This window comes from Peromyscus californicus, unplaced genomic scaffold (genome assembly GCF_007827085.1).
Source record: "Peromyscus californicus insignis strain IS unplaced genomic scaffold, ASM782708v3 Scaffold_21__1_contigs__length_65335640, whole genome shotgun sequence".
Taxonomy (NCBI): Eukaryota; Metazoa; Chordata; class Mammalia; order Rodentia; family Cricetidae; genus Peromyscus; species Peromyscus californicus.
This window is the reverse complement of record NW_026294514.1, coordinates 48,244,089-48,388,267: the sequence shown is the minus strand read 5'-3', so window position 1 is coordinate 48,388,267 and position 144,179 is coordinate 48,244,089.

Sequence of the window (144,179 nt, the reverse complement as noted above, 5' to 3'; positions counted from 1 at the left end):
TTTCAAATTGCATGCCCCACTTATACAGCCTACTCTTTGTTTTTACTATGTATTTCAAGGCCAGTGAAATGATTTAGTGTGTAAAGCCACTTACAACCAACACTCACCACCCTAGTTGGATACCTAGGTCCCATACTGTAGAGAGAAACGATCAATGTCACATGAGTTTTTCTCTGACCATCAAGAATGCACTGATATTTGCATACCAAAACAAATTAACTCACACACTAGCATGTACAAACACAATATAAATAAGTAAAATATAATAAAAGCTACACTGTGTATTTGTGTTTAAAATTCTTTTTCTCTACCCTTTTGATAAAACATGATCCAACATGATCTTATATTGTGCTTCTTTTTTCTTTTTATTGAAAACAGATTGTTTTCTCACACAATATATCCTAATTACAGTGTTCCCACTTTGTACTCCTTTCAGTTCCTCCTTCCTGTCTCTCGTTTTTAAAAGAGGCATCTAAGCTATAAAAGTAAAATAAAGTATAGTAAGACGAAACAACAAACCTATCTGAATAGGATTAAACAAGCAAACAGAAGGAAAAGAATCTAAGAAAGGCACAAGAAACAAATAAAGACACAGAAATCCAATTCTTCTCATAATTAGGAGTCCATAAAATGTACAAAACCAGAAACCATATTATATGTTCAGGTAATATATATTTAGGGTTAATAAAAAGAAAAATATAAAAATGAAAGAATAAAATTAAAACAGCAAGAAAGAGCCTGGAAATGATATCATGTGACAAGGAACCTCCAAAGATGCCATTGAGGTCTTTTCCAGTTGGCCATCTACTGCTGGGCATATAGTCTGCCCTGAAGAGTTGTTTGTTTCCTCGGTGAGACTCAGATTCTCTTGGAGAAAACTCAGTTTTCATTTGGAAGTAGTTATGAATTAGAGATAATTTCTGGAATAGGGATGGGTGCCATGTGGTCCAGCTGCAACCTGGGTTCAGGTCCTGAAACCAGAAGGAGCATCGGCAGAAAAGAATGGATTGTCAGAACACCATATGAGTTTCACACAAGTGGCTGGCCCAGCATAGTGCCAGTCATCTTTATTTATACATCAAAAACAAGCATGCTTTTACATAATAACAAACAAGTTTTTCCCATCCTCCAATGTTAACCTCCGGCAAAAACAAATATGTCAAATATGTTTTTCCCTACTTTTACATCAAAACGTCTTTAAAACCAAAACAACACTTAACGTTTTGTTAGCTGGGCCAAATTCTGAGCCAGGTACATCTTGTCTTACAAAACTAAAAGGTGATTGACATAGGCACATATTGTTCAAACTGTGTTTACAGAAATAGAGATGATCTGCCTCTAATCCTGTCAGCACTGAATCAGAACAGCTTCTAGAGTCTGTGAAAACTGGCATCCCCAGACAAGAGACCTGAGAAGCATCAGCTCCCAAAGAATTTTAGGGGAACATCTTCAAGAGAAAATGGGGTTTCCAGAAATTATCACAACTGTCCTATGCATGATTGACAAAAATAACACTAAAACTATCAAGAGAATCATCAATATTACAAGAAAGAAGAGAGCATGCAGGCTGCTGGGTCTCAGCAGTATTCTGTGCTGTCCTGAAGTTCACAGGCCCTTGTTGAGTAAGACTCTCCCTGTGGGCTTTTGCCTCATCTGGAGATTGGACAAGAACTCATATACTGGTCTGAAACCAGGCTGCAGAGCTCTGAACAGATGGGAAGCATTTGTCTACTTCTTTCAACTCTAGAACTCCATCTGGTGCAGACCCATGTAGGCCCTGTGCATGCTGCCTCAGTCTCTATGAGTATATATGTGTACCAGTCGTTTTTATTTAGAAGGCCTAGTTTCCTTGGAGTCTTCTATCCCATCTGGCTCTTACATTTGAAATCTAATACAGTAGAAGCTACCAAAACCACATACATATATTTGTTGTTGGCCGAAGAGGTACCTTTGGTTGCTCTTCAAAAAATGACAGCAAGGGCCCACTACTAAAGACAAGATCTACACAACTCATTGAATATGGAGAAGTCAAGCTGGTGCCTACATAAAGCCTTCATCTCTATTGGCTGGTGTTCTTGTTATCAGAAGGTACTCTCATATTATCAAAGGAAAAATGTCAACACCAACCCATCTACCTTTTGATCTCCCATAGTGACCTGCCTGCCTGTGCAATGGTGGCACAAAGCATGTGGGAGTAACCAACTGATATCAGACTGGACTGAAGGGCAAAACAACAATATGTAACTCATACCCACCACTGCTTGGGTGACTATGAACTTGAGACAAGATATCCCAGGGACCTAAGGTAAAACTAAACACCATTGTTCTACTACAGGAATCTAGCAATATAATGACTCCTAATGACATTCTATTATAGTCATGTATCAGTATCTTTCTCAGTCATCACCAGAGAAGCTTCTACCTGCAGCAGATGGAAACGAATATAGAGACTAATAGCTACACATTTTGTACACAGTGAGAGACATTGGATCACTTAGCCTTAAACGTATGGTCTCCATCAAATCGTCCCGCCTCAGGTCTCAGGGAACTCTATATTGTGATTCTTTATATTTTACAAATTTCTCTGAATTTATTTTCTGCTCTTGATTTTACAAATTTATTTTGAAAGTTTTCCTGATGATTTCAGATAATACATTTGGAAATTTTAAGTTATTTTTAAAGGTATTTCTTTTATTTTTTGAGATATAATTACATAATTTCTTCTTTCTCTCCCTGACCTCCAAACACCCTCATTATATCTTTCCCTTCTATCTTTCAAACTCATGGCTTTTGTTTACATTAATCATTATTATAAACCTAAATCAACACACACATACAGTGAAAGCATAGCTCTTGGGGGGATCTTATAACCCCTTATTACTGAATCAGAATCATCCCTAACAACATTTGTCTTTATATCAACAGACAAATTCTTTTATAAGTGAACTGTTGTCTCACTGTAATCTAATATTAATATTTTCATCATGTATTATTAATAGTAATAGAATTAACAGAGCTATAAAAATTATCTTCAGACAAATAAAACAGATTAGTAGAATAAAACTTCATATTTGTTTAAATTGATCTCTCAAAAGAAATTTATAGAGTTCTGCAAATGCTCAGTATGAATAAAAATTTTTATTCACAAGGTCCAGTGATTTCTATAGATGTTAAGTAATAACATCAATAATCAATTCATGTTTGCATATAGTATATGTACTTTGGCATGGATATAAAATTATATGCAAATGTTTTTCTTTTCATCCATAAAAAATTATATCTATTTCTAATGACAATTTTTGGGAGTCAATCAGCACTCTTTCAGACTATTAGCAGACATGAAAACTTGATTTTAAATGATCAAATGTGCCAAGGAAAATGTTTTGGTCAAATTTGGTTTTAATAGCTGTTGAGTCAAGCAGAACAGCACTCAAAAATGCTTCTATAAAGAAATATTGTATTAATTCATCTTACAAAATCAAAATTTATTGAACTTACCACTCTTGCCAACTTTTAATGGTTAAGATATCTTTCAAGACAATTTGGGATCATAAACATCAAAACTATTACATTATAGTTATTACATTAATGTGTATGCATTATATAAAGCTCATGTTATATATATGATAGAAAAGATGCCTTGTTATTGCTTAATTAAATAACCTCTGTTTATAGATTGACTCTGTGTAGGGGGAAACACTAAAAATGAAAAGATCCCTAATATTTTCTTATATTTTAGCTTTTTATATTTGAAAAAGGACATAAATATAATCTTATCTAAAAGCTATATATTGCTAATGAGCCAATACTATTTTTACTGTTTTGTTTGTAGTTTTCAACACCTTACAAAGTGGCAGGTTTCCTTACGATACTTTCATACCTGCTTAGTGACTCTAACAATTCCCCAGTCCTCTCAGTCATCTCCCTGCTTAGACATATTTTTCCGCAACAGTATCTCAATGGCTGTACAAACCATACTTAAGGGCAGGCCCCATGCCCAGTAGTAGATGACCAACAAAAAATGAACTCAGTGGAATTTTTGAAGGTTCCTTGTCTCATAATGCTTTGTCAGTTTTTTTGTTTGTTTGTTTGTTTTGGTCTTTTGTTGGTTTTGTTTTGTTTTTAAACTTACAGGTCTTTTACATGTATGTTACAGTTTCTGATTTTATGGAACTTGTGTGAGTGTGTTACAGCATGTATATATGTTTCTTGTGCTTTTTCTTTGGCTCTTTTTCTTCCATTTGTTTGTTTGTTTTGCCTTATTTGTCTTTATTTAATCTTTTTTTATATCTGTTTTCTAATGAGAAAAAGAAAAAAATGAGTGTAGACTTGGCTGAAAGGGGAGCTAGGGAGAATCTGGGAGGACTCGGGGGAAGGGAAATCATAGTCAGAATCTATTGTATGAAAAAAAATTCAATGAAACGATAGAAATAAACAATTTATGAGTTGGTGGACATATAAACTGACAATATTTACTTATTGCTATGAAAAGAGTAGCAGTGAACATGGGTTTCAAGTACATCTGCAGTAGGATAGAGTCCTACAGTACAGCCAGTAACATGTTGTTTCTGTTACAATAGCTTGGTTTTGAAATACAACTTGAAACCACATGTGCTGATTCATCCCACCTTATTTTTTTTAACTCAGGATTTACTAGACTAATTATATTATTTGATTATGGTTTTGTTTATGTTTGTTTGTGTATGTGTGTCCCTTCAAATGAATTTTAGTATATATATATATATATATATATATATATATATATATATATATATATATAATTTTATCCTATGTAAAACAACCTGGAATTTCAATGGGTATTATACATCCTGGTGGTTATGTTTGCTAGAAAGTCCCTTTCACAAGATTGACTCTTCCAATATATGAGCATAGGTGATCTTTCCATCTTCTAGTGTCTTCTACTATTTCAATACAGTGTCTTAAATTATATTATGGAGGTTTTTGCCCTCCTTGGGCTTATTTAAATATTATTATTATTATTATCATCATTCTTTGAGGCATCATGAATGAATTATTTTTCCTCAGAATGTTTATTATTGAAATTTAAAAAACACAGTAAATTTACTCTTTCAGTTCCAGAATTTAATATTTCTTCTTCCATAGCTTAATATGTATAATTAAGAAACACAAAAGAAAAAAATAATAAAATTTACTTCATCTCTCATATTCTTTTATCTATTTTCTTTCATTCTTGGGAAGAAAGTCATGTTTTCCATAGCCTCCAGAGTATGTTGTCTGTTTAGTGAACAGGTGAGCTCTTTTCTTTGAGGTTATGTGTTTATATGAATTATTTCCTGCACGAGATTTTAGAGTAAGTTAAATGTATATCCAGATAAATGTAGGCACCAATCATTCCCACAAACCTAACATCTTTCTTAGGCATATGCAAAGCACATGAGCAAATATCACTAGACAATAGCCTTAGCAGTAGAACAAAATTTCTGAAACAAAAGTACATTTTATTATTTTTGTGTAGATGACTCTTTTGTGTTTTGAATTTTCCACATTTATTTCATTTATTTATAATTATTTAATGATTTTATCCATGCATACACTGCATTTTGATCAATTTCACTCCCTTTCCCTCCTCTGCACTCTCTTCCCATGTCCTTTCCCTTCCCACTCATAATTCCTTTCAAGTTTAATGTGAACTTTTTTAATAAGCACATTGAATCAACTTAGTTAACTATCACAGATATTAATCTGCATAGAATTACTCATGAGTCTCCTGGTTTTTGTACTGAATGTAGAAATCAGAATGAAAACTTAAAATTAGCACATCCATGAAACTTTCTGAAAATGGAGCCCTGCTTGTTGAAATTATAATTTTGTATAAGAAAAATGTGAAAGTATTAACTGACTTATATTGAAACATTATATAATTTAACAGATTACCACATTCCCAAATGTGCTTTAGAATTATTGACCCTATGGGAGTAACATGAAATCATGATAAAAACATGATGATTTGACTTTGAATCTCAAAGAAATAAATTTAGTACAGCTACCACACAAATCTAGACACAGAAACCATCTCACATACTTTTTCCTCTATCAAGTTTGAATTTTTATTACTACATGACTTTGTAACCATTAAAACACTAGGTGAACATATTTTCCTTTACAATCACCAGAACATCTCTCTTTGACCCCAGAGCTAATCTATAGCTAAATACATCTCTTAATCGTTTTGAGTCTTCCAGACTTCATATTCATTTGATGAATTAAATCAGTTCCTTTAGACATCAAAAAACGTTGCCAAATCTTGAATTCTTTTTAAGTTTATTTTTCATCCCTTCATATCTTTAAAAAATATTTCAAATCTTCTCTCACAATTTGAACCCTTTTATTTCTAATGTCACAACGAGCTTTGATTTTAATACTTCAGACAAACACACAAAGACTCACACACAGAAAACACGACAAAGGGGGGAAGGGAAGAGAGGGGGAAAGGGAAAGGAGAAACCGGTAATGATTGCATGTAGGGGCAATGTATTTTTAATGTTCTATACTGTCTTCTTCAACAGTATTCAGGCGATTTTTAATGTTGATTAAAATAGTATTTATATCTTCATCTAATTTCTGGTACATACATTCCTCTACTGATATCTCTGCATAGTTGAGTGTTCTGTAGATCCTGAAGCATTACAGAATTATTTGTTTTGGATGCGTTATGTGACCAAGTCAATACTGACTTTTCAAAACCATGACTTGTGACTTATAAACAATATTTTCTGTTCTTGGAGTGGCACTGATCATCTCATAGACATCTTAACATTTTTCAGGGTTCATTAATAAATTATTATTAATAAAATATGTAACTAAAATTATTTAATGATTAAGAAAGTTATATAGCCTTATAACATCCATATAATATGAGTCTCTATATTTAGTGAGATACAAACACCTAAAGGTACACGCAAAAATAATATAGTAAATTAATGAATGAGAATACTTTCACTTGGATGTAGATGGAAGTTTCTGTCCCTCCTTGTCCCGCAGATGTTCAATCCCCAAAAAACACACAGAGGCTTATATTAATTATAAACTGTTTGGCCTATAGCTCAAGCTTATAACTAGCTCTTATGCTTAAATAAACCCACAATTCTTGTCTATGATTAGCCGTATGGCTTGGTACCATTTCTCAGTATGGCATTCTCATCTTGCTTCCTCTGCATCTAGCTGGTGACTCCGTCTCTGTCTTTCCTCTTCCCTACCTTCTCCAAGTCTGGGCACCCACCTACACTTCCTGCCTGGCTACTGGCCAATCAGCTTTTTATTAAACCAATAGGAGTGACAAATCTTTGCAGTGTACAAGAGCATTATCCCACAGCACTCTGACATTTATTATAATTAACCTTTGCATAAATCAATAGTTTTCATCAATTTATCTATTAAAATGAGTCTGCATGGCTTAAATCAAATACTATGAGTAGTAGTTGAACATGGAATATCCACAAATTTTTAGTTATACACATGTAGTTATCTATATTTTGTGCTCAATATCATATCTAAACTTCATAATATTATAGGAGAAATGTGCAATCACTTTTGATTTTTGCAACAGAAAAAAATAAGGAGATTAGAGACCAAGGTTTAAATACATCTAATTTTACTAGTGAGCTTTCTTATCTTATGAAGAATGAAATACTGTCTTTAATTCTGCTAAATTATTTTTCAGGCATAATCAAGATAATTTGGAATAAATATATCTCATAGAATCAAAATAAATTAACTATTTTAAAAATCAAAGACTTTAGAAAACCTGTCTTAAGTAAGCTTTTTCCAGAAAGTTAAAAACTAAATTGTGCTCATTAGGCATGTCACAGTCATATGACATAATTAATAAACATAATAAATTAAATAACAATACACGTAATTACTCTCTCATTCTTACAAAGGCTTATTCTCAACATCAAAGAAATAAATGGAACTGCTAATGTATATTTCTTCTATCACAACACTGTCATCTCTGAGAATGACTGAAGACAGAAAAATCCCTTCATAATTATAAAAGGAAATACATTTTAAAGATACAGGCCAAGAATACATCGTATTTGTACAATGAGCTAATCTGTTTTAGGAAGAACATTTGTCCTCTACATGTGTATTATAAATACAAAGTAAGAGCTAGACTTGAAGAAAAATGCTTCAAGTCTGATAAAATTTTACTTTAGTAAACACTATGCTACAATCTAATTATTCTTTTTTAAGTCACAACCATAATAATTCATCCTCAACCAAAGCTTCTCAAGGTACCCCATTCAGTGAGATTTGCTTACAGAAACATGGCCGAAGAAAAATGAGGCACAATTTGTCCTGTATTCATACTTCAAAAGAGAGATCCCTTTAAAGCAAATACAGCATACAATATGTTCACAAGGATGATAAAGTAAATATGTTCCTGAAAACACAAGAGTTACATATCAATCTAACGTCTATGACATATGCACACATAAACTGAAGCACAGGTTTAATTAGTGAGCTATTAGTAATTTGAACTAACTATCCAGTTTATAATTTGTATGTTTATCAAGCTTTGTTTGCTTCTTTTGTTTTACTCTGATCAAGAAAGCTGGCTGGAAAAAGGTACTCGCCACTCCAAGCCTGGCAACCTGAGTTTGACCTCCAGAACCTATGTAAAGGAAGAAAGAATCACTCTACAGGTAAATGTCCTTTTACCTATACACACAAAAAATGTGCCCTGCAACCACATCATACACAAGCTCAAAAACACATTCACACACACATTCACAATAATGCTGAATTTTTAAAATTTCTTTGCTTGTTTTGTTACATTGGTTTATTTTTATACAATATATTTTGTTCATGTTTCTCACTCCCTTAAGCCCTCTCCGATCATTCCCAACTCAGTACCCACCAAATTTTATGTTCTTTGTCTCCATTTTTCTTTCAAAATAAAAACACAAGAGAACTGAAAATTAAAACAAACAAAAGAACAATAAAACAAAAAAAATGCCAAAACAAAAATTGAAACCACACACACATACACACACATCACATACACACACACCACATACACCATACACACACACACACACACACACACACACACACACACACACACACACACACACCATGGACTTACTTTTTTGTGTTGGCCATCTACTCCTAGGCATGGGACTTGCCCTGGTGTTTGGTTTATATACCCAGTGAGACTACATTGGAGAAAAATTATTTTACTTTTGCCAGTGGTTACTAATTGTAAATAGTTTCTTGACTATGTATAGGACACTATGTATGCTCCCTCTGTCTTGGAGCTGGGACCTCATTTGACTTGATCCTCTGCAGTTTTTATGTGTGCTACCACGGTCTCTATGAGTTCATATTTACATCAGTCCTGCTGTGTCTGGAAGACACAGTTTCCTAGGAGTCATCCACCACCTCTAGCTCTTAAAATCTTTCTGCCTCCTCTTCCTCATAGATTCCCTAATCTTGAAGTAGGGGTTTGATGAAGACATCTCATTTATGAGTGAATTCTCCAAAGTCTCTCACTCTCTGCACATTGTCCAGTTGTGGGCCCATATATTAATTCCCAACTACTGCAAAAAGAATCTTTGCTGATGTGGGCTGAGTGATGCATTTATCTATAGTTAGAGCAGTGTGTTATACATCATTTTATTGTAGTGATCCTTTAGTGAAATAATAGTATTTGTTTCCCTTGGACCATGACCTATATACTCTCAGGATTATGGACCCCTTAACAATGTCAGGTATGGCTTTCTTCTCATGAAATGGTCCTTAGTTCATTGCTGCTCTATTCATAACAGCTAAAAATTGGGAAAAGCCTAAATGTCCATCAAGTGAGAAGCGGATAATGAAAATGTGGTACATTTTCACAGTGGAATATTATTCAGCTCTTAAGAAAAAAGAAATTATGAAATTTGCAGATAAATGAATGGAGCTAGAAAAAAATCACCCATAGTGATGTAACTCAAACCCAAAAAGACAAATATGGTATGCTTTCTCTTATATGTGGAGGTTGGCTTTTAAGTTTTCAGTACAAATAACCGAAAAGGTTAGGTAATTAGTAAGGAATAGTTTTGTAGTGGAGGGGTGGGATCTCATCCTAGAAAAGGGAAATAGAATACAGTGACAGAGAGAGGTAAAGTGGAAAATAGAATGGTCAGATGAAATAGAGAGGGTGATGGAAGGGAAGGCTGAAGGAGGGACTATGAAGAGGAACAATGAACGTTAAATGATGCTTTAAAAACCATACAGAATGATGATATCTTTAAAGAAGTTTCATTTTCTTGTTTCTAAACATCGTAGAAATTATAAAACATTAGTTTAGGTAGGTGTCAGTAAATAACAACTAATTAAATACCAAGATGCTGCAATAATATTCTTCTTATTTTATTGATTTATTTGTGTGAATGCATTTATACATGTGTGTGCTCATGCCACTCTATGATTTTGGAGGTCAGAAAACAGTTTGCTGGAGGTCAGTTCTCTCCTTCTATCATAGGAATTCTGATGATCAAACTCAGGCCATCAAGTTTTCTAGCAAGCATTATCACCAAATAAATCATCTCATCAGCCCAGTATTGTTCTTCAGGAACATCTTGAAACATTTGAGTGAAATATCATAAAACTATAATTCTGTGATTTGCTTTATTTCAGTGTGAATCTGTAACAAGCACCAAAAAAATCCTATAACATTTGAGCCTGGCAGTGGTGGCCCACATCTTTAATCTCAAAACATGGGAGGCAGAGGCAGGCAAAACTTTGTGAGTTCAAAGCCAGCCTGGTCTATAGAGCCAGTTCCAGGACAGTCAAGGCTAAGAAGTACAACCCTGTCCACGCCCCCAACCCAAAAAAGACACAACGTTTGCTAATCAAAATAAAAGCAAAGGAGACAATTTTCTTTCCAACTTTACTTTCTAAACTACCTGAGTTCTTTTTAGAATGAGTTCAAATTAGCTATTTTAAAAAACGATAGATCCTATCATTTGCTTTAAAAGGAGAATACCATCTTAGCATCTTTGTTCCCTAGGTTAATTAATTTATTTATGGTGTATTTTTATGCCCAATCGAGAGGTTGCCTTTGGCCATTCTTCCCTTCTTTAATTACCTCATAGCTGGTACTTTTTTTTTTTTTTTACTTTCAGGCTTATTCTGTAATGGTCTCAGGGAAAGTTGCTTGGGATATGCACAGTACTGTCTTTTATAACAGCAATTTCTTTCTCTATTTAGTATCTGAGAAAGTGAAAGTTGCTGTCTATTTACAGCTCACGGTTGCCTTTGAAGCACTGTTTTCTACTGCAATTGATGTTTCTCAGAAGGTTTCTTGATTAGAACTTATAGGTAATTTGAATGTTTAAAGCAGTTTTGCTGTGAAAAGACATAATCCTGGATTCTCGACATAACATATTCTAAGATTAAGGTTTTGATCCATTGTTGTTCTTTTTTTTATTTATTTATTTTAGGCTAAAAGGGACTTTCGATTTCTACTAAGCAAGAGTAAAAATATCCCTTGATTTACCAAGCTGACAAAACACTTTTAGCATTCAGTTTGTAAATTTCTGCCGTTGTCTGAGAGCTGCAGTATGGAAGGCAGGACTGCAATTGTAAGGGAATTAAAAAGCATGTTGTAGCTGGAAGCACTTTGCTGTTAATTTATTACTCAATAAATGCAACAAGCTTCCTCTGGGGCCTGCAGACCTAGAGAGAGATGCAACAGGAAGGTACCCATGTGAAGAGTTTGCTGGCTAATTATAAGCAGTGGCTGATTAGAGATGGGCAGGGTGATCCCTCCACTAAAGTTTTATTCCCTACACCTGTACCTCTGAGTCTAAATGTTGACAGTGGTATAAAAACCCAATGATTTACAAGGTAACTACTGAATGCATAATGCCTTCAAAATATTAGTGCTCATTAAAGTTATAAATATATTAGAATTTGACAGGTGAGACTTGAATAGGGGGGAATCCCATAGGGTTCCTGAAATTATAACAGAGGACTTCTCACACCCTCTTCTTACAATTCTCTAGTGGCTTCCCATCACAAACCAAAGCAAAGTATCAATGTGGCCACTGTCCACAATGCTCTTCACAGTCTCCCTGGCTGTCACTTATCTGGTGCTTTTACTTTTCTGTCCCATGGGAACATTGTAGTTCACTTTTGCTGGTTTTCTTTGTCTTCCTTAAACAATATCATGCCTTTTACCAGGACTGTTTCTTTGTCTTGAATTGACCTTCTGTTAGATGTTTGCTTTATCCCTATGCTCTAGGTTTCCAAAGAGGCTTTCCTAGATCATCTTGACTACACATCACCTTTATACCTACTATGCCATATTAGATTGTTTACATCCATAATTGTATAGTATAAGTTATAGTACATATCAGGATTACATTTTTATTTTTTAATACTTCATTGTCTGTATTCTTACACCATTAGAGTATCATTGCTAAAACATAGGCTTTATCTAAGTAACCTATTAGCCACATTAGCTTGTATTTAATAGAAAGATAAGCTGTTAAAAACTAATCCAGTAGTTAATACGTAAGTGTCCTATGTTCTTATTTGAAACTGTCAATGACTAAAATTATTAGGCAAGAACTCAGAATAGTTCAAAATAACATCACCAGACATAAGAATGATAGTACATACCTATAATTAATGCTCTTGGAAGGCTGAGGAAAGATACTCTCAGGGAGTTTTAGGTCAGCCTAAGCTGCATAGTGACCTTCAGGGCACCAAAGCTACAGTAAGATACTGTAGACACTGTTTCCCAAAAGCAAGAAAACAGAACAACGCATAGTAAGTGATTTATTTTCACAAAATTTATCATACAAGTGTATCTAAATTTGTACAAAATTATGTCAACAATTTAAAGGGAAACAGCAGGAACAAAATACAACCTTGGACTGAGGACAATGATATAAAAGACAAATGCATGTGTTAGCCAAAATGGCAGATGTTCAGTGTTTGATGTACATGTATCAATACAGGAAGTCCTTGTGGTAACATTTGACAGCACTAATCTGTTTCCTATTCACAAGTGAGAATTCTGAGATATGTGAGGTTAAAACATATATTTTATGCGACATGACTGCCTAAACATAAGTTGAAAAGGAACAGTAGTGGGTATACCAAAGCAAATAGGAGAAACTCTGGAGGCCTCAACTACACACAAAAAGCTTGTAGGCAATTAAGAGAGCTGAGAATGGAAGAAATAATCTTCCCCCAGGGAAAGTAGACCAATTGGTTATCCAATACCAAATGGTTACCCTGAAAACATACATACTTGTATAACATACATACAAGTAACATTATACACTCTGAGCAGGTTATATTTAAGAACATATACATGTACATACATGAATGTAATAGCAATTGATGTAAAAAGAGGCCACGGATTTCAAAAAGAGCAGGGAAGGATATACAGGAGTGTTTGGAGGGAGGCAATGCAAAGGAGAAATGATGTAATTGCATTATAACTTCAAAAATTAAGAACCTTAAAAGTAATGTTTATAATCTCTATAGGATGTGCAGAGGTTGAAGATCTGAGAAGAAGTAACCAAATTGGAGACAATTCCTCATTCCCCTCAAAGCGGGAAAAAAAAAAATTAGCATAGAGAAATAAAAAAATAACACAGCTTGTAAGCTTAAATTTTAAAATTCTACTGTCTTTTTATTAAAATTTCAGTGTCTGCAATTATAGAAAAACTAGCTCCTAGCTGATCTTTCAAAAGCCGAATGTGTTGTGAGTACAGTCACCTCCTTGTTTGATGGTGTGTGGTGAATAGACAATTGTAGCTGCTGTGAGCCTTCTCCATCTGTTTCTCTTCATGGTTAGGGATGTCTGTTTGAGTAAGCCATTGAAATAGAATGTTTCCTAATAAAGAGATAATAGATTGATATGTATACATGTAGTTAATAAATTGATGGATAATACAATGTTGTTTTCTTCAAACTTCAAATAATTCCTCTACATAATAAATGAGTTACATGGAAATTTTATGCCTAAATTTATTCTCTCCTTGAGTTATATGTCCTGGCATGGGACTGCGAAATTAAGTTTAACAACACATTTTACTCTTTATTAAGTCATGAAATATTTTATTTTGTGACATTTATTTCTTAATCCAAAACTTGTTTGGCTAAGACATAACCACATAAAACACAGTTGTAAGATGGGCGTGTTTTTTGTTCTTTCAGAAAAGTGAAAGCAGAACCTATGATCATTAGCTAATCCGAACATTACTATATTGCAAGCAATGCCTTCCTTTGTATAATCATGAAGCTTTATGTTTATTAAATAATTTAAATGAAATATCTCATCGACATTTTGAATTTATTCCTTCCATTTTTTAAATTAGTTGCCTGAAAGTTTTTTAAAAATATACATCTTATGTGCTTAATTACTCAAATTACACATAAGCAGAAAAAAGCACATAATTACTCAATTTATTTTTGACATACATAGTACTGTCATCCATTATGTTTGACTTTTCCTAGATTTTACATTTATTTAATTTTATACCATACTATGTTACCACCAGCTGAAGGACACAAGCTAAGTATGTACCTCATTCTTAGATCTTTATCTTCACTTCTGAAAATTAGGCTTCCGGATTCATTACCATAAATGTCAGTGGTATGTGCATAAATTCTACTCCTGTGTAAACATGTAATTCTACTACATAAAAATGAAACCAAAGTTATAAATTTTTCTTTTGTGGGTGAACCTTTTATTTCTAAGGGCTTCAGTCACAAAACAAATACTCTTCTGCATTTGTGTTTGGATATACAGTCTTTCCTCTAATAAAAATATGAGAGCAACTGAAAAAAAAATATACATTTTAGCTCTATTCTCTAGATCTTCAGTAGTTTGTTTTCTCATTCTTTCCAGGGCATTCAGTTTCCCAACACTGAGCTGAGAATCGCTGTTATATATTTACTCCCTGAGAATATTGGCAATAAGTCTCTGAACTGAAACAGCATCTCTGAGACAGATGTAACACTGTCCTGGGTATGAAAGAATACTAAGGACATTCTGCAAAGTTCCTGTCAGCTAAGTTTCAGGTAGAAGTAACATATGGTTTGGTTAGGTTTTTCTGTTCTTTTCCTTTATGATTGCCAAGAAGAATGTTGAGGTACTATTAGGAATCCGAAGTAACTATGCTTGGAATATTTTCTGTTTATATAAATTGTTCAAACAGATATACAAAAGTCACAAAATTATTATGTTAACAATGCATGAAGTGATTTCTTACTGCAAGTATACATTCTACCATGTTTAAATCAGGTTAAATATTTCTCTTTTAATATTTATGATTTCTTCCAGTGAAAACTTTTAGAAGACTTTCTAGAAGTTTTTTGAAACACACCAATTTAAATATAAGTACTCTATTGCATAACAACATGCCAATGATCTAGCAAGTAATTAACTTCGTTCTGGTTAATCATCTTTCTTACAACTCTCCACAGATCCACTTCTTCTCCCCAGCCTCTAGTAATTCCCATTCCACTTAAATTTTATGAAATATTTGTTTAGATCACACTTGTGAGTAATACTATATAATATATTCAGTCATTTATTTTAGCAATAGACAAAACAATAGCACATGCAACAATTATGTTGAAACATTTGAAGTTAAGAAAGAAAAAATAATTAAAAGACAATCTCATAGGTAAGCATCATGTAAGCCAATATCCAAACAAAATATCAATGGGGAAACTGAACATATTGAAAGAAAATAATTATATTAATCTTTTTAAAATGAACACAAACTCCTATCTTAACTCTATCCTGGTAGTGGGGAAGGGAGACAAAAAAAATGAAAACAGAAGAAAGTAACCTATGGGAAAAGAAGAAAGGAAGGGGACAATTTTTTTATCCCAATCTTTTCTTCTACAGAAAGAAGTAGCTTTCATAATCTCTGTAGCACTTGAATGCTACATTATAGCTAGTTAACAGTAAGAAAATATTAACAACTGTAATATTAACAACTGTATGTTCTTCAAGAATCTTCAAATTATATCAAAAAAGTATCCCCTGCCCAAAGGTCTTTGTAGGCATTTATTTGCTTTTCTCAAATGATTTTGTTCTGTTAATTCATATGAGAATTTAATGCTGATTTCTCCTTCAGCCAAATGGAAGACATATTATCTCATTTAGACACTTATCGTAATACATGTGACCAGTAACTATACATCTTTCACCTCTTACAATGGTTTCTCTTGGAATTTACGTATGAAAAAAGTAAATATTTTATTAATGCCTACAGTTTATTAAACACACCATGAAAAGTGGGAGAGATAAGAACAGAAAATGTGACTATATTCTTGACTACACAGAAATTCTAGAAGTGTATAAAATTTAAATAAGATAATATATAAGATATAAAAGTCTGTAATAGCCTCTGTAATTTGTACTGATGAAGTAGAACCAACCTGAGTTTAATTATTAGACACTTCAGGACTGTCCTTGGGATCCAGGACAAGGCAACGGCTTCAGTCACGTGGTAGGTTTGGAAACTAAAGTTTTGTGTGTTTGCTTGTTAGTTTGTTTTCATTTCCTGATATATGTGTTTCTCACGTGCATCTTATAGCAGGTCTGTGTGACAATAGGTTCTTAATAAAGATAAGCTAAGTAAAAATTAGCTGATAACACTCTCTTCTCACCCATCCCCTTCATCATGTATTTGTTTAAAAAAAAATAAAAGTAGAGGCTGTATCATTAACCTTCAATGCATACTTCACATTTTCTGGCAAATCATTTCAGTGATTTATAAAAGTAAATAAAATGAAGTTTATATTTGTTAAATTTTTGATTTGTCTAAGAGTCTGGTTTTGTATTGAATTATTTGTGGTATATTTACTATTCTCTAGCGTGCAAAGGGCTAACACTTCTCCTCACCCCATCCATAATAGGTTCTGGGTCCTGAGTAATATATTCAAAGGATACTACTCATCCAGTTGTTAGATCTAGACCCTCAGATAGGACCTAGTGTCTTATTTCAAAAGCTTTCTTCACATTAAGAACTTACTGATGACATTCACTAAATCAAACAACAAAACCTGAGTTTAATTACCATGCATATGTTAGCTTTAAAAAAATTGGTAAGAAAATTTGTTAAGTGAAAACAGAAGTTTGCAAGTCAATATCCTAGGAAAATAATTTTAGAATGTTTGCTAACTAGTAACTCTTGAAAAAGTATTCCTTCCTCCCATAGGAGTATTTAACACTTCTCAGAAGTTGGTGTATTTTCTGAAAAGAAGAGCATGATGTAATTATTTTTATAAACAGGGTCTTTTGTTTCAAAGAGCTTACATTTATAATCTTCTAAGAATGATTTATTCTGATGCATTTTTATTATTATGCCTTCCATATGTTAACAACCTGAAAATTGTTTCAATACAGCTGTTTGTCTTATTTCTCAAAACACAAATATACCATACTTATGAGAGACTTTTCAACACTCAGATTCAGGGATTTCTGGATTAGGCTCTATTTAAGAATTTCCAAATAACAAATCCACTGACTTCTACTCTGCTTCAGATGTAGCAAATACAGAATATAATTGTTGGGAAGTTATTCTCATGGATCTTGTGTTTCTCACATGTATTTTTAAAAAGGAATCATTTGCATTTGTATTTCAGACTGTTGTCTTTCAACAGGTAGCAGCATTGAAAAGTTTTAGAAGTATCTCTCTTCAAGGCAAAGACTTATTATGTTCACTATTAGGAAAGACTCAACATTTCTAGGATCAAGGCTCCACCACACTAACTCAACCAATTATCTGGTGAGCATCCACCTCGGTTAAGCTTTCCTGTCAAATCATGACTGCACCAACTTTGTCCTATCTCCTACCAATGTGCATGACAACCCCATTAAGTTATGTAGTCCGTCCTGACACCTTGTGTACAAATTTAGTACACAAGGAATGTTTAAAATATACTTTGCAATTACTTTGTAAATTTTACCTAATGATATATGGTTAACATTGAATCTAATGATTAGATTACCCTGATTAGGGATAAGGTAAAAGCTAAAGGTCTGAGTTTGGGGGCTTTAGAATTTTAAGAGCATTTGATTGCTCCATATCAGATTGTGACATTTGCTAAGCAAGCTATATGATTCAAGAACTAAAAAAATCTAAATAACTAAAAAATTACATTGGGAAATTCTCATTTACTCAATGACGAGTACAGCAACAGAGACATCATTCTCCTCCTACAATACATATCTTTGTGTTATCATAGAAATCATAGTCATCTCTGATGTCTCATTCCTGCCATGGTGCTGGTACAAACTCAAAAGAAAGAACACAGCAAGAATATATTATTCATAGAATTTCACAAATTCTGTGAAAAATCTAAATTTGTGCCAATAAACATATATATACATGTGTGTACATTGAAAGACATGCATACACATTTAAACATAGAGACAAGGGATTAGTTACAAACTCCTAAGAAGTCCACGTCTGACATACAAAAGGAACTTAGAGTTGCAGTTAAGTAATGGTAGTGAAAAAAAATGTACTTTCCTAAACATTCTTAAATGTTGTTATTTTTAGCTTTATCTTCTTCTATTCCCATTTCTGGTTATAAATACTATCGAATTAAATTAACAATACTATTTACTTCAAAGGACAAGTATATATCCTAACTTTAATCTTTGTTTGCTAACTATTGTGGTAAAATGTTACATGGTCCAGTTAACAAATGTGTGTGCCCATTTTAGATGGCAACATTCTAGTTGTACAGAAGTTTTGTACAATAGTAGAAAATTATCTTGTGCTATGCAATCTAAGTAAATCAGCTTGTAACCTAACTACAAACTCCAGAAAAATCAGTCTACTCCATGGTTTCATTTTGTTAAAGACACACTAACTCACCAAAGCTGAGGTTTTAGGCAAGAAATCAAGACTGTGAAGTGGGATATCCACTCATGTCACAAAAATGCTTGGTCCTATATAGAAAGTGTTATCTTATTGTTAAAACAGTACTTTTAAAGATAGTCAATACTGTTCATATTAAGGGGTAATTGTCTGTGGATCATTACCCTTACATTTAGCCAAATTGGACGAGGAAAGTTAACCTGAGTGTCTGGAGGGAAGGAATCACTTACAGCATGAAGATCTAGATCTAGCCAATTAGAAGGCATCTTGCATAAGTATGCTCTGTGGCATGGAAAAGGCTTTCAATGTATTCCAAGCCCATCTCAGGAAGTGAGTACTCTGATGCTTGGGTTTTGAAAGTCTGAGTAAGTAAACTACTTGTCTGCCTATACTTGGCTTTTTATGTATGTCTCCTTAGGAACTTAGGGGAATTATGAAAATCTATTTCCCAATTTATTATCTATCCACTATCAATTTCTTTCTGCATCTCCTACTCTATGCCATATCATGTAAAATAATTACAGAATAAAAATCATGAAAGTTACATAAGTAAGTGGGAGAAATTAGAAAGTATGTGTTGATAGCATCTTAAATTTCTGTGTGATTTTTCAATAGGTAACTAGAAATATTCTAAAGGGAATAGAAAAAACACAGTTTTATTTAAAATGAGTGTGTAAAATTCAGTAGAAAATACTTCTTGATGTAAATACTGTGAAGCCTGTACATTTACATCACCCTGAGTGCTTCCTGGAAGTGCAAGCTTGTGGATTTGATCTCAGAATTTGATAACTTCATTCTCTGTTATCATGGATGGACCATTTGCACATTACTCAGTGGATTCTTAGGCACACTAAACTTCAACAACCTGCACATTTTCATGCTACAGAATCAGTTTCACAACTAAAATGTGTCAGTTAATGTAAAAATTATGAAATGGTAGCTTCTGAATGTTCTGAACATATCTCAATGAACTTGTTTCCTGATTGTTCATTCCTTCTACAATTACTTATTAAGTATTTTCTACACTCCAGACACTGTGTCAGTCATTGCAAACAAGAAAGTGAAAACAAAGGAGTCTGGTTGTTGCTAAAGTTAATAGTCTACAAAAACGGGAAAAAAACAGAGTAGTAAACACATGCAAGAAAAATCAAAATTTAAATGACTTCAGTAAAGAGAGGTGTACTGTACTAGAAGACCCTTTAACAGTGTAGTATGACTGTCAGTGGACAAACTAATTTCTCCTGTGAAAGTGATGACTTGACTGAAAAATTGAAGGATAAATGATAATTCAATAGAGAAAAATAGAAGTGGAGATACAAGTTTGGGAACCATTCAGTTGTGCAAGACCATGTCATGTGTCCAGGGAGAAACCCCATGTATGCAAGGTATCTACTCTTATGTAGAGAAAAGGAATATCCAGCAAAAGATTAAATTGGAGATGTTATTAGATGCCAGAATATGCTTGCTTTTATTTTTATGTCCCTGTTTGGTGATATTATTCAAAAGGCAATTGAAAGCCATCATAATATTAAGTAGACATGATATGCTGAGACTGCTCTTCCAAAAATATAACATAATGTGCAGGATAGGAAAAGCTTATAGGGACTTATGAGGATTTGTTGATCAACGTATCTTAAAGAAACCATTTAAATTTCTCATCATTCTGTGGATCAGAAATGCACACTGGACTCAGCTGAGCTGTCTCACTTATGTGCTGTCAGAATACATTCAGCTAGCTATATCCTTCAACATTGAAAAAGTAGTCATCGGCTGCCTGATGCCAAAGAAAAACCTCAGCTACAAGTGTTTCATCATCCATAAGGCAGGCTGATTTTTGTTTCACATGCAGCCATGAGCTCAAAAGTACATGGGCAAGATAAGATAGGTTTTTATTCCTTCCTTGTGTGACGTTTGATGCTATCTAAAGAGTCAAATAACATCACACAACGTACTAAGAATCGCAATGGGGAAACACGAAAAATTACATAAGGGTTTCCAACAAGAATCATTTTGACCGTGCTTCTAGTCTATCATAGAGATAAGAAGAACGTGTTGTGTCTGAGCCTGATAGACGATCTCTCTTGCCTCAGGTGGGCTTTAAATCATGAGTTGTGGGTCTAGATACTCATGATAATATGGAACTTCCACTGAGTCAGTAACCTCAAGGTCTGTGTTTGTCAATTCAATGAGTGAAATTCACTGACCACAAAGAGTGAGTTTTAGAAAAAAACTTTAATATGTATTCATAGGTGGGAGTTTAAGTGAAAAAAAAAAGGAGACAGAGAGCATGTACAGAAAGGCCATGAGACTGAGCTTAGAGATGGAGCTTTTAAAATAACTGATGATGAATGAGTCATGGAGAGGGAGCTAGTCCAGCCAGCCCACCCATGAGTTGTGCAAGGGCTGGTTGTCAATTTAGGTCAGCTTCATGTGTAGCATTGAGCTGGGGATGCTCATTTAAAAGAGATAACAAGGATCCAGGAAGCAGAACTCTCCCCCAGCATTGCTTCTGGCAAGGCTATTAAGAGGTCTGCTGATGTGTGGTCCTTGTCCTGCCTGACAAGCTTCTGTCTCCTGTTCTCATTGTTGGGAAACTATTGTAGATTAGTTTTGCAGTGAGAGCTGTGTCCAGTAAGATGACTGTGTCAGAGAGACCCTTGGTTTCTCTTCTGAACTTGAAATCTATTTCACAGAAAAGCATATAGAGTATGCTGATGTGTTGAATAAAGGGAGTGAGACTGAGCGAGAGCTGAGTAAAGAGCCTGTTTTTTTTTTCAAAGCTTCACACAATTGTTCTACTCAGTTAGTTGGAAACAACAGAATTCCCAGTTTGTGAGTGTAGATCTATGCTTAAATGAGTTTGCTTGAGAATTCTAAGACAACATATTAAATGGTCCCATGGAGCTCATAAAATATGGATCTGAAGCTCATATTGAAAGGTCATGCTTTTGATTAAAATTTTTGATTCCATCAGTAGATAGAGTTTAATTGAAGCTTTATATATGCCTGCCATCATCTAAATTGATAAAAATCGATCGAGAGAATAACAGTGCTTTGATCTACATTTTGAACATATTAAATAAGTAAAAAAAAAAAGGAAATCAATAAAAAAAAGATGAAAAGAGTAATCAGAACGAAAGGAATAAATCCAGACTGTATCAAGGAGACCCCTGAATAGAATAGTCTATGAGAAATGCACAGCAGTAAGAGAGCTAATGAAGAAACAGTATGAGCTGAGGAACAAAATTTCTTTTTTGACTGAAACCTAGGTGTCTTCTGGTGATTTTAGTAAAAAGGTTCTTTGAGTGAATTTTTGGTGGTGATGGTAGTTGGAGAGGATTGAAGAAATGGGAACAAGTGAAAATGTAGATTCCATGGCTTCCAGGGATGTTCAGTACATTACACACTCAAGCCAAGTGATGCAGTAGGCCCACATAATTTTGGAGGATGGATATGGGAAGGACTGAGAAATATAAGAGAAAGGACAGTACGAGAGAAGAGACAAGAATAATGTATTGTACTGATAGACTGTGTGATAGGCTTCCCCAGATGACAAGAGCCTAAGCACATAAGACCAACCTTGAATTTAAAAATCAGACTGATAGTTTCCCAATATAACAAAACAGAGAAATTTTACAAAGTCACTTTTACTCATTTTGCTGATTAATAATTCAGATTGTTTCTGTTGTTTTCTCCCAGGAAAAGACGATGCACAAATTTATGAGTGTTACAGAGGTGGGTTTTCATTAAGAAACCAGAGCCCAAAAGCTACTGGCTATAAACCTGCAATAGTAGCACAACAAGCTGTGAAATCACGTGTCTGTTGCACGAATCCTAAAGGGTCTTATAATAAAAAACCTGGAGCCAGATACTGGGGTAAAGGCTGAAAGATCAGAGATCAAAGGAGCAAGCCACTAGAGAAACTTCTCACCACTACTGAATTCTCAGGCTGAATGGAAGGCAGGATCCTACTTCCTTCCCCACTTCATTTCTGTCACATGTCAAATATGAGATGTTGAAAGATCTTTAGTCACCAGTCTGTAGAAAAGTACACAAAACCCTCCACATAAAATAGATTGATACCTACACTGTTTGTATAGAATAAGTTGCTGGTGTGCCTGTTGATGCTTCCAGCTACTCTGTCCTCAGCCAAGCTTGCCCCATCTGCACAAGCTATTCACTAACCAGGTTCATTACCTATAGCATTTCCTATACCTGTTCAGCTGGATTGGATGGAAAGGAAAGACTATGTTGGGAAACCTTAAGAACAAAGGACTAATTAACTTTCCATGGTGCAATTCATGGAGTATGGAAAGCAGCAACTTTTTTAGTTATAGATACATTGCCAATAAACAATTTAAATAAATATAGTACGTAGTTTCCTGTCAGCTTGTGTTTCCAAATTTGAAAGTTCTAAAATATCCTGTTTATGAATTTGACTGACCACATTGATTTTTGTATAATTTTCTATGAGTTTCTCTCCTTCTTTTTAATTGATTTTTACTTTGCCCTATCTCTGTTCCTTCTCACCCACAAATCAATGCCAGTTTATTTTAAAATAGAAAATCATTTTTAATTGTATAGTACAGATATACTATATAAGTAGAAATGATAGAAAGCAAACAAACTAAGGTTCCCCTACGAGTCTCAACAATATTATAAAGTAGTTTGTTTCTATAAGAAGCAAAATGTTTCATATCTCTTAAAAATTTGAGTAATAGAAAAGTGCATGAGCTTGGCAACGCACAAGTTTTAACTGATACTCTGTAAGCATTGTGGTATGCTCATAAAGAGGAAAAAGAAGGGGCAAGAAATAAACAGAAAAATAAGCCTCAAGTCTTAGCTGTTCTGCACAGTTCAATTTTCTAAAAATCTCAAAAGTTTAAAAAATCGTGTTACATACTAGGATATTTACTTACATTTCTTCCTTTCTCCTTTCTTTTTTTCTTCCTTTCTTCCATCATTCCTTCCTTTTTCCTTCCTTCCTTCTTTCCTTTCCTTCTTCCTCCCTCTCTTTCTTCCTTCCTTCCTTCCTTCCTTCCTTCTTTCTTTCTTTGTTTCTTTCTTTCTTTCTTCCTTTCTAATAAGCAGCATCATATGAGTAGAAGTAACCATTTGGGAATTTAAAATATACATCAAAATAGAAATAAATGGGTTTGAAAGAAATATGCCATATTTCAATATATTCCCGAATGTCATGCTGTCAAATTTGGTTGCTGAAAAACGTGATTATACTCAACCCCAAATCATTTCTTGCAAGGGTTCCAATATGAGGAGACATTTCTTTCACACAATTCATCTATGTGAGAAAGAAATTTTCTTGTTAAAATGTATTATGGGCATATGCATATATGTTTCTAAATACATCTCAGTGAGTCTGTATGTCACTTGATAACATATAATGTATGTTATCAAGGCTAACCATTAAGTATTGGGTAACCCACTGATGTGCTCTTACATTGAGAATACTTTCTCCCACTCTCAGCATTATTTAATTACCTATAGTTCTCTGTGTAGGTTTGAAGTCTCTTGGTCTTTTCCCCCATCCACTTTGGCATGTATTTCCCTGTTTAGCTTATGTTTAGGCAATCATGTTGGTGAGATTTATGGGTGTAGCTTCAGACATTACTAGAAAATTCGATTTCACATCAAACAGTATGATTGTTTGGCTTTTACAATCTTTTCATCTCCTCTTCCACATCCTATTCTGTTATTTAAGTGCAGAACTGTATTGTAGTTATACAATTTATGAATGAAAAAACACTAATAATTGAAAGAGAGAAATGGGATATATAGGAGGATTTTACGTAAGAGAAGGGAGAAATTGTGTAATAATATTATAATACATATGTATATATATATATATATATGTATACACACACACATAAATGTGACATAAAGACTGGCAAAATTCATTTCATACTGTTGACTGTACAAAGAGAAGTGAATTCTGCTTTAGGTAAAGTACAGAAAGTCAGGAGATAGTGTACCTATTCCCAATGGATCAGGATGCTACTTGTGTTTTGGCAGTTGTGGACGACAAATAATTTTCCAGTTCATAGATGAATGATTAGTGCCAAGGATTGGTGTCATTAGTTGATGTTTACAAGCAAACCTAGTCCATTGCTCTGAGGTATTTCTGGTTTAACTGGAAGTAAGAAGTACTAGAGTAAGCTAAGTTACTAATATGATTATAAGATGCATTTGTCATCATAAGTACGGCATCTAGGAAGAGTGAAGCTGTGTTGAAAGTCATCAGTGGCATATGTCACAAAGAAAATCTTAGAAAAAAGTAAATTATGGGACATTGAACTGAGAATTGTACTATTTATTAACAACTCAGATCTTAAGCCATATAGCCTTTCTTTTTTTTTCTAGAAAATGATTATGAGAGTTGGAAAATTAGACATGCAATATTCCATGTGAAGTACTGGAGTTAATATAAATTGTGGGTTTCCTATATGATTGTCTCCATCTCAGAGGAAGAACAAACTAATCAGTAAGTAAATAATCAGCACACACACACCAAAAACAAAAAAATAAATAAAATAAAATAAATAAATAAATGAAAATGAAAAAAATCATCAAACTTCTGTATATATATATACAGACTGACTTAATACTAGATAAAAATTTCAGAAAACAACAATTATCAGATAACTCTGGGTTTTTGTTTAGTCTAACAATTAAGAATTTTAGCATGGCAAGTGAGTTGTTATTTCTACCTCTCAGTAAGTGACACATCGATTAAATTGATAAACCTACATGATTCAGTGATCAAACTCTTGAAAACCTCAAGAGATTACACATATCCTAGGGTGCAACAGAGCTGCCACCTCACTTACAATTGTCTCAGAGACACGCATTCTATGGATATGTATATCCTTAACATCACGTAATTTGGTGTTTATCAACATTCACATATATTCAATTTTCTAAAACAGAACATGCTTGTTTAAATAAAACATTTAACAGAAAACAGAGTGTAATTTTGAGGCAAATGTCTGCTTCATTTCTATCTTAGAAAAAAAGGAGAAATACATAAAATCATTTTTAGGCTAGTAGCAGAAATCTGTGCATATGTCTGATACCTGAGTTGATATAGTGTACAAAGGGTTAAACAGTTAAACCTTTCCCTATGTAGGGAAAAAAATATCTGTTAATATACAGTAGAATGTAAACTCATAGGCAATAGCAAGCAAGCCTACAAACAGCAGCAATTCCTACACTAATTTTCCCCCATTCATTATTACACAACCCTTCCTGCCTAACTCCAATGATAGAATTGGTGGTTACTGTGACCTAAGTACATTGAATAATTAATTCACAAGAAAAGTTGATTCCTGTCATAATGAAAATTTCCAGACTAAGACACAGATAATTGGTAAAGAAATTTGTGATTATTTTATTTACATAAAAACGGAACTTAGAAAACTCCCAAAATTTCAGGAAAATATAATAGTGTGGAAATTGGTGTGGCGTTTACAATTCTAGTTAATGCTAAGATAATTTCTTGATTAGTAAATGAGCTAATTCTCCTTGAGGATACGAGCATTATCCTTTGCTGTTTTCAGAAGTGAAAATATGAGCAGAGAGGGTATGTAAATTAGTTAAAAAGCCAGTAGTCCTCAGAAAGTTCTCATTAGAACCAGTCTTCATCACCTTGAAAGTTCCACCAAACTGCTTGAAACATCTTATGACAGGTCTGCTGAATATTTTTTTCCAATGAGAATTTGTCATAATGAAGATGGAAGTCATTATTGTCAACAATGAATATTTTTTAATCTCTATTCAGGTAGAAGTTATTATTCTACAGAAATCACCATAATTCAGTGATCCCAATATAAAGACACAGAAAAGTCATTGTTAGACTCACAGAGTTTAACCCTGGGGTTATCAGAATGTATGACATAAAGCCATGGTTATAATCTAACTCAGAAAATTGTGATTTCAGAAAGTAAAAGATTAATATATTTTCTTATCTTAAACGACTAAGCCCCTTGCAATTTCCTTGGTCAATTTGAAGGCATTCTCTTTCACTCATCTTAAATGCTGATCTGTAGTGTGTAATTTTTTTCAAAGCACATAATAAAACTAAATGAAAATACAAAATAATTTTAGTATTTTAACTCATTTCAGCAGATTTCTGTCTTTGTAAAAAAAAAAAGTAGGATTGCTGAGATTTTACGCAGTGTTTTTCCCAATTCCTGAGAAGTTATCGAGAAAGGTTGGAGTATATTAGACTTCAATATTTACAACGTTGGAAGATGTCTCTTTTAACGAAATGATAACTGCCAGAAAAGCACATCATTATAATTTGGGGTGAAGCAACTATCTGGAAAGAAGAGATGAGAGAGCATATTTTTACTATAGACACAGCACCAACTTAATACCATCCATCAAGCTTGCTCACACATCATGATGATATAACTCACTGTCTGGGGATAGGACTGCCATTGACTCGAGTCAATAAACCCTGGCTGAAAGGCTAAGAATATTTCAGGTATAAGAAATAGGTTTGCAAAATAGAAGTAGAGACAACACAGTGGTGTCCAGTGGTTGAGGTCAGTGTTCTATTTTCTATATATAAAACATACGTTATCTTAACATTAGCTTCTTACTCTTAATTCCATATATCTTTGTGTCTATATATCTATCTAATAATATACACTTCCCCCCAAACTGCCACAGTGACTGGAGGATGTTAAAGCTCTGGACAAAGATAAATGGATCCTCAGAATGAACCTTGTTAATCAGGTTCTCATGAAGGATAATCTGAAGTCATGACTAAATCATATGAGTGAGGTATTTTAGCACCCATGTCCATCAAATTCTCCTGCAAATGTATTTTGAAATAGGACAGATGACCAGGATGTTTCCACATTTTTTTGTATTTTGTTTATTCTTTTATTCATGGACTCTCTTGTGATTCTAAGCAATTAATTTTCTTGTTATGAAACCTTAACTCTGTCGCTTCCCTTTAAACTAAATCGTCTCTGGCACTCAGAATTTTCTAAATCAGACTTCAGCAAATATTCCAAGAAAATAAAAAGAAGATGATAACACAACCAAAGAGGAATTCAACAAATGGCATTCAGAAAGAGAACTATCCTTTGTTCTTTCACTTTGTATTTTAATATTCCAAAAAGGATGGCAACATGTCTTTGATAGTTCACGGAACTTCTGACAACTTAGAAGACGGAGAATCAGATGATTGTGTTTCATGTTTGCAAACTATTATCCTAGGCCTTGCTTTGCATTCTATTTATTTTTGCTTCTATCATTACGCCCAAGTTATACAATATACTTCCTTCACTCTAATTGCTGCTACATTTGAATTGGTTCAGAGGATCTTTGAACTCTTTTTACAATTCTACTTGCTCTTTGTCCAACATTTGGCTGTGATTGTCCCTGAGTATGGCAGCAGGGCTGCATATAATGTTTCTTTGTTCTAAATATATAATAACAAATGACAAAAATTAAAGAAAGGAAGGCTTTTGTGTTTAGGGGACAACATTCACACAGCCTCTGGATTAATGTTAGCTCTGAAACCACATAGTGAGCAATAGAGGATTCTCACCATGATACTCATTAGCATCCCTTTGCAACTTGTAAGAAATAATTTGCATGGCCTCAAATTTAATGCTGTCCTAAACCTGCCTTATTGGGTGAAAGCTTTCTACACACAATAAACTCACTTGCATTTCTTTCATTTGGAAAGTATGGTGCAAAAGCAATGCCCGTCTTTTTTCCTGGAGAATTAGCTAGAAATAAGATTCAGTAACATTGACTGGTTTACTGCTACTTAATTTATATATTTATACTACTTATTATTATATTTATATACAAATATATATAATATTTGGCTTTATAAACCAAAGTGAGTTGTGTTGAAATGTGCATATGGTATTATCTCACTACATAGAAAGAAAATAGAAACTTTGGTCAGTATACTTTTAAAATTGCAATATATTTATCATTTGTCCTCTTTTTTCACACTGATCCATTGTCTCTTGTCTAAGGTAAAACAATATAAACCAGTGTTCTATATGAGGTCTTTCACCACCTACCCCATATTGGTGAATTCATTATTTCTTGCATTATTAGATCTTATAACATATAAACAATTATCTTATAATTGTGCACATGAAAAATACAAAGAGTATAACAAATATTTAATTAAATTAAACTAGTATTATATTAGCACATGTTAGGTAGTGGTAGTGTATAAAAATTTAATTTCTGTTAATATGTACCAATTTATAATAAGAATATGAAAAAGTCATATTCAGCGTAGCCTATAGTTTCTTTATCACACATTTATCTGACTATCCCTCTATGCCTCTTGATCAGAGTGTGTGAGAAAGTAGGTCTTACAAGGAATAGAACTGATAGACTAAATATATGTGTTAAAAGATGATTGACTAGAGTGACTTACAAGTTGTGGTCCAAGTAGTCCAACAATGGCTGTCTTCTTACAGAACAGACAAAAATCCAGTAGCTTTAAGTCCACCGAACCAGATATCCCAGCAGGTCCAATCTGGTGCTGGATTCTCAGGAAATTCCTAAAGAACTTCTGGTATTCAGTCTGGGTTGGAATCCTGAAGAAGTAGCATTTATTACTAGTGAAGGAAAGTCTCCACAAGTCAAGAGCGAGGACATGAAGAGAAAAAGCAAAAGCTTTCTTCTTCAGTGTCCTTTTATGCAGGTTGCTACTTTTAGGTCTGACCCGGATTTAGAGTAGGTGTTCCCAACTCAAACAATCCAATCAAGAAAATCTCCATGGGCTTGTCCAGCTGTTGGGTTCTAGTTGATTACAAATGTAGTCAAGTTGATAACCAGACCATTGATTTTCCCCATACTCCAATACCTCTTTCTGATCAACCATTTCCAAGTCAAGTATTCTGCCAGTCTGCTTTCATCTGATCTACTCTTCACTATGTCCTCTCCATTAACATGTCCACAAAGGTCCCTTACTAATTTCTTAGCTTCAGAATATGTTCAAATTTAAACAGATAACACAAAAGATTTGAAGTTGGAATCTGAATATGAGAGAGAACATGTGACATTTGTCTTCCTGGGCCTTAGTTACCTCATTCAGTATTATTTTTTCAGTTCCTTTATTTTACCGCCAAGTTTCATTTTGCTTTACTGTTGAGTAATATTTGTGGACATGTATACATTTTTCTTATCTGTTCTCATTGTCCTTGGCTACACATCATAACTGCATGGTAAGAGCCGTTATATGAAGACATCACATATTTTGTGGGTATAACCTAGAGAAGTATATTTGAAACTGACTAAGAATCTTCCTACTGTCTAGCTATCATGGGGTCAGAAGTTGTTATTCAGACTTCTGGGAAAGAAAAGACTTTACTGATATTCCCCAGCACTGTATTGTTCATGCTACAATATCTACCTGCCATTTAAGATGTGCTCATTAGAAAAACAGTGGCATGACTATCATAGGGTAATCACAACATTCGAATTGGATCTGAAGCCAATTCCACAGGAAGAGATTTCATGCCTTTTACTATAATCTGTTCAAAAGCCCATGAGTGGATATGTCACTGGTCATATTGTCAAATTGTCTTCAAAATATTTATGTTTATAGACGTTGACCAAGGCTGCTCTCGTACTTTGTCAGAGAAGCATCATTTTTCAGTATTTGTTGGTCAACAAAGTGGCACATTAATGATTAAAATGCTGAGAATAGCAGTCTGTGAGTGTTCAGCCATAAATGTGATAGCCAAATCAGCCTGCACCTTACATACAGCTCAGGGAAATTCATAGAAGTAGCAGAAAAAATAGAAGAGCCAGAGGGTTGGGAAGAGTGCTCTGAAATTCTCTCTTTGTTAACTCATGCACTTATTTTATATTGTTATCTTCACATAATCTAAAGAAATATAAACTAGAAAATATTCCAACATAAAGGAGGCTTATTCTGGTCTCTACTCCTTACTGAGGAGCTATTGGCAGATGACTGTTACTGGAGGAGAGAGAATCGTTCTACTTTGGGATTGTGGCTACTGATAGATTTTTGATATTTCAGTGGACAGTTCTCTACCTGCACATATGAACAGCATTAGTTGGATTTTGTATATTATTACATACCCACCATAGATGTATGTATGTATACATATATATGTGTATATGTATATATATATATATGCACACACAAATTTGGAAGTGTTGCATTGTGTTTGAGAGGATATGAAAAAAGTTGGAGAAGAGTACTATGAGCAGATATACTAAAATTTCATTGTATACATGTATGTAATTCTTAAATATTAAAAAATATGATTACTAACAATGATTACATTAAACAAATGTGGTAATCTCTTAAGATAGCAAACTGGGCCTTGTGCTCATACTTCTCAGTTTGTTTGGGGCATTTTCATTTTATGTCTCTTAAAAGAAGCTTGTGTCCTATTTCTAACACCAGGAAAACAGGGAGAAATAGATGTGGAAGAGATTTTGCTCCTAATATATATATTAGGAGCAAATATATATATATATATATTTATATTTATATATATATATATATTAGAGGAATATGTGCAGCAAGCATATGTATAAACTTCCAGAGAAAGAAGAATAGTTCTTGAAAGACTATCTATTAAAAAAATTTCCAAAAGCTCCCAGCACTCACCTCTCCTGTCCTCAGCTGTGCCTGGAGCACATACATTCAAGAATCTACCAAGCATAAAACTCATAACAATTGACTGGAGGAATTAAATACTCTTTCAAGAGGATCAAGAGATCTAATACGTTAGTGACATCCAACAGTCCTCACTTGTGCCTTGCTCATCATTTATAGAAAATATCCATGCCAGAGAAACTAGACACTTGGGCCAGACTATAAAAACTCACAGCCTACACCTAAGGACATACTTCTCTAGCAAAGCTCCACCTTCCTGAGGGCCCATAGCCTTCCCAAACTGTCCCATCAGCCAGGAATAAGTATTCAGACAAATGAGCCTGTGGGTACATTTCATAGTCGAACCATAATAATCATTCTGCAGCAATCAGTCTGGAAGGCCAGACACGTTAAACAACTGGAGTCCCTGAGTTAAGAGTTCTGGACAGAGCCGTGTTTCCCTTCAAGCACAGCTTAGTATAAAAGAGAAGTGACAAGAAGCCAACAGGAAACTATCAAATCAGGTGCCTACAACATTTAGCAGAAATGACTTGGGAAGCCCTGCTGGAATAGTCATGTGAATATTCCAAATTGAGAGATATCCAGACAGTATGTAGGATTTCTTATACAAAGATAATCTTCCAGCTCTAATTCCCACTGAGGCATTTGTACACTTTGTGGTAAACAACAGTAACCTCTGCTGGAAATGATTGACTTTCTAGCTACTCTCAAGGGTGCAATGTGGTGAAAACTCTTAATACTTAGGTATTTCATTTTTTTTGTAATGTTACAGGGTCATGGAGTCAGCCAGCCCCTCAACAAGATGTCTAGGAGGACGACTGAGATGAACTTGGTTGAATCTAAGACACTGGTACCTGTCACTTGTTCTCAGAATCAGCTCTCAACAAGGCAAACGGCACAGAACAATTTACCAATCTAATTTGTATTACACATTTCCTGGAGACAAGGGTGTCAGGAGGCAAAAGAAAGAGGTGACACCCTGGGTAAAGAGAAACATTTTGAAGTGATGACAGTGTTCTTCCTCACATTCTGTGATGGGATTATACGTATACACATTTCAGGAAACATGTCAACGACTGTCACGTCTCTAATATGTATTTACAGTAAATTAATTATTTATTGTATGTCACCATAAACCCATAAACTTTAAATTAAAAATTCAAAGATATTTATCTGCTTACTTTTGTTAAATATAGCTATGTAGCTTATACTGGTAAATCATTTTGAAAAATAATTAATTTGACCTTCAAATATAGAGAGTTTATATTTAATACCATTTAAAATGGATGAACAATCTGAACATGAGTGGGGGTAATGAAGGGCGAGGTCAAGGGAAAGAGAGCTTGGGGGAGCGGGAGATCCCAGCTGTATCAACAACAGAGAGGGAGAACAAGGAATAGGAGACCATGGTAAGTGAAGACCACACGAGAATAGGAAGAAGCAAAGTGCTAGAGAGGCCCACAGAAATCCACAAAGATACCCCCATAATAGACTGCTGGCAATGGTCGAGAGACAGCCCGAACTGACCTACTCTGGTGATGGGATGGCCAAACACCCTAATTGTCGTGCTAGAAACCCCATCCAGTGACTGAGGGAACTGGATGCAGAAATCCACAGCTAGGCCCCGGGTGGAGCTCCTAGAGTCCAATTAGCGAGAAAGAGGAGGGTTTATATGAGCAAGGATTGTTGAGATCAAGGTTGGATAAAGCACAAGGACAAATAGCCAAACAAATGGAAACACATGAACTATGAACCAATGGCTGAGGGGCCCCCAACTGGATCATGCCCTCTGAATGGGTGAGATAGTCAACTGGCTTGATCTGTTTGGGAGCCATCCAGGCAGTGGGACTGGGTCCTGTGCTCATTGCATGAGTTGGCTGTTTGAAACCTGGGGCCTATGCAGGGTCGCTTGGCTCGGCCTGGGAGGAGGGGACTGGACCTGCCTGGACTGAGTCTACCAGGTTGATCTCAGTCCTCCTCGGGGGAGGCTTTGCCCTGGAGGAGGTGGGAATACGGGGTAGGTTGGGGGGAAGGGGAGGGGGGCAAGAGGGGGAAGAACAAAGGAATCCGTGGCTGATATGTAGAACTGAATTGTATTGTAAAATAAAATTAAATTAAATTTAAAAAAAAAGAATATTACTGCATATACTAAAACCATAGAGAATAGCTAGAGCTAAATTTAAAACAGACTATTACCACATTTCATTTCACTGAATAACTTTCATTATTTTTAGAAATATTTCATAAACACCAATAAATATAACTTACTTATCTGAAGTTTACTTGGGAATATTTGGATTGTTTTATAAATCTCTTTACCCTTAAACAAATCCTTTTTATTTAAGTTATTTTAAAGCTTTGTTTATTTTGCATTATGCATATGAATCTTTTTGCTTGCATTCAAGTATTTGTCCCACATGCACACCTGTTGGCATCCCCTGGAATTGTGGTAATGGATGGTTGTGAGTCACTGTATGTTATATATGTGTGTGGGGAAAATAAAACCTGGATCTTCTGCAAGATCCACAAGAGTCATGCCTCCAGCTCCAGCCTTTTCTCTCCTTTATGTAGTTATACACACTCTTCACAGTTAAAGAATTGCAATTATTTCTTAGGGCCTGTTGGAATTAATCTGGTCCTGATAAAGGCGGAGCATAGGAAAGAACTGAGAGACCTGGAGAGAAGGTGAAGTCTGGGAATAGGGAGCAATTTTGTAGGGATTCATGACAGAAATGTCTAAGGTTTTTTGGGGTGGGTGGGGGGTTGCTTTTTTTTCACATTTTTTTCACTTGACCATTGTTCTTGCTTCTGGAATCCATAACAAATTACTACAAATTGTGTTCGTTAGAACAAGGGAAGTTCTCCATAATCATGAAGGCCAGTACCCAAAGACAAGGTGACTACCGATTCTTGTCCATTTGCAGAACTATTGGCAAGAATGTTTCCTCAGCTCCTGTAGCCGCTAGCAGTTGCTGATGATATTTTGGCCATTCTTATCTTTAGGGCTGTGTCCCTCTAAGTTTTGACATCATATTCATAGGGCTGTGTCTCTTGTGCCTTCCTTGTGTCTCTGTGTCCACATTTTGCTCACTCTCTTTTTCTAACAAATATATGAGTCATTTGATTTAGGAGACTGTATGATTTCACATTCATTTTATTACATCAATAAAAATGGTATTTCCTAAGAAAGCCACATTCACACTTCACAGCGAATAAGACTTAAACATGGAGAGAGGGCACTCAATTCAATATACTACATTTTTGCTCAGTCTTTTTGGGAACAATTGTTAGAATTCAACTTAATTTTACAAATTTTCCAACAATGCTATGGAAGGAAGTAGAGTTTTTTGGGGGTTTTTGTTTTGTTTTGTTTTGTTTTTTGTTTATTTGTTTTTAAATTATTCTTTTTTCCCCTTAGAATATCCAAATTGGTTTATATTAAAAGTTCCCTAAAGAAAACAACAGTTTCCAGATTGTCCTTGAATGGATCATTCTAGTTAGGAAGATGAGTAAATAAACTAATATGACTGAATTATGTTAACTTAGGTGGGTTTCCCACTTAATGGATCACACTGGTCTCTGAATGCATGCATGTTCAGGATCCAGAAAAAGCTGTCCTTAGAAATGCTGTAACAAAATACTGAGGTAAACAAAGAAGTTCCAGTAAAAACGAGTCTATACATGGTTTTTAAAAGATGTACAGAGACACCTATCGTCAAGGTTTCTGTCTAATGAGATTGAACTCCTCAGCCCCAAGGCCTATGTAGAGATTTATCTCATCCTCTCTCTCTATTTCTAACAGACAAGCAGAATACAAAATACATGGAAGACAGCTGTGGGAAATCAAACCATTTGAAGCCCACATTCCTAAGAGAATACCCATGTATGACAGAAATAATCCTTAGAGATTGAGAATATGGCATGGAAAGGTTCAACAAGACACTCTGAAGCCTGAAAAAGGGAAATAACTAATCATATCAAAGATACAGTCTTTCTCAGTTGACAAAGAGACAGAGGGTCTCATTTAATGTATCATCACAGTAGCCCATCCCACCTCACAATAATAAGATACTCAGACAAATCTTCTGGAGAGGCCAAGCTGTGTAAGTGAGATGTTAAAGAATAGCGGGAACCAATGGCCAGCCAGCATCTGTTGCATCAAGTTGGGGGAAAAAGAAACAACTCTATCTAGACACAATAGGAGTAATACACATATGAACTAAGAGACCGTGATAGCATGCACAAAATCTACACTGGTTGAAATCGGACAAAAATCCAAGCACTGAGAAGAGGAATTGAACGAAAAGTCCCACTTCTAACTAAGATGTTATTTACAATTGATGCCTTCTGGAAAGAGAAAAATCACTTTGGTCCAATAGAGTCTCACTGCGTATATCAACTACATTCCAGGGCAGTTCCCCTGCCTAGGAATAGTTGAACAAAACAAAATAGATTCCATGTTTTGTTTTCTGTACTTTTGTTTTGTTTTCTTATTTTTTTGTTATTTGTTTTGATTTTAAGATTGTTTTTGTATTTAAAGAGGGAACACCAAGTTGAGTGAGAAGGGAGGTAGGGCAGATCTGAGCTGTTTTGGGGAAAAGGAAAACAAGATCAAATATATTTCATAGGAATTTTAAATGAACAATGGATATAAATGCTTCTTAGATGAAGAAGCACAGAAGTATTGATAGAAACGAAGCTTTATTTCCTCCATGAAATGGTACAAGTTTACTGAGTAGATATTAGCATAAGTGGGCCAGGCAAAACTAAATTAAGAAGGAAATCTAGGGATGTGACACACATCTATGATCCTATGACACAGAAGGTTGAAGTAGGAACACGGTAAGTTCCACACCTTTTTGGTATGTAGACCACGACACTGAAAGAAAACTAAGAGCATTGCTTTTGCTATCTTTTGTATCTTGAAAAACAACAGTAACCTGCATCAATGGAGAAATTGAGATTATATAGTAAAAGAAGTAATGATCAAACTCTTCCACAATGGAGCTTCAAAATATAGGTGAGTTAAAAGCTCAGTGCTCCATTTTTAAAGTCAGTGGCTGCTGTGGTTATTATTCTTTTCTGTTTTTAGCACACATATACAAGTGCAAATATATGTATTTGTATATGCATATACAAACACAAATATATATGTATATATATATAACATATATGTATATATGTGTGTGTATATTATGTATATATAATTTAATGATTTTATAATACAATGTGGAGTTATATTTAGTATTTTCTGAGAGACTTAACTGAAATTTTACATCAATCATAAAGCATGGGTTTTACCTTTCAACCAAGAATATTTTTTGTAAAGTAATATGTATAGCATAAATAATGAGCTAGTCAAGAAAAAAATAAGCCGGGCGGTGGTGGCGCACGCCTTTAATCCCAGCACTCGGGAGGCAGAGCCAGGCGGATCGCTGTGAGTTCGAGGTCAGCCTGGGCTACCAAGTGAGTTCCAGGAAAGGCGCAAAGCTACACAGAGAAACCCTGTCTCGAAAAACCAAAAAAAAAAAAAAAAAAGAAAGAAAAAAATAAGCCATGTAAATATTGTCAGGATATATTGAGAAGGAAAGATTTAATGCAAAGATTCAAAATCAACATTAAATGATTTACTGGAACACAAGATAGACTAGCTCTTAAGCAAATTTAGCAAATACCAGGAGAAATAAAATTTGCAAATATGAGCCAGGCCATGGTGGCACACGCTTTTAATCCCAGTGATAGAAGGCAGAGGCAAGTAGATCTCTGTGAGTTCCAGGCCAGCCTGGTCTACAGTGCAAGTTCCAGGACAGCGAAGATTGTTACACAGAGAATCCATGTCTTGAAAAAACAAAAAAAACAAAAAAAAGAAGATGATTCTTTTTTTGTTTTGTTTTGTTTTTTGTTTTATCGAGACAGGATTTCTCTGTGTAATTTTGGTGCCTGTCCTGGATGTCACTCTGTAGACCAGGCTGGCCTCGAACCATCTGGCTCTGCCTCCCAGGTGCTGGGATTAAAGGCATGTGCCATCACTGCCCAGATGAGAATTCTATTTCTTACTAAGTGGTGGGAGTGATGATTTTCTGTTCTGTGTTAAATTAATGAGATTAGACTAATTTATTAAACAGGTTCAAAGATATTATTCTAAATTTAGAGGAAGAAAACTACTTTAAGAATATAATTAATTAACAAACAATCTTAAAGCAAAATTTGTTTTCTAAACCTGAAATAAAACTCTAAATAACAATTATGTCCAAAATATGTTCAACAAATTTTATAATTAAAAGTTCACCTCAAAAAATTGAAAATATGTAGCCCAGGGGAAAATGTAGCACTTTTGACACCCATCTTCTAAAAAACAACATCTATATTTAAAATGAGGAAAGTAATTTTAAGAATATCAACAACTTCTACATAAATATTCAATGTCCATGTGCCTTGAAAGAAAATTAATTTGACTATAAAATTTGCCAATTTTTCACTTAGAGTTTTAGTTAAAAATATTGTAATACTAATTTAAAGTTATAAGATAGATGGTAATCATGTTTAATCTATAAATTTGAAACTTGATAGAATTGAACTTAAATATACCTAACTTAGAAACAGCAAAGTAACAGAAACATCAAAATCGAAGAGTATTTTGAATATCAGAAATAAAACTGTAGTATATGTCAAAATTTAAATTTATATAATTTGTAATCTATCAATGAAAACTGTGGATATAGGTCCATTCATTGATACATTTTTGCACTGATAATGATCATCACTTTTTTTATATTACTTAAACTGTTTGGCCTAATGGCTCAGGCTTCTTGGTATCTAGATCTTCTATCTTAAATTAACCCATTTCTATTAGTCTATAAGTTGCCACATGGTCTGTGGCTTACTGGTACCTTACATCTCACTTGTCATGGTGGCAGCTGGCAGAGTCTCTCTGCCTCAGTCTTCGATCATCACATTTTTATGGAAAAATTGGAATAAAAATAAATACTTTAAACAGGAATATTTTCTTTAAAAATGTGATAAGTGAACATGTGTGTGTAAGAAATCTCAATATTCTCATAAAGTTATAATTTGGAATTATGTGTATGATACATTCATATATATAATATATTATATATATTTTTTATATATATATATATATATGTATTTGGCTAGAGAGGATCTTAGTTGATTAATAATTCCTATCAATGATACAGATAACTGATGAACTATACTCAGTTAGGAAAGCTTCCCAGACCTACTATTTTTGCTATCTAATGTATATTATATATGTGTGTGTATATATACATATAAAATTTGAAAATATATATGTGTGTTTCAATATTAAATTTAAAATTTAAATGTACCTTTTTATGAAAAGTTATATATATATATATATATATATATATGTATATATATATACCATGCCTAGAACATCAATGTTATTATCAACTGCAAGTTTCTGAACATTTTGCATTTTACAACTCTGGGATTATAATTTCAAGACAATCCCCATTCCCTAATTCATCTTCCAAGTCTGGACTTTTGGAGAACTTAGCCTAGACACAATTTCATGTCTTCCATATCTAGCTTAGCTGACCATAAATAAAAGTAGTGGTTACTTGTTGAATGTATGTATATCACAAAATTACCAGCATCATTAAAATACTGCATTGCGGTGTTTATAATTATATCTCTAGCAGTTAAAATAGATTTTAGTATATCAATTTGAGCAATAGTGTGTGCAGTTGTGTTGAAATATTTCTGAGCAAAATGTAGGTGCATTTTAAGAACTGTAATTAGAAATTAGATTTTAAAAAAAAGACAGAGGACTGTAAAGTAATCTATACACTATCACCTTGATTTTGTTGTTGAATGCTGATATAAAGCTTTGGCTTTTATCAAAAATGTTATCATCACCATCAGCATGAAAGGGTCATCAAAAACATGACCAAAGAAACATATCACAAAATAATGCAATATGACATATTAATATTGTTGATCATACAGAATAATTTCATATGACAACATGTGACTAACAGCAAAATGGCAGTGAGTCCTCTATGGAACTATCACCTGGCTTGTGAAATTCTATGTTCTTTTTAGGAATGATCTAGACTGTTCTGGAAGGAAATGTACTCTGTGGAAGGGTGGGAAGTAGCCTTTAGTGTGCAACTGTAATGTCTTCAACTGTAATTTATGTCACTTCAGAAAAGTCATTATTTCATAATCCAAAATTCTTCCTTTTTTTGTTTTACAGGGAGATTGAAATTGAAATTAATACCTTAATGTGGAAACATGATGAACTGCCTGTCAGTGAGGTCCACGCTTCCACTTTACAAAGTTCAATATCTAGTTCTTCTTGGGACGGTGACTCATCCTCGGCGAAATCATTTGTGGCAGTACAAAGAGAAGAGAGACGGTGTTCCTTTAGCAGAATATGAAATTTCTTGTACGTTCGCATTACAGCTGATTCAACTTTACAGCTGAAGACAATTTTATGTGCACGTTTATATCCTTTACTACCCACTAATAAGAAGGCTAGATACTAGAGAAAAAAAATGATGTAACAAGGAAGCAAAGGATCAGTTTTCAGGCAAGAAGTTCATTGCTAATCTTGGATACAGACATTTTAATGCTGCAACTTATGTAGTGCTATTATTATTCAAATCAACAGCAAAAGTCTTATCATAATTTTATTTCTTATGCTATAGATGGCAGTTGTCTCTATATTTTAAAAATAGCATTGACTTATCATTTACTTATAGCTGGAAATGAAGATGAGATAATTTTCTTTTTTAAAAATTTACTTTCAAGATAACATATCTCAGGATTTTGGCTAAGTAAATATAAAAACAATGACTTCACAATATTTTAATTTGGGTCTGTTTAATACAAGGGTGATACATATATCAATTCTTTTTTGTGAACTTCTAGTTGATGAGAAAAGTCAAAATATTTTACAACTAGGAAAAATACAAGTATTATAGGTCTCCTTGTATATCAATAAAATTAGGAGACAACAGCTTTCCAAACACACCTTATAAATATTCTGCAAAGACAGAAAAAGATAAAGTGGGGCCTAAAGAAATTGCATAAGTGATGAAGACCACTTGATGTTCTTCCAGAGGCTTTGAGTTTCTCAGAACACATGTATTTTGGCTTAACTGTCACCTGACACTCTTACCTCTAGGGATCTGATGCTCTCTTCTGGTTTTCATGGTTATTACATACATACAAAATAGGTATACATGCAAGTATGTGCACACACACACACAAAAAAAAACCCACACATACCCACATTTACACCACACAGAAATAAATAAAAATAAAATAAGATGTATATGAAAGTAGACAATAAACAGTGTAGATATAAATGATTCACATCAAGTATACAAAATCTAAATTGTTCAGAATGTTTTTAATCATTTATGGTAACAGATTAAAATGGTATAACCTTTTGTTTTATGCTATCCTTTTATTTTCAATATATTCTCATTCCAGATTTTATTATTCTACTGGACTCAGGAAAGATACCCAGAGAGTAACAATTTTTCCTATACTTCAATGTCAGCACAGTTTTAAACATAAGTGTTATTTAGGATTACACATCACATTAAAATTGAACTTTACTGGGTTGGAGAGATGGCACAGCAGTTAAGATGTGTGTTGCTTTCGGAAGACTCAAGCTCAGTTCCAGATACCCCATTAGCCAGCTTACAACCACCTGCAACTCTACTCCAAGGTTATATGAACTGACCTGCTTTCTGAGGGCACCTGTACTCACGTGTACACTTATACACTCACATACACATACAAAAAAAGTAAAATAAATCTTTAAAAAAAATTAAACATTCTTTTTTTTGCATTTTTTACCAGATATTCTTCGGAAATGAAATGAAGTCATTTCCCACATTTTAATGACTTATCAAAAAGTAGAAAAGGGTACTCTTAAAAAAAATTGAAATATAAAGTGTCTAAACCTAAAGCAATTCCGTCAAGTCTGGTCATAAAGCATGCTACCCAAACAGATAGAAACATTTGCACAGTTTCATCTCCAATGCAAAAATGAAGAGAAAAATGATAGCTACATGCATGTGATGGATATAGCTGTTACATAAAACAGACAGAAAACATCTTAACCTAAACATACACGTTTTGGTATGAAGGTACTTTCAGAGTTTTTCCTGGTAACTGTGAGATACTTATTTACAGTTGTAGAAATTCATGATATATTAGCTGAATTTTACAAAGATGAAAAACTCTGACCATTTATACCTCTAGCTCTGTCTATTCTGATTATCTATATTTTTTCTATCATGCATCTTATGTTCATTTTTCATTCGTGTTCACCAAAGTTAAATACACGGAAAGAAAATGGTAACTTAGTAAATTAAACAATATAAAATAGAGTGTAATATGGTATTTAAATAATTTTCAAAAGTTTTGGCCCACCTGGCGTCCTGCAGCCGAGCAGGCAAACACCACTACAATGAGCAGGTGGAGACACGGGAGAGAAGGAGAAGTAGCTGAAGGTTCCATGTACTATGGAGAAACTGAAGACACGAAGGCAATGAGGAAGAGGCTGATGTGAGCAGACTCCACTGCCATCTTGGGCCATGTGATGTCTGGCCCTGTGCTGCCACTGAGGACCATGTTCGGGTCTGGAATGTTACCACAGCTGGGGTCTGTGTTGATGACTGTAGTCCATGTTACCACTGAAGGCCATAAGATTATCCACGGTTTGCACTACCAACTGAGACCATGGTGATGTTTGTGTCCAAGGGCCATGCTGTCAATCAGGGCATCTGGCCCAAGCTGCAGCCAAGGGCTAGGTCTGTGTCTGTAGCCCTACTGAATGAAGATGTCCATGGCCTGTGTTTCCACTGAGAGGCATGTGTATTCAAGCTATCTAGTCTGACACCTGAGGCCACATTGATGTGGCAGGCTATTCACCCAGGGCCATGGTGACATCAGAGCCCAAGCTGTAGCTGAAGATCATGTCTGTGCCCATAGTCCTACCGCAGCTGGGGTCTGTGTTGATGTCCATGACCCATGTTAACCTGGGGGACCACGGAAGAGCTGGCCCTGATGGTCTAGGCACCAGAGAGCTGATCCTGCTTCTTGCTAGCTGCCTCAGTGGGAGAGCTTCCCACCTCTCCGAGAAATAGCCCCAGTGTCTGAGCACTGGATAGCTGGCCCTGACCCTCACCTGAGAGGGCTAGTCTCGGTGGAGGCCCAGACTGACCAACTTAGCTACCATACAGGCCCACATTTAGGGCTTTGAGTTTGCCTACCCCAACATCTATCCCGTGTATGACCTGCTAGAGTGCATGAAGAGACCAGTCCTGCAGAATCATGGCCAGTCGCAGGATCACCATGACTCGGGCAAAAGTTGGCTACAGGAGAGGAGTTTCAGTGAGGGTCCAGTATGGAGAGAGTAGTAGAAATCAGAGGCCTTGAACCAGACCAAAAACTCATTGCAATAAACATTTGAAAGTAAAGCTGTTTGAGCAAAATGATATATTGGGTGACATACCACAGCTCCCAAGGCCACTAAGCCCAATGTATATGTGATGGAGAGTTGGGAAAGATGGAGGAGGAAAGTAGTTTTGTTGCTGTTGTTTGGTTGTTTTTTTAATTGTTTTTGTTCTCTTTCATTTTTATTTTCTTTTTTGAGGGGAGGCTATCAGGGTGGAGAGTAGATATGGAAATACTGGGTAATGAGTGGTATTAGGGTGCATGATGTGAAATTCCCAAAGAATCAATTAAAAATTACACTAATAAAAATCAAGTTATGCTGTGATCAATTAAAAAAAACACTACAAATGGACTTCTTAATTAATTAATTAATTTTTATTTAAGAGATTCTAGACATTACATTCACAACTGGCATTAGAATGGAGTGTATCCAGTGTAAAATCAATATGTGATAAGAGGATACCACAGGAAGAAGAGGATCACTAAAAACTGGCTTGCAATAATATCTTGTCCGTTGGATATTGCTTGAAAACATTGCTCTCCAAATTAAAACTAGATCGCACTGTAGCACCAGCGACTACCGGAGCCACACATCCATCCTGCACCCATTGGGAAGAAGAGGTAAGGCCCCATTTCCCGACTGGACAGCCCAGTTCTCTGGCCCCTAAGCCTGGGGCTGGGGGGAGGGCACATTCTTGTCCTTCACCCCAGTCACTGTAGCCACAGGTTCCACCTGCACCAATTGGAAGAAGAGGACCGGGAACACCACCTGTATGGATTGAAGGAAGAAATGGATAGACGGCATTGTAAGAACACACTCAACAACATAAAGAGCAATATGGCACCACCAGAACCTAGTGACCCTACAACAGCAAGACCTGAACATCCCAATGCAGATGATGCAGAAGAAAACGATCTTAAAAATAACTTTATGAAGATGATAGAGGTCCTTAAAGAGGAAACGAAAGATTCCCTTAAAGAAATGGAGGAAAAGACAAACAATTAGAAGAAATCAATAAATCCCTTAAAGAAAGACAAAATCCCAAGATAAAACAATCAGCCAGATAAAGAAAATCGTTCAAGACTTGAAAATTAAAATAGAGGAATTACTAACACAGTATGATATGTCATTATTTATATCATAATGATATGCCCTGTCCCATTAGTATAGAAAACATATTTCCTTTGTTTATGAAAGGTATCAATTCACCCTCACCCTTAGGAAGAATATGCTTAAAATAATGGTCCAGGAATAAGAATAGAATATTTAAACATGGACTTGAATATCCTAAGAATTCCACCCCATGCTCACAGGAGAATATGTAGTTATCATCCTCAAACAAAACCTCTCACATTTTACATAGATTTGAAGAATAAACCATGGCTCTTGGAAGCATAAATTATTTTATTAGTATTCCACTCTTACTTGGACAATCTTGAGATCTTTGGTTAAAGCTTTTATCCCATTATACCAGACATTATAGAGACCACATCTAGATGTCCAACTGATGATGCTCATGTGGACTAGGATCGCCAAAGGAAGTAGAGCCCGTGGTTGGGTTGTGGGGCCACACTGAGCAGAAAACTAAGACAATAGATGATGGCAAGCACGTGAACACCAGGGAGGCATGAGTGCATCACCAGTGACAAGACCAAAACAGGAAATCAAAATGAGTAGATGAAAGCAGACATCAATCTATGCCTTTTAATCAGACTCCAGGGTCCAAACCACTGCCACAATGGTGAGTCTATGGCCATTTAATGATACACAAGGATCTCTGCATGCAGTCAGGTCAGTGTTTAATTTGCTGCTGGAAATCATTGAGCACACTGGTTTAACATTCAAAAAATGAATCAGCAGGTTTGAAAGTATATTTAATTCATTTAGGTAGAGTATATTCTACCCAAATAAGACAGAAAACTGGTTCAATATTATTAAAAGCATCGAATTGTTTCCTGCTTTAAGCAATGCCTCCAAAATAATTTTCATATTTGGCAAGATGTCAGTGTCTTCTACATTGTAAAAACAGAATTGTCATGTTATGAACTGAAAAGTAAATTACAAACCTGTATGAAGGAACTGAATTTGAAATGGAACAGGTGAAGCCCGGTCACAGTTTCCAGCAAGAGAGTTGCTTGAGGGCTGGTGATGTGGGAAAGAGCTTGACTGGCCTGCAGGAAGGACAGAGCTTGACCCCCAGCAATGCAGAGAACAGAACCTGAAAGTCTAAGATCTGTATTCAGAAGGAATATATAGAAGTCTGCCATCAACCTGAGGTCAAAATTTTTTCACTCCAGAATTAGACTTTTCAGTTGTTTCAGATCTCTTCAATAACTGATGTTAATATGAATATCAGCTTGAATTTTTTTTGTTAGGATGAGAGACCACGAGGAAATCTTTATAGTGAAATGTCAAACATTATCAGTCATTTTTCAAAAAAACAAGTTACTAATGTAGACACAGAAAAAAGATTAGGAATAAAAATTTCAAGCCAAATAATTTTATGACTCATTTTTATAGAGAAAATTATGCAAATAATGCTTATATACACTGTGAAGCTAGAGTCAACATAATATGCAGAGTGGCATGTTATTATTACTTGTTATCAAATATATATCTTGTATATCTTGACCTTTAGCAAATTGACCCAGGAAAATGTTTTAATGAAAATCTCACTATAATCTACATAGTTAGAATGGGTTAATATATTATTTGATTTTCATGCTTAGCCAAAATTTGAACAATTTAACAATCATTTTAATTATTTGAAAAGCTTAGGAAATCAGGAAAATATTTTCTTCTTTCCTTTGTCTATGGTATTTGTAAGGTTTGAGGTAACTGAAAAGCTTTAACATAATTATTCACCTAAACTGCCATCTGTACTGGCATGTACAGGATTACGTTAAGTGATTTATTAAAATTTGACAGATATCATTTGCTGAATGCAAGGACAACAAAAACCAGTAATCTAACAGTATTGCCACTAACCAAATATTTTATGTATGTATTGACACTAACCAAATAAATATTTATATATATATATATATATATATATATATATATATATAATTATTTTAAAAAATCATGAGGCAGAGGTCTACAAAAGTACCACTGAGTTACTTTTGTGTTGATCATCTACTCCTGGACATTTGGAATACCCTGAAATGTGGTTAATGTACCCAGTGAGACTCCATTGGAGAAAACTAATTTTTCCTTTGTAAGTGGGTATCAATTGCAGATAGTTTCTTGATTAGGTCTAGGGAGCATTGTCCACATACTCTTTTCACCTGTCAGGCTTGAACCTATGTAGCCCCTGTGAGTTGTTCCATAGTCACTGTGAATTCGTGTTTACATCAGTCCTGCTGTGTTTGGAAATATTGTTTCATTAGAATTATCCATTCCCTCTGACTCTTACAATTCCTCCAACGCCTCATCTGCATAGATCTCTAACCCCTGAAGGTAGCGGTTTGAAAAAGCCATCCCATTTAGAACTGAGTTCTCCCACGCCTTACTCTCAGCCCATTGCACAGTTAAGGGTCTGTGTGTTATTTCCAGTCTCCCACAAGAAGCTTTTCTAATGATGGCTGAATGGGGTACTAATCTTAAAAAATTATGAAATTCTCAAGTAAATGTATGTAACTTGAAAAAAAAATCATCCCAACTGAGGTAACTCAGACCTGCCGAAACAAATATTGTATGTTTTCCCTTAGATGTGGATATTAGCTTTGCAGCCATCAATATGTGTGCTACAATCTGTATAACCAAGAGGTTAGATGCCTAGTTAGGGACTAAAATGGAGGCAAGGATCTCCCTGTGAAACATAAATAGAATGTGTTGTTATAGACGTGGGAGACTGGTGTGGGAATATTAAATGTGGAGGGGAATGGAAGAGAGGCATAAAGGAGAGTGTATGGGGAAGGACATCTAACACTAGGAGCCATTGAGGGTCTGTATGGAAACCTGCCTCTGAAGAACCTTCCTAAAACATACACACATATGAAGGAAATCTTCACGGAATCACTAAATGATTGGGACAACAATTCCTAACTAGACATCTCCTACCACCAAATGAGACATCCAGTGCTAGGAATGGATTGCATTTTGTTAAGTCATGTTTGGCCAAAGGGGACCCGTAGATGCCCCAAAACATCTCAGGCTATTGTCAAGGCTATTGCTTGCTTTCCACAAATTTCTGGTAAAGCTGTACTACTCAAGAAAATATTTGCATTTCTCATTGAACACAGAGAAGTCAAGCTGGTACATAACTAGAGCCTTCATCCCTACTGACTAGTGTTTATGCCATTGGAAGGTACTTTGTATGCTACCAGGGGAGAAAGATCATCATCAAGTTGTCTAAAAACCCTGTGGCCTATACTAGTAACCTTCTATGAGATAGACTTGAGTAATAGCAGCACAGATGTTAGAATAGTAACCAATGACTTTCTGATTGGATTGAGGCCCATTCCTTGAGATGGAACTCATGTCTGATATTTCTTGATTTGTCAAGAAACTGAGACTGGATAGGCCATGGACCTAGAGAGAACCAAATCTATTGTTCTGCTAAAGAAACATTGAATTAAAAAAATCACTTCTATTCTACTATGCACTTTAACAAAAAAGATTCAGGAAGATGCTAGGTTCAGGATTAAAGTGTGTTAAACACAGAAGAACTTTCCCATTTGGGATCTTAGTGCCCTTTTTATGATCCTTATGGCTTACTTTTCTTTGCACGAAACCTAACATTTTATTAAATGATCAAAGCCAAACTGAAAATGTTGTTGTTTTAAACATTTTAAAAATTGTTTCAAGTGAATATATGCTGTTATGAAATACATAATTGAGCATTTTGATTTATTGCATGACTAAGGTTGTTGAGAAAATGACTGTATGTAATAAGAACTTAGTAAATGCATAGTACACAAATAGATCCTAAAAGTTTATTCTTTTCTGTGATGCATTTTTATGACTTTCCTTCGGGAAATTATCAGCATGACCTCTTCCCTAACCTTATTCACTTTTTCATTGTTAATCATTTATGTTCTTTGAATGTCTCAATAATAACATTTCCCCCCGCAAAAAAAAAAAAAAAAAAAAAAAAAAAAAAAAAAAAAACGTTTTAAAATGGTTTATTTCCCTTCCTTTCTTTTACAGTTTACTTTTGTCTTCTGGATCTCAGTCTTCACAGCATCAGTTTTTGTTCATTAATCACTAATCTGTTCATCAGAATATTTCTTTTAATTAAATATTTATTGGTGAAAATATATCACTATGTTATAAGTATAAATTCCAGTTTCTCTTTCAGTAGATGCCAAAAGTAGAAGTGATTATCCAGCCACTCATTCACCTCTGCTCTTACGCTGCCATTCGGGATAACACCATCACAACTGGATCTCCACTCCAGGTCCAGTCTATTGTACGATATTCTGTTTGTGTTCTGACAAATAAAGCTTTCCTGGAGATCAGAGTGTGGAGCTAGCCAGTCGTTAACCATAGAGGGCAGGCAGTGGTGGCACACACTTTTAATCCCAGCACTTGGGAGGAAGAAGCAGGGAGATCAGGAATTCAAGGTCACCCTGGGCTCCATGAGATCGAACCAGTCTAAAAGAGAAACAGAGCAGGGCAGTGGCGATGCATGCCTTTAATTCCAGCACTAGAGAGGTGCAGACAGGAATATAAGGTGGGTGGAGACAGGATCTCAGCCCCTGTTCGGTCTGAGGATTTGTAGAGATAAGAAATTTCTAGTAGCGGCAACTATGCTTCTGTGATCTTTCAGCTTTCACCCTTGGTATCTGACTCCAGGTTTTATTGATAAGACTAATTAGTATCACACTTCACCAGTCCATCTTCTGTCAGAGATGAAAGGCAAGGCCCTGGCTATTGCAACATAATTATCTTAGTGTATCTTTCATTAGTTACTAGGTAATTTTATATATCATCTTATTTGTGCCTAGAAGATATCATATTCTCCAAACAAAAAAAAATATGAAATGAAGCCAGTTATAGTGGAGAATGCCTTTAATTCTAGCACTCAGGAAGCAAAATCGAGTGGATCTCTGAGTTTCAGGCCAGGCTGGTCATAGCATCAGTTCCATGGCACCCAGGGCCACACAAAGAAATTCTGTCTTAAGGGAAAAGGGAATGAAACAGGTCAATTTAAGAATTACAGTTTAAGTGTGTAAGTTTTCAGACAAGTTTCACTGTGTCCTCAGGTAGCTCAGAGTCTTGCGATAAGCAAAGGAAACATTTCTTTAAATACTTCTTCATGTTGCTTGGTCAATGCGTTTAGTTGTTTGAAATTATTTTGTCTTTTCTTGTGAACCTAGGTGAACTGTGAGTAATATGTTTCTTAAAGAAGATCATATTACAAAAGAGAGTGATTTCAAATCTAACCATGAATCAGAGTCACGTAAGCAGGCTAAAAATAATTTTCTGACATTGATTATGTGCTTGTATATATAGAACATCTGCTGTCTGCACAGAAAATTTGAGATGAGCAAATATATGACTATGCATAATATTATTCATATATTATAAATGGACATACACACACAACACAGAAACACATACCTCTTCTATGGTAACTGTGATGCCATTCACGTAGTAATGTGAATCAGAGATGCTGTATTGGGTCTGTTATATATCATTCTAAACTAGGAAACCATCTTTCCCTATACTTGAGCTTCTTTTACTGAACAATTTAACACTCTAGCATATTAGAAAAGGTATGCTTCTAAAACGTGCCTCCCAAAACTCAGATGATTTGAAAATTTTTAAAGTGCAATCTAACATTTTCTCCCTATTCAGTAAGCTAACAATTATTCTATGCATTATTTTGTTATTGCAAAAAGCATAAGTATATATAATGTATATTATATAATGATGGTAATATCAGACTTATTTATTTCTATATAAAATTGCAAATGAATAAAAATATTTAAATGTTTCATTGTTGACACGTATGTATACATGTTCATATGGCAGTGTGATTATTTGGTACAGGTATACAGTGTATGGCCAAGTCACAAGCAATAAGCTTTTCCATCTCCTCAAACAGTTAACTATACTTTGTATTAGTTAACTTTAAGTTCTTTTAATTCCTTATAAAAATAAAATAGTCAACTGTTACCCAACTATGCTGCAGAGTATTAGAATTCATTGTTCCTAAGTGACCATATATATATTTTCCCTTATGTGATTGGCTACAGATTCTTAGCGTAATGGTAGTATCCTCTAGGATAAAAATCAAGGAAGCATATCATACGTACCAAAATAACTCACAATAGAATGCAAATCAGAGTCTGTTTGCTCTGTATCACTATCTGAGGTTGGATATCAGTTCCATGTTCTAACTCCCAGGAGAAGAAGGCACTGGTTTATTTGGACTTTCCCAACCATCTGTATTCTAAATACAAATAATAAGCATGGATATGAACCAAACCTCCTATTTGAACTAGTAAACAAATGAGTGCCATGTTCTTTGACAGCAGATTTTTAAATGCATTGTATTTTATTAGGGATATTAAAAAGAATGGTTTCACGCTGGTGTGACTGCCCCTTCAGGATATATAAAAAAAAAAAAAAAAAAAAAGAATGGAATTCTTGTGGTATGGCGCACTTCAGCTGGGCGAGACCTTTAGCACTGACACAAATCACAGTGAAATGGGGTTGGCCTATAGTTCATCATATTCAAATATTTCTGCTGAGAAATTGTGAACAGGATAGCATTTTCCTGTTAGGGTTTTAAAGTAAAACAAATATGTTATAAAAATGAATTCTGAGTTCCCACATTTGAGGAGCCAAAAATGACTAACTTTTGTGAATCATCTGTGGTGACTTGAATTAGAAATAATTGCCATAGGCACATGTATTTGGACATTCTTAGCAATTTGGTGTTGATGGAAAGTTTGTGGAACTTTAGGAGTCTTACTAGAGAAAGCCCTGCCCAAGGGGTGGACATGGGAGTTTATGGCCTTACACCACCACCTCTAGTTCACTCTTCTCTGGATATCTGCAAACTCGAATTCCTCTAGAAAATAAAAAAGAGACCAGATGCTCTTTGGGCATTTACTATGCTGATAGACAGTCAACACAGCTATCAGAAGGTACTAGAGATGGAAATTATGCCAATTTTCAAAGCCTACGGTCAAAATCTTTTATTCAAAGATTACTGTGGAACAGTGTATGACCATTGCCCTCTTGAACTCTCAGAAGTTGTGATTATCTTGGAGATTCCCATATAAGACTTGACCTACTAGTTTTTCTCCATGGAAGAAGGAAGGAAATGAAGAAGTCTCACATCTCACCTAAGATTTATAGACAGTTAGTTACTATGAGAGAGACTTCACAAGGTCATACTTATTCCTAGGATTTATGTGCAGCTGAAGGTTACTAGGGGAGAGAGCTTCACTTCTCCTCAGGATTTATAAGCAGTTAACTGTTTCTAGAGCCTGGAGGTCACAAGGTCACATCCTTCCCCAGAGATATGTAAATAGTTAATGATTATATTTGATAGATTTTCTCAGTTTATATAGTGGGCCTGTGATTAGTGTCAAACCTCCTATAAGTAACCAATCACCAATGCTCCTGTCACACTATTTACGCCCATTATTTTCACTAAGAAAGACTTCAATATATTTTTGTGGGATTTTATATTGCCTATCATTAGTGATTTATCTTGGATGAATGATGTTTGTTCATATACCTATGAAATGTTTATACAGCAGGTAAAAATGTCTCTGTGTTCTAAGGCTTTTGCTTATTTATACTTTCTTTAAAACTTACAGAATACTCCAGAGGGATTTTGCTTCCAAGACATTGAGAAGTGTGAGAGATTGATGGAGAATTTTCTCTCCACATCTTTGATCCTTCATCTCATATTCTTCAAGCAAGAGACAAGAAAAGGAAACATAACACCTAATGACTTTCAAAGGACAAGAGAGTTGTATCCCTGAAGGCAGTTGTAAGAAAATTATCCATATTTTTCCAATTGTACTCTACACGCACACATACATCCCATAGTTTCTTTGCACTGTTCCATGTTGATAATTTTGAAGAATAGGCTTATGTAGCTGTCAGCACCTAGAATCATGAAATATCTGCTTAATTCATCTTTTGTTGGTATACGCATATTATAAGTGAAATGGTTCAGAACACTCTTATTTAGCAAGCTTTCTTTTGGATGCCATTCTTATTACCTTATCTGGCATATGTGAACTAAATAATTTCCACACTATGTGAAAAATGATAGTCCACAAACCCCAATAAGGCTACTACTATGATTACCTTAATAAGAATCATTTACATATCCATATATGTCCCCATAATGTCAATATTTTTGACGTTAATACCAAAACATAGCAAAGCACATTAGTGATATTACTTTCTGTGCTTACTGATGAGTAACAGTAAATATGAGACATTTTTGATATCTGAATAAAAATTATCTACGGAAAGTTATTAATGAAATAAGAAATCTTGATTAACATGGAATGGTAACAATTAAAAATGGTTCTAAATTATTTGTGTCATGAAAAACTTAGAGTCCTGAGTCACAAATTTCAATGGGCTAAGCTATCACAAGTTCTATTATAAGTACACATAATATTACCCCCATCTCCCATGTTGTACATTATAATACTAAAATTACCCCTGCTAAAAAGCTCTGGAAATACTCTGCAATTATTATGACACATTGAAGCTAAAAAGCCTATTATGACACACTTAGGCCATGAAGGTTAAAATGATATTTTAATAAAAAGATTGCTCAGAATTTGAGTCTTGAAATAAAGAAGCACAATTTGAAATGTTCAAACAAGTTCTGTTTATTGTAAATGAAGATAAAACAAAAAATATAAAGGAATTCCATTTTCACTGTTCATGAGAGGTCAAAGTTTGTTTTGTTGCCATTAGCTGATTTATTACATTTTTTTTATATTAATGAATATTTATTAACTTCAGAATATTTGAGTTTTTAGACTTTTACAATGTCTCATAATAGCATAATAGCTTCAGTATGTCAAAGAAGACAGGACTAGACTGTCTTTATTCTGTTTTTTTTTTTGTTTCAAAACAGTACTGGTATAAAAATATATGGCCTGAATATGGTAAAGAAAATATTTAAACTGTTCTATCACACAGTGGCAAACCCTCTTATTGTGCTGCCCACTGCAGTTGTCTATTTCTGTTATCAGTTATATTATTATCTTAATGTGAATACATACCAACAAACATACTTTAAAAATACAAGACAAAATACTTCACAAGGCTAGTAAAAAATATACATGATTAAAATCCCATGACACCAAACTCTGTTGATTTTTTTTTAAATTTCCAGCTTATGTAGCTATCTTTCCAAAAATCATTTTAAAACACAGAACAAATGAACTTACATTGTAAATGTAACAGTGTTTGGGGAATATGGTAGCCTCAAGTTGTCTCTATCAAGATGTAAACATGGAGCATGGACACACTGCATTCATGTTTATTTCTTCATTAAATCCCGTTGAAATGAAGTTAAGCAAATAAAGAACTATAAAATAACAAGATAATGAAGCAGATAAATATCAAGATAATGAAAGCAGAATATTTCATTACTGCTAGCTACAAGTTAGACACATAAATAGGATAAGTAACCCACAAACTGAACACGCTTCAGCCCATTTGGATGAAGCAGGGTAAATCAAGACAGAGAAGTTCTAATACAAAATAAGTATTTTGTACCACGAATCTCATATATCTTTGAAAATTAGGAGCTTCAGGTTTTAAGGAAGACAAGAATATAGAGTTTGGGGGAAGAGTTCTATGTGTAGAAGGTGGTAGCTAACATTAGATGTCGGTTCTCCCAAGACTATGCACTTTTTCAACTTGCCTGTCTCATTTCATCAAAGATGAAGAGACAAACCCAAGTGTAGAAATTGGAAAAATTATAGAGGATTTTATAAAATAATCCCTGAGTTGTGAGAACAACAGAACATAGATGGGAGGGACAGGAGTAGGCAAAAGATGTCAATGTATTATACTAATAGAAATATTTAAATTGTAAAAAATAATTGCTTATCAAAATGAAAGAAAATGAAACACAATTAAATGAGAAGATAAATAAATGGATATTGTTGGTGGAGTATAACTACTAAGACCCAGAACTCATCAGCATTGTGAAAAGGCATTACTGGATGCCAGTAGAGCAGCAATAACACTTAAGTAGTAACAGTATTCTAATCATCAGTATCACGTGCAACCAATTGATTTGTTTGTGTGCATGAAAGAGAGAGAGAGAGAGAGAGAGAGAGAGAGAGAGAGAGAGAGAGAAATTTTTTCGTCTAAGTGAAGTCTTATAAATAGTTTACTGCATACAAATGAAAGAACAATACATATAGCCATATAGTAAAGACAAAGTCAGGGGAGAAACTTTGTATGTGAACTGGATTTCAGTTGAACTAATGAATAATGTACACAGATTCCATGAGAAACAATTATTTACCCCAGTGTGGAAAAGTGGAGAAGAGTGGTGACATGAGTCTAATGCTGTGGGAAAGATAACAATTACATAAATGTGATATACAGGAAGGGACGTAGTATGTAGGAAAAGGTGTGTGTGTGTGTGTGTGTGTGTGTGTGTGTGTGTGTGTGTGTGTGTGTGTGTGTGACAGAGACAGACAGAGACAGAGAGAGAGTGTAAGTTGGAAGACAATGAAATAAGATGCCAAAATAATCATTTCTTAAAAAAAAAAAAAAACAAAAACTTTCGTCTGTTAATACTGTGTGTGTACGTGGTATGTATGTACCATGCTACACTTGTGGATATCAGAGGGCAATTTTGTGGAATTATTTCTCTTTCCACCTTTATATAGGTCCTGGGATTGTAATCACATCATCCAGCAAAGATAAAAAGCAGTTTACCTGCTCCCGCAGAAAACTTTCTATAGCTGATATTCAATAGGCAATTTTGAAGTCTCGTTAGAATATAATTCCAATCTGATAGTTAAACTTAATGAAGAAACATAATTGAAGAAATCTTACAACTTGAAAATGATGGTATAGATGGACTTGAAAATGTGGAAGGTATTAAAATGTATACCCAATTGAGCCTAACTTCTAGAAATATGATAATTACTGCATCTTATTAACAGTTACAGATTTTGAACAACAAAGACAATAAACCATTACTCAGGTATCTATCTTAAAGACACTGAGAACACTGTTGGAATAAATATGGACTACTTCAATGATGACAGATATGCAGTTAAGTGTTCAGGAGGTATTGACAGTGCATTGATTTCTGTCAGTAGAAGATTTTCTCCTATGCAAACCCAAGAAGAAAAAGATTGATAATGAAATGACAAAAGACATAAGTATAATCCAAGGAACAGATAGCCATTTTAATAGAATACAGTTTAATATTCAAATTTAAATTATGTTTTATACATTTGTCATGAGATCTGTTAAGCACCCAGTAGCAATCTAAGATTCATGAAGAGACTACCTGTTAATTCATAGACAGGAGATCATTCATTCATAGAAGCTGGGAATGCAGTCTGGTGGTAGAGACCATGAATAAGGCCATGAGTTCAGTGCCTAATACATGATAGTAAAACAAAATATCAACAACAAAAACAAGGAAGTGAAAACCATAAAAATTCAGTTAATGACTATGAGCCTTAATTCTCATGTACATAATATAAGCATAGTCAATAATTTAAATTACAGTAATTTGACTGGTTTATACAATTCTCTCTTTTCAGTTTGTTTATTCTTTTTTTTTTAATTTATTTTAATTTATTTTGCAATACAATTCAGTTCTACATATCGGTCACGGATTCCCTTGTTCTCCCCCCTCCCGTCCCCCTCACCTTCCCCCCAACGCCCCCCCCCCCCATTCCCATCTCCTCCAGGGCAAAGCCTTCCCCACAGACTGAGGTCAACCTGGTAGACTCAGTCCAGGTAGGTCTAGTCCCCTCCTCCCAGGCCGAGCCAAACAATCCTGCATAGGCCCCAGGTTTCAAACAGCCAACTCATGCAATGAGCACAAGATCTGGTCCCACTGCCTGGATGCCTCCCAAACAGATCAAGCCAATCAACTGTCTCACCCATTCGGAGGGCCTGATCCAGTGTGGACCCCTCAGCCATTGGTTCATAGTTCATGTGTTTCCATTCATTTGGCTATTTGTCCCTGTGCTTTATCCAACCTTGGTCTCAACAATTCTCGCTCATATAAACCCTCCTCATTCTCGTTAATTGGACTCCCAGAGATCCACCCAGGGCCTAGTCATGGATCTCTGCATCCAGATCCCTCAGTAGTTGGATGAGGTTTCTAGCACAACAATTAGGGTGTTTGGCCATCCCATCACCAGAGTAGGTCAGTTCGGGCTGTCTCTCGACCATTGCCGGCAGTCTGTTGTGTGGGTATCTTTGTGGATTTCTGTGGGCCTCTCTAGCACTTTGCTTCTTCCTGTTCTCATGTGGTCTTCATTTACCATGGTCTCCTATTCCTTGTTCTCCCTCTCTGTAGGCGAGGGTCGAGGGAAAGAGAGCTTGGGGGGAGCGGGAGATCCCAGTTTGTTTATTCTAATAGATGATATAGATATATGATAGATACATAGAGAGAGATGAAAGATAGATAGATAGATAGATAGATAGATAGATAGATAGATAGATAGATAGATAGATAGATAGCTTGATAGGTAGATAGATATAGATCAATGTCCCGTCCATTATTCAATTAAATACCTTTCCTTTTCTCATATTCTAAAACTCTTAAATCTCATAGTAAAGAACATAGAAAAAAGATAAATAAATTAATTCTAGTTTTAATAGGGAAAATCAATAATAGGTGAAACTGAAATAAAGTCAAAGACTTTCATAGAATAATCAGTTATTGATTGACATAAAAACTAAATCTAAACAATCGTTTGTCATTTTCCCCAGGAGTTCCAATACCAGACATGTCAAAGATCAAGGATACCATCAAACTCTATTTATGCTATGAACGTTTGATGAATATTTACATAGGTATAATGAAGATTAATATACAAATTCAGCAAAGTAGAGTTTAACAACAACAATAAAATGGAAATGTCAACATAGGATATAATTTATATGATTGTAAATCCTGATACTTGAAACTTTCAAGACGATTAGTAGTAGTTTTAAATTCTGGTTTACTGATAATAAGTGAAATCATAGTAGATAAAACCAAAGAAAATGTGGGACTACTATCATTAATTATTATAACTTAATAACATCTGTAAATGAATGTACAGTATAAGCATATGTGAATTCATGAAAATTGAAAAACTGGAAACACTGATTAACAACAGAAACTGGCCATGTTTTATATTCTAGTTGGACACAAAGAGAGCACTGGAGAAATAAGTTGTTGTTTAAAAGATATTGGGAGAATACAAACATATAGCATAACTGTTGGAGACTGAGATATTATAATATATTGTCAAAATTTGTTATAGAAAAACAGAAAGATGGACAGCATAATGTAATACAATCTGAAGTAAAAATGAAATGCATAAGTCAGCATTTCTGATTAAAAGGAAAATAGGCTCTCTTATTTAGTTTTCTATTGCCATGACAAAATACCATGACCCAGACAACGTATAAAAGAAGATATTTAATTTGCAGCTCACTGTTGTGGAAGATTACAGTCTATAACCATAATGCTGGGGACCATGGCGGGAGACAGTAAGGACGGTGGTAGGGCAGCAGCTGAGAACTAATGACAGCATGAGGTAGCAAAAGAGGCCCTTGGAATGACATAGGCTCAATTTTGAAACCTCAAAGGCTGGCCTTAGTGACACACTTTCTGCAAGAAGGCTACACATCCTAGTGCTTCCTAAACAATCTAACAAATGGGGACCAAGTATTCAAGCACATGTTTGTGGGGCCACTCTTATTCAAAACATCACACAGATGTAATTGTTTCATTTTATTATAAAAGTATCATGAATGTCCTCATGCCATTGAGTTTGAAAAACTAATGAAACTAAAATAATTTTAGATAAAATGAGAATTAACAAGATTAAAGAATAACAGTACAATAGTAAAATATATTATTGATAAAGTCTATCAAAGTCTGTTCTGCCTAGTCCTAACTGTAAATCATTAAATGTTTTAGTTTTATTATCTTAGCCAGGAAATTCTAACTTCCATATCTATTATAAAGTCTTGAAATTTTGTGGTTCATGTCTGAGTTTATTTCTCTCTTGTGTTTCATCTTTCCCACCTGTAAGAACTACTAACTAACTCTTGATCATAAGTTTGTTAGACCTCTGGTAGAGTTAAGGTATTAACTACAACATTTTCCCAGCTGAACCAAAAAGCTTCTATGATGATCCAAAAGGTAGATGCTCAAAAGCTTAATGGTGATGTGAAAGTCAGATATTCCAAAACTTATTGTGGATTTGATCTTGTGTGCGTGTGTATGTGTGGAGGGGGGGTGACGGTGGTGGTGGAATATAATCAGATGCACATATACACTACAAAGCTTTTGATGAAGATTGATTGCTAAAAGCACTGTTGTTTTGGTTGAATGTGGACTTAAATATTTCAGATTTATAATAGGTTCAAGACTCCAAAATTTCATAGGTGAAAATGAGCTGTGAACATTTCTCAAACAGAGTATATTAAAATTGTTTCTTCAGAAGTTTGTAAAGACAGTAAAAGTCCAAAGAAAATAATGAACTGGAAACCACTCTCAGAGAAAATAAATAAGACTTAATCAAGAACATAGCACATCTGCACAAAGCAGGGATTTGACATTTGCACAGCAGGAAAGCAGAAATGCAAATGAACATTTAGTTACATGTTCCACTTATTCTCTTTTTCAATTGCGGAGCTCATTATAATTATTCAGGCTTTGTTATGCACTCATGAATTTGGGGGTGGGCAATGTGTGGTTGGCAGATAACTTGCCTTTTCAGTTCCTTTGTCAAGGCAGAGGAGGCTTTTCCAAATGGGAGGTATCATGAGATCATAGATTTCAGCCCCCAGGCTTGATAATACTGAATACTGCATAACACTGCACGGGTGTCTCAAAGGAGTTTCCAAGAGTTGGTATGTCAGAGGGTTGTAAAGATTTGGTAGACTTTTTTTTGCCATTGAATTGATTCTTCACTCTATATTCACCTTCCTTCTGCTGTTGTTTAGCTTTGTTTTATTGTTTCTTGGAGAACTCATTTAACTAATTAATTAATTAATTGGTTAACAATTTCATACAAATATACAATGTATTCTGATTGTTCTCCCTCTACAAACTCCTTAGTCTCTTACAAACACCCACCTCCCCCAGTTCCAACCGTCCTGTTCACACGTTCCTGTCTTTTTTTTTTGTCTTGTGATTCTCTGAAGTTTGTTGATTTTTTTTAAGTTCTTTGATCATTTCAAACATATAAACAATGAACATTATTTATATTCACCCATCATTACCTCCCTCCATATCAGCTCCTTCCAGCTCCTCCACATCTTGTGAACCCCATAATGTCTTCCTCTCTACTTCCTGCCTTTTTTTTTTAGAATACTTCAATGAATCCAGCTATTGCTGTTTATAATTATTGGGCAAGGACTGCTTACCAGTGGCCATATCCCCCAACAAATGTGTTTCTCTGTTTCTTAGCATCCACCAGCTGCCAGTAGCTCCTCTGAGACTAGCCATGGCTTTCTCAGTGACCAAGTGTACACAGCTATCTGGACAAAAGATGTAGAAATTGCTTTACTCATAGAGTATTTTTTATTCCCTGCCCTTTGCTCTGATTGTGACTTTGTAACATTTATTAATTTTATTTAGATAATACTATCTCATCCATTAAAACATGCTTTGCTCTACTTCCTGGGTGTTTTCTAGAATGATGATCTCTTAAATTAAAGGATGCTGGTTGCTCAACAAAACTTTTTCTGTCAGTGTTATCATTAATAATGAGAAATCATAACTCATCTTTGTTCCTCCCTAGACCTTTCCACTCCCTGTACCTCTACGTCTTTCTCACCCGTCTGGCAATAACAATTAGCTTCAGTGTCTAAGCCAGAACATCCTCACTCTTTTATATTCCATCTAAAAATCTAATTTCCTGGTTCCTCTCTGAGTTTATTTATTCATTGCATTGCATCATTTACAGCAAGCAAGACTCCCTAACTCTTCATCATTATGCATGCTGATCTCTTAATTTGCATCATAATTTCCATTCCTCAGGCACATTTTTATTTTCTAATTTACTATATGTAACAGTTTTCCAATGTTTTAAAAATGTGTGACATGGAGTTTTTTGTTTTCTAGCCTTTTATATTGGTATAAACGTATTTTGTCCAGTCCCAAGCTAATCACATCTGTTTTAGATTTTTGTTACAATAACAATGTATTGCAATGAAAATATCTTTGCACAATAATGGCACTACAAATAAGAATGATATGCTGCATGCTATCTAAACTGAAACACAAAATTTGTAATTTATAATTTTACAGATCAAAACCATAAAGATGCTCCCCATTTTCCTAGGAAGCAATACTCAACAAAAGCAAAACCTGTTTGACATTTGTATGTTTAATAGACAAGGAAAATATTCAACCTCACAACAAATACTCAAATTATTAATATCCATCACATACAAGATTGTTGTAAATAATGTCTGATAAACTGTAAAACTGTAATTATTTTATTAAATAGACATCAACAATAAGAAGAACTATTTCACCATCTCAAATGTAGAGTATTACCATGTCAATATACTGACTTGTCACATTTCAATTAAGCTGTAAATAGTTAAAAATACATCAGCAAAAGAACAAATTATGCAAATATGTGTACAGCCAGATAAATTTCTGAAGACATGTAAAACATTAATATGTGAGTTTTTTATGTAATTTGTGTGAAGCCATGTTTAGTTACTTGCTGGCATTTTAAGTCCCACTTCTTTAAAAGTCAATTTCTGAGCTGCTCCTGTCACGTTGAAATTTTTGTCTCAAACACTACCTTAAAAAAGAGAAAAACATATCCCTTCCCATCTTGTGTTAGAAATTACCTTGTGACTTGTTTTTAGCTAATGAAAAACTAATGTATACATCACAATTCATTCACATTCGAACTGTAACAGCTCTTTTCTCCTCCTGCATTTCTTTTCCATTTCATGAATAAACTAGGCCAGCTTTTCACTGGCAGCTGCTATGGCACACCGAGACTTATTGACATGATGTACAGCAGGACTAGAGCATACACAATTAATCTGCAGTGAGAAATAAACTTTTGAATTATAAGCCATTTACACTGCCCATTTGTTATCACTGCATAACTTACCCTAAACTGACTTGTGTAATTCATGTAACTGATGAAGAAGAAATTCAAAATAACAGTGACCTCATCACATAGGAAATGAGAAGCAGATGGCAGGTAAGTGCACATGGCATTTTTCACTCATCTGTGCTATTTTAATAATTTAAACACATTGGAGCCAAATATTACATAATCAACATATTTACAGAAGCATATTATATATATATATATATATATATATATATATATGAATATGTTTTAAGGGGTTTAAATTATTCAATAATGAAAATGAACCTCAAAATACTGTAAAACATTACAAAAATCATCTGTGAAAACTCAAATATTGATGTAATGGTAGGTATTTTTGATCATGAATATTTTACCAGAGTAGTATGCTGTAGTGACATATTAGAAGTGTATTTTGATCTGTGTTAGTGAAGTTAAATATATTTGTTTATTAACTAATTATAACATTAATTATACAAAATTTCATAATTTTAAGTAGTACATAAAAAACACAAATATCATAGTTGAGATACATATCTCAGTAACTCAGAATGGAATATATTAAATGAATGTTGTCACTTCACAGTGAGTATTAAAAAATATAATTAATCAAAAGGTACATAAATTCTACAAACTAAGGTAGGTAAATTTGAAGTGATATATATTATATCCAAGGCCTTTGAAAAACATTGAGATGTGCTTTTGTTTACAATGTTATTACAGTTTTTTGTTGTTGTTGTTGTTGTTGTTTTACTTTTCAGGTCATAGTCACAGCAGGAAAACATGAAGACTCTCTTTTCCTTTCAGAAAAAACAAACAACATTTTATACTGCTGTTTCAGGCATTATTTCTGAGATAATGAATGGCCATTTAGTAGCTTAGCTTCTCAGGTAATTTTTCTTAAATACTCTGTATTTCAGAAGAATCAAAGGTGAGATGATATTATAGTCTATAAATAGAGACTTAAATCACTCTGCCCAATTAATCAGACATGGATGAGAAATATTTTAAATAGTTAAAAAAAGACTGGTCTATATTTCACAGCATTATGAGAAATAAATTTAGGATGAATGCTTTTTGAATCCATATTCATTTTCACTCCACATTAATAACACTTTCAATTGACTGGAACCATAAAAAATGTTTAATTAATTGTTACTAGTTGAATTCCCTCAAATGTGATATTCTAAAATGCTCTACCATAATAGATTACAGTGAGTAAAACAGAATATTCCTCCATTTAAAGGTCAAGTCTGAAATTAGTCAGTTGAGGTACAAAGGACTTAGTAGTTGACAAATAATATTCTTTGCCACTGTGTGTGTGTGTGTGTGTGTGTGTGTGTGTGTGTGTGTGTGTGTGTGTGTAAAACTGCCCACAAGCAATATGCCAATCTCTTCCAGATTACCTTACGCTACTGGAATACAAAATACATGTATAAGTGTACTTGGTCTGTGCTACTTCTTCAAATGCATAATACTTGTAGTAGAGCATGATAGTTAATCTAGACAGCAAAGCATCCAGAGTGAAAGGGTTCAAACCATCCACCAGAGAGACTTGCATTGTTGTTATTTATTTTGTGTATTTAATTTTCTGAGATAGGACCCGTTTGTGCAAACTCCCTTTCCACTTCAGACTGTGGTTCCAGGAATATGTCCTCACTCTGTAGCCACAATCTTAAAGAAACAAGCATTTCCCTGCACAATGTCAGCAAATTTCTCCCCTTGTGCTGTTTCTCAGATTGTAAGTAATGTGATCTGTGGTTAATTGATCACTGAAGAGAAGCAAAATTATCACAATTTCCTCTGATTTATATATTTTCAGTTGGCCCCAGTGTCATTTGACTTAAAGAGCATTTACTTGCTTAAATTATAACTCTATCAGAAGTTGGGGATTAAACAGCTGATGTTGCCTTAGCTGCATGCTGTTTTCCTTTTACATAGAAGTAGTAAGATGCAATCCAAAAGCATCAACAAAAGTCCCCAGCTCACACATTGAAAAAAATTCACATAAACCCACACAGCTGTGATCACACACAGAGATACACAAGAAAGTGTGTGTGTGTGTGTGTGTGTGTGTGTGTGTGTGTGTGTGTGTTTGCCTTCACACAAAACAGCTAGCAGTCATCCAAATTTAAAAGTCATGCAATATTACATATCCGTGTAGGAACTAACACACATACACAGACACACACAGGCACACACATACACAGACACACACATATACGTGTGTGTGTGTCTGTGTGTGTGTGTCTCTGTGTGTGCGCACTGCGGGATGTCTTCCTGTATGCTGTGAATATGTGTTGAATATGTGTTTCTCTGATTGGTTGATAAATAAAGCTGCATTGGCCTATGGCAAGGCAGCTTAGAGGCAGGTGGGAAATCTAAGCAGATATACGGAGAAAAGAAAGGAGAGGAGGGAGAGACACCAGCCTGCCACCCAAGGAGCAATATACCAGCAGACCAGTAAAGCCACAGAACATGTGGCAAAACGTAGATTAATAGAAATGGGTTAATTTAAGATATAAGAGCTAGCTAGCAAGAGGCCTGCCATAGGCCACACAATTTGAAAATAATATTTAGCCTCTGAGTATGTGTTATAAATATCCATATATCCATATATATATATATATATATATATATATATATATATATATATGGTTAATATATGTTATATATGTGATATCAGTCATGAATCTTAGAACAAATAGGAAACAAACAGTGCTGGTTAGATTTGTGAACTTGAAACAAACCCTAACATGCATGTCTGTGGAGCTCTTCCCTGAATGCTAATTGATCGAGTGATATCATTCCATCATGCAGCGTACCACCCCTGGGCTTTAAGTAATAAGTTGTACCTGGTAAGCACCATTCCTCCATGGTCCTTGTTTCAGCTCTGGGTTTCTTGTTCCTGTCTTGAGCTCCCACCATGGCTTCCTTTGAAGATAAACTGCAATTTGCAAGTCAAGTCAACCCTGTTATTCCCACAGTTGGTTTTGTTCAGCAATGTTTTATCACAGCAATAGAAAGAAGACTAGGACACATACACACACATACACACACACACACACACACACACGCACACGCACACGCACACACGCACACATACACACATGCACATACCCACACACAAATGCTTATGAAAAACGTATTTCAAAGAATCAGTAGAAATTTGAAGGCAGACTGATAATATAAAAGCTCTTATTCAGGAGCTCTTGATGCCAGGTTTAGAAAAAAAATTATTGAAAATAATTGTGTGGAGCTCAAGTCATCAGTGTTCCTCAACATCGAGCCCCGAGATGTCAATTCTGCCCACATAAACCTGTGAGATAATACTATACTTGTGTTTGAATAAATGGGTGGCGTGGTAAAACTGAGTTGGCAAATAAAACTGACCATGGCAGTTATAATTCAAGAAGGGTGTTCAGTTCCTTTTCAGTTGATGATAGTGTCAGTCAGGTTCTAAAGAAGGAAATGCCATTATATGAATGAAATTATTTTAATAATATAGCTACTCTCCACTGATAAAGCAACTGGTAATTTGGCTACATAGTAAAGCTTTAAATTATAAACTGTATCATACGTTATGTGAAGGCACTGTGTTTGATACCCATGTGGTTCCTTTCTAAAGTTAAACTGCTAATATTTTCAGAGTTGATATTGAACTTTGATTATCAAATATATTATTATTTTATAATATAGTATTATTAATATTAAAAATCTAAAGAAATAGATAAAACCTGACCCATTCGTTCTGCTTTGCTTACTGTTTATCTGATGAAGCTGTTACGTTTTGGTCAGTACATTTTCTTCATTTGCACATTATAATACACAAATTATCATGTGCATACATTTATTGCCACATTTCCATGCTATCATTTGTACATGGTGTCAATGTGTAAACATTTCCTTGATCTATTTTTAAATCAATACCAACTTTTGCAAAGACATTCCTATTGATATTCTTGTTGGTTTATTTACTTAAATAGCTGAAGAGTATGTTAGTGTCTCCGGAAGAATTTCATTAATTAATTAATTAATTCCATTAATCTTCGTTTTATGGAAAAGTGATTTGTCTGTCACCAAGACTGACCATTGTGCATCCACATTTTGTTGAGATTCTTTAACTCTTATTAGTAAGAATGCTGTCTTCATTTTAGCAGCGACCACATCATGTAGGAAACACATTTAAACACAAAGGAGTTGTATAAATAACTGAAGTATTTTACATTCATGCACTTGTTAATCATCCTTTATTCCTACTTGTTATCATTCATTTCTGACTCTTAACTATATTTTTCTTGTTTTTCCATAATGTAGGGCATTTATTTTACAGTATAATCGCTTTTGGCTGGTTATTTCACTGAGTTTTATACTTTTAACTTTCTGTTTCAAATTCATTTCATTAATTAATTTGCATCTGTGATGGGATACTATGTGAATTGAAAACAATTTATTCACACAGGCAGCCAAAGGTACCAATGATATTTACTGTCCAGACCATATTATTCATTTCTCACAAAATCAGTGTTATTTTTGTTATATACCAAGTTGCCATGTGATCTGGATAGCCACCTGAGCCCTCTATCTATTCAGTTTTTGAAACCCTCTACAAATACCATTTGATTGTGGATAGGCAATCTCTACACTAACTCTCAATATCTGGCAGGCCTCATGAGCCCTTTCTCATCCATACAAATCAATTTTCTACTTCAAAATGACTAGTCTATATTGGAGTTTTTATTCACACATCTCAATTCCTGGATCAGATTTTCTAATGAAATAAAAAACTATCAGAAATTTGAATTAAGCTAAAACAAAGTCTAAAAGATGAATCCAGATGAGAATTGGTATGACTAGTCCATTTAGTCTCCTTACAAGAATTCATAGAGTGTACTATCACCCATGTTCATGTTTGTGCATTCTAAAATTTGATACTTTTCTCTGTAAAGTAATAGCATGCATTTTCTATCATTAAATACCAGATGTGTTTCAGAGCATCAGTAAGATTTTCAATTACTCTGTAGATTTTTTAATGGTAATATATTCACTGTCAATTATAGTATTAAGATGATGAACCATTATTTCAGTTTCTACTGAAAGATTTCTACTGGTTCACTATCAGTTACTTTCTATGTCTTTTCATGATCTTTCATCATTAGGTGTGGCAAGATGGAGAGATCCATATCTTTCTTTATTGATAATTCAGAAATAACATGGTGAGGACCTTATTTTCAGTATGAATTGATGCTTAGCATTTAACTTGTGATTTTTGTATAGATATACATATTATCCCATAAACGTCTACATTTTTTCCCCAAGTTCATTACTTCTTACAGGCACAAATCTCGTCAAATTTAAACCCATTCAAGCATCAATTATAAATTCTAAAATCAAGTCTCAAGTAAATATTATCTTCATTACATGTATGTGGCATTCTAGGTACTACACATTCTAGGCAAAATTCCTCTCCAAGCTATAATCCAGTTAAGCCATACAAATACTTACAAACTACAATGTTAAAAAAATAGGGCATTTCCATTCCAAAAGAGAAAAATGAAAGTATCACATCCCCAAGTCTAAAAACGTAGCAGGGTGCATCCTCTTAGATTGAAAACCTCAAAAATGGTATAAATTACATCAACAACCTTCCATCTAGAGTTGCTGGAATAATTGGCAAGACTCCTGGAAGTCTTCAACCTCAAAAAACTTGGGTGGAGGCCATTTGGCTTATTGAAATAGATGGAAAATTTTAGTTAATTTGGGCTACCATCATATGCTAACTTAAATAAGATGGCTTCTAGATAAGCAGAGTTTACTTACCATAGCAACAGAATCAGGAAGTCTAGCATCAAGGCTGGAGTTGGCTCTGTGTCCTGTGAAAGCCTGTCTGTCTCCTGAGTGTCCACATAATGGAGGTGGCAGGCTCATTCTCTGAGATCTCATAAAACAGTCTTCATACCTTAATCACCTCTTCAAACCTTCAACTCCTAATATATCACTGGGAGGTTAAGATTTCAAACTGTGAATGAGGATGTACAATGACCCAAACCTGCTGAGCACAAGAGGTTCTGATGATCTTGGAGGATATTTCCCCTCTTGAATCATAATACACGTGAACAGACATAAAACCTCAAAACGTAAACCTGCCACCTCCAAGCGACTGCTTTATTTCTTATTTCTTCAGTGACCAAGTCTTTTTCCCATTCAGTTCAAATGGGAAATGCTGCTGCTTTTATGATTGCCCGCCTTCTTGTTTTTTGTTTTGTTTTGTTTTGTTTTACTAATTTCAAGAATATTAGTCCTACCCTAGCATTGATGACCTTGTAAGAATAAGATTTTTCATGTTATTTTGCCATACAGGAAGGATTAGGATGTTCCACATTATCAAGTTCAAATCCCTCTAAGCCCAACTGCTTTTTCAATTCATTTCATTGGTTCATAGTTTAGTACAAGCAGTCCAAAAGAATCCAAGCAATCCTTCAACACTTTGTCTGGAGCTTTTCTCAGTTAGTAATCTAGTTCCAATGCTCACTATGTCTACCTTCCCCTAAACAAGACAGCACAAATTAGAAAACAGTAGTGTATTAACTCAAAAGTTTATGTGCATTCATATAAGATTTTAATGGGTATGTCTGAATTGTTTATACTATTAGTTAATATTTCTGTTCAACACAGTGTCATCGCTTTACATGAAGTACTGTCATAAAACAAACATAGAGGAAAAGTAAGACTTTTTATATCTGTAAATAGTCTTCAAAATATGTAAATATTTGAAAATCTACCAGCAGACATTGGTAGCACATGCCTTTAGTCTCAGCCCTTGGGAGGCAGAGGCAGGCAGATCTCTGTGAATTGGAAGCCAGCCTGGTCTACAGAGCAAATTCCAGGACAGGCTCCAAAGCTACAGAGAAACCCTGTCTCAAAAAAAAAAAAAAAAAAAAAAAAAAAAAAAAAAAAAAAAAAAAAAAAAAAAAAAAAAAGAAGAAAAAGAAAGGAAGAAAGAAAGAAAAGAAAGAAAGGAAAAGAAAGACAAGACAAGAAAAGACAAGACAAGAAAAGAAAAGAAAAGAAAAGAAAAAAGAAAAGAAAAGAAAAGAAAATCTATCTGGAAGCTACTGCCTGGAGAAGTCTGAAGGTCTCCTTCTCCCAGCAGCCCTTCCTTTCCAGAAGGTCTAGGAGTGGGGTCTAGTGACATTTCCCCAGCTGCTTTGGCATGTCAACTGACTTTGTCATTGTGTTGATCATGCTATCCTAGTTTAGGAAAATGGCAGTAGTGGGTTCTCCAGTACGCTCCATGACCTCACCAGCCACAGGTACCTGACTAGAATGACAATACTTGGCATGGATTTCTTCCTAAAGGGTGGGTCTTAAGTCTGTAGGTAACGAGTGGTTACCTTCAGTATAAAACACCATTATTACGCCGGGCGGTGGTGGCGCATGCCTTTAATCCCAGCACTTGGGAGGCAGAGCCAGGCGGATCTCTGTGAGTTCGAGGCCAGCCTGGGCTACCAAGTGAGTTCCAGGAGAGGCGCAAAGCTACACAGAGAAACCCTGTCTCGAAAAACCAAAAAAAAAAAAAACAAAAACAAAAAAACACCATTATTACACCTTTGCGATGTTAGTCATTGTTATTCACAGGCATTGCAACTTGGAAGGAATAGGAGTTACTTTTCTCTCTTCGAAGCTTGCTCAACACTCTCAGATGATGCTGTGAGAGCTAGCCCTCATTGTATGTGTTTCTAGATAGTTCCAACTCAGTTCTTCCAAGTCCTGTATCCAAACATATGTTTTCTTCAGCAATACAGTCTTTAACACTGTGAAGACAGATTCTCATCCTGGAAGTGGGGATTATGTTAGATAGTCCACAGATTTTAGTGGAAGTACTATCACCCAAAGCATAATAATTTCATTTAAAAACACACAAGAAACTTTTAAGCAAACATGAAATAATATGAGTACCTATGGCTTTTCAAAAATCTTTAGCATTATTTTTCCTTCTCCCTTCTCCATATGAATCTCACTTCCCCTTCTCCAGTAAAAATCCCTCCTCACATTTTTCTTATTTCCTCTTTCATGCCACAAATCCCAGGTGTTCAGCCCTTAGTACATAAACTTATGAATAACACTAAATGGACTAAGTTGCTTGTATTTGTATATAAATAGATAACTAATAATTAAAGAAGAAAGCATCATGAGTTTAAGAAGGAGGAGGAAGGACAGGAAAAGAGTTGGAGGGGGAGGGGTGGAAATTATATAAATACAGTGCTTATGTTACTTATGTGTGAAATTTTATGGTTTTTTGTTAAATATTTTTATATCTCTACACTTCGAATAATTCTTTGGCTTTGTATTTTGTCATCTTTAAAAAATTCCATTTTGTATTATCTAAACATTTTGAAACAGATAATTTTATTTGCATAGTTTCTTATTTCTGATTGTTCTATTATTTTTGTCTCTGAGCATGTACAGGATTTTATTGTACTGATCACATCATTATTCTCTTTCATGAGTAGTCTAGTGTGGAAGACTTTTCTTGTTTGTTTTTTGTTACTTTCTCTGTATGACATTATGATCATCATCATTATTACCATCATCATAATTATTATTTAGAGGTCAAACTTAAGATCTTATTAAAGCATGCCACCACAAAGCCAAATGTTGCTAGAGTTTTCCTGCCTGGCCCACAGTCAGGACAAATCTCTCTCACCCGCCAGTCCCAAGCCGCTCAGACCCAACCAAGTAAACACAGAGATTTATATTGGTTACAAACTGTATGGCCGTGGCAGGCTTCCTGCTAACTGTCCTTATATCTTAAATTAATCCATTTCTATTAATCTATACCTTGCCACATGGCTCGTGGCTTACCGGCATCTTCATATGCTGTTTCTCATCATGGCAGCTGGCAGTGTCTCTCTGACTCAGCCTCCTTCAGTAAATCCTACTGGCGTGCGCCGCCACCACCACCGGAGAAAGCCACAAGCCACGTGGCAAGGTATAGATTAATAGAAATGGATTAATTTAAGCTGTAAGAACAGTTAGCAAGAAGCCTGCCATGGCCATACAGTTTGTAACCAATATAAGTCTCTGTGTTTACTTGATCGGGTTTGAGCGGCTTGGGACTGGCGGGTGAGAGAGATTTGTCCTGACTGTGGGCCAGGCAGGAAAACTCTAGCAACAGCCAAATCTTCAGCATTTGTCTTTTTTTTTTCTTAAGATTAGGTCTATGTTTATTTACCATACATACTTAAAACAAGGCACTCTCTAAGCTTGATCAGTACTCCTACATTCCTGTAGAAATAGTTCTTAGAGAATTTAAAATTACATTGTACTAATTTATCCATGTCAGTTCAGTTTCATATTGCATTCTCAGAAATATCATATTTATTTTCAATTGTTACTCCTGAGGGTTCTATGACTTGGAAATAAGTAAGTGTGCATATTTATAAGTGCAAAGAAAAATTTTAGATATTTAAATCAAATTGCATAAGCCTTTCTAATGTTATTGGAAATGATCTAAGATTACTGCAGGCTTTAATCTTTCATTCAGAAGTCAATTATTTCACCAAGGACTCGATTATATATTTATTTTTTGTTTTCTTTTTGTTTGTTTTTTTATTCTTTTTTTTCATTTTTTCCTTATTAAGAAATTTTCTACTCACTCTACATACCACAGATCCCCTCTCCTCCCTCCTCCCAACCTCCAGCCCTCCCTCCCTAGCCACCCCACATCCCCATATCCCCCAAATCAAGGTCTACCATGAGGAGTCAGCAGAGCCCAGTCCAAGTCCCTCCCCACTGCACCAAGCCTGCCCAAGGTGTCACACCACAGTCACCAGGCTCCCAAAAGCCTGCCATGTACCAGGGACGGATCCCGATCCTCCTGCCTGAGTGCCCAAAAAGTTTGAGCACAACTGTTTTCCATATCCAGAGGGTCTAGTCCAGTCCCATGGGGTCTCCACAGCCACCACTCCTCAGTTCATGGGCTTCCACTCGTGTGGCCGGTCATCTCTGCACGTCCTCCCATCATGATCTCGACGTCTCTCGCCTGCAGAATCCCTCCTCTCTCCCATCGATTGGATTCCCGGAGCTCATCTTGAAGCCTGGCTGTGGATCTCTGTATCTGCCTCCATCAGTCACTGGACAAAGGCTCTTAGATGACAGATTATTTGCTAAAACAGTCACCAGAGTAGATCAGTCCAGGCACCCTCTAGACCACTGCCAGCAGTCCAAGGTGGGGTCATCCTTGTGGATTCCTGAGAGCCTTTCAGGCACCCTTCCTCTTCCTATTCCCATGATGTTCTCATTGATCATGGTATCTCTCTCCCTGCCCTCCCACTCAGTCCCTGTTCCAGCTCAACACCCCTCCCCAATTTCCCTATGTTCTCACGCCCCAGGCCTTGCCCTCTGCCACACCCCCCACTCCCAGTCTGCTCATGTAGATCTCATCCACTTCTCCTTCCCTGGGCCATCCATGTGTCCCTCCTAGAATCTTTCCCTGTTAGCTAGACTCTCTGGAACTGTGAGGTGGAGTCTGGCCATCCCTTCCCTCACATCTAGTATCCGCTTATGAGTGAGTACATACTATGTTTGTCCTTCTGAGTCTGGGTTACCTCACTCATGATGTCATTTTGTTTACTGCTGAGTAGTACTCCATTGTGTATATGTGCCACATATTTATTTATTTGTTGTTGTTGTGACACTCTAGTGACTAACAGCCATTAGTACACTGGCTATGTTTCTTTTTAAGTTACTCTTGAGGAGAGAAAGAAAAGACCATCTCTGCAGCTGTGCATGGTGGGGTTTTTCCTGTTGATTTAACTGAGCTGATTCAGTAAACAAACAAACAAACAAACAAAAAATGAACAAACAAACAAAACCCACCAAACTCACGGAAGGGTTTGGAGGGAGGAAAGAGAAGGGGAAAAGGTACTAAATAAATTATAATGTCAAAAATAAAATTTAAAAAGGAGAAAGAAAAAAAAACAGAAAATAAGGCTCAGAACAGCTCAAACCCTCTGTAGAAGATAAAACTGTTAGAGCTATTGGTCAACCATTGTTAACAGCTCCAATGCCACTTCAACTTGTTATTATTTCAAAGAATTTAAAATATCTCCAATACTATTGTTTAGTTCACATAGGAGAGAACACTAGGAATTTTGGTCCTGCAGAGTCCAGCTTATTTTGTTTTGACCCATAATCTCCATTTTTCTGTTAAGTACAAATAAAGATATGAAAGTAGAAGTATTTGGGGGAACAGTCATGGGACTTGACAGTAAGTAAGTTTTGTAGATATGTAAACTTCACCAAAGCTCATAAATACATATAAAAATGTCCTAGCAAATAATGTACACACATATACATACACATTAATCCAGAGAATCCAACTAGAAAGGTTTTGATTTTTGCCTTGTGAGCATGGCTATAGTCTGCTGACATGGTTGCGAATCATTTATACATTGTAGACGGAAGCAGAAGCATGATTTGTTTGACTAGTTGTCTGCCTAAAGTTGATATAGACTGCCAACCACAGAATACACAATAGGAAAATGTATTTATCAGAAATCTATCTTTATTTTTCCCTTACAAGTGAACAATAGGGTTTCAGGTTGACATTCGCTTTGTTCAAACATAAATAAATAATATTTCATTCTCGTTTTGACTCTGACATTATAGAATATTTTGCTCTCAATAAAGTTAATGTTCATGGGCAGATATTCTGTGATTTCTGTACTGTTTCTGTAACATTTCCTCCCATTTAAAAAATATTCAGTACTGATTTTAGTTTGGGGCTAACCATTATTTATTATGCAATATTTTTCTGCTACTAGAAGACTAATAACATAGCTCATCCCCAGAATATTTTGTCTTACACACACACACACACACACACACACACACATACACATACACACACACACACACACACACACACACACACACACACATACACATACACACACACACACACACAGAGAGAGAGAGAGAGAGAGAGAGAGAGAGAGAGAGAGAGAGAGAGAGAGAGAGAGAGAGAGTTCTATGTGTCTTTGTTAAGACGAGACTATGGAAATGCATATTCATGCACATATGTGTATGTGGATGAAGGACAGAGGGTGGTGCTGGGTGTCTCCCTCAATAACTAGCTAACATATGCTTTTGAGCCACATTTTCTCACTGAACCTGGAACATTCTGATTTGGCGTCAATGAGATCCTAAGATGGTCGTGTCTTTGCCCAGTTAGGACACAAGTTGCAGAAATGAATTACTGAGTTTGGCTTTTCCACCAGCAATGGACCTCAGCTCCCAGGCCTTTCAACTTGCACAACAAACACTTTCCTCCCAGGTCCACTTCCTGATTCCTGGACAGAGAGAAGCAAAGAGGAAACACAATTTCTTTTTATCTTTTAATGAATTCTGTTCTCTAACTCTCCTGTAGTAAAGCATCACTAATTATTTTAAAGTATTGGTCTTCAGGGGTTAGCTATGGAAAGCATGACATTATGGAAAGCATGGCTATTGCTTTGGTTGGAAAACCTAGTTTAAAGACATACCAGCTTACTTATTAGTTCTGGATTGTATAACTCAAAATATTAAGTGGATTGACCTCATATTTTTGTTTCTTGATGTAATATAAAATATGTTAGATAATAAAACTTTGTTTTTCTTTTGAACCCATATCCATCTCTTTCCTCTAAGAGAATGATGGATAAAGTTATATAGTGAAAAATAAGGAAATTAAAACATGAACTAACCTGTTTTAACAAATCTAATCCTTAATTTTCTAAGTCTTAACATCTTCTTTTGTGAAAATAAATAAGTCCCCTGTTTCTTTAACCTGCGAAAATGTCTATGTGCATGTATCCAGGATTTTAACTGATAAATCCAATCCATATTCAATATTTAAAAGGAATATGGTTAAGGGACAGCTTATTAGTTTTGAAACTAAATAACAGATTGAAATTAGAAGCCACTAGTCCAGTACAATTATGCAAAGAGCAGGTGGCTAGCATTGCTTTGGTTAGAGACCTAGGCAAAGGAAGCTAACAGAATGAGGTCCTGGATTATCTACTCCATGACCAGATTGTTTTTAAAGTAATAAAAAAGAAGATTAATGTGATTTGATTACTTTTATTTACCCTCTGCCAAGTCCATACTATGAAATATGATTGCACCTTTTACTATTCTAAGTGCAGAATAATTATTATTTATATTGAAGTTTTACTTTTGTGCCAATTATTCCAAAAAAACATAAATGAATTTTACTTAGCTCATATTAGCTGATAATTTCCAAACTATTTAAAACTTGAATATCTAAATAGTAAGCAACCTGCCATGGTGTGAATAAGCTAGTGAACTAGTGATTGTCTATCACTCAGGGTCATGGAGTGATTCGTGTGTCCAAGTTTAACAGTGATTTCTTAATATAAGATTAGAATGTTTCAAGGCTTTCTTTTCATGATTCAAATACATGCACTTCTCCTTTGGTCAGTATCCATGTAAAATTTTTTGGTAGTTATACATCGAAGCGTTTATCTAAAAGTCGAATCCGGAAATCTTTAGGGATTCATTAGTTTGGGTTTAAGAATAGCGATAAAAAAAAAATTATAAAAGAAAAGAAAAGCCAAGTGTAATACAAATAGCTTCCAAACCCTCAGCCATTCAGTGAACCTATAACGCTAACATTTTTCTCTGTTCATAGACGGGTGTTTTGAGACCAATTTTTGCGGTTTCATTTGGATTCATTGTAAATTCTAATGCCAGTTGGTAAGAGTGAAGAAATGAATTAGCTCCTAGAGGAGTTGCCAAACCCGCAGAGCTAAGCAAAGGGTAGAGGATTTATTTTGAGTTTCAGGTTTCCTATGGTTTCAAATGAAAGGAAACCAAAGGCAAAAAGCACTGGACATGACATTTGTGCGCAGAGACCAATATAAATCGTGCTTCCACTGCGTCAGTGAGGTCGGAGTCACCTTCATCCTTCCGCAGGAGGTTCTGTTTCCTTCTGCATCCTCTGCTCTCCACGGGGATCAAAGAAAATGATCTTTCATTTAGGTCTCTGAGGACAAGGCTTTAAAGAAAAGGATTCGTCTAGCGTTCCTGCTTACTCATCAAGATTAGCATAAACCACGCTCTTAGATGTGTATACTCAGTATTGTCTTTATCCTCTCTTTTACTGTAAAATTTAAATTCCTACACAACAAATAATTCTGTAATATCACAAGTCTTACTTTTCCAAAATATTATTTAAAAGTAGGAACTGAAACAGCATAAAAGGAAATATAAATATATTATCAAATAATGTCATAGAATAACTTCACTTTCTAAATTGTTATTTTAAAGTGGAATCAGAAATTGTTATTAAGTGAAATATCAAGGCCCTATTTATGCAGAAAAAGACAAAATCAAAATTTTGTGGTTCTGACAGACACACAAATTTCATATCCATTTCTTTTATGGAAATGTTCATGGAATTATTTTTAAATTTCTGACCTTTATTTTAGTTAAAATTAAGGAATGGAACAAAAGATTCAATATATGTAGAAGTCAAATTGTAAGACTAACATCCAAGAACAATATAATTGTGTATTTAAATTATTAAATATAGCAAAAATACATCCTCATTTTAATTCCATTGAATAGGTGTCATTTATACCTCAGAGTCTCTCTGTCTATTAAACTGAATGAAGTACATTTAAAAAAAAAAAGAGTAGGTATGATGATGAAACCTTTGCTGCCAGCATCTGGGATACAACATCAGGTATATACTTTTGAGTTCAAGAGTAGCCTGGTCTACATAGTAAACTACAGGTCAGTCAAGGTTACATGCGGAAACTCTCAAAAAAACAAAATAAAATAAGCAAGAGTGGGAGGAAGCAAAGCAAGGAAAAAGAGAACAGAAAAGAGATAAAGAAAGAAAAATTAAAGCAGGCTTGGAGAGAGAGCTCAGCGGATAAAAGCCCTTGTTACTCCTGCAAAGGATGTGAGTTCAGTTCCCAGTACCTTTGGCAGGCAGGTCTTAACCACCTGTAACTCTAGCTTCAGCAGACCTGTCTGACACTTTCTACTGACCTCAGAGGTAGTAAGTGGGTAGGGAAGTAAAACCCCTGTCCACGTGCACTGCGCCGTCTGTCTGAGAGGAGGATTGTCTATGGGAAATATATAATCATACTTTGTTTTTCCTTCTATCTGTTAGCAAATTTAAGGTTCTTTGAGACCTGTCGAATAAAAAAAAACACATACATTGTTTGCTTTCATTTTATTTTTTAATTTAAAACTCAGCTTGGCTGTTTAAGGCATGTCTTTCTGTTTACTTCACATTGGAAAAAAATGTAAGATGGAGATAATACCAAATAGCACTTTTAAACTTTGCAAAAAACAGATATATTTTACAAAATTCATAAGCTCCCAGTGCTAAAATGGAATACTGAAATCAAAAATTACACTTCAAAGAAACTCCTGTTCATTTGGGTTTACTATAATCAGATCACACACAGCTTTTAAAGAATACAGAACTGAGCTTAATTTCTAAATGAGTACAATCAGGATGTCTGTTCATTAAATCTTGTTTGTGCTTTAAATAATTAAGCTTGGATATTATATGAGTTCGAAAAAAAACTAATTACATAAATAAATTGAAGAGACGTCTGTCTTTTTAAAATATATTGTGGAAGTCACACAAACCTTCCAAATTCACTTGCACTATTATACAACAGGCACTTAAATCTAGCTAGAGACATGGTATGTATTATATGGAAGGGAAGTATAGTATGAGATACAGCAGCATGCCAAGACTGCAGTCAGAGCAAACAATATGGAGAACAAAAAAGTAAAACTTCACAGACACTAGCATTTTCCGTTTCCAGTCACAAATTTAAAGCATAAAACATTAAGGTTCAACACAGGACTGGCTTCAAAGTTGGGATTGAAAGGCTTTCACTTGGGGAAGTAACCTGATTGCCCTAGCAGCTCAGCCAACTCCTTGCCCTTCTTTCTCCCTCCAACATGCCTAAGCTTGGGATCTCTCATTTCTCTTACTCCTCTTTTCTTTGAACAGGGCCTCCTGACCTCCTGGCACTGTTTTTAGATAGTGGTCCTAGTACTGGCCTTGCTAAGAAACATACCTATAATCTTGACATCATTGTTTATCACCCATTAACCTTAATTTTTTTATGTGCGTAAGTATATGTTACTCAAATATAAGTGTTTGGATATTTTTTTGTTTGGCATTCATTTAAAGTTGACATTTTAGAATGCATGTTCTATATATTTGATATGTAAGTATATCTTTCTCATAATCATTAGACAATAATTTACACCGCTCCGTTTATTTATGTTCCTCGAGCCCAGATGTTCTTCTTTTTTTTTTTTTTTTTTTTTTTTACTTTAATTTAGTGACTAGGAGTTCTGGTTGTACATATGTCTGTGCTCCACTTGCACCTCTGGTACTCACAGACGTCAGAAGAAGTTGTCAGATCCCACTGACCTGGAGTTGCAAATGCTTGTGAGCCACCAAGTGGATACCGGGAATTGAACCAGGGTCCTCTGGAAGAGCATCCTATGCTTTTCATGGTTGAGCCATCTCTTCAGCCACCTGCTGTTTTCTTAAAACATATACACAGAGCCGTTATAAACCTTCAGTCTTGAAATCCGTTTGATTCTCTAAGTGGCAGTCTTCATTCCAGTTTCACCTACTTCCTGACAGAGTTTGCTAGTAGAAAAATAACGTCTTACATGATGCATCCCATGCAATCATCCCGCTGCTTTACATTTCCTCAACAAGAAACAGGCATGTACCAGTGCTGTAGTGTGTGTGGATATGTGGATAGTTTTGAAGAGTGAAAGTCAGGATTTTTTTTTTTTTACCAGAATAGCATATGCAGTATAACAGGGCACATTAATGTTAATGAAGATTCCTAAGGACATTTTATTTAAAAATTTCAAAACTGTACTCTTGTTGGTGGTTTTTACTCTTTTGGGGGGAGGGGGCCCCCACAACCCACTTCCCAAATAAATCACACACAGTGGCTTATTCCTAATTATGAATGTCCAGCCTTAGCTTGGCTCAGTTTCTAGCCAGCTTTTCTTAAATTATCCCAGCTACCTATTACCTCTGGGCTTTTCCCATTCTCTTACTTCTGTAAATCTTACTCTTACTCTGTGGCTTGCTGTGTAGCTGGGTGGCTGGCCCTTCAGGTCCTCCTCCTTCTCTGGCTGCTTCTTTCTTTTTTTCTCCCAGATTTCTCCTTATATATATTTTCTCTGCCTGCCAGCCCTGTCTATCCTTTCTCCTGCCTTGCCATTGGCTGTTCAGCTCTTTGTTAGATCATCAGGTGTTTTAGACAGACACAGTAACACAGCTTCACAGAGTTAAAAATGCAACATAAATAAAAATAACAAACTTTAAAATAATATTCTACAACAATGTACTCTTGTTATTTCTATGTTTATAATTAATACCATGCTTTGTAAAGCTGTGGAAACACCTACATCACTCTTAAATGTGAAGCATTTGTCAATGTGTTTTGATTTCTATTACCACTACTTTGTGAGTGAGGAATAAAATGTAACCAATATAATGTGTCGATTATATGCATTCATTACTTGATTTTGTACCACCAGGAAGAATGTTTCTATTTTATCTCTTAAAAATCCATTTGTTGAATGATTTATTTGTTAATTATTGGCTGATCAAAAGTAATATATTAAACAACATTGGCAATGATTCATGAGGCATTTTAATTCAAGAAAACTCATTTGAATAACACTATATGTTTGCTGACCAAACTTTTAGCTTTGTTTTGACAGCCACTGAACTTCTCAGTTATAATCTGTGTGATCTACCAAGAACAAATACATTTATTTTTCCAATTTTTAATGTTATATAATATATAATGTTATCTGTATATTTTTGACATAGGTAATTTATTTCACATTAATTTTTAATTTAATTTTGATGATTTCATAATGAATACAATTTATTGTGAACATATCCGCTCCCATAACTATCTTTTTTCCTCCTTCGAATTCTGCAGCACCCATTCTTCTCCCAACTAGTCCCTTTCTTGGTTCACATCATCTTTTGTCTTTTGCGAGTATTTTGAACAAGTATCTTCTATGTGTTCACAATTACATGAATCGTGTCATCTGTAGAAGAGAGCTTTTTCTTCCCATGTTCCAGCTTTTATCATCTTTCTGGCCTCTTTTCCAAACGTTTCTGGAGTATTGGAGAGGGTGATACTGTTGTTTTGTATAGGGCTGACTACTCAATAGTCATTTATTCTTCCCTCAGTTATTTATCTCTGTATTAACTGTCACTCGCTGTAAAAAGAAGCTTCTCTGAGCAAATGCAGACAACAGTGCTATTTAAAACTATAAGTACCGATATTCCGAAGGCAGTTTGGTAATATACCTTTAACCTAATACCAATAGTAGCTTTTTTTTTTTTCTGGGGCTTGGGATATATCTCTAATCATAAATATTTGACCAGGTTTATATACTGGTATGCATTTCTTCTTGTGGATGAAGTCTCAGTTCCAATCAGAAAGTAGCTGGTTGCCACCCAAAACAATGGTGCTGCAATTGTACCAATTGCAATATCTTGCCAGTCAGAACATTATTGTGGTACTCAGAATCTACACCTAGGTAAATAAAAAAAAATCTACGCCTACAGCTAGGGGCATTCTCTCCTTCAACTGCCTACATAGCACATAGCGAGAGGACACTATGAATGTTAGCCACAAGTATGGAAGCTTCCAAATTAATTCCAGAATGATTTATTTATGTGCTGCATCCCTATTGTGTGGTGTGTTCAGCAATAGGGTATGTGGAGAGTCAGGTTGACTCAAGACTCTCTCGGAGGCCCCAAAGACAGGACAAAGGGAATTTTAGTTCCTTCGCCACAAGAGGTCCTGGCAAGGCCCACTCAGGGGCTAGAGTGAATGCCTCAAAAGTATCAGATTCGTGGCTGTTTCTGGGGATCTGTCCTTCCCCCTGGGCTGTTATCAGCTCTAAGGCAGCTGTGTCTGAGGTAGTCTGTTCTTTTTGCAAACATAGTGTGATTTAGCTCTCGGTTGACTTTGGCCATTACCTCCTAGTATGTAAGAAGTGTGCTGCTTAATTAAACCTGCCTGGCCTATGTCATCAGCTCATGCAAGACCTCTCAGTTCTAGCAATGTGTCTTCTTTATTTCTTATCTCCAGTCCTTTCTCTCAACATCTCACCATATGAGACCTTTCTCGTGGCTTTGGGTATGGATATTTCCATGCAGATTTATTGGTTGCCCAAGAGTAGTGATGTGTGCTACTGTATATATTACATCTCCCTACTTCCTTTTGCTATCTCCAAACTTCCCTTTTTATGATCCCTCTCTCACTATCTCTCAAACCCATGGCCTCTTTTTCTTTAGTTGTTATGTGTGTAGATATGCGTGGGACTTCTGTGCAAAGACATGACTATTTGGAAAATCCCTGTTCATTCATGAAAGTTGCCTCTATTTAAATATTTTTTAAATAATTAAATATTTAGTTACCTCATAAGTTTGTAGATTTCTATTTTACTTTTCCATATATCTTGATTTTGGTTGGCTATATCTCGATCTATACTTTTATCTATTCCTATTTAATTTTTCAGTCCTACTATTCTCTCTAGTTTATTTTCATACTACCTATGTTTTACTGTTCTTCTTCCCAATCCTCCCCACCCATACTCAACTTTTCTGGCTCCTTGATTTGTTTTCGGTCCTCAACAGACACGCCTGTAAGTTATGAATAGATATCTGAAACTTCAGGGTTAGGATGGCATACAAAAGAGAACACCCAGTGTTTGTCTTTGTGGGGCTGGATTATCTCATTCGGTTTCATCCATTTTCCTGTGAATTTAATAATTTCACTTTTGTCAAGTGCTTTGTTGAACACTGTTATTTATAACAAGTCATCAATTGGTAGCCATCAAGGCTTGTTCCTATTCCTAGCTGTAATGGAAAGAGTGGCAATGATAATGGATGTGAATGAACCTCTGCTGTAAGGTATGGGAACGTTTTGGAGACCTTTGCATATACTCAATATCTTTTAATCACAAATAGGCAGCATTAAACAATATAACATTTTCTAGTGTTAACTGTTTAATGGTATCTGCAATGTAAATTCATAGATATGAAAGGTTAAATATGTTTGTAATTTTGTTAGCTGTTCCCAAGGCCCCTTTTACAGGGATTCTCACAAACATACTATATTGATTACCTCTTAATTTTACCAGAGTGATAAGTAGAAATGATATCTGTTATTTTGTTATTGTCTTTTCTCACTGAGGTTAGATGTCTTTTTACAAATAGCATGCAACATAAAATAATCCATAATTTTATTAATAAAAATAATGTTGAATCTCAAAGAGGTACTTCTGATTATAACAAATCAAGCTTAAAATAGTATATCCTATATTTATTCTACTTATATAATTTATAAAAAATGTTGCAACTAATTGACTTTATTTCAAGTCAGGATGGCAGCTGCTTTTGTCACATTGCTACAGGTTAGAGGAGGTTTCTGAGATTTCAAGAACATCTAGTTTATTCAATGAGTTGTTTATTATATAAATATAAATATGTGTAAGTCACAAAACTTTCTTGAGCTCTTTAAATATAATGTGCATTTGATGTATCTATTTCAGTTAGTAAAAAGTGGTCTAAATAATGTAATGCTAACTAGGCACAAAGTTGAATATATTGTCCAATGAGAAAAAAATCAAACAACTCTATTATTAGAAAGTGGATTGATTTAAATGAATTGACTATCACTACAACATTTTTTGCTTCAGTATCATAAAATAATATTGCAATCTTGCCTTATAAATTATGTGTATGGGGTTTTAAGAATAGAAATCTCTCTCTCTCTCTCTCTCTCTGTGTGTGTGTGTGTGTGTGTGTGTGTGTGTGTGTGTGTGTGTGTGTGATTCAGAAGATTGAAATTAACCGATACTACTGCTATACAGCGGAATGAACATGAATATCCATCTCTACCTCAATCATTTATGTAAGCAAGTTATTTCAGTTGATTTAGACAAATGATGAGTCCCAAGGGAAGTGGAAATGATCTTGTTGCTGCTCTTTGTGACTACTGACTCCAAATTTAATCATTTCAAAACAAAACTATGTTACTGGATAGGAAGAAATATTAAAGTTTAAGGTGGATAGCACTTTCCTCATTTTTGCAATAACACATGTTGGTTTGTGTGTGTTCATGTATGACCTTAATACTCTTGATTAAATATGAAAATGAATATAGTTCCAAATTGATAGGAGGACAGTATGTGTGTGCAAGAGTAAAAGCATATATATCGTAGTGCTCAAAACAATATTCCCCAATGTCAGTTATAAATTCCATCCTAAGAATGTTCACCATATTTATATCTCTTTCTCATTAAAATTATTTTACCTAAAATAGCTGTTTAAGAAAGCTTTCTTTAAATAGGTTTCATAATGTATCAAGATGAAACTGTATGTAGTAATAACAGAAAATATCACTTGTCACTCATAGGAAATGTTATGAAATAAAGGTAATGGAATATATTATTAATGCTTAGAAACAAAGACTGAATCTACTGATCCATAACAAAGTAATGTGGCATTATTAAATAAGTATATAGTTTTCAGTTGAGATGGTTTCCTTGGGATGACTTGAAATTAAGTATAAAATAATCACATATTAATTCCCTCTTACTAAATAGTAACTTTGAGAAAAAAATCTAAAATGGTCTCTCTTCCTCTCCCTGTTTTTGCCTCCACATTTTGGGGTGCTCTGCCCTAACATCATCGTAAGAACTGTGAGCACTGTCACATTTTCTGCCCAGCAACACTTCCTCTTTGCTATCTCCCCGTTTGTCTCAGAGAGTCTCTTTCTCTGTCTTTCGTGCTTCCACTGCTTAGCCCCTTTGCTCAGCTTCTGTTCCTTTCTGGTTCATACAATCCTAGCTTCTGCTTCTATGTCCAGGAATGATGCCCAAAGACCTGAAAGAGCCGTGAAAGTTGAAGGTTTTGCTTTAAATGTAACAACTACTTTGTGAAACTGAAATTACCAAGGGAGCAGGGAACAAATGATATGCTTCTCAAATGTGTACATAATACTCATTATGGAGAAATTTTTGTTTTGACTGGCCCGGCAGCCTGGAATATTTTCTGGTTTTGCCTTTCTTCTGTCCTCATAGCCCATTGTCCTCAGGAGAAAGGGGAATTTCTTACACAGTGAAGATTAAAAAGGGTCATGTAAAATTCTTGGAATCAAAACAGAATAACATTAGGTAGCTATCATTTCATGTTTCACTTTGACTTCCTCTGTGGAGAAGATCAGAATATGCTCCTCCTGTGTGTGCCTCTGAGTCCAGCAGAGCAGGGTCAAAAGCAATAAGCAGTGAATGCTCTTTTGTTGGTGACATGCATGTCAGCAAAACTGAGAGGAATTCAGTCATAGTGAATTATTACTTAAGGGGAAAAAGAAGAACACGGCATTCTCATTACAATCTCAAATGGCTGAGAGAGAGAAAGAAAAGGAAGAAAACCCTTGAAGATCAGGTAACATGGATGGAGTCACAATCTGAAGGAAGCCACAATTTTCTAAGGCTCAGCCAGTTCAAGAATATAATCATATAGTATGTCCAACCCCTTTTTATAACCCAAATATTTTTAAGGGTGAATGATATATTTTAGAAATGGCAAATACATGGGGCATGACTTTTCCCATATAAAATTTCCCAACTCTGTGATTTATTAGACCCTGTTCTCCAACTGTAATTGAAAACCTTTTCATAATATATCCAAAAACTACAGAAACGTTAAGCATGGTAAGGTCCACTGAAGAAAGAAAATATTCTGCATGTAACATATACACAGTAATTTAGCAAAGAGAAAATATAAAAAGTAGAGCATATAATTAATATGGTATGGCACCAAGGCAACAGTTACATAAAGGTTGCAAAGCTAGCCTGGAACTTGGAATTTCTCATCCCAAGAGCCCCTGCCATTTAGAGGCTGGCTGTATCAGTGAACTATGCCAAGTGGTAACTCTGGACAATACTCTTTTTAAAAAGGAAAATCACTATATTTCTAAAATATAGAGTTATAATTTCTTTTTCCATTATTTTACTTCATTAAATAGTATGCCAAATGAGAAGCTATTAAAATATTATAGGAAAGAAAATGATTCAAGCAAAACACCATGTAGTTTAAAAGGTCCCACACTATCCAACATCATAAACAGAGGGTGAAGTTTATGTGTGTATTGTTTGGAATCAAACCCTAGGTCTTATGTGTGATAATCAGGTACTGTACTATGGGGCCAACTGAGCAGAGTGCCAGCCTTCCCCTCTTTGTATCCCCACCTCCCCATTTTCACCAAACTCCAACATTCTTAGGTATAAAACACTCCTATGACCACACTTCCATTCATCAAATAAATACTTAAGGTGAAATTTTTAACATTTTGTAGAAAATGAGCAGAGCCAAAATTAGCACATTTTAAAGGTCTTATACTGACCAGCATCCTAATGGACTGTCCTTGACAGACTCTGTCTGCTGAACTGAGAGTGACAATAAAAATCTTCCTTCCTTAGACTGTTCCTTTTCAGCCATTTCATTACAGCATAGCAAAACATAAGCAACACATGTAGCATGTCCCTGTTTCTGGATCGTTTCGCTGAAGAGCTGGTTTTATTTAGTGAAGTTTAATCTTGAAAGGATGAATTACAATGAAGAAGACAGTACATTAGTGACTAACACTTACTAAAATAAAAATAGTCTCATGAGTCATGCAAGCCAATGAGATCTGGGCTAGCTTTCTGTCTACACGCTGACAGAATCAAGATGTCCTCTGGAGGCAGGGTTGCTTCATGCTCTAATAAATCAGACATCATACTTAGTTTATTAGACTGAGTAGTGCACTACAAATAACTCAAAGATACAGCCTGTGAAGTATTACAGGGGCTTTATCATAGATCGCCATTTTCTACACAAGGACTTGCTAAAATCCACCACAAACCCTGGGATGCAAAACAAACAGCCAAAGAACTTTGGAAAGAATTTTTGACAAGAATCCACATAACAAGATTTTACAGCAAAAAAGTATGCTGATTACAGAACAAGACTAACTTCTGTCCATCAATCAGTTTTCCTTTAACAACTGTTTTCAGTGTGTTTCTACATGTATTTGTTGGTTTGGTATCCAACACTGATTATAATCAAAAATTATTTTGTAACATAGGACAAACTCAGAAAACAATGGGCAACTCTCCTACTGTGAATAATTTTCCAGTGTATTATAAATAAATTTAATAGGCAATCATTATTTTATATGTAGACAGTAATCCATTTAGACATTTTCATGTTGATTCAATATTTAGCCAACTCTTAGCTTTTCCCTGATATGAAAGGTTCAAATCAATGTATCTTAGGTAAAAATATTGTAAGAATAAATTATATCCATCTTAGGTAAAAATATTGTAAGAATAAATTATATCCAATAATAATACATGTGGGAATCTATAACTCTTATTTTCTGAGGAGATATAAGAACCACCATATTCCTCAATTTCTACTAAATCATATTTTTCATGTTTTTATATCAAATATTCTCCATTTTAAAGATGACACAAAGTCCAATCTCTTTCTTAAATCTCAAATCTCCTTTGAAATATACAAACAGTTAATTTGGCTAAAGATTTGTTAGTCTTTTCAAATAACCAAATCTTTATTTCACTGATTCTTTGTATAGTTTGTGTTGCTGTTTTGTTAACTTCCTACTATCCACTAACACACTTTTGAGTAATGGCTGTTCCTGTTTCTCTAACAATTTCAGACTCGTCATTAAGTCATTAATTTGAGATATCTCAAACGGATAACACTATGACTTCCTAAAATTTTGGTATGTTTTAGGAATTTTTAATTTCTTCTTGACCTCATTCTTGACTCATTTTTGGCTCAGTGGTGTACTGTTCGCCTCCAGTATTAATTCCATACTTTATGTCCTTTCTTTTTTTTTTTAATGAGTTAATGGGGACCATTCTTTTTTTTTTTCATTTTTCATAATCTGGGTTTTAATTATATTTTTTTATTTTATTTTACAATATAATTCAGTTCTACATCTCAGCCACAGATTCCTTTGTTCTCCCCCCTCCCCGCCCCCCTCCCCTTCCCACCTCCTCCAGGGCAAAGCCTCCCCCGAGGATTGAGATCAACCTGGTAGACTCAGTCCAGGCAGGTCCAGTCACCTCCTCCCAGGCTGAGCCAAGTGACCCTGCATAAGCCCCAGGTTTCAAACAGCCAACTCATGCACTGAGCACAGGACCTGGTCCCACTGCCTGGATGCCTCCCAAACAGATCAAGCCAATCAACTGTCTCACCCATTCAGAGGGCCTGATCCAGTTGGGGGCCCCTCAGCCATTGGTTCATAGTTCATGTGTTTCCATTCGTTTGGCTCTTTGTCCCTGTGCTTTATCCAACCTTGGTCTCAACAATTCTCGCTCATATAAACTCTCCTCTTTCTTGCTAATTGGACTCCCGGAGCTCCACCCGGGGCCAGGCTGTGGATCTCTGCATCCAGTTCCCTCAGTCATTGGATGGGGTTTCTAGCACGATAATTAGAGTGTTTGGCCATCCTATCACCAGAGTAGGTCAGTTCGGGCTGTCTCTCGACCATTGCCAGCAGTCTATTGTGGGGGTATCTTTGTGGATTTCTGTGGGCTTCTCTAGCACTTTGCTTCTTCCTATTCTCGTGTGGTCTTCATTTACCATGGTCTCCTATTCCTTGTTCTCCCTCTCTGTTCTTGATCCAGCTGGGATCTCCCGCTCCCCCAAGCTCTCTTTCCCTCTACCCTCGCCCTTCATTACCCCCACTCATGTCCAGGCTGTTCATGTAGATCTCATCCATTTCTCCATCATTGGGCGATCCCCGTGGTCAGACAGAATACAGATTTTTTTAACATTTTTGTATTTCTTGAGAGTTGTGTTCTAATACATGGTCTATTTTGGAAAAAAGGTCCATGGGTCACTGAGAAGATGTGTACTTTGAGTGTTTGATGAGTATTCTGTAGGTATCTGCTAAGTTCATTTGATTAATGCTATCATATAGTGTCAGAATTTCTATTTATTCTTTTCCAGTTTACCTTTTTATAGGTGAGAGTTTGGAATTGAACTCATCCTCTATCACTGTGTTGGGGTCTGTCTGTGATTTTATACTCAGTAGTGTTTCTTTTACTAAATTGTGTGCTCCTCTGTTTTGTGAAAACATGTTTAGGATTCTAACATCTTATTTCTGGAATTTTTCTTTAATGAGTATAAAAATGCCCCATCTTATTTATTTATATAGTTTTTGTTTGAAGCTTTTTGTCAGATATTAAAATAGCAACACCTGATAGTTTCAAAGTTCCATTTGCTCTGAGTACCTTTTTGTATCACTTTTACCTTGATGTGCTTTCTAGTGTTGCTTATGAGGTGTATTTCTCAGAGGCAGGAAAAAGTTGGATTTTGTTTTCTGATCCAATCTGTTAGTCTGTTTCTCTTTACTGGTGAGTTGAAAGGCTTGATATTAAGAGTTATTACTGAAACACAATAATTCCTGGCACTGTGTTGCTTTTGTGGTGTCATATTCGTCCTCTTTGGTTCAATATTCTAGAATTGTTTATGTGTTCCTTGTACCTTTTTGGATTTTATACCTTTTTTTTAGACCTAAATATTCTTTCCAATACGTACTCTAGAAATCACATAATGGTCATAAATTCTTTTCATTATTTTTTCTTTGAGACAGGGTCTCATATAGCCCTTGCTGCCCTAAAACAAGCTTTATAGATGAGAATCACTTTGAATGTCTGATCTTCCTGCTTTGAAGTGCTAGAATTACACTTGTGGGCCCAACATCCTGTTTATACAATGAAAACTCAGAATTTCATTCATTCTAAACTGGAACTGCACAGACTGAGTTATGTCCCCAGTATTCTTTTACGTTTTATTACTGTTTGGATTATAATTGACTTCATGTTTAGATTTTTACTCATTCATCACTTTCTACATCATGGCTTCCCTCTCTTGCATGTGTGCTGTTAAAAACCACCATTGTTCTGTGTGATGGAATCCAGGCAGTTTTGGACTTCATCTAGCTTAAGGTTAATTATTAATACTGATTACTTTTTTTGTCTTTGAATGTTCCTTTTTTATCTTCAGTTTATCTTTCAACAAAATTGTCTGAATTTCTTTAAACCATGATATGCCTTTGCTTGTGCTACAGAACTGCCTCTCACTGTTACTACAGCGCTCTCAAAGAAGTCACTGATTAAGGTTTCCTTCCTTCCTCTTCACCTAACTCTAAGAATCTTGTTTATGGTCAATACTCCAACAACAATAAAATATCAAGGAAATGAAATGATATCTCATCTGGCATTTACCCTACGTACTCATACTCTACCAACATGTTCACTTGGTTATTTCAGAAACAGCTCCTCTGAAGTGGTTTTATCCCTTCCACTATGTGAAGCAAAATCCTTGCTCTCAATAAGAATGCTGTTTTTTCCCTGATCAGTACAATTTAGCTTTGATTCATTTCAAAAACCATTGTAGTCACTCTTAATGAATCCTTCTTCCTTACTCACCAGACCTACAGGATGGCCCCAAGATATCCTGTTCATATGTCACTGGAAATAACATTTTCCTCTACCTTCACTATGCTCCCTTACATATACCAGTCAGAAGCATTTCTAACTTACAGAATGAAATTTACCTTCTAGGTATAGCACAACCATTTCATAAACTGACAACAATTACTCTTACTCATAATAGACCTGTACAAAACTGCTTTTGTCAACTGCTAGTTATACTTCATATTTTAAAAGGTATGCCTTTAAAATCGTGTACCTCCCACACAGTATCCCTTTTCTCAAATTTTTCTACTCAATCTACTGTTATTTTGAATTTTATTGAGGACTTCATACATGAGCACTTGCATCTATATTACTACCATTCCTCCCTCCCTTCCTCCGTCCCTTCAACCCTCCCTCCAACTCCTCACAAGTGCCCGAGGCTACTCCCAAATTCATGATATTCTTTTTAGTTATTACTACTAAATGGATAACCAAGTTTCTAATTTGTCTTTCAAGTATCAGAATGATGGTTAGTATTTCTGTCAAACTACTCTTGCAAAGAAATAATAAATAATAAGTGCACCAAATTCTTCTTGCTATCAGAATTTTGTTTTCAATTGTGTATCTGTGTGACTGTGGGGTTATTTCTCATTTTCCCTACTTGTAAACACATTAGGAGGGCTTTGCTTAAATTTGCATATATACATAGGTATATTAGACATATATATATACATTAGAAAAATGCATATATAAACTGCCTGACACATAGGAGATGCTCAATATTTCCTGAACAATTAACTAAAAATGTTTACATTCTTTCTCATTTCCAATTATTTCCTCAAAACAAACTATAAGAGTAGAATAATCATTTTGTATCGTTTTGACATGATTAAAATGACTTTTAAATGTGCTATTCTTTCAGGAAATTTTGCAAATATTCTTTCTTATATTCAAATAACAACTTCAGAATTATTATTCATTGTTAAAAAATGAAATGCCATCAGATTAAAAATTACCTTTGATTGCTTATAATCTTGAATGAATGGGACTCTTCACTTTCTAACTATGATTTTTCTGTTGTTTATACCAGTTTCTTACTATTTTATTGGTATTTTCTATTTTTGTATTAAAATAAATTATAACTATTCATAGCTAGAAAAGAAGCATAAGAATATATTGCTTCCGTAATAGTCCACGTTTCATAAAAACAATATTAAAAAATTAATATTGTATTTGTCCAGTTACATTCCTTTCATGTAGAGGTCTCCTTTACAAGTGTTGTTGTTAAACTTTTCTTATGAATAAGAGAAAGCTAGAATCTGAAAGCAAAGTGAGAGCAAACTGCTAAAGAAGTGTGATGAAGTTGATTTCTAGAAATGAGTTAACATGTCTTTTGCATTTGCCTGGTGGCTCTATCACAGAATCAGAAAGGAAGAAATAAAGAGAAAGAACAGAAAGAAAGCTATCCTTGTAGTCTTAGTCCATAACTTATTGCAGTTTTATAGCCACTCCTTGTAAACTTGTCAAGTTCTGGTTTTAAATCTTAGCTCACCTCACAAAGGAAAATTGGCTAAAATGGTTTGGGCAGCCTGTCCTACTTTTCATCACTACATGAAGTAAAAACAATTCTTGTTTTGATATGAATTGCTCTTATGAGGTGGAAACTGCATACCATAAGAAGCAAAGACACATGCCATTGCTTCATGAATCTGAACCTGAATTAAAATGAACAAACTAGAAAGAGAGAATAAGACACAGAGAGGGAGAGACAAAGAGAGAGAGAGAGAGACAGAGATATGGTATGCAAGGACATATGGGTTCTCACTCAGTGGATGTCTGGCTCTCATTTGTTTTAGCTTCCTTTCAGCTTACGGGATCATATACTACACTGGACCTCAAAGTTTTTAAATTGAAAGCCATAGCATGAGAACTTTCTAAAAATATTGGATAAAAATCTAAAGTTCCTAGAAGTTCTTAGGTGTTCTGAATGAGATTTTCTAGGGAAGACATTTTTTGAGTGCTTCATAGAAATAACTGGATTTGTCATGTGTCTTCCTTCACCTGTAACTTAGTTCTGAGATTCCATATATTAGCCAATAGCAGACTGAGCTTCAATGAGCTTGTGAGAATGTTGTTTCTCAGTATGAGGGCAGACAAAAAGAACAGGAAGAAAATCATGGGCTCTTCTGACTCAAATCTCTTACAGTACTCCCACAATACATCAGGAGGAATGGTGAACCCATTGTGGGAGATATCACCACCTACTCTTTGTTAGGCAACAACTGATTTAATCCATTTTCCCCTAGGACTTCTCACATTCACTCTATAATAGAGACAACCATCTTGCATACATTGTGTGGACAAGTAAACTGGGTGCAGAATGATGTATAAAGCCAAAGAACCTGTGCAAAGAGATGGCTCAGAGTTTAACAGCACATAATGTTTTTGAGGAAGACACAAGACTTCTTTCAAAAGATTCTTTATAGAAAGGAAAGGCTTTGTAAATTTTACTTTGAGACTTTAGTCGAGCTTATGCAAAATTAAACCTTATGGCATGCATATTGTACATCAATTTAAACAACTCCTATCTGGAAAAGGAATAGGAATCAAAATAGATGTTGATAACTGTGTGCTCTACCTACATATAGTTACACTGTACACACAAATATTACCAAGAGAAGGAAGATAAATAAAATGCTTAAAACAGAAGATAATAATAGGGGAGAAAGAATATGAATTGGACTATATATTCCACAGAGAAAAATATTTCTTTATTAATGTTAGTTAAATGTTACAGTAATAATCCCACTTTTAAAACAGATTAAGTGTAAATGCAAAACAAAAATATATAAAGTACAACTTGTTAGAGATTGAATTTATATTTATTAGGAACTAAATAGCAAAGCTGAAGAAGGAATTTACCTGTTCCTTCATTTGCCTTTTTAAGCCCTAGAGTCGATTTTACAAACACAGTTCACTGAAAAGGTTACTGTAGATTTATTCTTGCCTGCTGCCATAGCTTCTGAGCTATGAGTAAGTGCCAAAAACCTACATCAGAAGAGGTTTGACTGTAAGAAATATTTAACATGCAATCCATATGTGAGGACAACTTTAATCTCAGAATCTGGAAGGTAGAAGCAAGTAAATGTTGGGAGGTTAAGGCCAGCCATATGTATGTAGAGTCTATGTAGAGTATTTCAGACCAGCCAGGACTACATAGTGAGACTTTGTCTTAAAACATGAGGAATTAACAGAACTGAGATTTATTTTTAAACAATCTGCAACAAGCTTCAAGTATAGGCAGTTAGCTTATGATGAAGCTTGACACACCACCCTTGCCTTCGACCTGCTTCACCTGCTGTTACCTATGGATACTGGGCTTGTTAGTTAGCAGCTTAAACAATGATCTAGTTAAGCAATTTCACCAACTGACATGCAGGAAGGTCCCAGAACCTTGGGAGTGTATATCATAAATCTTTAGGATGCATGAGTGATTATTTCTATGACAATTACAATAAAACCAGATCAGTATCTTGTTAGAAAAAGAAGCAAAACAAAGTGAGACAAAATAATACAGCATAAAAAAAAAGTTTCATAAAATGTTAAAGCTTTACCACAGCAAATTTTCCTAGACCAAGCTTACTGTATACTGTAGAGTTGGGTTGTCTATGGATTCATACTTCACAAGGACACCCAATGCTTTATAAATGGTCAAGGTTATTTATGTAGTATATAAATCTCTGTTCTAGTTTGGGACCATTAGAAAAGGCAAGACCTTGTTTACTTATACTATCAGTAAATAAATTTTATTATATATCATAAGAAAGGAGCATTTCAAGCCGGGCAGTGGTGGCGCACGCCTTTAATCCCAGCACTCGGGAGGCAGAGCCAGGCAGATCTCTGTGAGTTCGAGGCCAGTCTGGGCTACCAAGTGAGTTCCAGGAAAAGGCGCAAAGCTACACAGAGAAACCCTGTCTCGAAAAACCAAAAAAAAAAAAAAAAAAAGAAAAAAAAAGAAAGGGGCATTTCCAAAAATCTGGTGTTTTTAGGACTTCTAAAAATTTAATTGTCATTGCATGTATCATTTACAATGTTATAGATGCTAAAATGTTCATCAATTAAATTAGAAAAGCAGTTAGCTAGTTAGAGGTATCTTACAGTTAACTTCATAAACAATATAGAAAGTATCCCAAGAACCAGTAAAAGTCAAATGACTAAAAGTTATTCTAGATCAGTGAAATGGATCATAGCGTCAAGGCACTTGCCACCAAGCCTGATGACCAAAGTCAATCTCAAGGGTAAACATGTTAGAAGGAGGGAACCAACTACTAAGGTTGTCCTCTGACTCCAAATGCCCATGGTTGGGCATGTGTGCTCAAGTGTACACATTCACACACACACACACACACACACACACACACACACACACACACACACCTGCATGCTTGCACACACATAGGGAGACTCATGCACACACACATGCATGCAAACACACACTAAATAAATAAATAAGCAAACAAAAAAATAATTGAAGCAATTTTTTAAAGTTTAAAATAATCAAATACCACCAGGAAAATAGGAGGACAAGTGTCATACTTGCACACACCTTCTCTATGTGTGTCCTTAGGAGTATAAGCATCATACCTTCCCCCAAACATATTGTGTCTATAGGAATATAAACATTATACTTTCCCCTAAATATAAAATGTATCCTCAATGTCATGGGCATCATTAACCCACAGAGGCTTTTCAGCTTGATTTTCTGAGCTCTAAAATTACCTTCCTCAACTCTAGAATGCCACAACTGAGGCTGAAAATGACATCCCCCTAGACTGGCTAGACTATACTTCCATGAGGAACACTTTCAGAAGGAAAGGACAATGTAATGTCTATGTAATCCGGATACTTTCTTTTTATTCACCCAGCATTCCTGTGCTCTCACACAGCTGGTGGCTCTTAGTTCCATGCTAGAGATCATTTCTACTTCCCCATTCTGTTTTCTCCACTTCACGACCAGGCTCATCTAAGCCTTAGAAAGAGGCCAGCAGTAGCTAGGCACAGCTTCCAATGTCTCAGGACCTTCTCCCAATGTTGGTCACCTTTGACCTACTCCCAACAGCATGGAAACCACATCATGATGCTAACTTTGTGTTTTCTTAATGCTGGCTATAGCTTTCTAATGTCATGGTAACTAAACCATTATTTCTATTGATCTCTATCAATATAATATATATATATATATATATATATATATATATATATATATATCAGTTCTGTTCTCTTGATTATGACACCTACATGATGCTAACTCAAAGCAATTCTAATATTCAAATTGAAAATGTTTCATAGTTAAGAAAGAGTCTTCAAATTAAGGTGCAGATTTATTGCTACTTGAATAATTTGGGGGTAAAATAAAATGTGTTCTTATTTTGTACAAGGACTTAACGTAAAGAACATATACACAAATGTAATATGTGAATATCACTTGTGTTTATAAAACTGATTTGAAGACAGCATATGATAATGAATATAAAAGTCCAATAAACCATAAAAGTAAATATCAGTTGCCATTATAAAATAAATAATCTAAATTAACCCTAAATGATTCTATCCTCTGTGTAAATTTCAGAATTTTGTTTTTTGTTTGTTTGTTTGTTTGTTTTTGGTATGGATTGCAAGAAACATTTCCTACTGAGTGATATGCTGCTTAAATGGAAGCTATATATAAGTTCTTCTGCCAAATAAAAAAAAATAAACAAAGCTATAATTAAAGAAATAGCCACATTTGAGCAAATTTTCACACCGTTATTTTCTTATATACCTCTGCGCACCTTTAGACTTCTCTTCTTAGAAAATAGAAGGCATAAATAATATTTTTGGAAGCTGATATAAAATAAATCGCAACAATAGTCAAAGCAATTTCTTCCACATTATGATACAGGTTTCCCTGTGATAAAGAGAGACATAAATCAGTCTCTACTTACAGTTCATTTCCGTCTTTGTGACTGCGCTCAATGACAATCTAATTTCTCTCAAAATACTAAATTCTTATTGATCTTAAGGCCTTGGTTCATAACTATTTTCAAAAGTCTCATTTCATTTTTGTTGCACAAATGTTGACAAGTTCCAGCATGACTTTCCCTTTTCCTTCAGGAACTATCTGTGCAAATTGATAAGGATATCCCAATATTCTTATTCAGCATCAGCTCAAGTGAATATCTGCTTTACCTTTGCAAGATAACACAGCCATGGGCACTGTGAGAAGGTTTGAGGAGCACCACAGCCTCTTGGACCCCCTAAATAGGCTGTGCTACCAAGCTTTGAGGGTGGATGGTCATTAAACTGATGGGGTGCACTGCTGCTTGCTGGCACCCTTCTGCTTTGGTCTGTGATACCTTGTGCTGTGGGTACTGAGTCATGTGATGCCTCTGTTACAGCCTCATTCCAATCTAAATCAGAACTCATAATTGGTATTTAGGGGCAAGAGCGTGGGTTAGAGGCCTTCCTTAAAATGACTTTAAGTCATAGACCTCCACCTATGTGTTTCAGATCAAATAACTATGGCTCACTTCAACATAATCCCTAATTGATTCTGAGCTCAAATGAATAACTTTTAGCCTGCTAATATTTATTGTGTCCCAACCTGACATATGTCTCCAAATTTAAACATACCCAATGTAAAGAATGGTATATATTGACCTCTCACAGGTCCACTAGGACTCTTCCCATAGCAAATACCAATACACTAAAGTGACCCTCCAAAAGTAGATAATTTCAGAAGACATTCACTTTACTAGACATATGTAGGCCACCTGAAACAATTAGCAGTTTTCCACAATCTAAGAGCCTCAAGTGGACAAGTCTAGCTCTTTCCATATGGGTGCTATGGATCTGAACTTGGGCCTTTATGCTTATACAGCAGACTTTTCACCCACTGGCTTTCTCACAAACCCTCAAAAGAATCCATGGAGAGCAAATGTCACTAACACCTTGTCTAAAGGGCTTCAATGTGATGTAAGGGCTCTGAGACCCTGATAAATGGCAGATTAAAGGTATTCCTCTGCCCCTCCACACACACACACATTCACAAGCATATGAAATACATATATATCAATAATTCTTTTCAAAGTATATCCAGAACAAGTTTGCTGGATTATATGTCATTTCTTACTTTCTTAGTAGGGGTTTTTATTGCTGTAAAGAAACACCATGACCACAGCAACTCTTATAAAGAAAAACATATAATTGAGGTTGGCTCGCTTACAGTTTCAGAGGTTCAGTCTATTATGATCATGATGGGGAGCATGGTGGCACACAGTTAGACATGATTCTAGAACTGGGAGTCCTACCTCTTGCAGACAACAAGAAATGGGCAGTCACACTGTGTAACATGAATTGCCAAAACGTCTTTTAAAAAAAAAAAAAATGAAACTGGATATTGGGGTGAAAGCTGAAAGATCAGAGAAACAGAACAAGCGACAGCCAACCTCACCTTGCCAACTCCTCAGCGAATTCCTGTTTCCACGAACCCTCAGCCTGAAAGCCACTGAGGTTTCACCCCTGAGAGTTTCAGTTGAACTGCTGCTTAGTTCCTGCCTCCTCACGCCTTAGGTACCATTCTCCACCCAGCCATGTCACTTCCTGGAATTAAAGGCGTGTGTGCTTTCCAAGCAAAGGCATGAGATCTCAAGTGCTGGGATTAAAGGCATGTGCCACCACTGCCTGACTCTGTTTCCAGTGTGGCCTTGAAATCACAGAGATCCAGATGGATCTCTGCCTCCCAAGTGATAGGATTATGGCTGTGTGCCACCACTGTCTGGCCTCTATGTGTAATCTAATGGCTGGCTCTGTCCTCTGGTACCCAAATAGGTTTATTAGGGTACACAATATATTGGGGTATACAATATATCACTGCAACACTGGGCAGTACCCTGAGAACAGGAAACCTCAAAACTGCCCCCACAGTGACACACTTCCTCCAAAAAGGCCATACCCACTCCAACAAGCCACACCTCCTAAAAGTGCCATTCCCAGTGAGATTATGGGGCCAATTACATTTAATCTACCACACTTACTTATTTGTTGAGCAGTCTTCATGCTGTTTTCAATGGAAGTCCACAGTCGTCACGTGTGTTCCAGTTTCTCCACATGCTGTCTAGCACTTACTATTTTCTGTACTTTGATGCTATTCATGGTTGTCTTGATTGGTTCAAGGCAACATATTTCCATGTTCTTCTCTGTCATCTTGCTTGTTTTTTTAAGACGGGGTCTTTTTATGTAGTGCTGGATGGCCCAGAGTCCAATACATAGACTAGGCTGGCCTCAAACCTTCAGAGATCAGCATACCTCTGACTCTGGAGTGTTGGGATTGCAGGCATGCATAGGTATATGTCCTGCTATTGTGTTTTTTATATGCACTTTTGTAATGGTTCCTTATCCTGAATATATCAGTGTATCATTTTTGATCATTCTCTTCTAAATATTTATATATGTAGTTCATTGATTTCCATCTTTCTGATATCACAGCAAATGCATTTTCATCAAGTAGTTGGTTATTTATATGTATATCATGTATTTTATTTTGTTCTCATTGATCTTAACAAATATTTAAAGTCTGTTTAACTTCCTAAATGGCAGTTGCTAGTCCAAAGCGTCCTTCACCCCCAAAAATGGCAGTGCTGAAGACAGTGTCATAATCAAAAGGACTTTGCCTGCTTAAACAGAATTCTAAAGTTGGTTATGTGTTTACCAGAGAAGTAGATCTCCAAAAGTGGTTTTCTGTTTACCAAGAATCACCCTCAATTTTTCCCCAAAGGTAAGCCTAAGGTACCTTGGTTAAGAGTACCTAGTTTCTGGTAAATCTGCATAGTTTGTGTGAGCTCAAAGACCAGATCCTGCTGACATCTAAAATTGGTTTGCTTCTCTGCCATTTTTCTCTTGTCTCTGCCCCACGGGAAATAGCCTAAGCAGTTTGATCATTTCATTCTTCCACATAGTAGTCTAGTTTGGTGGTTTCACCACACCATCAGTTATACAACCTAAAGAAGATATGACTTCTGTTCACTTACTGTTCTGACACATAGTAGATGACCCCTACATATTATCCAATTTCTGACGCGGTTGTGTGAATCAAGTGTTCTTTGGTTTTTGCTTGGCTGGAGGCAGTCTTTGCAAATAAATTACTAAAATCACTTTAAATTAATTAGCATCATTTGCTTTTCCTGTGAGCTTTCTCATTATTGGGCCCAGAAGGAGAAATATAGCATTGTGAAATGGCTAATTTTAAACTACTATCAACTATTTTTAGATAATATGTGGAAATCAGTATAGCATGTCTTGATAACTGATGAGAAATAAAACTTCAGAAGGCTTACAGCTTGTTCAAGAGAATGCAGCAAATGTGAGTTGGAATGTAATATGCTATGCATACTAGCTGCAGGATTCTTTTTTGCTTGTTTTTCATTACAGAGAAGGGACGAGTCATAAGTAAGGTATTTTTCTTGAACTGTTTGTGAGACTATGTCCTTTTGCTAGAGCAGACAGTGAAAAAGTAAGTTCAGTGTTTGTGATACACTTAAGATCCTGAATTATAATCTTCCCTGGAAGAATACCAGAGTATAATAGGGTTTATACATCTTTTTAAAAGATAAAACTAAATGCATGTATTGTTTTTTCCATTAACTAACCCACTGAACAGGGATATGTAAATTAACATCCTCAAGAGGGACTTTTTTTAAGCTACAGGACTTTTGTTGGTCTGTGTATAAATTAAAATAATCTGATGCCCCTTTGTTTACATTAAATATATTGGCTCCAAGGCAGGCTATAACTACTTCTACATTTACCAACACTTTTGTCAATTCAGTAAGAAAAATATACTCAATTATAAAATGCTAATTCTCCAGGAAACAGAATGTAAGGAATTTAAAATGCTCATTCCAGACTTGGATCATTACTTAATTTCATAAAATATGTGACACCAATAGCTTTGTTAATTAGTGCATTTAATATTCCACTTATTCAAATTGGATCATGGATGTTACCACAGTGGATAGTTTATTAGTAATTACTCATCTACCTATTGTTTTATCTGTAATTCATAGAGATACTAGACCCCAAACAGGTTAGATATATATTCAAATGTATATGAAACAAGAAAATGAAAATAAGAAGTTTATCCAAAGTCTAATTGGAAGAAAAAGTAATATAGTTTAAAGAATGTAGTGCATCACTGCTTAAAATTCTTATATGTAATTAATTATATGTAAAAACGGAAATAATTATGCTTTGATACATATAGACATAGGGAACTTGTCTTCAAAATCAAATAATGAACATGACCATCATGGCATATAGGTTTCATTTGTTTGCATTTGTGTGATAAGAGAATCTATCATCTTCACTAGAGAAAATTCCAATAAAATGATATTAACTATAGTCTTCTGCTGTTCATTTAATCTCTACACTATTCATTCTACACAATGGCAATGTTACACTTTTCTGATCTGTTTTTCATTTCCAGGCTTCTCCTTCATCCACAACACACATAGCTCTATTATTATTTGTGTGTGTGTGTGTATGTGTTTGTGTATGTGTGTGTGTGCCTATCTGTATGTGTGTTTGTGTGTGTGCATGTGTGTGTATGCACTTGAGCATGTGTGTGTTCAATATATGTGGATGCTAGAGACAAATCAGGTGTCATCTCACAGGTGAAGTTCACTTTTGACTTTTTGGGCAGAGTCTTAACTAACATGAACTTATTCCTAGCCTGGATTGAATGGCTATAATGAGTACTTATATACTTGGAAATATAGGGGACATAGAGATGTTAGAATTATTGTGGACATTTTAAATTAAGAGATAATATTTTCTGGCCTTATTTTTATGTTGTACCCCATCAATGAACCACTGTATTTAACATAAATAAATTGTGACATATTTCCTCAAGTAAAATGACTGTTTAACTTTTGTATTACAATAATTTTTAAAAGGTAGTCTGTTGCCTTAATGAAATGACAGTATTATATAGTAAAATTTGTGCATTGTCTGTGTTTCTAAATTTGGAAAACTTTAACATCTATAATATAGATATCTTGTGACTTTCAGGTACAGAATTTAATTTTTTTTTTAAAAGATTCAGTTGAGTAAACTTTAAACAGGTTATAAAATTGTCTTATTTTTGTGGTGATATTTTATTTGTGCAACCCAATAAATTCATCTAAGAATCAGAGGAAAAAGCCAGACGCTATATTAAACATAGAAGTCAGGCCTTGTTAGCACATGTCTTTCATTTGGGAGGCAGGGAACCGTTTGGATCTCTGTGAGTTCAAGGCCACACTGGGAAGAGAGCCAGGTGTGGTAGCACACGCCTTAAATTCCAACACTATTTTAACCATGATGTCTGAAGGTCTGTAGAGACAGACAGGAAGTGACAGAGCTGGGCAGGAAGAGGAAGTGATGTAGCTGAACAGAGAGCAAATGAGATAGCAGAAGAGAAAGGCATATAGGCATGGGTATACAGGAAGTAAGTAGATCTCTTTGGAAGGTGAGGTGTTGGTGAGGTGAGGTTGGCCTGTGGCTTTTCCTATTCTTCCAATCTCTCAGGTTTTCACCCCAATATCTGTCTCCAGGTTTTTATTTAATAAGACTGTTTAGCAATTTGTCTACAGATTTTACATAAAGATTCATGATACCATTTTGTCATGACACTTATAATGCTCATAATTAAAATAGCAGCACTGATTTCTAGTACAATTGATATACAATCAACTATACACCAACATACACAAAGTAAAATGAAAGGAGATTGGAATTTAAAATCTATCAAAGAATCAATATGTTTGTAAAAGTATAAAATAATCCTCAGTTGAGTAAAAGTAACACTAAAATTTGTGAAGATTTGTAGTAATATCTACACTAAGTGAGTGAGATAGAAAAAACGTTTATTTCATTCGAAACTCGGCACTTATAGATTTCTTGAAAGGAACTTAAAAGAACTTCAAAGTGAGTTCTTATTGACATGGTAATTTTTCCCATTTTTGACATGTTCTGATATGTGAAATTAAAGTGGGAAATTTCTAAGAAAAAGTACACTGAGAACAGCAACAGAAAATATCTTAAATCCAGGCTTGGAAGAAGCATGTCATGGGCTGTAAGCACCTAGGTATTCTGGGAAAGACAATGGCATGCATTATCCTGTTTTTGAGAAGTATAATAACACAAGTATATTATTAACCTCCCTATTCTACCAAGAACTTTGATGACTTTATTATGTGCACGTGTATATTACACAATTATTTTGATAATGAAGCCAGAGCATTGCATTCGTCTACTATTATTCTCCAAATAAATTTCTTATGCATCTACTGATTTGTATACAGTTAATAGCAAAAAAATAATAAGAAAGTCATGAGGGCTGAAAATATAATTAAATAAATATTGTAAAGAACCCCCCTTTCACTTGAATCTTTTTTCTCTTTTTTGATTAACCAACATTAAATTACAACATCAGCTTAAACCAGCAAAGTCTCTAGATTCAAATAAGCTAAAATATTTCATAGCACACCATACTCCTTACATGTCCCTCACTTGCCTACAAATTGTATACATATTTAATCCACAAAGAGTTCAGTGTGTGTGTGTGTGTGTGTGTGTGTGTGTGTGTGTGTGTGTGTGTGTGTACATTTTCACTTTCTGGACAATACTGCATGGAACTCTAGACTGTGTGTCTTAATTTCTTTTTCTATTACATGGAAAAATTCCATGATCAAAGCATTCAGAGAAAAAGTTTATATCAAGTGTACACTTCACAATGGCAAGTAATTAGGAGCAGTTCATGAATGTGTTCAGCCAGCCCGCCATCTATAAAGTCCAGGATTCCCTTGCACTTAATGGAACTGAGTACAGTGGGTGGGTTTTTCCACTTCAAGTAATATAATCAAGATAATTCCACACAGGCATGTATAGCAGACTATTCCCCTGGTGATTGTGTATTAACAATTAAATATATATAATATATATATTATATATATATATATATATATATATATATATATTATATGTGTGTGTGTGTATCCAGCAATATATAACTTTCCATGTAATTTTCAACTTCAAGAAATCCATTGATTAGCAGAAAGTAACTGTGGTAATGTATTATTTCATTAAATTTGACTTTATATAACTGAATTTGCTCATTGGTCATTTAGGATTTCTTCATTGCTGTTTTCTTGCTTTTCTCACATTTAATATTGACTTTCATGCATTTACATGAATTTTTGGATAACAGCATTTTATGAATCATATGCTTTGCCTACATTTTCTTCGAATCAGTGTTATCTCACTTTATGGGCATACATAGTATTAAGAAATAGCATATTTTTGTTGTTTTAAGTACTTATATTTTGTCTCCTTTTTCATAGTCTTATTACACTTGCTGTAATTTATACAAGCATATCAATCTCCCTGTTTACTATTGTGTTTACACAAAGACTAGAGTTTCTTAATTATACAGTCATTTAATGTAAGTCACACATGAAAAATGTACATAGTCATTTTGAACTTTCTTGTACTTGCATTAAATAGCAATACACAAATAGCTCAAATAAAATTTAATGCTAGTTTCTACTTATTCCAACACCCCAAACATTATAATTTCAACATGTAATAAGTACTTAATCATTACTAATTTATCCCATATATATCACTTTGTTTTTTAGCTCTGGTATTTATTGGATAAAATATATTTCAACTTGCATGAAGAATATATTGAGTGCCACTTATGTTCATCATTTATCATATTGGAAATGATCCTATCTTCAGGATGATTTTTTTCTCTACAAGCATAGTATTCCTAAAAGGCAAAACTTTCCTATGTTACTTTATGAGGATTGTGCACACATTTATATATTGAAGCATCATACATGCAAAGTTTGTTCATGTTTAAACAGTGACTAGAGCATCATCCAACTACCACAAGGTGTTGTTCTGGTATAGAAAGAGGTTTTGCTTTGTTTTAATTTTGTTTTTCTTTAGAAGGTACTTGGTCATTATCTAAATTAATTGTGCCATCTAGATCACTCTACTGTTACTGATTGGGCTTGTTCATAGAGCAGATCTTAGACAGTCTTAGCTAGACACCTAGGACAAACTAATCATGTTATAATTCCTAGAATTAATCTTCTGCCTATCTGTTTATCTATCTATCTATCATCTATCTATCTCTCTATCTATCTATCTGTCATCTATTTATCTATTTATATGTATGTGTGTGTGTATCTATGTATGTATCTATGTACATCTATCTATCTATATAAATCTATCTATGTATCTATCTTTGTGTATATATATATATATATATATATATATATATATACACATATATATATATATTAACCGGTGTATCTATCTGTCTATCTATCTATCTACCTATCTATCTGCCAATATATCTATCTATCTATCTATTCTTTTACTGGGACCATTGTTGATGGGTGGTCATTTGATAGGATATAGATGTTTGTCATCATTTAGGCGGGTTGTCTACAAGTTGTCATTAATCATGGTCAGGAAAAATGCTAAACAAAGGAGTTAGATTCAAGGATCTCTTTCTAATGAAAAAAGGGAAATATAGTATAGAAATGAGGATGGAAAAAGATGGATTGTTCAATCTACTTTTAAACAAACACTAATCTCAAATATTTTCCATTGGTGTGGATTTTATATATTGACACAAATTTAAGGTTGTTTTAATTATATTGCATATATGTTTCTATTCTTGTTTATGGTATTGCATCTATGCAGATCATTTAAAAAGGTCATGTAATGTTTTAACTTTTGAAAGCTATTTACAATAATAAGTGCAGGTTAATAGTCATCTATAACAATCAAACTCATAGTCATGATGGTATGTTTTCAAAGTCATACAGAGATGTATTTTAGATAGATAAGTGATCTTCAAATACTTCAAAGATCTACAGTATATGGCATTCAAATGTTTTAATAACATATGGAGTTTCATGACAGTGAGACACATCTCCTTCTGGCAGCACCAATTTACTTCAAAAAAGGATGATAGACATCTAAAAACCTCCAATATGGAGTTTGCTTTCTTTATGGCAAAAGCTAGCCATTTGGGCGAGAAACTGCCCTCGCCTCAACCCCTGACAGTATGCTGTCCAAATTGGACAAGGAGACACAAAGGAAATTGACTGCCAAACTTTACAAAGACAGAGTAAGACAGTTCTTCAGAAATCCCTGATTCACAGGAAAGTCTGTCAGGCATTCTACACCTGTAGGCCAAAGTTGGATGCCCTACCACTGCAGAAGAACCTTGGGTGACTGTCTAGGCAGCCAGCTGTTTCTGTTGTTTCTTTTAGCATTGGAAGTTGCTTGTTCTGCATTTTCTCTTTTGGAGTCATTGATGGAGTTGAAGACTAGAAAGTCATAGTTAAAGTTTTCCTTAGTTATGATAAAAGATAAATTAGGTACAGAACTTTGAACTCACCAAAAAAGATAAATTATAAAGTATTTTCTCCAAAATTGTCAAATGCAAATGGACTAAACATTGTGAATGGAATTCTTACTTGATAATTGTTTTTATTATATATAGTTCTACTGTGTTATAGTTACACCCTTTCCTTTTGATTTAGATAAAAAGCAGGAAATGTTATAGAATAATCTTTTTTGTGCACTACGAAGATGTGTCATTCTGATTGGTTTAATAAAAAAGGTGAATGGCCAATAGCTAGGAGGATATTTAAGCACACAGGACACAGGGAAGAAGTGGGGAGTTGCTAGCCAGGCAGAAAGGTGAAGCCACAAGACAAAAAGTAGATTGATAAAATTGGGTTAATTTAAGTTGTAAGAGCTAGTTAGTAACAAGCCTAAGTTATTTGCCAAGCTTTTATAATTAATAATAAGTCTCCCTGTTATTATTGCAGAGCCAGTGGTTCTGACACAAAAGTTCAACTACTGGCTCATGCTTAGGAATTGTAGAAGGGACCCCTACTTCCTGCTGACATCACTGCTGTGGAAAAATTGAGAGGTCAGCAGAGCTGGTGAGATACCTCAGAAATTCCTAAGTAGGGAAATATGTAATGTTAAAAAGAACAATCTTTCCCACATTAAGAATGGGAAATATCACAGTACAGGGAGTTAGGACTCTGGTACTATGGATAGCTTGAAAACAGAAAAAAAAAATAAATGAAGTGATAATCAACTTAGTTGGGATTGAAATAATTCCAATTATAATTATTATCAGTTTGGTTATTCATATTTTATTCCTTCAATTCTTACCCCCTTCTCAAAGGGCTCATCTACATCCTGTCCCAAACAGCAACAACACCTCCTGTTTGTATACAGCAAAAGATTGTAGGGGTCCCCACTAGAGGCTTCCTGGTGATTTTATTTGCAACACAAAAGGGGAAAGGTAAGAGTGGAGTCAGTTAGCATTTGAATTAAGTAAAAAAAGGAATTTGTGTGCTAGAAATATATCCTTATTGTGATTAAGTGAAGGCATGATGAGTCTATCATAAATGTGTTCAGCTATAAACTTACAGGTGATGGGGTAGGGAATGTCTGTAGGTCACTGAAAGTTAAAACTCTCACTTTTTTCCTCTGCCACCAGTTTCCTGACAGGGCAGGGAAAGAGTACTGATAGCTAGTCAATCTGCACCACAGCTTGAAATGTCTGGTAAGAGGAAAGCCCTTTTTGATCTAAGAGGTTCTCTGAGGCAATGAGACAGAGAGAGAGAGAGAGAGAGAGAGAGAGAGAGAGAGAGAGAGAGAGAGAGGGAGGGAGGGAGGGAGGGAGGGAGGGAGGGAGGGAGGGAGGAGGGAGAGAGAGAGAGAGAGAGAGAGAGAGAGAGAGAGAGAGAGAGAGAGAGAGAGAGAGAGGAGGCCTTGATTTGCACAAGAAACAAAGCTTGTTGGTCTAGTGGGCAGGCATTTGGCCTGTGAGACAGGTAGTCTCAGAAAGGACATTTTATCTAAGTTGGGGGTTTTCAGGCATCTAACAGATGACCTGGTAGCTATCTGTTCCTAGCTTGTCTTTTAAGGTTTTGTTTGGGGTTGACTCTATCTTAGGAAGTAACTCAAGGAGGGTATTTGCAAAAGGCAGATACCCAAAACAAATGCTAAAGAAGGCACCTGGAGATCAGAGGCAGAAGGTTCTGTCTGTGTGACTATCCAGGTGCTTTGAAATCTCCTTTGAAAAGGAGATTCAGACACACATATACATTTTAGGAGAATTATGAGCACAAGGAATTATACAGAGCATTCCATTTTAACAAAAAAGAATATACCTTCTTCTCAGCACCCCATGGAACCTTCTCTAAAATTGACCACATACTCCACCACAAAGCAAATCTCAACAGATACAAAAAAAAAAAATTGGAATAATCTCCTGTGTTCTATCAGGCCACCATGGTTTAAAGTTAGATTTCAACAACAACAAAAATTACAGAAAGCCTACAATCTCATGGGAACTTGATAATGCTCAACTCAATCACCAATGGGTCAAGGAAGAAATAAAGAAAGAAATTAAAGACTCCCTAGAGATCAAGGAGTTCATAACAATGCACAACTGAATATTAAGCTGCATAACACCAATAGTCCTTGCTGATTGGCTTCCCACTCGACTGACCTTGGTTTTGACAAGGTACAGCTTATAATATACAGCTGGACTTCTATTTCATATTCCTGTGGCTCACTACAGTATTCAAATAAATGAAATTTAGAAAATGGATGGGTTTCATTTTACAGAGCTTGGAGAATTGAAGTATTTGTACCATACCATAGACACATATGTATATTTTTAATGGGCAACTGCTTTAAGTTGTGAAAAGGCTGATTCTGTAATTGCACATTTATTAGAAGTTATGACCATCATGGGATTACCTTTACAAATTAAGACTGATGATTCTCCAGCATATGTCTCAAGCAAGATGAAACATGTTTTTTGCATATAAAACATAAAACATACTGCAGTAATACCACATAATAAAGAATATGCAGTAATAGAAAGATGTGATCACATTTTAAAAGATATGCTTAATAAACAGAAAGTGGTAATAAAGACCCCTAGTGATAGATTGCATAGTGCTTTATTAACTCAGTCTTTACATGCTATTGAGAAAGAAAGAACAGCTGTGGAGAAACACTGAATAGTAGAAAAATAAAACCTCCTGAATTAAATAAGCCTATATATTTTAAAGACGTGTTGACCTCAGAATGGAAACCAGGATATGTGTTCTGTTGGGGAAGAGGTTTTGCTTATGTCTCCACAGGAGAAAAAAAGCTATGGTTGCCGTCAAGGTTAACAAAGATTAAATTTGAACAGGAGAGACCTCTTGATTATGGAGAGGTGATACTATATCAAACATCTTGTTCATTCAATCCAAACTAACTTATAAGACTAACAAATGCCTTTCATTTGATCAGGTATAAAAATATATTTTAATTAGAAGATTATATTTTTATATTGCCAAAAATTTTGCTTTAACAAAGATAAAACCTGTCAAAAAAGAACTCCACAAAGTTAAGGTTGGAGCAGGTTTATTTTATTTTACTTTTCTGTCTTTCCAGGAAAAGAAAAGCATTAAACTAATGCTGGGGGATGTCTTTTGGTATGCTGTGAATATATGTTTTTTTCATTGGTTAATAAATAAGCTGCTTTGGCCTATGGTAAGGCAGCTTAGAGGCAGGCAGGAAATCCATGTAGAGAGACAGGAAAGAGAAAGGTGGAGTCTAGGGAAATGCCAGCACCACCAGGAGTAGCAAGATGTGAAAGTACTGGTAAGGCACGGACACGTGGCAACTTATAGATAAATAGAAATGGGCTAAGTTGTAAAAGCTAGCTAGCAAGAAGCCTGCCATAGGCCATACAGGTTGTAAATAATGTAAGTCTCTGTGTGTTTACTTGGGTCCAAGTAAAAGAGATTTGTCTGGACTGCAGTGGGGGAGGGAGGGACCCACAAAACTTAGGGCTACAGACTAAGGAATCTAAAGACCACTGAAGAAATGAGATATCTGAAAAAGATGAATCATCCAGGGAAAATGTCCTATGAAAAAGAATAATTGGCCTAATGGTTTAGCCCACCTCCAATTTGGTAGAATTTCATTAATCTTCCTAAATGCTTATTTTTGCTGCTTTGTACAAATATAAGAGGCAAATGGTATTTTTGTGGTTCTAGTTCAATTAAAAATCAAAACTGACTTTAGAGTTGGAGCATGGCTCTTTCCTGTATTCCCAAAGATGATTGTTATAGAAAAATCCAAACACTATCTCATGTCAGAAGAGCCACCTAGTATGGGACAGAAGAAAAGCAATATTAAGGATCTAGTCTATTGCCACTAATCTCATAATCCTTTGGTTTTATTTTGATTCTTTAAAACTTTTCTTACGATAAAAATTGACTCTTTAAAACTTTTCTTAGCACAAAAATATTATCTCAAAATCTACAAGATTTAATCTATATTTTCTGTCAGTATATTAGTAGTTATACAGAGTACTAACTAACTTTAGAAATAAGTTTCATCTAGCTTCCTGTGTGTGTTTTCAGGTTTGAGTCTAAAACAATTAATTAGGAGCTAACTTTGTGTACCCCAGATGTACTTAATAGATTATGGTCCTCTAACCTTTCAGAGATTTGCTATACATGGCATTTAAGATTTTTGAGTTTTTTGCAGTGAACCTTGACAATTCCTAACAGCAATCTTTGAGACCTCTAAAACAATGATAGGACCCTGCGATGACAAATCCACCTGAACTATGTTAATGATATTAAGCTGACAAACACCACCCAAAATTCAGCCTCAGGCTACACTGCTCATGGACAACTTCAAAGCAATTTGTTAAGATGGTCTAGATTCTTAGACAACTCCATTAGGACTTTAGGTAAGCTCTGTAATTTCTCATCACACAGAGACTGGACAACAAACGATACAACTAGCTTTCCCATTATCCCAATTTTCAAAGGTTCCCCTAAGGATCCCTTCTCTCCCACAGCAAGAAGTAATTTTAAGAATATAACACTCACATTCCCAAGAGGTGGGGTGGGTGGGTTTTGGTCATTGCTTAGGGAGGCTAGTTGCAAGTTGTTATTGGTCATGGTCAAGATGGAAACTAAACAAGGAGGTTCAATTAAGGGATTTCTTTTTTTTTCTTTATCTTCCCTCTATCCTTCTTTCTCTCCTATCTACTGAAAAAGTAGGGGTGGATATATGAATGATAGGATAAGAGGGTACATTATTGAATCTACACAAAAGCAGCTACTAGTCTCAAATACTTTACATTGGTTTGGATTTTTGTTTATTTATACAAATTTAAGGTTATTTTCATTTTAACATACTGTGTATGTACTCTACCCTTGTTTGAGGTATTGTACCTGTGCAGATCATTTCAAAATGTAATGCCAAGTTCTAGTCCCTAAAAGCAATTATTAAAAACTGTTTAAGGGTAATTAAGAAATGCAAGTTAGTAGTTAGTCATCTATAACAATCAAAATTGTAGTTACGATTGTTTTCAAGGTCAAACAGGAATATATTTTAGACAGATAGCTCATCTTCAAACACTTCAAAAATCTAAAAAATATGGCGATTAAGATGTTTTAGTAACATAAACCTTTCCATGAAGTAAGATACATCTATTTTTGGCAGTACCAATCTACTTCAAAGGAGATAATAGGTATTAATGAACCTCCATTTGTAGTTTGCTTTCAATGTGGCAAAGCTAGCCACTGGGCAAGAAATTGTCCTTGCCTCAACTGCTGACAGTATTCGATTAGCAAGATACAAAGGAAGTCAACTGCCAAACTTTGCCAAGGCAAGGTAAGCCAGTCCGTAAAAATTCCTGCTTCACAGAAAAGTCTGCTAGATATTCTAGGCCTGTAGGACAAAAGTGGATGCTCCAACATTGCAGAGGAACCTTGGGTGACTGTCCCAGCAGCCAGCTGTATGTCATTTCTATAGTTTTAGAAGTTGCTTGCCCTGCACTTTCTGTTTACTTGGGTAATATGTTATCCTTCTTGGGTCTCTGATGGGGTTGAAGACTAGATAGTTATAGTTTTACCATTTTCTTTGTGGCCAAAGTCAAAAAAGAAACTCACAAAAGGTTAAAGGTTGAGAGACATAAAATCTTAAGTTGTTTATCTAAGAAAATGTTTTAGGGTATAAATGGATATTTTTAGAATGTTAATATAAGTTATGATAGAAAGTATCTTAGGTATAAAAATTTGGACTCACCGCCGGGTGGTGGTGGCGCACGCCTTTAATCCCAGCACTCGGGAGGCAGAGCCAAGCAGATCTCTGTGAGTTCAAGGCCAGCCTGGGCTACAAAGTGAGCTCCAGGAAAGGCGCAAAGCTACACAGAGAAACCCTGTCTCGAAAAACCTAAAAAAAAAAAAAAAAAAAAAAAAATTTGGACTCATTAAGATAGGAGAGATAATGGAGTACTTTCTCTGAACTTTTTAAATACAAATGGATTGGACTGTGAATTTTGACTTTTACCTGATAATTGTTCTCATTGTATATAGTTTTACTGTGTTAGAGTTAAAAACCTTTCCTTTTTATTTAGACAAATAGTTGGAATTGTTGCAGGATATTTGATGCCACTATGAAACTTGAGATTATTTTCATAAAATCAACCTTGGTTCAAGGGGGAGCCAGCAACTAGTTGATAGGAATTAACCATAGAGAGTATGGAGAAGCCAGGAAGATGGATGGAAATGCTCAGGATGGAGTAGAGAGGAACCTGGGTTTTCATGGTCTTTTTGGTTTGCGACAGCTAGAGAACCACTCTCTTTCTAGGTCTCTGGCCAAAAGGGAAGGTCAGCTGATTGTTTCTCAGCCTCTCTAATCTAGCAGGTTTTCACCCCAACATTTGACTCCTGAGTCTTTATTGGTAAATAGAACAATAGAGACTTAAGTAAAAAGTACTTTATGCAGCAGCAACAGAGCAGATTCTGGAGAGACAAGAAGTCCTGCCAGGCCACTGCCTGAGTGGTAGGGAGCTGACAATGGGCCTGTGGAGCCACAGATGGTAGTTAAAATATAAGTATATTTAGGTGCAGTTGATAAACCAACAGAAAAACAAAACAACAACAAAATACTAGACTTCACTATGTTAGTCATTTACTAAGAGATGACTGATCCCAGAAGAAGGCCATGATCCTGTCATCCTTGAACTTGTCCATTAAGTGACTACATACACAAGCCTAAAATTGTTGAACTATGGATTTTCTTTATCATCTTGCTATATGTGATACAATAGAAGCCTGCAAAGGGAAGCTTATATCTGTTGATGACAAAGCTTTCAGCATAATGAGTTAGGTGAAAACTAAGGAAATAGAGAGTTATAGGCCCATGTGTCAAAGAAGGAGATGGTTTTCCACAGAAGAAAGAAAACTAGTATTGCGAATAAGCACAAGAACACCACATTTCCACTGAACAAAGTTCATTTTTTTTTTTTTTGAGTAATGGTGTGTATGCTGAATAGAACAAAACCGTAGATTGTGACAGATATTGAATTTACATTTTATCCTGGAGGCAATGGAAAGTCATTAAATATTTTACTAGAAGACTGAAATGAGCAATTAGAATAATTATCATGTTAGAATAATGATAAAAAATATTCTTGCTGAAATAATTACTGCAAAGACAGTTTTGTACTAAGGAAAAGTGAACTAGCAAAGAAGATGATTAGGATGTTCGTGTGTTAGTTTGCTGCTAGACAATATGGTGGATGTTTTCTCAAAGTTTGGAAGGTAAAAGTCTCATATCAATGCGTGAGCAAACCACTTGCCCCTGAGAACTGTCCCTGATTTCTGTCTTCTGGCAATTATAGTGATGCTGTTTGAGTTTGCGTTTTGCTAAGACAGAGTGCCTTCTGCTCCTTCTGTCTCCCAGCTTTGAGGACAACGGTCTTCACTTCCCTTACAAAACAAAGCAGATCTATTGTATTTCTCAGTCTATTTAGCTTTTTCCTTTTGTTGATGGTTTCCAGGCTACTTATGTATATAAATGAAACCTGTCTTTCAGCATGAAGATTTTATTTGCATAAATCTTCTTATGAACTCAGTGTCATGTATTTCTTCTAATATCCTTGTATACTCTCACATTAAGATCTCCAGTTATCATCTTATTGGTCCTTGTGAAATGCCACTTGCTGTGGATGATTGATTGATTGATAAATAAAGTACTGATTGGCCAGTAGCCAGGCAGGAAATATAGGCAGGACAAAAGGAGAGGAGAATTCTGGGAAGTAGAAGGCTGAGGAAGAAAGACTGAGGAAGAGAGACGCTCCTAGCCACCGTGATGAGAAGCAACATATTAAGATACCGGTAAGCCATGAGTCATGTGGCAGCTTATAGATTAGTAGAAACGGGTTGATTTAAGATATAAGAACAGTTAGCAAGAAGCCTGCCACAGCCATACAGTTTATAAGAAATATAAGTCTCTGTGTGTTTACTTGGTTGGGTTTAAGCAGCTGCAGGACTGGCGGTGAGAGAGATTTGTCCTGACCATAGGCCAGGCAGGACCAGAAAAACTCTAGCTACAGCCACTGGTTGATCATTGTATACAATAGCCAGATAATTTCCCTCTAGTTCACAGGTCTCATATTTCTACAATTAACATGTAAAGGGATGATTATTTCTTTACTCACATGGCTGCATCTGCTGCAACAGTTTGGTTTCAATTACCATACTTCACGTACGAAATTCAAAATTCTTTCATCCAAAATACCATTCCTCTTCAACTCAGCTAGATGATGGTCTGTGTTAAATGTTTTTACACTTTATTTTTCGGTGTTTTGTTATACTTTAAGTAATCATGGTTTATATGTTTGCCACAGAATGCTCTGTTTAATGAAAACAGGTGCTGTTTTTATTTCACAATCTGTGAAAATATTTGATGTTCTTTAAATAAAAATTTTTAAACCAATTTTAAAGACAAGACCAGGGTTCTGGAAGCCCAGGGTAGGTTCCCCATCCCTTTCCCACTATGCCAATTAAAGCAAGAAGTAGTGGTGAAAACAGAGAAAAGGGTGTTATTTATCATGACCACACTGGGAAGAGAAATAAATAAAGGGGTTTGAAAACATCAAGTCCGGGGCTGGAGAGATGGCTCAGTGGTTAAGAGCACTGACTGCTCTTCCAGAGGTCCTGAGTTCAATTCCCAGCAACCACATGGTGGCTCACAACCACCTGCAATTAGATCTGGTGCCCTCTTCTGGCCTGCAAAGACACATGCAGGCAGAACACTGTATACATAATAAATAAAATAAATCTTTGAAAAAAAAAAAAACATTAAAAAAAAAAGAAAACATCAAATCCATATTCAGGGCACTACTATGCATTTAACTCTGGATATCTATTTAGAGCTAAATTATAGAACTATAATAGGGTACCAGCAGTATGCATCATTAAATAGTTCAAGTCAAATTGTGATCTGGTTTGTAGTTGTTTATGTTCTGATTCTAAGAGCTATCCAGAAAAAGTCCATCTGTTCTCAGAAGTCAATCCCTCAGACTTTAAGTCTACTTCTCAAGAGATAATTATCTCTGATCAGGGTCAGCATCATCACAATGGAGCATTGATTTGATTGGTTCAGGGGATTGTGAGGATTTGTCTGGCTCTCCCCAGGATCCAAGATGACTTACACTGTAGGACAATGAGTTATTTATTTGCCTTTAAGCTACAAAGAGAAGTGCTGAAATGGGTGAGGCAGACAGGCCTTGAGTGACTATCATGCTGACCTGCAGAGGTAATCATGTAAACTCCACAGAGTGAAGGGAATGAATGGTGCAGACCAAAAGCAGAACTGCCAGGCTGCCATCCTTACTTCAGTCACCTTGCAGCCCAAGTAAAGAGTCACACATTTTTCAAAAAGGCATTTTATAACTTTTTTATGTTCAATGAATGAATGAAAGTATCATTACATTTACAAAGAGAATTCGCCATTCTAAGTAAATGATAACTTTTTCCATTGTGACAGAATTTTCAAACAGATTGTTGATTCAGGAATGTTTTCTGCTCTCTGTCACCTTCTGTTATCTTTGGGCTTCACTGGAATAATTTCAATTATTTTAATGATTATAGCCCAATCAACGCTTGAGCTTTTATTCTTCATGGTGTCCCTGTGGCTAGTTAATTCAGTCAAATTAGCTCTGTGGCTAGTAAAGTCAGTCAAATTTTTTTCTGTGCAAGAATAAACAATATGATAATAGACTATCTAAAACCAAATTATACTTGATATAGAAAATGTATTATAGGTGAGATGTGGTCACTAAAAAATAAAATGAAGCACACTTCTTATATTGCTGAATATAGATGAGAACAGCTCTCAAAGTGTAACTTTGCTCTTATATTCAAGCAAAGTAGTCATTTGATATTCTTAGGCATGGCAAATAAAATTAAAGTTAATGTTCACAAAAGGAAGTCAATTTAATGTAAATAAACATTAAAATTTTAGTCTGTAATATGTAGTCTGTAAGTGGTTTTCATAAATGATACAAACAAAAATACATTTTATTTGATCGTGTGACATTTTAAGGTAACAATTGCCCAAATAATGAGATTGAATTAATAAACACAACTACTATTTCATAGTTCTGTTATACTGACAAAAGAGAATCAGATATGAGATTGTTATAAAATGCCTTTTTTATTTATTCTGAAGTAGATCACAAAGGTTTTGACATATACAATGGATAGAGTCTCATTTATAGTTACATACTTTCAGAACAACTGGGGACAATCGGAAAAACGTAGCCGATTAAACTGGTGCAATGTTCTCTGCCTCAGGAAATGCCCTCTATTTGTGGGAGACTTCCCAAATTATGGATCACTATGAGAACATGACTTCTAAGTAGTCATGAGAGAGAATCTTTTCTGTAATTCTTTGCATGAGAAAACATCAAGCAAAGCTTCAAACCCTGTTGCTGAGCGTATTGATACATTCTCCATATTTGAATCAAAACCAAGTGGTATTAAATGTTATATTTATTAGTTACATCATTATTATAATATATATGCATATATATACATATATATTGCTGTGACAATATTTCTACATATCAAAGTAAGAACTGTTTGATGGAGAAACATTCACTTACTATCTGATTGGGGAAGCTTTCAAAGCATTATATCCAAGAATATGTGCCATACACAGCCAAAATATGAACTGTTAGAAGCTTCCCATGAATAAGATTGATTTGTGATTTCTGAAATGGTTTGAATTCACATTTAAAATTAACCTTTGCATTTGAATTTTGATGAGCTACTAAACTCTTCAACAAATGTTAACATGATGTGTTTCATACATATCAAAAATATCCCAGGAGTCAAACCAAAAAATGAGTGACAGATTTAGAAAAGTTCTGGGAGAGATTGGCAAAGCAGGAGATGAATGTCAGGAAATGCTGGCTATAACATTTCACTCTCAGACAAAGACATGTGTTGGGGAATAACTATTTTCTTGAGGCATAACATGACAATATACATGATCATGATATAGAAATGGCTGTGCCGTCTGCACAGTGCTTTGATCCTGGAATCATGTCAGTGAATTAAGCAAAGAAGATAGCTAAATGTATGGTATCAGCAGTAAGGCTGTTGACATTCTGTTACAAAAGCTGAGGAGTATTGGTGAAATTATTAAGGCCACTCCACGTAGTTAAAAGGAGATTTATTTAATGGCGTAACTTACAAATTAAGGGATAGGTAGGTCGCGGAGTCTGGGGAAGGTGTATCACAGTCCAGCGGTGTTCTCTGGAGCTCTGCTCGGTCCACCTCCACTATCCAGGGTCCCGCAACAGAGAGAGCGCCCGTCGATCCAGCTCTCGGGTCCCCAGGCACCTCCCTTGGCCCCACCTTGTAGGCGTGACAGTTGCCGAAGTCTCAATGCGGCTTGGAACTTCCAGATCAAAGCTGGAATGGCTACCCACTACAGAGGAGAGCTGAACCCTTCATTCTAGCTGTCCACTTACTTATTCCTCCCAATGCACGTGGTCTCGGAGAAGGATGTTAGGACAAGGAATTCTAAACATTCCCTAATTTTGACATTTTTATCACCTGAAAAAAATTTCTACAACTCAGGTATTTAGATATAGAAAATAACAGTATAAATCAAACATTTACTCACAAAACATCATAAAGAGATGTGTATTAAACAGTTCTTTGACATACATATAATTTCACAATTTTTAAACATGAAAATAAGTTTTCATACTAATGAGATTCTTATTTATCTTGATATAAATACTTAAAGCTTATCTAAATATTTGATACTGAAGGACATGAAGCATCATCATCAGTGTTTTTCTGAGGTGATTAATATTCTGATTTTATAATCAGTCAACAGTAGAAAAGCTACTAGATATAAATATATATTACAAAATAGCAGAGAGATGTCTATGATTATTATTGAATTTGTGCCCCAGTACCAAGCCAAAATTAATTGAACATTTTGTGAAACAAAAATTATTAACTCAAAAATATTTTAAAATAAAACATTCTAATGAAAATATTCCAAATAAATAATTTGAGGGCTATAGTACACTGATACAATATTTCCTTAATATACATATATGTATTAAATATAATCCTCAGTACATCCAGAAACCAAATAAAACCAAAGTTTATACTTATTTGTCATTTAATTACTAAGGAATGATAATAGGAAAATATCATTGCTTTTTTTCTGTAATTATTATGTTTCTACAAGAACAGATAACTTTGTACATACAGTGAAAACATTACGGTCCTTAACATACAAGATGGGAGTCTAGGTTCTCCTAGCAGTGATTGACAGTGCATGGCATGGTAGCTTGTGCAGAGTAACATGTGTGCAGTATGTTCAAAACCATAGTTGCCAGGAAGTGCACTATCTAACAGGGATGAAAGCTGCTGGGGAAATCTCAGCGTATAAACAAGGTTTTTAATTAATTTTTGGTTTTGTGTGTTCAGAAACCTTGGGTAGACAAATTGCTAAATGGTCTTATTGATTAAAAACAAACAAACAAACAAACATGGAGCCAGAAATTGGGGTTAAAACTGAGAGATCACAGGAATAGGACAAGCCTCAAGCCAACCTCACCTCATCAACCTTCAGTCTCCAAAGAGGGATACTTTCTGTATACCTACACCTATATTCCTTTCTGTTTGGCTAACTCATGTCCTCTCTCTGCCCAGCTACATCACTTGCTTTTCCTGCCCAGCTCTGTCACGTCCTGTCTGTCCGTACAGACCTCAGACCTTTATGGTTAACCAGTGTTGGAATGTAAGGCATGTCTGGGACCCTGACCCCCCATTTTGGGTAGCTGCCGCCTTGCTTGCCGACCTTGACCAGATGTCCTCCCTGTGTTGATTCCTTGCCGGTTTCCTTCTTCCTGAATGCTCACTGGAGGTTCTTTGTTGGTGTATCCTGCATTTGGTGTAAACAGCTCAGATGCAAGAATGTAGAACATCAGTAGCAAACTTCTGCCCTCGGGGGGATCCTCTATTGTGCTCTAAGCCTGTATTTAAGGTTTCCTCCCTCCTTCAATAAACGTCATTCCACATTCTGCTGGGGCGAATGACCCGCTGTTTCTTGTCTCTATTTTTTAATCCATAGCCCCTCGCTCAGACATGGTGAACAGGTGGTGATAGCGCGGGCACTACCGCAACAGGCATGTGCCACCACACCTGGTTCTCTTCCCAGTGTGGTCTTGAACTCACAGAGATCCAGACAGATCCCTGCCTCCTGAGTGATAGGATAAAAGGTGTGTGCTACCACTTCCTGACTCCTATGTTTACTATAGTGGCTGGCTTTTTCCTTTGATCATCAAAATGAACTTTATTGGGGGGACACAGATAAAATATCACCACAACCTTGTGCTTTGCCAAACTTTCTGTCACTTACACTTTCAGTGTCTTATTTCTTGTGGGGACTTGACTCACATTTTGAGAAGGACCTGGTTAAGAGAAGGTGGGACTGCATTGACAAATCCTTTGTGATATCATCATCCAAACTGAAGTGGAACGTTTCAGTGACAGAACAGCTTTTGGGTCAGCCATGTTCCTGTAAGCGATTCCTCAACCTTTCTTTTGTAAAGTACACAGTAATTGCCTGGCCCACCAAGCTGAAGTTGTAGGCAATCATTACTTCTGTCTATCAACCATGACCTATCATGACATTAAACAACTTGGCTCCATTGACAGAGAATGATAAAATTTTAAGAGCCTTTTTTCTGTTTCTGTAATTTTGTTTTCTTTGTTATAACTGATTAGAATATAATATTCTGTCTGTCTTAAGAAATGAGTTATATACTATGTCCATGTGATTTGTAATGTTCAAATGACTGCATGTGGCCCACAATGATATGCTTGTCTTGTTTTTCATTTGAAAAAGAATATGTTGATCTCTAGTGAAAAGAAAGTAAATAGTGTCCATAAAATTTTAAAATTATATTTCAAAATTAGTCCCTTTTCCATCAAAATAGAATGAATGGCTATTTTAGGTATATTTTATTTGTATGTTGAAACTGTAGAAATACAACCCCAAAATGGAAAAAAATAAATGTGACATAAGTTTCAAGATTTTTAATGACATTCATTGCTATAAATTGCCTATGTGATTTCATATTGTGGTTATTTGATTATTTTTGTTTTTTGAATGAGGCTACTGAATTTTTTCACTTAGATGTGTCATTAATCTGTATAACTGTCATCTCTCACCCCCAAAACTGGTAAGTACACACACACACACACACACACACACACAACACACACACACACACACACACTCACATACACACACACACATGAACAGAGTAGCCAAAGTACAGATGGAATTAATGAAATTTTTTACTTCCACTTTTGTATTTCCACCTGGTTATGCTTTAGGGGAAGAAATGACCACACCTAATATACATAGTGTGCAGGGAAACAGCAAAAGGGAAATTGCATACTGTATAGTCAATCAAAAATTACAAATCAAAACAATGTTAAGTGAAATGTATGCTATGACAACAAATATAAAATATATTACTTGTGACTGCATAGTAGAAAATATATTCAAAACTATAGTTTTTGTATGAAAGTAAGCAGAATGCAAAAGGTAACTGCATTTGTTATGGTATGTATTTATGTATTAGACTCATAGGACAGTAATGTTATGGGGGAAATATTAGAGTTCATAGATGAATTTAAGTTATTTCATAAAATAACTTAGAATAACATAAAAGTGATCTAATAATTTTCTGTTATCAAGATTTTTAAATAATTATTCAAAAACTATATTCTCAGAGTTTAAATTTTTCTATTAACATAAATATCAATTGCCAATTATATCTAATTTGTAATGAAAATTTAAATAAAATTTCATTTAATAGTTTATTTTTTTGTTCTCAAGTTACATTTCTGTTGGCTTCATTCAGCACCATGTAGCTCCTAGTGTAAGTAATACACACATTCTATGCATTTACATCTAAATGTATCTGTGTAAGTCACTAATGTCATGAAATTATTCTCAGTCATGTATACTTGTTACAAACCTGTGAACTCTTTACTGACTCTAGAAGAAAACTTAATATGAAAAAATAGCAAGAGGATATCACTAAGAAATTTGAAAGCAGTTATTTTATTTACTAATATGGTGGCCCTTCTGCTTTTCAGCAAAAACAGATTTGCACATTGATGTAGCCTTTCTTCTGCAGACACTGACTTTTTAATTATTCACTCAGTCCATAGAAGTGCCTAGTCTCAATAACACTACTAGTGGCTTAATACGTATCCAAGTTGTTCTCAAGACAAAAAGCAATATTTACACAGAAATTTCCCTGGAGACCTAAAAGAATGTAGTCATTTAAGCCGTTAAATTTTATAATACCACCTCAATATCTATAATTAAATTTATATACTAAGTAAATATGTTTGCTATGCTCATTCAAAGTCCTTGAAAACATAGAGTTTCTCTTGGGGCTCTACCTTGTATAAGTCTGAAATAAAAGGAATATGGAGTGGTAGACAGGCTAGAAAATTTCTAGCTATACTACTTATGAATCCATTGTTTTCCATTCTACTTATAAATCATTGGTTAAACAGAATTTTATACAAAACAATATTTGGGATTTTTAAAACTTAAGAAATCGATAATTGAGGTTACTCTAGGTCTCTCTGTATTTGGTGGGCTTTTCCCTTGGTTTCTGTTGCCCTGTCTGGATCTTAGGAAACTGGTGCCTGTGGGTTCCCTGGTACAGAGACCTTCTGTGGGTTAGTGGTGGCTTGGAGTAAAAGAGATGGGTTTAGGAGAAAAGGTTGAGTGTGACTGCGGAAAGAGCTAAGACAGATCCTTTAAATACCAACGGTTAGAGTTTTTATGGTAATATTTATATAGTGGGAGGAGGAGCTTCTGCAAATAGGTTGCAGTATGACAGAAAATAACATGGAGAGAGAGATAAAAAAAGTTCTGTGGCAGTGGTTCTTAACCTTTGTAATGCTGCGATCCTTTAATACAATTCCTCATGTGCTGGAAACCCCAACCATAAAATTAGTTCATTATTTCATATCTATAATTGTGCTACTGCTATGAATTTTAATGTAAATATATGATACGCAGAGTATCTGTTATCCTACCCCTGTAGATATTTGATCTTTCTACATCAGAAGGGTTGAAATTCACAGGTTGAGAACTGGTGGGCTATGATTAACCTGAGTCTGTACTTAGAGTTGCAATCTCCAGTGAATGGATTTGAGGTGAGTGGAGGGGAACCTGCAAACAGGTGGTTACAGGACTAAGCATGGGAATGGAAAGATCGTAATGGAGGACAAGTGATGCAGGCCGCAGAATATATCATAAGAACTCAGCGGGTTATAGCAAAGTCACTACCTGGAGGGATCAGGGAATTCCTCCAGAGGAAGCCAAATTCCAAGGAGTTTTTGGTGTTATTTGGCTTGTTATATATCAGTTGTATTCTGTTATGAAAATCATGTGTGCCTTCATAGTTTTCCCAATTGACTTTTCCCTAAGAAGGACTAACGGTGTGGACTAATCACTCTCTGGACATACACATTCCAGGTATTTGGAGAACAGCCTCAGGAAAGGATTTCTCTGGAATCAGATATCTCCCTTAACCACTTTCAAGGACTAACAGTGATAACAGTCCACATGCAAGTCTCCTGATTTAAGATAAATTCCACAAGGAGACACCGCCTGGGTCAGGTGGATGTCAAATAATAGCTTTATACAGTTTAGCTTGGACCCTCCTTTCTTATACAACCTTACTAATAGACCCCTAACTTCTTTCTTAACCACTTCTAGGAATGTAGACTGAGCACATAGATCCCATTTTTTATATGCTAATTGGTCATTAGCACTCAGTTGACCTTCTCTTTTACCACTCCCATTTTGGATTGTAAAAGAAAGCCTGGTGGTCACTGCCTGAGGAAAAATTCTTACCTGCCTTTATGACCCTGTAGAATTCAAGCCTGGTGACCTTGCTCAACCAGGGGCTTGATATACCTGGATTCCTGGGAGACTTAGGTAGAATGTGGAGAATGGAGAACGGAGAAGAGAAAAGAGAATGGAAGAACTAGATGGGTAAGAACTTGAGAGGAACAAACTAAGATGGGGAAGAACTAGATTAAAGGGCTAGAAGAGAGGTCTAGAGGAACGAGATGGAAGATGAGGAAGAGCCAGATGGGGAAGAACAAGATGATGAAGAACAAGATGAGAGAGAAGGAGATGGGAGAAGAGCTGATATGGGAAAGAACTAGATGGATGAGAACCTAGAAGGGGCAGGACTAGATGAAGGAATTAAGATAGAACCTAGAGGGAACAACAGATAAATGTAAAGAGAAATTGGGCAAGAAAGGAGCTAAAAATGAGAGCAGATTATAAGCTTTCAGAGAGAAAACTGACAAAATAATAAAGTGCATTGACTAAGGAATTTTGTGTACATAGATTCATTTCTTTTCATCAACGATTAATTATCAGCTGGTTGTAGATTCTTCCCAGACCCTGGGAGGGGACTATCGAGGGGCCGCAGCCCCATAGTCCCCGATAGACAAGAAGGATAGTATGAAACACCTACCTGAGTCCCAGCCTTGTAGGGCCATTGTGGGGGTCCCAGGTAGAAATTGTTTCTAGATTTTAGAACTGACACAAAGGAGTGGAGTGGATGAGGGTGCCGAGAGAGTCAACAGGAAGCAAGAATTCTGGGTGCTCACCAAGTTTCATAGGAGTCCCCAGGGAACAGGGGTAAGGAGGGAAGAGGGGCACCCGCTAGCAAGCTGCTATGGGACTAGAGGTGAGACGGGAGAAGTCCTAAATGAAGAAAAGGAGAGTGAAAGTCACCTACATGTTGTCCCAGCTATCTGTGTCCACTGGAGGATCCAGGTAGAAAGCGTTTCTAGGTATCTGCAGGTGACACAAAGCAATGGGAATAGGCTAGAAGGGAGGTCTGAGAGGGTCCACAGGAAGTAGCCAAGCTCCCATTCCCAGCCTAGGATCAATCTCCAATTGATTTCCTCTTGTAAAGCAAAAATAAGTTTTCTCCAATGGTGTCTCAGTGGATATAATAACTACACTTAAAAGGCCCCAGCACAAGAGAAGATGGTTAACTCGCGATGAACTCAATTGTATTTTGTAGATTTTTTTGTCTCCTATATCTTTATTTGTGCATTTTTGTTTTACTGATCTTTTCTTGTATGTTATGGTTTCTGGCTGTGTTCTTTTTATGGTGTGTTTCCTTCGCATTTTCTTTCTACTTCTTTTTTAAAAATTTTGTTTGTTTCATTTCACTGGTTGTTTTTTAAACAGAAAAAGAAAGAGAATGGATTTGGGTTGATGGGGAGACAGGAAAGTTCTGGAAGGAAGTGAGGGAGGAGAAATGATCAGTATACATAGGATGACAAAAATATTTTCAATAACATATATAATATATTATATACATATGTGTGAAGTAAATGAGATTATTGAGTATATGATGCAGGTTTTAACTGTATATAGTTTTAAAGGCAACATAGCTATTAAACACTTCTACACGTCCAGAATATAACAACTGAAGTGAAATAGTGTAACTGTTCTGTCCCTTACTCTTGACTGGCTTTAGAAATTACATGGGAAATCTTTTTTTTTTTTTTTTCTAAGAAGTGCTTACATCCCCTTACCATAGAAATGCCAAAGGATGATTTAAGGAGGAAGTGAATTCAATGTGCATGCTGTTGAGATAGACATACAATGTGAGATGCAGAAAAGCATTAGGAAATTGGGAGGAGAGATACATCAGGAAGTGACAGAAATGATCTTCCAAGGCTGCATTTGGTACAGGTGCTGTTGAAGTCACAGGGCCAGGCTACATCATTCATCATTTCACTGCACAGGAATGTTGAGCTGCTTCATATATAATTCTATATTAAGAAACCTTGTGTTACAGTAATATACTTAGTGTATATAGTTGTATTGTTTTAACACATTTCTATTGAGCTAGGATAAGTCACTAACATTGACATGCCTTAAAGCTGAGGCATACCTGGAAAGACATATCAGGATGTGGAAAGTGGTCTACATTTTAGCACAGTTCTGCTTGCCTCAATAGATTTCTTTTGTACTTTTTAACTGATGTTTGTGATATTATGCAATCAATCCCTAGTCAAGATCAGTTTTTCTAACTTTATGCAGTATAAAATCACCTAGGAAATTTGATCTTGAAGAAATCAACTAGTCTGCACACTTGCTTGAAAATCTCTTCCAATGGGGACATTTTTTAAGGAACACTAAAAATGTCACTTCATTAAACAGTCACTTTATTAACAACATCTTTTAAAGAAAATGTATTAAAGTGGAATCAGTGGTTTGGGGCAATCGCTGAGTTCATATCCCAGAACAAATGGATTACTTTATTGACAAGAATAAAAGGAGAAATAGTCTAAGCATGAGAACTTGTCAAGGAAAACCAAATTGCCATGGATCTGAAGTGTGAAGAGTAAGAGGTTCCCATGTCCAAGTCAGAACCCAGAAGTCAGATTTAGAATTGTGGAATACATGACTTAGCCATTCTATGCAAAAGGAGTGTTTGTTTTCCCACAAACTGTATTTTTCTTAAGTGTTGAGATAACTTTTGTTAATAAAAAGAACACATTATATGTTTTCCCAAGTGTTCCTTTATAAGACAACTATACCATAGAAAATAGGATATCCAACTTTGTAATGTTTCAACTCTGTTGGAAAGCATACACTTGGGGCAATTAATCATGTATACATGTACTGAACTACAATGTAAAACAAACAGTTGAAAGCATCAATGAAAAAATTCTAGATGGACAAAATTCCTTTTGCTTTAAAAACACTGGTATTGTTTTTTATGAATTTCAAGAAACATTTCATTTTATTACTGCACTTGGTATGAGTGACTTATAAAATAGCACAGAGCAAAATGGACAGAAAATAGGATGCTACCAATGACTTCGATTAGAAAATATTGACAGTAAAAATCAACGCAAGACAAAAAAGTGTAATATTGATTTCTGTTATTATTAACCTGTTATTAGCTTTAAATCAATTATAGTAAAATAAAAGATTAGCATTCATTATCATGCAACAAAGATGAGTTTATTAATTCTGACATAAAACGGGCAAGAAGATTAATAAGCCTGGGATGTGAAAGGCAAAATAGCTCCCATTGCTGTCAAGACCCACTGTTTCAGGCAACTAACCTCTGCTGCAAATCCAGTTTTAGAGACGCAGTGGAAAGGAAATGCAGGGAGTTGGTACAGCCATCACAAACTATGAGAACTCTCTGAATGAGTGAGTGAAAGTGAGCTTCCTACACCAGTGTCAGACTGAAAGTTACTATAGAATTAAGAAGAATTACATACTTAGGCTATGTGGAACTGATTTATCCTTTTTTTCCGTAAATAATCAATTTCTCTATCATAACTTGTAAACTCAGTAATCACTGAAAACATCACTAAATATGGTATGAGAGTATAAAATTCTAAAAATAAGTTTAAATGAAGAACACTAAGTCTTTAAAATACATTTAGTTTAAAATACATTGTACAATTGTATAAAACTGTATTTTCTTTGTTATAGTGGTTCAGCCCTCTTCTGTGTTGTCCTTATTGCTAAGTGCTATTAAAAGACTGAATAGAAATCAACTGTCATCATATCCCTCATTTTGTTTATCCACTAATCTGTTAATATAAGTTTAGGTGGTACTTACATCTAGACTATTGTGAAAAATAATACAATTTCAAAAGAGATAACCTCTCTTGAAATTCCTGATTTTAAATGTTTTGAATAGCTCTACAGGGGTATTGTACACTTACATACTATACAACAGATATAAAAATTAATTTTAAATAATGTTCATGAATTTTAAAATTTTTAAATAGGCTTTACTTAGAAACAGAGACAATGCATTCCATTCTGTAGAGAGCCGTGCACGGCCGTGCCTCAAAGATGGTGCTGGCGTCCGGCTTCTGCCTTCCCGATGGCAGGTGCTCCTTATTTGGCTAAGGCTAGGATCTGACTTGCTTCCGCACACCTGGACCTAATCTGGCTTGCTTGCGTATGTCTGACCCTATTGGCATTGTCCACATGGTTGATTGCCCAGTGGCTATAAAGGGCGTGGGCTGGCTTTCCCCGGGAGGAGATCAGAGTGAGAGTGAGAGTGAGAGTGAGAGTGAGAGTGAGAAGATGGCTTTCCCCGGGGTCAGAAGATTGTCTCAAGGTTCCTGAATAAACTGCTTGGAGAAGAGCCTGCTGTTGCGTCTTCCTTGCTGGTCGAGGCGGACGCGACACCATTCCATAACATCTTTATCATTTGTGGTTCTATCAACAGTGCAGGAAGGTTAAGAATTCTCCCTTTCCTGGCAGTTGGTTTGTGAGTATCATTATCATGGTACTCATCAATTTATATATGTAGGCTACTCAGAAAGTTAAGTGTGCCCATGTGTTGGTTGAGTACTTTTGTCAATTTGACATAATCTGAAGTCCTCTGGGTATAGGGGAGCCTCAATGAGGAATATGATACATTAAATTGGCCTGTAATCAACTCCATGTGGGTTGCTTTTGATTAATGATTGATATGAAGAATCCCGCCCACTGTGGTTCCTGTGATCTTTGGGCATATGACCTGTGGCTATATAGGAAAGCAGGCTGAGCAATCATTAAGAACAAGCCAGTAAGGAGCCTTCCTTCTTGGTCTCTCAATTCTTACCTTCCGTTTCTTTCCCTGAGTTACTGCTTTGATTTCCCTCAGTAATGGGCTGTGATCAGAGCTTATAAGTCAATTAAACCCTTTTCTCTCCACTCTGCTTTTGGTCATGATTCATATCATAGCAATAAAATTGCAAACTAGGACAGGCTCTGAGCATTGGCTTTTCTCCATAGTTGAGAATTGAGCTCAGTCCCTTAGGCGTCTACCGCAAGCACTTTGTAGGGATATTTCCTGCGTATTTCTGTCTGGGGGTGCAGGAATGGAGCTTCAGGATCTGTCTATCTCCACCTCCCCAGCACTAGGATTAAAACCACAACTCTTTTGTGTGTGGTACTGTGTTCAGCTCTCAGGTCCTCAAATTTTTTTTTTTTTTTTTTTTTTTTAGACAGGGTTTCTCTGTGTAGTTTTGCGCCTCTCCTGGAACTCACTTGGTAGCCCAGGCTGGCCTCGAACTCACAGAGATCCGCCTGGCTCTGCCTCCCGAGTGCTGGGATTAAAGGCGTGCGCCACCACCGCCCGGCAAAATAGGACACTTGGATCAGATCTTTTTTTTTTTTTTTTAAAGATCTATTTATTTATTTTGTATGCCTGACGGCCAGAAGAGAACACCAGATCTCATTACAGATGGTTGTGAGCCACCTTGTGGTTGCTGGGAATTGAACTCAGGACCTCTGGTAGAGTAGCCAGTGCTCTTAACCTCTGAGCCATCTCTCCAGCCCCTTCAGGTCCTCAAGTTTTTTATCGGAAGAACTTTAATGAGTTGTTCCTAAGCACCTAGGTAGTTTATCAATACTAATCTTTCAATTCATGAACACGAGACACTTCTCCACTAATTTGTTTCAATTTCTGTTATAGTTCTCAATTCATGTCTTTCAAATCCTTAGATATTTGTTCTTAGACATTTTATCTGTCTTTTGATTAATTTTGTTTTTGTTTTGGCACAAATGTAAGCAACATTTCCCTAGTTTCTTTTCACTAGTGATATGACTATACACTATATATGAATACCAGTATAATGAAAAGAAACAGATCTTATTTTTTTGATTTATATATAACTTTATTGAATATTTAAAATTATCTTAATTTTTGGAGTAGTAGGGTTTTCTGTATATAAAGTTAGTTAAACAACAGAAAAATCTTACTTTTATCTTTTCTATGTGGATCATATTTATTTTTACTTATCTGGTGACCTGACTAGAGGTTTATTTATTTATTTATCTGTTTATTTATTTATTTATTTATTACATTTATTTTACATTCTGACCAGTTCCCTTCTCTCACCTCTCATCTACCCACCCCCAATCCATTCCTCCTCCCTCTCTGTTCAGAAAGAGGCAGGCCTCCCACAGAAGTCAACAAAGCTGGTACATCAAGTTGAGGCAGGACCAAGTTCTTCCCTCTGCAGCAAAGCTGGATGAGGCAACCCAGCATGGGGAAATGGGTTCCCAAAAGCCAGCTCAAGAGCCAGGGACAGGTCCTGGACCCACTGCTAGGAGCCCAACAAACAGACCAAGCTGAACAGGTGTCACACACATACAGAGGGCCTAGGTCCGTCTCATGCAGGCTCCCTAGATGTTGGTCCAGAGTCTGTGAGCTCCCAGGATCTCTGCTCAGCTCTCTTCTCCTGCTCATGACCTTGACACATATGCCCACTCAATTTCTCCTCCCTCTCTTCCACAGGACTCCCAGAGCTAAGTCCAGGGCTTGGCTGTGAATCTCTGCGTCTGCCTCCATCAGTTACAGTATGAATGAACTCTGATGATAAATAGGGTAGTCACCAATCTGATTACCTTAGATGACCAGTTAAGGTACCCACTCCACTGTTGCTAGGAGTGTTAGCTTTGGTTATCTTTGTGGACTCCTGGGGATTTCCCTGCCTTCTGGTTTCTCTCTAACCCCAAAATATACCCCCACCTCCATCAAGAGGTCTCTTTCTTTACTTTCCCCTTCTGTCTCCCCTCCAACAGACCTCACTCACCTATGTCACTCAACAAGCTCCTTCAAGTTCCCATCCCTCCATCTCCCGCTCCACCACTCCCAGTTTACCCAAGAGATCACTTCTACTTCCTCTTCCCAGGGAAATCCATGCATCCCTTTTTGGGTCTTCCTTGTTATTTAGCCTCTCTGAGGCTGTGGATTGTAGGTTGCTTATCTTATACTTTACTTCTAGTATCTACTTATGAGTAAGTACATACAATGTTTGTCTTTCTGGGTCTGGGTTACCTCATTCAGAATGATTTTTTTTTTCTAGTTTTATTCATTTGCCTGAAAATGAGGTTTTTTTTTTTTTTTTTACAACTGAGTAGTACTCCATTGTGTTAATGTGCCAGATTTTCCTTATCCATTTGCTGGTTGAGAGGCATTTAGGTTGTTTCCAGGGTCTGGCTATTACAAATAATGCTGTTATGAACATAGTTTAGCAAATGTCCTTGAGTTAGGATTGAGCATCCTTTGGGTATATGTCCAAGACTGGTATCATTTGGTCTTGAGATAGATTAATTCCCAAATGCCTGAGAAACCACAGTAGCCCTCCTATATAAAAATGCTAAAGAGGCTGAGAAAGAAATTAGGGAAACAGCACCCGTTACAATAGCCACAAATAATATAAAATATCTTGGGGTAACACTAACCAAACAAATGAAAGACCTGTATGACAAGAATTTTAAGTCTTTGTGAAAAGAAATTGAGAAGATATCAGAAAATGGAAAGATCTCCCATGCTCAATGATCAGTAAGATTGTAGGATTAGCATAGTAAAAATGGAAATCTTACCAAAACCAATTACAGATTCAATACAATTCCCACCAAAATTCCAACACATTTCTTCACAGACCTCTAAAGAACAATACTCAATTGCATTTGGAAAAAAAATCAGGAGAGCTTAAACAATCCCATATAATAAAGTAACTTCCAGAGGCATTACCACCCCTGATTTCAAGCTCTACTATAGAGCTATAGAAAAAAAACAACAACATGGTATTGGCATAAAAACACACAGGTAGATCAACGGAATCGAAGTGAAGACCCTGACATTAATCCACACACCTATGAACACCTGATAATTGACAAAGAAGCCAAAATCATCCAATGGAAAAAAGAAAGCATCCTCAACAAATGGTGCTGGCATAACTTCAAGTCCTCATGTAGAAGAATAAAAATAGATCCATGTCTATAACCCTGCACAAAACTCAAGTCCAAATGGATCAAAGACCTCAACATAAATCCAGTTACACAGAACCTGATTGAAGAGAAAGTGTGAAGTAATCTTGATAGCATTGGCACAGGAGACTACTTCCTAAATATAACACCAGTAGCACAGACACTGAGAGCAACAATTAATAAATGGGACCTCCTGAAACCAAAAAGCTTCTGTAAGGCAAAGGACATGGTCAATAAGACAAAATGGCAGCCTACAAAATGCGAAAAGGTCTTCATCAACCACACATCTGACAGAGGGCTGATATCCAAACTATATAAAGAACTCAGGAAACTAGACATCAAAAAATCCAAATAATCCAATTTAAAAAGGTAGAGTACAGATTTAAACAGAGAATTCTCAACAGGAAAATTGCAATTGGCTGAGATACACTTGAGCTGTTCAACATCCTTAGCCATCAGGGAAATGCAAATCAAAATGACTCTGATATACCATTTTACACCTATCAGAAAGGCTAAGATCAAAACTACTGATGACAGCTTATGTTAGAGAGGATGCAGAGTAGGGAAAACACTCCCCCAACTGCTGATGGGATTGCAAAACCTTGTACAGCCATTTTTGAAATTGGCTAGAGGTTTAATAGCAGGTAGAATAGAAGAATTGAGAGTGGGAATATGTGTGTCCTTGAACTTCAACAAAATTTCTATTTTTATTACTGCATGTGGTATTAACTATAGCCTTGACATTAGTATCCATTACAAAGCTGATGCCCTCTAGTCATTGTTTGGATTTTTATCATAAACGTAGTTTGTTGTGATCTGTCTGTCAAATATTTTTTGGCATCTTTTGGAATGTGCGTATGCAAATATTCCTTAATATAACCTGCTCAGTCTGTATAATGTTACTTGTATGTATGTTTTCATTGCTGACTATTTTATGTTAGACAGCCAATCGTACTTCTCCCCGGGGAATGATATTTATCCAGCTCCCAGCATTCCTTAGTTGCTTCTAATTCTTTGTATGAGGTTGAGGCATCCAAGCCTTTCCTCTGTCTGCGTTAGCACTGCATATCTATTTTTGTTATCTGATTTTAATATATTGTTTTTCTTTCACTCAAAGAGATTTCTTTGTTTGTTTTGGCAGATGTGTTCTCATTGTGTAGCTTAGACTACATTTCAATTTTCTATATAGCTCAAGCTGACTGAATGTAAGATCCTCTTTCTTTAACTTCGTGTGCTCTTATTATAGGCATGAGGCAATACATCTGAATAGGTGTTCATTTATAAAGCACATTTTGGAAAAAAAATTAACTTATGATTTTTTTGGTAATGTTTCTTGACCCATGGTTTTTCATACTAAACTTTCAATCCCTGCCTTTAATTTAATCTTGTTAATTTTAAATAAAATTTGCTTGAAATCCTATTTTTTCAATAGAACATTTTCTTTCATTTTAATATGCAGCCTTAGCTGTCTCTTGTATACAGATATATTTGGAGAAATGTCTATAAGAGGACAATATTTCAAAGCATCTCATAGTTTTGCAAGACCTCAGAAAGGGCAGAGTAACTATTTTCATTCCATACTCTCCTTCCAGAATGTAGATTAATAGTTTTAGAAGAGAGGGATGATGTTTCATTTTGAAGAATAGAAGATGTAGGCTTACTGCCCATTATTAAACTTTCATATTTCTTAAACTGGCAGATACTCCCTTGTAAAACTACTTTGTATGTGCAGGTATTACCTGATATCATGGTATTCTGTGGGAATGGGTTTCAGGATCTTGGCAACAGTGCTTTTATTTTTGTCCTTATTATTCTGAGTAATGATCTTCACTTTTTCTAACCTAGGAATACTATCTTTTCTTTTGACATCTATGAAATTGTAGCACGAATTCCTATCATCTTAGAAGTAGGAAAAACATTGGATTTTACTCAATTCTTGGCAGTTTTGCTCACCAACTTTGGATGATCTAGTGAAAGCACTTCCTTGTAAAGGAAGAAAGGGGCCCTCAAGGCTCCTTAATGGGATTAGATGAAAGACAATGGGGTTCATAGTCAAATTTGTGTATGACTTGGTACAGATAACCAAACAGTCAATGGTTCCCTGCTTTATTATCTATTCATTTTATTCAAGTCAGGAAATAGTTCTAGGCAAGAAAGCCACACATAAAGAAGTTCAAATGTAGCTCTATGGATATCAAAATGGCTGATGCTGCTTCTCTTTCTGGCAGGTGAGATATTTGATGGTCACGCTAAGGCTGACCTAATTACACTAACTAATGAAAAAAATCTACCTTAGAAGAAAAATATTCTGGGTTACCTTACTCAAGATGATTTTTTCTAGTTCCATCCATTTGCCTGCAAACCTCATGATGTCATTGTTTTTCTCTGCTGAGTAGTACTCCATTGTGTATATGTACCACATTTTATTTATCCATTCTTCAGTTGAAGGGCATCTAGGCTGTTTCCAGGTTCTGACTATTACAAATAATGCTGCTATGAACATAGTTGAGCATATGTCCTTGTGATATGATTGAGCATTCCTTGGGTATGAGGCCAAGAGTGATATAGCTGGGTCTGGAGGGAGGTTGATTCCCAATTTTTTAAGAAAGTGCCATATTGCTTTCCAAAGTGGCTGTACAAGTTTGCATTCCCACCAACAGTGGAGGAGTGTTCCCCTTGCTCCACATCCTCTCCAACATAAGCTGTCTTCAGTGTTTTTTATATTAGCCATTTTGATGGGTGTAAGATGGTATCTCAGAGTCATTTTGATAACTAAGGATGTTGAGCAATTCCTTAAATGTCTTTCTGCCATTTGAGCTTCCTCTGTTGAGAATTCTCTGTTTAGTTCTATAGCCCATTTTTTAATTGGACTGTTGGGAATTTTGATGTCTAATTTCTTGAGTTCTTTACATGTTCTGGATAATCAGCCCTCTGTCAGATGTGGGGTTGGTGAAGATCTTTTCACATTCTGTAGGCTGTCGTTTTGTCTTGTTGACCGTGTCCTTTGCCCTACAAAAGCTTCTCCATTTCAAGGGGTCCCATTTATTAATTGTTTCTCTCAGTGTCTGTGCTACTGGTGTTATATTTAGGAAGTGATCTCTGGTGCCAATGCAGTCAAGACTACTTCCTACTTTCTCTTCTATCAGGTTCAATTTAACTGAATTTATGTTGAGGTCTTTGATCCACTTGGACTTCAGTTTTGTGCATGGTGACAGATATAGATCTATTTGCAGTCTTATACACGTTGATAGCCTGTTATGCCAGCACCATTTGTTGAAGATGATTTTTTTTCCCATTGTATAGTTCTGGCTTCTTTGTCCAAAATCGTATGTTCATAGGTGTGCAGATTAATGTTAAGTTCTTCAGTTTGGTTCCATTGTTCCACATGTCGGTTTTTATGCCAGTACCAAGCTGTTTTTATTACTGTAGCTCTATAGTAGAGCTTGAAGTCAGGGATAGTGATGCCTCCAGAGGTTGTTTTATTGTACAGGATTCTTTTGGCTACCCTGAGTTTTTTGTTTTTCCATATGAAGTTGAGTATTGTTCTTTCTAGGTCTGTGAAGAATTGTGTTGGGATTTTGATGGAGATTGTATTGAATCTGTAGATTGCTTTTGGTAAGATTGCTATTTTTACTATGTTAATCCTACCTATCCATGAGCATGGGAGATCTTTCCATTTTCTGACATCTTCTTCCATTTCTTTCTTCAGGGACATAAAATTCTTGTCATACAGGTCCTTTGCTTGTTCAGTTAGAGTTACCCCAAGGTATTTTATATCATTTGTGGCTATTGTAAAGGGTGATGTATCTCTGATTTCTTTCTCAGCCTGTTTGTCATTTGTATATAGGAGGGCTACTGATTTTCTTTGAGTTAATCTTGTATCTTGCTATATTACTGAAGGTGTTTATAAACTTATGAGTTCCTTGGTTGAATTTTTGGGGTCACTTATGTATATTATCATGTCATCTGCAAATAATGAAAGCTTGATTTCTTTCTTTCCAATTTGTATCCCCTTGATCTCCTTTTGTTGTCTTATTGTTCTGGCTAGAGCTTCAAGTACTATATTGAATAAGTATGGGGAGAGCGGACAGCCTTGTTTTGTTCCTGATTTTAGTAGAATTGCTTTGAGTTTCTCTCCATTTACTTTGATGTTGGCTGTTGGCTTGTTGTAAATTGCCTTTGTTATGTTTAGGTATGTTCCCCATATCCCTGATCTCTCCAAGACCTTTATCATGAAGGGGTGTTGGATTTTGTCAAAGGCCTTTTCAGCATCTAGTGAGATGATCATGTGGTTTTTTTTCTTTCGTTTTGTTTATATGGTGTATTACATTGACAGACTTTCATATGTTGAAGAACCCTGAAGCCCTGGGATGAAGCCTACCTACTTGATCATGGGGGATAATTGTTTTGATGTGTTTTTGGAGTCTGTTTGCCAATATTTTATTGAGTGTTTTTGCATCAATGTTCATGAGGGAGATTGGTCTGTAGTTCTCTTTCTTTGTTGCATCTAGAAGACAAATATTGTATGTACTCACTCATAAGTGAATACTAGATGTAAAGCAAAGGATAACCAGACTGCAACTCATAACTCCAGGGAGGCTACCTAGTAAAGAGGATCCTAATAAAGACACAGGGATTACCCAAGGACAGAGAAATGAATGAGATCTACATGAGCAAACGGGGGTGCGGGGGGGACGGTAATGGAGGGCAAGGGTGGGGGGAAGAGAGCTTAGAGGAGCAGGAGGTCCCAACTGGATCAGGAACAGAGTGGAAGGACAAGGAAAGAGATACCATGATAAGTGAAGATCCCAGGGGAATAGGAAGAAGCAGAGTACTATAGAGGTCCCCAGAAATCCACAAAGATACCTCCACTATAGACTACTGGCAATGGTCGAGTGCCTGAGCTGACCTACTCTGGTGATCAGGTGGCCGAACACGCTAACTCTCATGATCGAACTCTCATCCAGTGACTGATGGAAGCAGACGCAGAGATCGACGGCCAAGCCCCAGGTAGAGCTCCAGGAGTCCAATCAGCAAGAGAGAAGAGGGATTATATGAGCAAAAGATACTGAGACCATGATTGGAAAAAGCACAGGGACAAATAGCCAAACTAGTGGAAACACATGAACTTTGAACCAATAGCTGAGGAGCCCCCAACTGGATCAGGCCCTCTGGATAAGTGAGACAGTTGATTAGCTTGAACTATTTAGGAGGCCCCCAGGAAGTGGGACCGGGACCTGTCCTTGCTGCATGAGCTAGCTTTTTGGAACCTAGGGCCTGTGCTGAGACACTTTGCTCAGCCTTGGTGTTGGGAGGAGGGGACTGGACCTGCCTCAACTGAATCTACCAGGCTGAGCTGAATCCCCAGGGGAGACCTTGCCTTGGAAGAGGAGGGGGTGGATTGGGGGAGGAAGGCTGGGGGTTGGGAGGAGGGAGGACAGGGGAATCCATGGCTGATATGTAAAATTAAATTAATTACAAAATAAAATATTAAAAAAAGAAAAAGAATATTCTGACATATAACCAATAATTACCAGGATGTTTATCTAACACTAAGTATGAAGAGAGGGTAGTGATCATTTCTTGAGTACATAGAATTATCCTACAGTCTGTAGAAAATTCACAAGTGCTGTGAGCAGGAGCAGGTGTATTGTAAGAACAACAGTCGATTCATTAGGGACATGAGGGGACAGAGCCCGCATTGTGCATTATGGAAGGATTGCAACAGCTGTGCTGTCAGGTCTCAGCCCTCCAACCCCCAAGACTCTGCACTCCATTATGCTATACTTTGATCCATTTGGTGATAACATGAAAAGGGCTCATAATTTTTTTGAAGTGGGTTTCTCCCTCCGAGAGAGACTTGTCTGTGGCAGACAGTTTTCTACAGGAAACCATATGTGAAGTTTTGTCTCTGATTTCCATAATATTGTCAAAGATTGGTTTTTACAACACTGATGAAGGCTATGCACTGGAGAATGAGAAACAAGAAAAAGCCCAAAGAAATGTAGACAGGTTTCTGGGGACATCGCTACCACATTGCTAACCCCCTTAGTCATTCTGGGTAAATTGGGTGAAGACTTAAGAGATCATATCTTTTTATGGAAACTACAGTTACCCCATGTTCTGTGTACTTAAAAAAAAATCACTCTTCAAGTCAAACACACATCAGCCAAAGAATATAAATAATGTAGGTACAGCTGGAAAGTGAAGTATTAGCAACTGTCAAATGCAGATATACCCGATGCTTACATGGGTAGTGTCATTGACAAAGATGTCACTGAGCTTTGTATGGTTCTAAATGAGGAATAAAATAGTTCACTTGACTGAGCTACTTTCTGCTGTTCAGATTTAAACAAAATAAAATCAATGTAAGTTACTGGAATGCACCTGTGTTTACCCTATGTACTCTTGATGATGTCACGTGCTCTTAAAGTCAAAATCATCTCCAACAGAAGCAATGAATTTAGGATGAGATCTGTTCCCTTGTCTCTTAGAAGTATGCAAGCTCACATGTATCTATCCAGTTATGACCAAAATACTTAGGGAAATAAAAAAAAATCCAAACTTTTAAGAGTTTTTTTCTTTTTTCATTTTTTTAATTACGAAATTTTCTACTCACCCTACATACCACCCACAGATCTCACCTCCTCCCTCCTCCCACCCCCTCCCTCCCAAGCCACCCCGCATCTCCACATTTTCCAAATCAAGGTCTCCCACGTTGGTCAGCATAGCCTGGCACACTGAGCCTAGGCAGCAACTCCTGGCTGCACCAAGGCTTCGGCAAGGTGCCACACCACAGGTACCAGGCTCCCAAAAGCCTGCCCATGCCCCAGAGATGGATCCCGATACTGCCGCCAGGGTGTCCCCCAAACAGTTCAAGCTAAACAACTGCCTCCGTTATCCAGAGGGCCTAGTCCAGTCCCATGTGGGCTCCACAGCCACTAGTCCACAGTTCATGAGTCTCCATCAGTGTGGTTGGTCATCTCTGCCTGTCTTCCCATCATGATCTCAACGTTCCCCGCCCATGGAATCCCTCCTCTCTCCCATGACTGGATTCTGGGAGCTCATCCCTGCATCTGGGATCCCTGCATCCTCCTCCATCAGTCACTGGATAAAGGCTCTATGATGACAGTTAGGGTATTCACTTGACCGATCACCAGAGTAGACCAGTCCAGGAAACCCCTTAGTCACTGCCAGACGTCCAAGGTGGGATCATCCCTGTGGATTCCTAAGAGCTTCCCTGGCACCCTGCCTTTTTCCACGCCCATAATGTCTTTATCTATCATGGTATCTCTTTCCCTGCTAGTGAGGACTACTGTAGAAAATAGCTGTAATTTATATATTCAACAATCTCCATCACTTTGAACAAGAATTCTCAATGGTCACATCATTAATGGTGTTCTTCTATGGCAAGAAAAAAGAATCTCTACTCAGAGATGCCTTTTATAGTCCAGGACTTGTTCCCACCCAGTCATGGCTGTTGTATATACTACTTAAAAAAGTGAATGTTATCAGATGAGCTTTTGAAATTAAAATGGGTTTGCTGGCTAGTCTTATGTCAACATGATACAGGCTCTGGCTATCTGAAGGGAGGGAACATAAATTAAGAAAAACGCTTTCATTTGGTTGATATCACTGGGAGTCCTGGTCTTTTCTGAAGGGAAATGGAGGAGTAGTGGATCTGAGGGTGAAGTGAGGTGGGGGAGAGCTGAGAGTGAAGGGAAGGAGGGGAGACTAAGGTTGGGATGTATTGTATGAGAGAAAAATAAATCGAAATAAAAAGTAAATGCTTCATTAAGATCCAGCTGTAAAGCATTTTCTTAATTATTGATTGATGAGGGATGGTCCAGGCCATTGTGGATTATGCCATCCCTTTGCTTGTGGTCCTGGGTTCTACAAGAACTCAGGCTGAGTAAGCCATGGAGAACAAGCCAGTAAGCAGCACCCTTCTATGATCTCAGCGTCAGTTGATACATTCACATTCTGCCGTGGAATATTTGTACACTATATGAAGATGTATTGCTGTGATAGTTATAATAAAAAGCAGAATAGCCAATAGCTAGGCAGGAAGGGATAGGAGGAATTTCTGGCAGAGAGAAAGACCAAATGTAGATTAATATAAAGAGGTTAATTAAATTATAAGTGCCTAAGCTAAGGACAAGCTTTCATAAATAACAAGAGCTAGTTAGACAAAATCCTAAGCTAAGGCCAAGCTTTCATAATTAATAATAAGTCTCTGTGTCATTATTTGTGGGCTGGCTGTTCTGATGAGAAACCTTACTATAAGGTTCCTACCCTGTTTGAGTTACTGTTCTGACTTCCTTTGATGATGAACAGAAATATAGACATGGAAGGCAAATAAACCCGTTCCTCTCCAACTTGCTTTCAGTCATGTCACAGTAATAGAAACTTTAACTAAGACAATGGGCAATTGATGGAATCATTGTTAAGTTAAATTTATATGCTCAATCTAAGGTGGGATAATAGATAATAGACTGGATACTGGAGAGCGTACATGACACATTGGATCACTCTTAAGAAATGAAATCCATTGTGTGTATGTATTAAATGACCCTGTTCTTATGCTATGGAAATTTAGCCAGGAGCTTCTCAGGAGATGTTCTTGTAACTATTGAAATTAGGATGCATAATTCAGCCATTTGTCACCAAACAGAAATATCATGACATTTGCCAGCATCCAAACTATAGTAGAGGTTGGAAGAGATATTCAATGCCCTACCTTTCACAGAACTTCAAAGCATCTATAATCTTACCTGTTTTTCTTTCTTGTTTTCTTTTCCTTTGAGAATCTCATACATTAATACTGTATTTACATAATTTCAGCCCCACAATTTTCCTCTCTCTGACTCTTCCTCTGTTCATCCAAATTCCCTCTCAAATTCATTATCTTCTATTTTAAAATTAATACTGTTACACATATATAAACACATATAAATGCACTCATAAAATGCTTTATATGAAACTAAAGAATTAGTAAAATGTTTGAAGAGATATGGCACAATGAAATTACAATATGTGTTGTAGAACAATAGACTCCAAGACAAAACACAGAAGCCTGAAATAGGCTTATGAGATTTAGGCAGTAAATAAACTTTACCTGTATGAGAAAGCTACAATTTACAGTATTTTCGATGTCTTTCCCAACGTGTTGAACCAGTGAGCAGATGCCAGAAGATGATTATCAGACCCACCAGGCTGCCTCAGACCGTGAAGTCAGCTCTAGGGTACAAGTACATGAGTTGTGAGTTGTGACCCATGAAGGAGTGTATATTTGTGATGCAGCACTCATGAATCATGTATGTTCCTGTACATCACCCCCATCCCTATTTCTGCACATACCCAAATAAATTCAATTGGCTCTTAAAATTGGACTGAAAACTGTTAAAAATTATAAATTAATATATAAAGCACACTTCAATTTATTTAAAATTACAAAACCTTGGCTCTAGAGAGATGGCTCAGTGCTTAAGAGCTGTTGTTGCTCTTCCAGAGGACATGAGTTGGGTTCACAGAACAGATGAGGTGGTTTACATTCATTCTTACCTCCATTTCAAGGGGTTCCACAACCTCTTCTGTCCCCCACCAACCATGAAAGCAAAACACTTAGATAAATAAAATAAAATAAACAGAAACATCTAAAAGAGTTTAGGCATAACAAACTGATTGCATTGTTAATTACAGCTGTAGTCAGCTACAGAAATGGACTGGGACTAAGAACATAAACAAGGAATGAAATCAATAGATAATATCAGCATGAAGTGATAACAGCAATCTTATGGATGAAGTTATGGACCACTCCATTCTCCTCAATTAAAATTCATTTATTTCTTTCTGTCCTCTATATTCAGAGCTCAGTCTTCAAATCTGGAATGTTAGGTAATAGAAAAACAATTATGTCATGGTCACCTGTGCAAGATCGATTCATGGCAATGAAGAATAACCTTGGACTTGCTATTATTTTTTTCCAAAGCTTTCATTGCTATGTGGAGGCTTCTGTTAACAAAAGATGTGATTAGAAAACTGGTAAGCTTGCAGTTTTCCCTTTCCTGGAGTTGAACACTGTAAAAATGGACGGCCATCATTACTTAAGTGATAATTACAGAGAAACTGAATTCAACCTAAGCAAAGCATGGATAGAAAGAATGAATCATTTTTAACCACAAACCTCAAACACACCAAGTGTTTGAAGAAATTCCCAGATAAAGATAACTACCACTGTTTTCCTTCTTGGAGTTTCCATTTATTTATTTATTTATTTTACAAAAACGTATCTGAATGATGCTTACTTTCTTTGGGCAGAACAACCTGCAATTCTGTAGAAACTTTGTGGTATTTATTTTTCTCTTGATGTATTTTATTACTGAACTTTAAAATCATATCATAGCATTTTATTATTATTTGTAGTGTTATACAATACAAGATCTCAAAGTGCTTGAGTATTTTATAAGGTTATGTCAACATGGATTGAATTCCAAGGATATGGATGGTGGTACTGAGTTAATCAGCTGCTCTTGTTCCCATTTTGGCTTCTTCCTGCCCTCCTGTTTAAGGAAACTTCCTCCCGCCTTGGTCTCCCTCTCTCCATCTTCCCCACTCTTCTCATCCAGCCTTCTTCTTTCTTTCTCCATTATGAATTTATTTCCTTCAATTTACAATTTTGACCTCTAGTTGAACTTTCATAATTCAATTCTGTTGATCACAAAAATTCCATGCATTCCCAAAGCTATAGTCACCATTAACTTTGCTCCATGCTCAGTCAAAAATTGATTCAAATTTTCTAGCTTTGAATAAAATAATTTATTCTATATTTATGTATATGCATTTTAAAATAATTTATTCTCTCTATATATTATATTATGAGCTGCAGTGAAGGATTAAGAATGCAACAGGCAAGCAAGCTTTGGTGAAATATTATAATTGTAACAAGTAAAGAGTCTATAGGATTAGTATGGTATTGGATCCTGGGACTCTATTATGGGTTGTTACGGAGAAGTAAACTCTGGCAAGGACACATCCAGGCTATTTCTCGTCGACAGCAGTGTTAGACATGGGTTGGTACACGACCACAATGAATACTAAATGACACAGTGAGGTCTCTGTGGTCTCATGGCATTTCAGATGCCAATGTCCTGCTAGAGGTTGAAGCCAGTAACTGGGAAGTACAGTTTAAAGATTAACTGAGAGCAGCTCAATTTACAAACTGATCCAAAATCAGTCTAATTTCTGATTGAATTGGATCACCAGCTGTTCAACTATTGGCTTTACAGAAAGAGCAAAGAAAAAGGGAAAAGCAAACAAACAGGAAACATTGCTTATATTTGAAGGAAAAAAATAACACTACAAACTTCACTATTTAGTTTTCTATATTCTAAAAATAGTAAGATAAAGAAAGAAGTAAAGAATAAAAATCAATAAATAAAAGATATTTATGAAAAGCTACAAAGTGGTGAAATTGATAGACATGGGTAATGAAATTACTTTTAAAATACATCAAAGTAAGTAACATTAGATGATTTACAAAGTATAAGTGTGTCAAGAATGACATGGCATAGTTATTCTAGGTCTTTTCTTATCTATCATCTATCAATCAATCAATCTATCTATCTATCCATCCATCCATCCATCTACCTACCTATCTGTCTATCTATCTACCTTTCTATCTATTTATTATTTATCTATTTTATATCCTGACTGCACTTCCCCCTCCCTCCTCTGCTTCCAGCATCTCCTCCCATCTCCCTTCTGCCTCCCCCATCCACTTCTCCTCCATTTCTATTCAGAAAGGGCAGTCCTCCCATGGTTATCAAGAACATCATAGCATATAAAGTTGCCATAAGACCAAGAAACTCCCAGGATTAGGGCTGAACAAGGCAACCCAGTATTAGGAGTATGGTCTCAAATGCCTGCAAAAGAGTCAGACAGTCCCTGTTCCCACTAGGGAGCCAGCATGGGGCTGACCTAGGCCCTTTCCATATATGTTACAGTTGTTTAGCCTGTTCTTCTAAGTCTTTTGTTGTTGTTGTTTGCTTGTTTGTTTGTTTTTCAAGACAGGGTTTCTCTGTGTAGCTTTGTGCCTTTCCTTGAACTCATTCTGTAGCCCACGCTGGCCTCAAACTCACAGAGATCTGCCTGCCTCTGCCTCCCGAGTGCTGGGATTAAAGGCATGTGCCACCACCACCCAGCGCCTAATTTTTTTCCTAATGTATGACTTTGTTGCTTTTTCAAGATCACTGCAAAAGGAAAAATGACTAGGGAAACAAATGTAGATTGTTAGTAGACCAACATTTTGGGTGCACAGGTACTTTATGGGTCAATTTCTTTTGCATAGAGGAAATGTAAAATATATTATCTAATCTCTCCATTTAATTTTAAAAATGCTGCTCACTTTGCTTTAAATTTAAAAATGTTTTGTCTCAGAGTCTTTCACACTTTCTAGGGATTTAATTTTCTTTCATAAGTGAGGCATCACATCCTGTCTTCTTTTCAGTGTTAAAAATGTATTTTAAAGTTATGTAATTGTAATTTCTGTATCTAATCAGGTTCCCTCTCTTCTTGGCTATGATCACTCTTCCTTGTTTTAGAGGCTTCCCTGAAACACTGGGCACTGATTAGTTTTATTGGTTGTTTGCACTTAGGAGTTAATAAGATGTCAATTGTACTTCACACATGTACATAACATTATGTATTTGGTTATGTTTTATCAAAAGGAGAGTATCATTACAGACTGATAGGTTTAATTGGAAATTTATTGAAACTCTAATTTTCTACTGCTCTGTCAAACAATATCATTATGTTTAGTTCTTTCTCTTCTAGTCTTTCCATGAACTCTTATTGTGTTGAGAATGGGTGAAATAAAATTATATAATGTTATTGGATTAGAAGGAATCTATCAACTGTCCATAGAGACTTCCACCAATCAATATATGAAATTCCAACACAATTATATGTTCAAACCTTTTGTGCAATTGTATTTTCTGTGCAAATTAAAACACTTCTGGGATTACGACTCATCCCTGTCAAAATAGCTAAAATCAACAAAACAAACAGAACAGCTGACAGAAAAATGGCAGCAAGATTGTCAGGAAAGAAGACCTCTCATTTCTGTTAGTGGCTTACAATCTTATAGAGCCACTCTGGAAACCAATATGGAGAATCCGCAATAAACAAAATAAATCCGCTATATGATCCAGCTATACCACCTCTTGACCTATGACCCAACTATTCTGCCCATTGACATATTTTCAGTGTGTGTGTGTGTGTTTGTGTGTGTGTGTGTGTGTGTGTGTGTGTTTGTGTGTGTGTGTCTGTTTGTGTGGTGTGTGCTAGCATATGCCTGTGCCATTGGAGGGATTAGAGGAAGTTAATGGAAGGGAAAAGCGATACAATTCTATTTTAACTAAAATATATAAAAAATTTAAATGTGCTTCCCATAATGAAGCTGCATTCTTACACCTTTGTGTGGACTTCTGCTGCAGATTCATTTTGTCATTACCAGAGTTTGTCTCTGCAGGAACATATACCACTTCTTTTTTCCACTATAATTTGCAAGTATTTTTGTGTGTTTGTGTTAACCATCATTTTAATGGGTAATCAAAAAGACTTCAACATACTGCTTTTATATTTCTTTAATTGTATCTGCATTCTCATATATAACCAATATTTGGGTGAGATATGTGTCTCAATTCTTGTATATTATTAGTTAAAGCCTCAAAAAGACTTACTTCTTCAAAGCATTCAAGTATATATTTTCATATGTTTAATCAAGGAAAATCATCAAAAATTTTAATAAATATAAAAATTATGTGCACAAAATGTAAAGAACATGTTGAAGGGTGCTCAGAGGAGACAGATTAACTGTAACATACTGGCTGTGCATCAACTACACTTGTGTCTGTGTGCAAAAAAATGAACCTAGTGGTTCATAAATACAGTCTCAGAAATAGTGTGAAATTTGAATTTTTGAGAGATATGTTTTCTTTATTTAGTTTAATTGTTTTAAGGCTTTCATCATGGATGAAATGTATTTTGATCAATCAAATGTACCATGTTTGCTTCCCTTCCAAAATGTCTCCCATCCCCATCACCACATTTCTAATGTAGTATTGTGTATTTTTTTAGGCCCATGAAGCTCAGATGGAGCAACATGTATGTGTATGGGCGTAGGGCAATCTATGAAAGCATGGATTGCCTCACTCTTCTGCCACTAGCAGCCATCAAATGTCTATTGCTCGTCAACTAGGAGCATAACTTTATGAGCCCCTCTTGCCTCCATGCTGTGAATTGGGTTTGCTTAACTTTTGTAAGTCTTGTGTATTCAATAAGAGCTATTGAGTTCCTATGTACCAAATCACTGTTGTATCTGGCAAATATCCACTGGCTCTAGATCTTACAACTATCCGACCCCACTTCGGTCACAGTTCCTTAGCTTTGGGGAAACAGGTTGTGACACAGATGTTCCATTTAGAGCTGAATATTTCACAGTCTCGTATGATCTGCACACTGGTCAATTTTTGGAGGGAGAGACTCTCTGTATTAATCACTATCTATGGCAAAAAGAAGTTCTACTAAGCTGAGCGATGGTGGCTCACGCCTTAATCCCAGCATTCAGGAGGCAGAGCCAGGCAGATATCTGTGAGTTTGAGGCCAGCCTGGTCTACAGAGCTAGATCCAGGACAGGAACCAAAACTACACAGATAAACCTTATCTCAAAAAACAAAAAACAAACAAACAAAATTTCTACTATGAATGTTGAGGGAGGCACTAATCTATCGATATAAGGATAAGAATTCAGGGGAAAGTTAATTACTATGTCCATTTACAGAATGATAATATTAGGTCCTTCCATAAGGTCTATGTCCTAATCACTTACTAGGTTTAGCCCAGTTAATGATGCCATGCAAAAGTTC